This window comes from Pinus tabuliformis, chromosome 7, assembly GCF_031772625.1.
Source record: "Pinus tabuliformis cultivar Carrire ecotype Pingquan chromosome 7, CPIR1, whole genome shotgun sequence".
In the NCBI taxonomy this organism is placed as follows: domain Eukaryota; kingdom Viridiplantae; phylum Streptophyta; class Pinopsida; order Pinales; family Pinaceae; genus Pinus; species Pinus tabuliformis.
This window is the reverse complement of record NC_142293.1, coordinates 1654833204-1654977382: the sequence shown is the minus strand read 5'-3', so window position 1 is coordinate 1654977382 and position 144179 is coordinate 1654833204. Positions and strand designations below refer to the sequence as shown.

Genomic DNA, 144179 nt, shown 5'->3' with positions numbered 1-144179 from the left:
GTGGACGACACAGTGAGCCATTTCCACCATATGCGAGCTCCCATAACCACGTTGCTTTGGTAGGGATCCCGCAGACCCATTCCTCCTGCAGATTTTGGAAGGCAGACAGTTTCCCATTTGACCAAATCCCGTTTACGTTTTTTATCAGTATTACCCCATAGGAAGGATCTCTGTAAATGTTTGATCTCTTTGAGTACCCATTTGGGTGTAGCTAGGATTGAGAAGAGATACAACGGCATGGCTTGGAGAACTGCCTTGATCAGGATGAGACGACTAGCTAAGTTGAGGGACCTATGAGTCCAAGAAGATAGGCGCACCTCCAACTTTTCTAAGAGCAGCATCCATGAGGAGTGTTTCAAAGTAGCGTCAGTCAAAGGAGCACCCAGATACTTGGAGGGAAGAGAGGCAATTGAGAACCCAAGGATTCGAGCTATAGATGCTTGGGTGATAGTGGGAGTATGGAAAAAGAATATCTGGGACTTGGCTTTATTTATTTTATCTCCCGAGGCTTCTGAAAATTCTGACAATAATGAATTGAATTGATGAGCTTCCTGAACTGAAGGGTGACCGCAAATCATATTGTCATCCACAAATTGTTGGTGGGTGAAGGTAGGATAGTTAGGAAAATACAAGCCTTTAAGTTTCTGGGAAGACAGAGCATCTTTAATACTTCGTCCCAGACCTTCTTCCATTAACAGAAAAAGGAAAGGGGAAGGAGTGTCTCCTTGTCTGATTCCCCGGGAAGGCTGAAAAGAAGAGGAGGGAATTCCATTGATCAAGATTGAGAAGAAAGAGGAGGAGATGAGACTCATAACCCAGTGCATCCAAGTTAAGGAGAAGCCAAAAGCGATAAGGATTTTCTGAATGTAGACCCAACTTAAACTATCAAAGGCTTTTGAGAGGTTGATTTTGAGAAGCATACCTGATTTCTTGGAGCTCTTCAGAGAATGGATGATTTCATGTGTTAGGATTATTCCATCCACGATCTGCCGGCCTTCTACATATCCTGAATGCTCTGGCAATACGAGAAATGGTAATAGCGGCTTGAGTCTTGTCGCTACAATTTTTGAAACGATCTTGTAGATGACATTGCATAGGGCAATGGGCCAAAATTTGTTCGGGGTATTAGACTGAGCCTCTTTTGGTATTAGCGCTATGAATGTGGCATTCATCACTGGCAGCATCCATCTCAGAGATCTTGATTCCTCCACAACCTGCCATACATCCATTTTAATTAACTCCCAAAAATTATGGAAGAAGTTGGAAGTGAACCCATCAGGACCCAGTGCCTTTCCCTCTTTCAGTTGATGCACCGCATTTTCCACTTCCTGTAAGTTGATCGACTTGAGTAGAAGTTGATTGTGTTCCTCTGTAATGACTTTGGGGATATTCCTTGTAATTTTTTCTATTGCTTGCGTTCTGTTACCCTATGGTTCTTGATGGTCTTGCTTAAAGTAGTTGAGAAGTTCAAGTTCAATTTCTTCATGTTTTTCCACCCTTATTCCCTGCTCATTTTGTATGTGGGTGATGTTATTGTTCATTCTGCGCTGGATAATTGTTCTGTGAAAGAATTTTGTGTTCTTTTCCCCTTCTTTTAGCCACCTGATGCGAGATTTTTACCGCCAGATCATTTCTTCTTGTTTGGTCCTTTCTAAGATCTGTGCTTCGAGAGCCTTTTCCTATTCCGCATATTCCTTTGTTCTGCCCTCTTTGATAATCTGGCGCTACAGCCGCTTCATGTCTTGATCGAGTGCTAATTGAGCCTGTAAAATGTTGTCGAACGTGGAGTGATTCCATTTCTTTATTCTGCTTTTGAGGTGTTTAAGCTTCTGTTGGAATTGGAGCATCTGGGTACCCTTTGGTGGAGTATAGTTGGTCCATTCCATTTTGACAAGATTTATAAATTCCATATGTGTCATCCAAAAAGCCTTGAAGCAGAAAGGCTTGCGACTTGTATTGCCTGATCGAGACCATTGAAGGGAGATTGGCCAGTGGTCTGAACCTGAGAACGGCAGTATAGAATCTGAGAAGTCGCCTCCCAAGTGGATTGCATTGTCAGAGATTAAGAACCTATCCAGGTGAGATGAAATTTGTTGGGGGCCAGTTCTTTTGTTATTTCAAGTGTAAAGTCCATTGTTGGAAAGCATGTCAATAAGCCAATTACCTTGAATGTACTCTTTGAAATTGTTACTCTCCTTATCCAGATTGTTCCTTCCTCCTCACTTCTCTTCCATCTTGGTGATCATATTGAATTCCCCCCCATTTATCCATAATGGATGTGACCTAGCTGCATTGATGAAGGAAAGTGTATTCAAGAGTTCTACTTTATGCACAGTCTCCTGGGGAAAATATACATTAGTTAAGAGCCCGTGTATATTGGTTCCTATGATATGGAATATCGCTTGAAGGAAATTCTTTTTAGCATGTATATTATTGAGCTCAATGGTACGAGCATCCCATATAATTGCTAAGCCCCCTGAGGCACCGGATGCATCTATTGTTGCTACTTGACTATCGGGCGAAGCTTTTGCTGCTATTCTATCAAGTAAGATGGAATTGCATTTAGTTTCCTACAAAAAGAGAATTTGGGGTTTTTCTTGCTTTATCATATCTTTCATCAATCAGCATTTCCCAGGGCTATTGAGCCCTCTGATGTTCCAGGAGATGAGCTTCATGATGGAAGGTTAGGGAGAGAGTTGTAATACTTCGTGTGCTTGGAGTACCTCCCTGACTCCACTAGCATTTCCCCAATGTGTATAGTGCGCTGGAGGTCCGTTTTCTTCCTCGTTTTTTGAAATCTTTACTAATGTGTTTCCTATCCCAGAGACTTCTTGTTTGAATACCTAGTGATTTTTGTCTTTGAGCTTTGGATAGGATTGCTTCCAGATTCTCCAATTGCCTCTCGGGAATTTTATCATAAGTCTTTGTTTTGCATGCCTGCTCCAATCCAGGGATATCCAAATCCCCAATATCTATACTTTCCTGTTATTCTTCCATATGTTGTATGTCACCTATTTCTTCTGTTGTTTCTGATACCTTTGTAGGGTCGGTCTGCATGTTGTCTACCTCCATTACTTGATAGGACCAAGTGGGCTTTGTGCTTTTATCCGAAGTGGACGGATCTGTGGTTAATGATTCTTTTTGGCTTTCCTTGGGATTAGACTATGCAGATTGTATGTTCGTTATGGGATCCTTCTTAAAGGAGGTGTGGATCTCAGATTTGTGGATATCTTGCTGGGCTAGCACTTCAAAAGTATTGCTCGTGGAGGGCTTTGATGTATTAGCTTGTGGTTTCTTAGGGTTTGTTGAAGGTCTCTTGTTGTTTTTCCTACGATTGACTACTCTTATGAATCTGCTCAGATCTGACTCATCCAAGATAGAGATATTCAAGGGTTTTTGAGTTAAAGGATAGTCTCGAAACAGGTGACCCAGTGCATGGCATCTCCTGCACCGAAATGGCACATTTTCATAATCAATTAACTGGACCCATTCAACATCATCATGAAAGATACTTACCACATCCGGGAGAGGCTTATTGAGGTGCATGTAAACGCAGATTCGCATGTAGGATGTGTATCTTTGGAAATTTGTCTCCTCTGCTGCTTTGACAAATTCACCAAGACCATTTTCTATGACTTGTAATGTCTCCTCGTCCCAGCATTCCGTAGGAAGAGAATAGAGACGGATCCAGACTAGTGCCCAGCTGAGATCCTCTTTGTCTGGATTGAAGCGCTCCACCCATCCTCTCAGAAAAAGACCCGTTGCGTTAAAGAAATAGGGCCCTCCATCTAGGACCCTGTTTTTGTCCTCTAAGCAGTTGAATATGGCCGTGAAGAACCCTTTAGGTCCTAGCTACAGTTTTATGTGTCCTTTCAGCTTCCATTTAGCCGCAATCCATCCATGCAACGCTTTTTCTGTTGGCCACATTCCTATGAATTTTCCTATCAATGCGTGGTCTCTCATGTACTGGATCCGGGCATTGATCCGTTGACTTGGTAGTTCTATCTTTGGGCGCTCAACAGCTACCGGTCGACAGGTACTTGAAGTAATCCGGGGATTTTCTCTGTCCCTTGTTTTTGTATCTTGTGATGATGTTTCTTCCTTGTCTTCATGTAGTTCAGCTTGCTTGGTGCCATTCTCGTGCCACCGTGGAGAATCGTCATCTCTTGGGGGAGGCGCAGTGTCCTCCCCCTAGGGATTATTCATGCTTCTTTCACTGTTCCTAGTCGGGTGCGGCCTATCAGACTAATGCTGGTGTGACAGTGGTGCAGCATTCTTCTTAGATCTGTCGTTGCAGGTTTTTGCAGAAACCCTACTTCGCTCTCTCGCTTCCGCCAAGCTCAGCTCTCTACAATATCTTTCCCAATTGTTATTGGAGGAGATGGATGCAAATAATAATAATAATAATAATAAATAAATAAATAAATAAATAAAAATAAAATAAAATAAATAAATAAAAAAATAAAATAAAAAAATAAAAATAAAAAGATAAAAAAAAAATAAAAAAAAAAATAAAATAAAAATAAAAAAATAAAATAATAATAATAATAATAATAATAAAATTAAAATTAAAATTAAAAAAATAAAAAAATAAAAAATTATATATATATATATATATATATATATATATATAACCCTATGATTAATATTATAAACCTTATGAATAATATTATACCCTAGGAATATGAACCCTTAGATTGATAAATGTTAGGGATTGATATTATAAACCCAAGGAATTAATTCTAAAACCCCAAGGTATTATTAACCCAAGGGAATAATAATAAACCCTAGGGATTAAAATTATAAACCCAATGTGTATAAACCCTAGGATAAATATTATAAACCCAAGCTATATAAACCCTATGATAAATATTATAAACCCTAAAATAAAAACAATTAACCATTATTTAGTATGGTTGATTTTCATATAGGAAATCTTTTTCACAATTCAACATTGGAGTATGGTTGACCATGATTGATTTTCAAATTGAGACAACCTTTGTCACAATGCAATGTTGGAATATGGTTGACCATGGTTGATTTTCATATTGAGATAATGTTTTTCACACTGCGATGTTGGACCATGGTTGTCATAATATCACATTGGACCAAGAGGCAATCTTTGTCACAATGTGATGTTGGAACATGGTTGTGCATGGTTGACCATGATTATAAAATAAATGGATCTAAGCCCTAGGATTAATATTATAAACCTTATGAATAATATTATACCCTAGGAATATAAACTCTTATATTGATAAACACAAGGGATTGATATTATAAACCCAAGGGATTAATTCTAAAACTCCAAGGTCTTAGTAACCCAAGGGAATAATAATAAACCTAAGGGGCTAATATTATAAACCCATGATGTATAAGCCATATGATAAATATTATAAAACCAAGCTATATAAACCCAAGATAAATATTATAAACCCTAAAATAAACATAGATGACTATGGTTGACTACGGTTGATTTTCAAATAGAGAATCTTTATCACAATGCGACATTGGACTATGGTTGACCACGATTGATTTTCATATTGACATAACCTTTATCATAATGCGACATTGGACATTAGTTGACCATGATTTATTTTCACATTGAGACAATGTTTATCACACTGGGACATTAGACCATGGTTGTCAGAATGTGACATTGAACCAAGAGACTATCTTTATCATAATGTGAACATGGTTATTGACCATAGTTGACCATGGTTGATTTTCATATTGAGACAATATTTGTCACAATGTGATGTTGGGACATGGTTGACCATGGTTGATTTTCATATTGAGACAATCCTTGTCATAATGCGACATTGGACTATGGTTGACCATGATTGATTTTCATATTGAGACAATATTTGGCAAACTGTGACATTGGACCATCACTAACCATGGTTGAACATGATTGTAAACCCAAGGGATTTATGTTAAACACTAGGATTAATATTATAAACCCTATGAATAGTATTTTTCCCTAGGAATATGAACCCATAGATTAATAAACCCAAGGGATTGATATTATAAACACCAGGGAACAATAAACTGAAGGGATTATTCTAGGGTTAAAAAACCTAAGGGCTTAATGAACCCAAGGAATTAATATTATAAAATTGATAGATTAAAATTAACCCTATTAATTAATAATACTATAAGCCCAATAGATCAATAAACCAAACTAATTAATATTATAAACCCAAGAAATTAGTAAACCTATGTTTGATGTTAGACCATGGTTGACCATGATTTACCATGGTTGATTTATAATATTATAATCCTAAGGGAATAATAAACCCAAGGGATTAATAGTAAAAACCCAAGCTATATAAACCCTAAGTTAAATATTATAAATCCTAAAATAAACATAGTTGACCATGGTTGACCACAGTTGATTTTCGTATAGACAATCTTTTCCACAATGCAATGTTGGAATATGGTTGACCATGATTTATTTTCATATTGAGACACCCTTTGTCACAAAATGACATTGGACTATGGTTGACTATGGTTAATTTTCATATTGAGACAATCATTGTTAGACTTCGACGTTGGACCATGGTTGTTAGAATGTGACATTGGATCAAGAGATAATCTTTTTCACAATGTGACCATGGTTGATTTTGTTATTGAGACAATATTTGTCACAATGTGATGTTGGAACATGGTTGAGCATGGCTTATTTTCATATCGAGACAATACTTGTAACAATGCAATATTGGACCATTGTTGACCATGGTTGATTTTCATATTGAGACAATATTTGGAAAAATGTGACATTGGACCATGGTTGACCATGATTGTAAACCCAAGGGATTTATATTAAACACTAGGATTAATCTTATAAACCTTATGAATAGTATTGTACCCTAAGAATATGATCCCTTAGATTAATAAACCCAAGGGATTGACATTGTGAATGCAAGGGAACAATAAACTGAAGGGATTAGTTCTAAAACCCCAAGGTACTATAAACCCAAGGGAATAATATTAAACCCAAGGGATTAATATTATAAATGAAAGGTAGATAAACCCTAGGATAAATATTGTAAATCCTAAAATAAACATGGCTGACCAAGATTCATTTTCATATTGAGACAATCTTTGTCACAAAGTGACGTTGGACCACAATTGATCATGGTTAAGCATGATTGATTTTCATATTGAGACAATCTTTGTCACACTGCGATGTTGGACCAATGTTGATTTTCATATTGAGAAAATATTTGTCACAATATGATGTTCAAGAATGGTTGACCATGATTATGAACCCTTGGGATTTATATTAAATAAAATGATTTATATTATAAACCCTATGAGTAATATTTTTAAGCGCTAATAAAATGAACCCGAGGGAATAATATTAAACCCGAGTAATAAATATTATAAACCCAAGCTATATAAACCCTTGGATAAATATTATAAACCCTAAAATAAACATTGTTGACCATGGTTGATTTTCCTGTAAACACAATCTTTGTCACAATGCAACATTGGAATATGGTTGACCATGATTCATTTTCATATTAAGACAACCTTTTTCACAATGCGACATTGGAAAATGGTTGACCATGGTTTATTTTCATATTGAGACAATCTTTGTCACAATGCGAAGTTGGAGCATGGTTGACCATGGATGACTATCATTGTCAGAATGTGACGTTTGACCAAGTCATGATGTTTATCACAATGTGAGCATGGTTATTGACCATGGTTGATTTTCATATTAAGACAATCTTTGGCAAATGTGATGTTGGAACATGGTTAACCATGGTTGATTTTCATATCGAGAAAATCCTAAAGCCAAGCCATATAAACCCTAGGATAAATATTATAAAATTTAAAAACCACATAAAAATATTATAAACCTTAGGGATTATAAATAATATTCAATTGGTAAATGAAATATGTTAGATAATTTTGAACTACAATCAAATGAATCTAATATTTCTATTTAAAAATGTAGGGTTGCACCTCTAGGTGAAAATTGTGAGATAATTTTCAATGGTCTACATAACTTTAGGCATATTAAAATAAAAACTCAGCGTACTCCTATACTTATACTACTCTCCTCACCTCCTTTGTAGGAGGCTACATGATTCAATACTTGGTTATTTGATTTTGAAGTAAAAATTAAGTTACAAAACATATTAGAGTTGACAAAATTTAGATTAAGAAATTGGGAAAAAATATTTTATTACCTTATACCGTTATCCTCACAAATAGTTACTTTATAACTTTATACTTGAGACAATCCTTGTCATAATGCAAGGTTGGACCATGGTTGACCATGATTGATTTTCATATCAAGACAACCTTTGTCACAATGCAATTGATAAACCTGAGGGACTGATAAACCAAAGGGATTTATATTATAAACCAAGGGGATTTATATTGAACCCTAGGATTAATATTATAAACCCTATCAATAATATTATACCCTAGAAATATGAACCCTTAGATTAATAAACCAAAGGGATTTATATTATAAAATTGAGGGATTAATACTTGAAACCCAAGGGAATGATATTAAACCCTAAGATAAATATTCTTAACCATAAAATAAACATGGTTGACAATGGTTGATTTCCATATTGAGACAAATTTTTTTCACAATACAATGTTGGACCATGGTTGACCATGATTTATTTTCATATTAAGAGAATCTTTGTCAAAATGTGACTTTGTACCATGGTTGACCATGGTTGATTTTCATATTGAGACAATGTTTGTCACAATGCGATGTTGGAGCTTGATTAACCATGGTTAGCACAATGTGATGTTGGACCATGCTTGGCCATGGTTTATTTTCATATTGGGACAATCTTTGTGACAAGGGATTTATATTATAAACCCTAGTGGTTAAAAACCCAATGGATTAACATACCTAAGGAATTAATATTATAAACCCAATAGGTTAAAATGAACCCAACAATTTACTAATATTATAAACCCAAGAGATCAATAAATTGAACTGATTAATATGATAAACCCAAGCTATTAGTAAACCCACGATTGATGTTGGACCATGGTTGATTTTCATAGTGTGACAATTTTTATCACAATGCGACGTTGGACCATGGTTAATCATGTTTGATGGTTTACCATGTTTAATATGGTTAATTCTATTCATCCACTATAAGACTTCATGGTCAACCATGGTCATCCATTATTCTTCACTATAGGTCATTTATAAATAGATCATGATTCTGTGAGCAAGTATGGTTTACCATGGTAGTCATGTTGACCTTTGCTGACTATGAAGCCCATGTTGACTATAGTTGAACATGTCAACAATAGTCAACCATATTTAACATGTGGTAATGTATAAATATTATAAACCCTAACATAGCCAACCATGTTTATCTATTGGTTTTATAATATTAATCCCTTGGGTTTCTAATATTAATAATATAATCCCTTATGTTTAATATTATAATAGTATATATTATTATTATTAAAGGGATTAATGTCTTGGTTCTATAACATTATAATCCCTTGAGTTTTCTTGACAGTTTTGGACCCATCAACATGTCAAGGGATCTCCCTGGTAAGAAGTCCAAACTAGACCTCAAACCGTTTGGAGTGGTAGTCCCAACAGTGCGTAGAAAATTTATGCCTTGACTATGATAGTGCGCAGAGGTAAGTAAGGTATCCTTGTTGGAAGCAAGTGTGTGACCTTGCAACAAGTCAAGCGAGATGCATGGGAGGTTCTAACATGAAGGGGGAAAAGAAGTGTGTCCCTTAGAAGCCTATAATATTGCATAGCCTAAAAGGAACACACAAGTTGAAAGACATCACAAGTTGGAAAGTAGAATAATTGAAAATCCAAAGTGATGAGTTAAACCAACAAGACACTTCAATAAGATTCATACAGTCACATAGGTAATAGTCCATACATCAATGTGTAAGTTAAAAATACATACATTGCTAAAGTAACTAGAATAGTCAAACTACAATAACATATGCATGAAATGTGTTGGCTCTGTTATATTATATAAAGTAAAAGTTCCATCCATACATACAACCATGACAGCGACTAGCTACAATAATGGAACGTTACAATCAACACCACCTACACCTTCAAAGAGATGTACTCACTCTGCACTGTGGAGAAGCCAAGTCTCGTCACAATACTCTCCGAGCCCTCTTTAAGAAATGCCTAGAAAAATATTGGGTCCCAAAAGCTTGTTCTATGAGTTATGAGGTTCTATTTATAACAAGGGGGGGGCTGACCCTAGACATTCCCCTTTGTGACTCTTGGACTACCCTCATGACTCATCAAATTCATTACATAACTCTTTACATTACCTATGACTATTTATATTCCATTAATGACACTTGGAATTTCACTTTACATCATCTTTACACAAATGATACATTTTCCACATATACCCATGTGGGACAAAATTGGCTTGAGTCAGCTAGACAAGAAAACATTAAGACTCAGACAGATGTGGAAAGACCAGCTCATTAACCTTCTCATTGTGATCCTCGGTGACAAACTAATGCCATGCTTGGTAGTGCGCAATGGTGTCCACGTACTCTTTGATGATGTCCTTATGGAAATGAACTCTTGCCTCCATTTCTTTCGGGTATACCGAATTGGAAGCTTTGTCCAACTTGTCCTGTAACATGTGCAATTTAGTCCTTAGCAAGGCTGGACCGACAATTTACATCCCCGTGTTATCTGTGCTCACTTTCAAATCCACGTTGGTGGCCATGAGCACTAACTAATCAAAGTACACATCGAGCTCCAATCTGACTTGGTTCTTCTCTTTTCCATCGGTGAGTGTACCAATCGACGAGGTAACATACTTTCTCACCACGACATCCAAACTCTTGTATAATCATGCATATGAAGCCTCAAAAATAGTGATGAGCGGCGAGAGTTCCTCATAGTTCTAGACCATATTCCTGATGTGTGCTTTGTAAAAATCTACCAACGGCTTCATCATCTTGTGCAAGTGAAGCGGGGCTCCCTTTTACCTCATTGTCCATGTCGGTACATGATCAACTATGACATGTATATCTGTGATTTTTCGCGTTATCTTGGTGCAACATTTTTTATGACCATGTAGATGGACAGTTTCCTTGTGCATGGTGACAAACCTGTCATATAGTATCCATGTGACTGCCTCAAGAGCCAATACTTCAACAAGTATTTCTTTCTTCATCTCTAATCTAGCAGATCCTTTTGATTGTTCCTCTCTCTACCTGACTACTTGTAACTCCTTAGCCATGCGCTCATTTTTTGTTATCAAGAACTTAACACTAGAGCCCGTGGCTTCGACATAAGCCTTTGTAGCATCCGATAAGGTGGCTGGATGTATTCGTACATCTGACAAAATCACTCATTCTTCAAAATGCGCAGGTGATGCATGCTCATCCAGGGTGCGTGCTCTACATGCTTGTACAACTCTGTGTTGTAAGTCATCAAACGCTATGTTGTACACCTTTGTTCCTAGATGGTTATCAAGGAGAATTGTATCCCCTTGTTCACTCAGGACTTTCTCTACTATTGGAGTTGGTGAAGCCTATGGTGCGGCCTTGGTTTCTTTTGGCACAAGGTTAGTATCCTTATCCTATTCCGACTGCTCAATCTCCATGTCTATCTATTCCACTATTAGTTCATCCTGCGGAGCAAGTTCTTGTTCCTGTGACTGCTCACCCTATTCCTCATCTACTACTGGTTTAAAGTCTTCAACCTGTATCGGTGCATTTTTTGTTGTTTGTGTGCCTTACACTTCCTCCTATTCATATTTATGCTCATGCTACACTTCCTTCTCTCTTCTGCACAACTCCTGATCTTCTTTGAGCTTCTACTGGACTTCTTGCAAATTCCTTTCTGTATCGTCTAGTAATTTCTTTTCCGTCTCTCTTCATGCTATCCTCCTATCAAGTTGTCACTTCTTTGCATCTATCTCCAAATCTACCTTTTCTACAAGTGGGTCTTCCTTAAACTTTTAGCTTTGCTCCATCTCTATGCTTTCGTCAATCTTCCTCTCGCCTTTGTCTTGCACAGGTTTTCTGCTTGCTACTATTGTTGTTGTTGCTCCCTGTGGTGCTTCTTCCTTGAGTGATGATAGACACTCTACTGGCATGTTGACTGGTTCATTGAGCTTAGAGGAGTTATAACAGTATCTACATGGGTCTTCCTCTGGCCAATGATATGCCCCGTGGATCCACCAATAATACACTCTCGCACAATGGTCCCTGCATAAACCATGTGGATTGTATGGATTGAAACTCTTGGTGAAAAAATTAAACTTCTTGAAGCCTTTGATCTTAACATCCTCTTCTTTCAAACTCTTGGTCACGTACAACCCAATTCACACATGAAGCGTAGGCCATGGTGCCTTCTTCATCTTGTGAAATCTAGCTGATAACCCTGCCAAGATGTGGTATGCAACCTTCTACATGAACAACTTGTCCATGGAAAAAAATTTCAACAGATGCGAAGCTTTCTCAATGTTGTACATCCTTATGAAGGTGCCCTCTGGTGAGGCATAACAATCTTCAATGTTCAGCAATGACTCAATTTATGCCTGGGTCATGCAGGGCGGATCTTGTTCAAAGATCATCATGTACATAGGGGCGATGAAATGGTTAGATATTCTAATCATGACTCCTCAGTAGCTACAGTCTGAGAAAAACTTGCAATATACATTCACAACACTCTCTAAAGGTGTTGATTCCCAACCCATTCTAGGAAAATGTTGACGGGCACAGATTTCATTGAGCAGGTAGGCAGACATGAAGAATCTTGCTTGCTGATCCTTAGGCGGACTCCGGGCATTGGATACATGCACTTGCAACTGGACGGACAACATATCAGACCAGTTGAAAGGTTTGCCTTCACTTTCCAGTTAATCCAACATAGCAACCCAACTCTGCAGGAAGGTCTTTATACTCCCTTGGCCATACAAGTAGCATGTGAAGATGACCAAGAATTGGTATGCATTCCTGAGTGTCTTCGTCATGTATATCTCGTTGGGTGTCATCCTAATATTTGTTGGCTCCCTTACCTAATTCTTCAAGATCTCTCTTTTGTTAATTCTGCTATTGGGTGTGTACAACAGTGCATCTATCCTCCTCACTGACAGTGGCAAATGATACAACTGATGATAATCTTCCATCCTGAAGGAAGTAAGCTTTTCTCCACTGACACTACTAAGTGTCATTGTCTCAAGATCAATGTGTGAGATAATCTAGTGGATCTAATATGCACATGGGAGCACAGGAAACCTACATGCAACCATGTACACTTCTGACTTATGGATGTTCATATAGATTTTTCGGTCCTCCAGATTCTCCTCAAATCTACATGAGAAAATAGTATTGATGTCTTTCCATGTGATCTTGATGTCCTTCTCAATGAACACATGTGTGTCTATTTACATGGGCAAGCTCATAGACCCTGGTTCAACCACGTCCCCAATACTTCTTTCAAGTGTGTCCTTTAATCCATCTCTCTTAGAGGTCATGATATATGTATTACTGAGAAGCTGCTCAAAAATGTATGGTAGCTGGAGACAGAGAAGACACTCATGGCGATACAATGTTAGCTAAAAACATCAAACAACTCGATAATATTTCATGCAACAAACTAATGACTGCGTGGATTTATTATGAATCATTAACTTCGGGAAGCTGGGAGACTGTCAGCTGGAACTATGCATTGTGTAGCCTCAACTTCTAGTGAGGCTGACTGCTAACTGGATCTGTGCAATGTGCAGTCCTATGAGGATGACTACTAACTAAAACTACGCAATGTGCAAAATAGTTAGGCTAGGTTCTTGGCTGGAACTGCGAATTGTGCAATTCTAGTGGGCAGGACTGGGTACTACATCCCACAATTTCATAGAGCATAGTTGTGGGACAGTGTGGGCAGCCTCTACACAATTCCTGGAGGCAAGGCAGAGCCTTGACTGCTAGGAATGTGTAGAGCATGCTGGGAGAGACAAGGTTTGGGCCAAGCCAACACGGATCTACCCAATAGAACATGAAAACATGAGGGACTAAGTGTGTGTGTGAAGCTGGTAAGATCAAAGTGAAATAGACATGCATGAAATTCAAGCAAGTGTAGAAATCAATCAAATAGAGAAACCAAGAAGCTCATGAAGTGAGTTGTCGAAATAACGACTATGAGTGCATAAATAGTGTTATGCATGTGACACTAAAAAAAGGTAATGAAAAATTTGAAATAACACTTCTACAAGATAAACCACAATGAAATGCCATTGGTTGTGCAATAAAACCAAGTAAAAAATACTCATACAAGCCAAAAACTAAAAAGTGATAGAAAAAGTGAGAAGGAAAAAAAAAAAAACATGAAAAGAAAAACTTACCCAGAAAAGTTGCACCAATTGTGTCGAAGGTTCCTAGATGCCTCAGGAATGACAAAGATCCAAGATCTAATGCGAAGAATGAGCTCTAAGGCCTCATTTAAATAGATTTGGTGAAATTAGGGTTTATGACGCACTTGCAAAAAATCTAGGAGAAAGCAACACTTGGCGGGGAGTTTCTAAAAATGACTTTGCATGTAACTCTCGTTGCTAAAAATAGATCCCTAAAATCTAGGGATGCTTTTTCACTTTTTTTCGTTTTTTGGGAAAAGCTTCCCAGCATGCAAAGAAGGATTGCACATTTATGGAGGGAATCAGGAAACCTATCGCACATGCAACGGACATCAACCGAGGGTAAACTTATACACAATTTCTGGGCTGAGTGGGCCTGGCCACCTATTTAGCTCTACGCAATTGTCTAGATTGGTGATGCTCAACATTTTTGGAGGGCAATGTAGCTGGCCTAGCCTTCTCTATGCAGTTATGGACAGAAGTGCCATCTGGATAAAACTGCACATTTTTGGAGAGCAGTATTGGCTGGTCTATTCTGCACAATTTCTGAGTGTAGGGTAGCTACTGGGCTGCTCTGCACAGTTGGTTGACTGGATGTGAACCAAGTTTTGGGTCAGCTTGTGGTTGACTAATGGGACAAGTGAGTGAACACAAGCTATTAAATGACAGATGAAGTCAAATAAACACAAATACCTTATCAGTGCAGGATAGCTACGATGATTTTGAGGAGGGAGGCTCTAAAATGAAGCGAAGGAAAAATTTTGGAGGGTGGTTGTAGCTGCTACAATATTGGCGACACACTAGTAGAACTCCATCTCTCTGTATGGATCTTGTTCGTGAGAAGTGATTCTAACTCCTCCATAAGTATTGTTCGATTCTTCAATCATCTTGGCTTCAACACTAAGCTTGAGTTAAAGATATAGTCCCTGCCATCCTCTTGATCGGTAAACACACGTCCCAAGCTAACTCAAGTCAAATTTTTTTATTAGGGTGAGGGGTATATTTGTGCACAAGTAATAAAGATGTCATAGTATTAGTTTCATCTTTGGTGTTCCTCTGCTACCAGCAGGCCTGGAAAGTACCTTGGCAGAGTCACGCATGAACACAAGCATTGCTCTGCTGCCAACGAATTTGGTCAGTACCTTGGTGGAGTTACTTACATCACCTCTCTGTGCCGGAAGCCTTTCTCTTCTTTTATTACCCAAGATATTTTACTTACAAATGCATCAGAATTACATATAATAGAGTTAATTAACCATGGAACTTAAAATCACATAAACAATCTGGAAATAATCAGATGAACACAAAAACCATTACACAGTGATTTAACTATGGAGTTCATCCAATTTGGACTACGTCTTTGGGCCCTACTCAATAGTGGGGAGGCCTTCATTCAATTAGTGGCATAAAAGAGATAAAAGTACAAGAAACAAGAAATTACAACCCTTATACCTCCAAGCTGAAATATGGGTAGAGAATGGAGAGCCCAGCTTTAGAAACAAATAGTACCACTGAACTCGTGGTGAAAAACAGTGCAAAAATGCCTATCCAAACTCCCAATTTGGATAATCGGGCCTTCTGCAACCTCTCAAAACCTCCCTGCTACTCAACGCGAGGTTCGATTTGTTGTAAGGGTTAGAGTCTACTGTGTGCAATAGATTCTGAGTATTCATCCATTCCTCTCTCCCTTGCTTCAACACAAACATTCATATATATAGCATGGTGGCAACCCCTCAAAACCCAGGCAGTATTAACTTAAGAACCCAAGTGAGCATGCGAAATCAGGACAGAAGGATACACGGAAACAACCCTACTATAATTTAGTGAAGCCCCACAGCATGTTTAACGGTGTTTACAACTTATTGACAGACAGTCCAAAGCCAAGACACGGGCACTCTATGATAACCATGGACCCAATGGAAGTGTTATCCACAGAACATAATATTTCACATCTGGAAATCCCATCGAAATTGCAATCGGTGTGGAACCATCAGCGTACTAGCCTAGCTCATATTTCAGTGCTCTGCAATGTCTATGGACTCACTGAGTTTATTAAGCACATAACATAAAATATCGCATCTGACCATCTATCATCAAATTGCAATTGGTGCTTACTATCAGGGCCTTTTCTAACACCATCTTGATTTCTGTGATTATGATAAGCGATAAGTCGCATCCGAACTAGGTCTTTATTGGGGGTTGATTCTTTACTATTCATTCCTCCTTCGGCTTACGATATGTGATATCACAATCACAGCTGAAAATGCCAGGGGCCGATTCTCCTTAAGCCACTTTTCCTTTTCGATGATATGCAATATGCGGGACACAATGGTAAGCTACCACTTGGCACTTCCCCATTCACTGGGATCTTTTCCATGTCATCTCCTCCCACCACTTGGACAAGTCAGACTCAAACTTTGACTTTCTCTAACTTCTTCATCTGGAATCGGATTTGAGTGTCATTCGTACCGTTGGAATCGAGATAACAGGAACTTTAATCTGATGCTAAGTGTATCTAGATTCTTCCACTTTGATTTTTGAGCCTTTTACCATGCCACTGGTACTTTTATGAAGATCCACCTAGATTAATCCTCCAGGAAATTGGCAAGTGAGGAAATTGCTCCCTCACTTTTTCCTTCTCCATCCATCCAGATTTGCTTGGATGTATTCCTTTGAAGCCAACACAGATATACTCCACATCTCCTCGTCGTGAAGTTCTGGTTTTCTAGTTGAGTATGATATGTGCAAGGAACTTATCTAGATACTTTGGTGCAAAATCATCCATTGTAGGAATCTTTGTAACCTTCTTGGTATTCATAGTCAATGGAGGTTCATGAAGCTTCAAGTTTTCAACATTTACTACGGAGTGCATTTTCGTATAGCAGGAAAGTCAAGATGAAAAGAATTGTCTCCAATCTTTGCCAATATGGTGAAGGGACAATATCGGATGGGTCTCAACTTCTCGCCTTCTCCCTTCATCCTATCCTTACTGATATGGAGCCATACCTTGTCCCCAACTTGAAACTAATGGTCAACTTAGTGCTTATCATGTTGAGATTTATACCAAGCTTGACTCTTCTCCATCTTCTCCTATACTTCATGATGAATCACCTGTATCCACTGAATGAACTTCCATGCTTTGTCCCTATCATCTCTTCCATTTCCATCCTCCTCTTTCCCAAAGACCATGTCCAAGGGATCTCTAAGTAGATAGCCAAAACATGTCTCAAACAGTGAGATCTATGTAGATGAATGTGTTGCTCGATTGTATGTATGCTACACATAAGGAAGATGTTCATCCCACAACTTGGGATGTTTTCCACAATAGCCTTGCAACAAGTGTACCATGGTGCAGTTGACAACCTCTGTCTACTCATCAGTTTGTGGATGAAATGTCATAATTGTTTTCAGCTTAGTGTCCATCATTCTCCACAAGTTAGTCCAAAACTCCCTAAGAAAGTGAGAGTCTCAATCTGACACAATATATGTGCGCAACCAAAAATGGACCCAAACATGCTGAAAGAAAAGATAAGAAGTATTCTCAACAGTGACCTTTTTACAAGGCATTAAAATACAAATTTTACTAAACCTATCCACAACGACATAAAAATATTTGTGACCTTTCCCAAACATAGGCAAACATCCTACAAAGTCCATGGACACACTTTCCCATGGTTGATTCGGAATAGGGAATGGTGTGTAGAGCCCAAGTTTTCTATTAGAGGGATTTGGAACATAACACAACACACAACCATTTACAAAGTGAGTCAAAATGTTTTTCATGTGATGCCAAAAACAAAACCTCTCCAAATGACATAAAGTTTTCTCAATTCCAAAATGACTAGACACCAAAGAGGTATGAATCTCTCTGATTACGTGAACCCTTTCATCATTAGGTATGCACAGTTTTCCAAGGTGGTACAATAGATTTCCCTGCAAGTAATAGTTTTCCACCTGCAATCCACAAGTCAATTTTTCATAGATTTCTTTAAAATCACTATCATTAGCATACTGTTCAACATAACTTTCTAACAATAAAGAAACATTTTACAAAACTACAGATGCAAAAATAGGAGGGCGAGAAATCATACCTGCTACTTTGTTGCTAGTGCCCTTCTTGTATCTTATTTGCAAATGAAACTATTGGAGGAATCCCATCCATCTGAAGTGACGGGCTTGTTGAAGCTTGGTCTGTGACTGAAGATACTACAAGGGCTTATGATCCATATGGATGATGGTCTCCTTGCCAATAATATAGTGTTTCCACTTCTTTACACTCTGGACCAAGGTGTACAACTCCCTGTCATATGTGGGATAATTCACAATAGCCTGGGAGAAAGTCTCAGAATGGTAACAGACATTCTTTCTTTGCTACATCAATACATCGCCCATGGCATATCCACTCGCATATGCTTCAATTTCAAAAGGCTGATGAAGGTCTGGTAAGGCCAGCACTGGTGTTGTGCTGATCTTCTCTTTAGTGTGTCAAAGGAATTCTGTTGTTTTCCTCCCCATTGAAATGCTTGCTTCACACTAGTCAAGGCATGTAAGAGGGTTGCGATAATGGAGAAGTTTGTAATGAACCTTCTCCAATATTGTACTATGCCTAGAAAACTTCGGACCTCTATAAAATTCGTGGGCTCAGGCGAATTCATAATCATCTCCACTTTAGAGGGATCTATCTTCAATTTTCTATTGCCAACAATGTGGCCTAAATAAATTAGAGAAGTCTTCCCAAACTCACACTTTGACAGTTTCAAATACAAATTTTCACTTTTCAGAACATCAAGCACTTTATTTATATGACACACATGTTCATCCCATGTCCCACTGTACACAAGAATACCATCCCGATAGATAAGAAAAAAATGATCAGGAAAAGGCCTAAATAAATCATTCATTACCCTCATAAATGTGGTTAGAGCGTTGCACAGTCTGAATAGCATCACCATCCATTCGAACATTCCCTGTTTGGTTTTGAACACAGTCTTCCAAACGTCATACTCTACAATTCTAACATAGTGATAACCACTACGCAAATCCAGGTTTGTAAAATAAACAATATTTTTCAACTGATCTAACAATTCATCAATGTGAGGGAGAGGGTATCAATTCTTCACCGTGATCTTGTTCAATGCCCTGTAATCTACGCACATTGTTCATGTGCCGTATTTATTGGGCACCAACATGATTAGTGAGCCAGAAGGAGAAGAACTTGGTCTGATGACTCCCTGATTTAATAGTTCATGCACCTGTTTCTTGATCTCCTCCATCTTGATAGAAGCCATCCTGTACATGCCAAGATTTGGTAAAGGAGCATCCTGTTGTAAATGGATCTCATGTTTGATTTCCCATTTAGGAGGGAATCCTCTCGATTCCTAAAATAATCCATCATAATCAGAAACAATTTCAAATAATTCTTTCTTATGATCAAGATTATAGCCTTTTAAAGCGTCAGTCATCTTGGCCTTTGTCACTCTCACTATCATCAGTATGCACCATTTTCTAGAATTAACTAGTCATTTAATCTGTCTTACACTTACAAGGTTGTCATTAACTTTTGTATGATAAGATCTGACTATATACTCTACCTCATCCTTTGTGAGGTGGTATTTGTTTTCATGCCGAAAGAAAATGACCTTTCTGTCATATACATATGGGCTTCCCAAGATGATTCCATAGATGTCCAAAGGCACTATATCTAACTCTACCTCATCAACTAATTTAGAAGCAATAAAAGAGTTGGTCCTACACTGCTTGGTGACCTGTAATTTGGCTTTATCGTTTACCAAACCAAGCAGCTATGGACTCGGATGAGGCTTAATTTAAAGGCATAACTTTTTCACTAAGGACACTGAGATTAAGTTTGCTTGGGAAACTGAATCAAATAGAGTTTCCACCTTTGTATTTTTTATGACAAATCTAATGTGGAATAACTCAATTCTCTTCCCCTCATTACTTACAGGCTCATTCAAATAACTAGTACTTGCAACTAAATCAGAACTATCATTAATTGAAAGAGTACCCCTTGTGCCCACTGCTGTGATCAATGTCTCATCATCGAAATCTAATCCAAGGTCCTACACTATTGCGACTATCTTTGACTTCTCTTTTCCACCAAATATCTTTAGTATCATCTTTGGGTGAAGCTTCCAACAGTGATCCTCGTCATGACCATCTTTCTTGCAATGAGTGCAAGACAGTGTTGCTCCATCCCCTTTCTTAGTTGCAATAGTCTTCTTATCCTTCCCTTTTCCTTTCTTTTGGAATTTTCCATGCTAAGGTTTGAATTGTGCCTTTCTGGCTTGATCATCTTGATCATTCTTGCCTTGGCTTTCAAGATGAATAGCCTTTACATTGGCTGCATCAATTGTAGTAGGCTCAAAAAGTAATAATGAGTGTCTAATGTAACTATGTAGCACACCTATATACTTAGTTACAGTCTCAGGTGCATCTAATGAGATGCCGAGATTCAGTGCTTGTTTTTGAAATTCTTCAGTGAAGCTTTGCACATTCTGGCCCTTACCTTGCCTTAGATATTGCTAGTCCATAAATTCCCTTTTCTTATAACCCAGAGGGTAGAATTGGTCTTTCAATGCGGAAATAAAGATTTACCAAGTGGACAGAAGGTTACCTGACTTTGTGTTGCCTTTCTGCAACTTGTTCTCCCACCAAATGAGATCAGTTTCGCTCAGCCAAAGAGATGTTAACTGGACTTTCACCTCATCTTCTTCGATATGATGGATTCAGCAATAAACCTCTATCTGTATGATCCAATTATTGATTCTTTTTGCACTACGCTCTCCATTGTACATGGGTAGGTCAAACTTTACGTCTAACTTGAAGAACAGTTTCTTAGAGGTATGCTTGGAATTTCTCTGAGAGTGATGAGAACTATCACTGGAAGAAGAGAGGGAGGAGGATCTTCTCCACCACCTTCCTAATTTTCCAATACATGATCATCGACATCCTTCTTCTGATACCCAAGTGCCTTCTCATACTCTGCAAACCACTTGTCCACTTTTCTTGCCATATTGTAGAATACCATTCGGAAATTTTGTCCCTCTTCCCAACGAGCTTCTTCATTAGCCAAGTTTCTTCTTTGTTGTGCATGTCTTGCTTCAGGATAAAAGGACTTAAGCATTCCTTCTCCTTTTCACAACTTGTTATGGGTTAGCATAAACTCATGCAATTTGCATCTACAAAGACCTGCTCTTATACCAAACTTGATCCAAGATCTTTTACTTACAGATGCATCAAAATTACATATAACAAAGTTAATTAATCATGGAACTTAAATGCACGTAAACAATGCAAAAATAATAAGAATAACACAAAAACCATGACACAATGATTTGATTATAGAGTTTGTCCAATTTGGACTATGTCTCTGGGACCTGCTCAAATAGTGGGGAGGCCTTCATTCAATTAGTGGCATAAAAGAGACAAAAGTACAAGAAACAAGAAATTGCAACCCTTATACCTCCAATCTAAAATATGGGAAGAGAATGGAGATCCCAGCTTCAGAAATAGATAGTACCACTAAACTCCTGGTGAAAAACAGTACAAAAATGCCTATCCAAACTCCCAATTTGGATAATTGGGCCTTCTGCAACCTCACGGAACCTCCCTGCTACTCAAGGCGAGGTCTGGTCTACTACCAAGGTCAAGATCTAATGTTTGCAATAGATTCTACGTATTCAACCAATCCTCTCTCCCTTGCTCTGACACAAATAGTCATATATATAGAATGGTGGCAACCCCTCAAAACCTGGGGAGTTTTAACTTAATAACCCAAGTTAACAGGCGGAATTGGGCTCGAAGGATACATGACAACAACCTTACTGTAATAATGAAGCCCCATTCCAATAAGGCAAACCCATTTCAACTGTGCATAAGGCTCAATGTCATGTTTATCAGCGTTTCCAACTTATTGACAGATAGTCCAAGGCCAAGACACAGGCACTTTGCAATAACCATGGACCCAACATCAGTGTTAACCATAGAACATAATATTTTGCGTTTCAAAATCCCATTGAAATCGCAATCAGCATGGAACCATCGGTGTAGTGGCCTAGCTCATATTTCAGTGCTCTGTGATGTCTGTGGACTCACCGGGTTTATTAAGAATAGAACATAAAATATTGCATCTGACAATCTATCGTGAAATTGAAATCGGCACTTACCATGGGAGCCTTTTGTAACACCATCCCCATTTCTATGATTTCGATATGCGATAAATCGCATCGAAATCAGCTCTTTGCTGGGGGTCGATTCTTTATTATTCATTCCTCCTCTAGCCTGCGATATGCGATATCACAATCGCAATCGAAAACGCTAGGGGTTAATTCTCCTTAAGATGCCTCTCCTTTTTGATGATATACGACATGCAGGACCCAATGGTAGGCTACCATTTGGCGCTTTCACATTCTCTAACACCTTTTCCATGTCATCTCCTCCTTCCACCTGGAAAAGTCAAACTCAAGCTTTGACTTGCTCTAAATTCTTCATCTAGACTCAGATTTGAGTGTCATTCACACCATTGGAATTAGGATGATGAGCATTTCGAGCTGATGCTAAGTTATTCTAGATTCTTCCACTTTGAGTTTTGAGCCTTTTACCATGCCATTGGTACTTTTATGAAGATCCGCCTGAATCAATCCTCCAGGATCCTCTTCGATCGTTTCACCTTATTTTTATTTTATTTTTTCATTTTTTTCATTTTCAAAGTGTTGCGCATAGGAACTTATTTATTTTAGAGGTGGAAGAGGGATCCTAACTTATTGAGAGCAAAAGAGGTTGTCCCTTTCAAAGAATATTTTATGCATACCTCTGAGAATTCTTGTTAAGTTTTTCCCCCTCACCTTACTCTACTTGACTGAGCTGACAAGGGTTAACCGAAAAGAGCCGATTAGAGTAGGTGGTACTAGTTAAAGTGCAAGCATTGTGTTTTCACAAAGACTCATTCTGAATAGAACGTATTTTCCATTAGGGTGTCATTGACTAAAGACAACAAGCTCTTTCATAAGGAGATAGGACAACAAATAACCAAGTGTTGGTAGATGTACAAGTCCTTTTGTAGTTTACCTTGCTTGTCTCGAGAGACACACATGATTTCATGTGAAATTAAACCTATGGGTGGAAAAAAAGCAAACAAACAGAAAGAACAGTACAAAAGTAAATGAAATCAAAGCAAGCAAACAAAGTAAACAAAGCAAGCATGCAAACAAAGAAAAACAAGGAAATAAACACTACTCCTACTCCTAAACTAAACAGTGCATGGGCCTGTTCATGTAAAGTGATATTTCCAATGCAAGCATCGACACATTGGTTCACCCATGTTGGTGAATGTGTGGCTTACAAGAATATAAACATGTAAACTAGGAAACAAGAAATATATAACAGTGAATACCAACATGCTCTGAGTTTAAAAATATCCATCGAAAAGAAAAGAATAAAAGAAAAAGATAAGCATTTTGCGTATGTATTATGGTTATGCATCACACTGTGCACAAACGACAAACATGCACGCTCTTTTGATCGTGAAAAATGAGAAAACATGAGAAAAAAAGACGACTTACGCTTAGCAAGAATTCTCACTGTGTATGATTCCTCCAATGCATGAGCCATGAGATCATGTGATTCAGGTGGAGGATGTGAATTTTGTAAACTAGATTGATCTTCAATGTAAACAAGTGAGTGATGAGGAGCCTTGTGTGTTTCAATAGATTTTTGATCTAGAGTGGAATCAACCTCAAGACAATGAGGGCCTGACATAACAAACAACTCATCCTGAAGTGCCTCGACAACTTGTGGGGTGTCTACTTAATCAACTGATAATTCATCAAAGACGGGTGGCTTAGAAATATTGACGTTGAATGAATCAACATTTTGATCAAATGAAGGAGAAAAGAGATCACGACAAACATAATCAGAAAATTTGATATGTTCATCGACATCCTCATGATATGATGAATCGTACAAACGGGTTGATGAGAAGCAAGAATGTTCAACCTCTGCATTTGTGGAAATGACAGATGAAATATAGAGTGGATTTTCAAACACACATGTGTCCTCTCTGCTATGCAATGGAAAACTGACATCTAGTGTATTTTGTGACTGATCAGAAGTAGATGCATCTGGGAATGAATTCTCACGTGGAAAATTAATGATGACAGAATCACCAAAGATGTTAGGGAAAATTGGATGAGGTGCAGATAGAATGAGATCACCCTTCACCATGGGTTCTTCTTAAGATTCCCACACATACTCATCATAAATGATAGCACAAGTTGGCTGCTCAACACCAACTCCATCGAAAACTTGATCCTTGTGAACAACAAGTGTGGAGTCCAAAATGAGAGAACACAACACAACACAATCCAGAGGATCAATAAAATGTGAGGACATAGGTTGAGGAAACAAGTTCACGTGACAACCAATAGCCTTTCCAACCAAATCTGCGCAGAGATCAAGAGTAGGTGGGGTGGGAGGATGTGATAGTTCAAAACATAAATGTGCACTTTTTGCTGCCTCACACTACGTGGGCCAATGCTATTTGATGAGATGAGGATGGACAGTGACTTGTGACAACAATCGTATCCGCCTTGGATTTAGCAGCTCTAACATCGAGGTATGTTGGGGTCAGTTTGAATGATTCCAAGATATGCTATTCTTAGATATGTGAAGAAGATACTGAAGTATTTTATTGAGAAATTTCCAATCAATTTTGTCTTATGGGAATTGAAATGTGAGATTACGAAAGTGATCCTAGAATTGCGTGAAGGATTCATCAGGGACTTTCTGTAATTTGAGAATTTTTTTATTAAATGCTTGACAGTCAAACTTATGGAAAGCATCAACTAACTCTATAACAAAGTGACCAAATGAGTGAATAGATTTTTTGGGTAGTGTGATAAGACATTACAATGGGTGCCCATGAAGCGTGGATGCAAACAACGTGCAAATCCTGTAATCCTCATGTGTTTCAAGGTTGTTACATAGATTGGAAAAGGCAAGACTATGCCTCTGCCAAGTTGTTCTGCCTTCACCTTCATATTGGTTCTGTGACAAGAGATTCCAGAACTCCTTTGAGATTTCAAAGTCATCTCCATAAGATATACATCTCATAGGATGAAGTGTAAAATAGGACATGATAGATGCAGGGATATTCAAAACATACTTTGAGGACTCAGCTTGTCATTTGACCCTCCTTCTAGTGACAAAAATGTTGACGATGCTAGACCTGCCAACATGTCAGGGGATCTCCCCAGTAAGAAGTCTGAGCTAGACCTCAGACCATTGGAAGTAGGAGTCCCAACAGTGGGTAGTAAATTTATGCCTTGACTGTGATAGCGTGCAGAAGTAAGAAATATATCCTTGTCGGAAGAAAGTGTGTGACCTTGTAGCAAGTCAAGGAAGATGCATGGGAGGTTCTAACACATGGAGGAGGAAAATAAGTGTCTCCCTTGGAAACCTGTAATAGACGTAGCCTGAAAGGAACACTGAGATGAAAGACATTACAAGCTGGAAAGAAGAATATTCGACAATCCAAAATGATGAGTTAAACCAACAACACGTTTCAATAAGATTCATAAAATCACATACAGAATTATCCATACATCAATGCCTAAGTTAAAACTACATACATTGCTAAAGTAACGAGAATAGTCAAACTAAAATAACAACATATGCATGAAACATGATGGCTTTGTTATATTATATAAAGTGAAAGTTCCATCCATGCATACAACCATGACAACCACTAGCCCCAATAGTGGAATGTTACAGTCAACACCACCTGCTCCTCCAAAGAGATGTACTTGCCCTACACCGTGGAGAAGCCAAGACTCGTCACAATACTCTCCAAGACATCTCTAAGAAATGCCTAGAAAAATCTTGGCTCCCAAAAGCATGTTCTATGAGTTACGAGGTTATATTTATAACAAAGGGTGGGGTGACCTTTGACACTCCCCTTTGTGACTCTTGGACTACTGTCATGGCTCTTCAACTTCATTACACAAATTTTTACATTACCTATGACTATTTGTGTTCCAGTAATGACACTTGGAATTTCACTTTACATCATGTTTACAAAAATGATACATTTTCCACATATACCCATGTGGGACAAAATTGGCTTGAGTCAGCTAGACAAGACAACACTAAGACTTGGACGGTTGTGGAAAGACCATCTCATCAATATCTTGTCTCTGATCCTTGGTGATGAACTGATGCCATGCTTGGTAGTGTGCAATGGTGTCCACATATTCTTTGATGATGTCCTTATGGAAATTAACTCTTGCCTCCATTGTTTCTGGATATGCTAATTTGGAACCTCTGTCCAACTCATCCTGTAACATGCGCAAATTAGTCCTAAGCAAGGCCAGAATGGTGATGTACATCTTCATGTTATCTGGTTTGACATGCAAATCTAAGCTGGTGGCCATAAGCATCAGCTGATCAAATTACACATCGAGCTCCAATTTGACTTGGTTCTTCTCTTTGGCCTCAATGAGTTTACCAATTGACAGGGTACCATACTTTCTCACCATGACATCCATACTCCTGTACAATCATGCATACGAAGCCTCAATAATAGTGATGAGCAGTGGTAGTTCCTTATAGTTCCAGATCACACTTCAGATGCATGCTTTGTTGAAATCTACTTGTGGCTTCATCATATTGTGTAAGTGAAGCAGGGCTCCCTTGTACCTGATTGTCCATGTTTGTACATGATCAACTGTGGCATGTATATCTGTGAGTATTCGCACTATCTTGGTGCAGCACTGCTAATGACCATGTAGATGGACAGATGCCTTGTGCATGGTGTCGAGCCTGCCATATAGTCTCCATGTGACTGTCTTAAGAGCTGATACTTTAGCAAGTATGGCTTTCTACATCTCTACTCTAGCTGATACTTTTTATTTTCCCTCTCTCTTCTTGGATTCTTGCAACTCCTTATCCATGTGCTCATTTTTTGTTATTAAGAACTTATCACTTAAGCTTTTGGGTTTAGCATAAGCCTTTTTAGAGTTGGCCAAGGTGGCTATATGTCTTCATACATCTGACAAAATCACCCATTATTCAAAGTGCGCAAGTGATACATGTTCATTCGGAGTGTGTGTTCTACGTGCTTGTACAACTCTATGTTGTGACTCATCAAATGCTATGTTGTACATCTCTATTCCCAAATGTTTGTCAAGGAGAATGGTATCCCCTTGTTCACTCAAGACCTACTCTGTTGTTGGAGTTGGTGAAGCCTCTGGTGTGACCTTGGTTGGTTTTGGTATGAGGTCAGTATCCTAATCTTGTTCTAGCTGCTCCATCTCCATGTCTATCTGTTCCACTATCAGTTCATCCCACAGAGCATGTTCCTATTCCTATGGATGCTCACCTTGTTCCTCATCTGTTGCTGGTTCAGAGTCTTTAACTTGTATCAGCGTAGTTTGTGTTGTCTATATACCTTGCACTTCCTCCTTTTCCTATTCATGCTCTGTATGCACTTCCTTATCTCTTTTGCGCAGCTCTTGTTCTTCTTTGAGTTTCTGCTAGACTTCATGCAACTTCCTTTATGTATCTTTTAGTCTTTTATTTTTCCTCTTTCTCTGTGATATCCTCCTATCCTACTATTGTCTCTTTGCATCTATCTCCAAAGCTACCTTTTCCACAAATGGGTCTTCCTTAAACTTGTAGCTTTTCTCCATCTCTATGCTTTCAACAATATTCCTCTTTCCTTTGTCTTGCACATGTTTGACACTTGTTGCTGCTATTGTTGTTGCTCCCTATGGTGTTGTTGCCTTGAGTGATGATAGCCACTCTACTATCAGTTCATTGAGCCTAGAGGAGTTATAACATTATCTCCATGGGTCTTCCTCTGGACAATGACATGCCACATGGATCTAAGAATAGTAAACTCTTGCACAGTGGTCCCTGCATAAACCATGTCAATTGTATGTATTGAAACTCTTGGTGTCGAACTTAAACTTCTTGAAGTATTCAACCTCGACATCTTCTTCTTTCAAACTCCCGATCGCATACAACCCAATTTGCATAGGAAGCATAGGCCATGGTGCCTTCTTCTTCTCGTGAAATCCAGCTGATAACCCTATTGAGATGTGGTATGCAACCTCCTACATGACCAGCTTTTCTGTGGCAAACCTCGATAACACATTTAGAGCTTTCTTGGCTCTATACATCCTGATGAAGGTGCCCTCGAGTGAGGCGTACCAATCTACAATGTTCAACAATGCCTCCATTGTCACTTGGGGCATGTAGGGTAGATCTTATTCAAATATCATCATGTATAGAGGGGCAATGAAATCATCAAATATTGTAGCCATAACTCCTTGGTAGCTATAGTTTGAGAGAAACTTGCAATATACGTTCACAAGACTCTCTAAAGGTGTCGATGCCCAACACATGCTAGGAAACTGTTGATGGGCATAGATTGCATCGAGCAGGTACGAAGACATGAAAAATATTGCTTGTTGGTCCTTAGGTAGTCTTTGATCATTGGATACATGAACTTTCAATTGGAGAGCCAACATGTTAGATCAGTTGAAAGGTTTTCCTTCACTTGCCAGCTGATCCAACATAGCAGGGAAAATTTTAAGAACCACACTAAATTTATATGTATAATAAATGGGCTAATCCCCATGATACATAGGAAGAATGGGAGGCGATTTTATCAATAATATAATATGTATATATAATTTTTTTGGCGAATCTCTCACTAGATTATATTATCTTGTACAATGATGGAGAATCTTTCACTGAATTATAAAATCTTGTAAGATCTTGGCAAATCTTTTACTGAATAATAAAACATTATGAAGTCTTGGCGAATGTTTTGTTAAAGTATGAAACCAAATATGATAATAAGAAAACATATTCATTAAACTATAATATACTAACATACATGTTTGGAAAAAAGAAACATAATTTTCTCTTCCTACAAACAATGTTCCATGTTTCAGTGGCCATGTTTGTCAAGGTTCTTACAATACACTCTTTCATATCCTTCTATTAGTTTTGATAATATTCCACAACAAAGTTCTTGTAGGTGTTGATATTGACCACGTGTTCTGTGAAGGTAGGAGAGATTAATCTTTTCTCTACAACTTTTGTCAAGCTACCACTTTTTTCAAGTTATCAAATTTGTTTCTTATTCCATAGGCTCCAACTACGAGATAAAAAAAAAAAAAAAAAAAAAAAAAAAAAAAAACATCAAGTTTGTTTACCCCAACACGCCAACAAGTAACAAGCCCCAAATATATTATATAAGAAAGTATTAGGAATCCCAAAGGCTTGAAGGGGATCCAATTGAAAGAAGTGGCCACTGTGAGAAGCCTTCCAATCGATATTTGAATATATAAATGAAGATTTATTATTTTAATTAGAAATCTTCAATTAAATAATAAAATTTAATTATGTCTCTCCCAATCTAAATTGCTTATTAGCATAGTACACTACCCTCATATGTCTCGCATTTTTTAACAGCCTTCTAAGATGTAGATGAATTTCCTTTTTGGTGAACAATATCCACCTTTTAGGAAAATATGGTGCAGTGGCTCCAACCCCTGCAGATCATTTGAACAAACTAAGAATAGCACAGAAGATGAAAGGTTGTACAAACTAGCCTATTTTTCAGAAAACTAATCCAACATCAGTACCTAAACTTTTTCATGAAGATATCATACTGAGAATGTTTGAAAAATGGTGGGAAATCTTCTGCGAGGGTGATGCAAAAAGAGTGATAAGGTTTTTACTGTTTTCAATTTTTTTGTTAAATCAAGAAAACCAATATTAATGGAGATATTGGTGTTTTTTAGTAAATTTTGTGAAGTGACTAAATGTAGCTTTAACCATTCACCTTAAGATGTTTTCACAATATAATTTCCTAATTCTATTTAATATCTTCATTATCATAAAAACCAACCTATATCCATCTTAACTCCACATCTACCACTCTTAGAGGGATGAAATCAAATTATCCCTCTAACAACTTGGTAGACCCAGAATTAAGATGGATCTAAGATGATAGAGTTTCCCCTTTAAATAGTCTATGCTCACATGAATACCATGGTATAACCATGGGTCAATACCATGGGTTATCATAAACCTAGAGCTTAAAAATTACTATTAGTAATTTATAAAAATTAATAATTGATTTTTATTTTATTTTTTATTTTAACCAAGTTAAAATGTTTAACATACATTAAATTACAACATCCATTTTTACTCTTGATCCACCAAGCCCCAAGAGGGATCAAATATTTTTTCACTCTATGCTAGTTTGCATATCACGATATTTGATCCCTCTCGGGGCTTAGTAGATCCAGAGTAAAGATGGATCTATGTTGGTTTAATTCCCCCCTTTAAATAGGCTACATTCCACGTGAATACCATGGGTCAATACCATGTGCCATTTTTATTTTTATTAATACTAATATTAGGGTTAATAATGTTTTTTTGCATGGTATTAATAATAATCTAGCCCATGGTAAGGTTTAACCTAAATATAACGCATTTTTTTAGTGTTTGTAAATATAAGGTGACTTATGGAGTAAATATATAAATATATATATATATATATATATATATATATATATATATATATATATATATATATATATATATATACCATTCCTCTAGTTTATTTATATTTTTATTAATTTACAATACCTCTTTTACAAATATGGTATTTTTCCCATAGGATTCACTTAAATAAAACCTCTTTTTTGAGCCTTCATAAATAGAAAGAGGGTTATGGACTAAACATAAAAAGAGGTTTTATTTATTTACCATACCTTTTGAGTAAGTATAAAAATAGGTTTTATTTATTTACCATACCTCCACTTTATTTATATTTTTATTTGTTTACACCATTGCATGCATATAAGATGACTTATGGAGTAAATATATCAAATGTTTTATTTATTTACCATACCTCTCATTTATTTATATTTTTATTAATTTACCATACCTCTTTTATAAATATGGTATTTGGCGCATAGGATTCACTTAAATAAAACCCATTCTTGAAAATTAGGGCAAATGGAAGGTTGTAACTCCTAATTTCAAGGGCTAAATTTACCTTTTTAACTCTCTTCCTTAAAATAAGGTGGGCTAACCTCCATACCTAATTTTTTTATAAAATAAATTTGAGGTGATTTGTAAAAATGTACTATGATACGAAATATTCGCCCACTAAAAATTTAAAACCCCTTAATTTCACCTAAGGGTGAAAATTCGCCCCTAAAATTTTCCATGCAACATAGCAACCCAACTCTGTGGGAAGGTCTTTGTGCTCCCTTGGCCATACAAGTGGCTTGCAAAGATGACCAAAAATTGGTATGTTTTCTTGAGTGTCTTCATCCTGTATATGTGGTTGGATGTCATCCTAAACTTTACAAGCTCCCTTACCCAACATTTTAAGATGTCTCTTGTGTTTGTGCTACTTTTGGGAGTTAGAACAGTGCATCCATCCTACTCATTGACAGTGGAAAATGATACAACAGTTGATAGCTTTAAGCTTTGCTTCACTAACACTTCTCAGTATCATTGTCTGAGGAACAGTGTGTGAGGCAATCTAGTGGATCACATTTGTGGATGGGAACACGGGAAACTTACATCCAACCTTGTACAATCTGGACTTATGGATGTTCACACAGACCTATTGACCTTCCAAATTCTCCTCAAAGCTGCTTGAGAAAATAGTATTGATGTCTTTCCATGTGATATTGATGTCCTTCTTAATGAACATGTGTGTGTCTGTTTACATGGGCAAGCTAATAGACCTCTATTCAACCAAGTCCCTAATAATGCTTTCAACTGTTTCTTTTGATCCAACTCTCTTGGAGGCCATGATACTTGTATTGCTGAAAAGCTGCTAAAAAACTTGTGATACTTGGAGACATAGAAGACAATCATGGCGAGACAATGTCAGCTAAAAACATCAAACATTAGGGGAATTTTGAGGTCTAATATGGGCCTACTAAGAAAAATATACAACCAAAAAAAACTTTATAAGAACCAATAAGATTCAAGATGATGATGTCAACCATGGGGAATGATTCACCATTTTTATAATAAAAAGGTAAAAGGATTAAAAAAATATAAAATAATAAAAACTACTTTTTCAACTTGTATTTCAACTTATCTCCCTAAGTTTTTACTCAAATTTCGAGTGGAAGTACTCATTGGATGTAAAATTTAATTCCTCGTCCAAGGAGTACCCATGTTGCATACTTTTCATGGACCGTACTATACGAAAAATGAGAAATAAATTAAAAAAAACAACAACAACAACAACAACAAAAACCAAACCAAAAAACAAAAAACAAAAAATCAAAACAAAACAAAACAAAAAAAAATACAAAAAACATGATTGGAATCACATTTTTCATGTATTTCTCATTTTTCGTGTAGTAGTATCCTTCAAAAATATGCAACATGGATAATACTTGGATGAGGAATCAAATTCTACAACCAACGAGTGTTTCCACTTGAAGTTTGAGTAAACTCATAGGGAGATAAGTTGAAAATACAAGTTGAAAAAACAGCTTTTTCTTTTTCCCCTCTAAAATTTGACGATGTAATCTAATATTGTTTTATAAATTCCACTATTATTTTATAATTTTCTTAGGAGGCCCATTTTAAACCTTAAAATTCCCCTAATGCAACTCGAGAAACATTTGGGTGACAAACTGATGACTGCTGGGAAAGATTGTGTAGCATTGACTTCGGGAAGTTGGGAGACTGTCAGCTGGAACTACACATTGCACAGTCTCAGTTCCCAATGAGGCTGACTACTAACTGGATCTATGCAATGTGCAGTCCAGTGAAGTTGACCGCTGATTGAAACTGTGCAATGCGCAGAATAGTCAGGCTAGGTTGCTAGCTAGAACTATGCATTGTGTAGTTCCAGTGGGAAGGACTGGGCACTGTCTCCCAAGATTGCGTAGAGCACAGTTGGGGGATAGAGTGGGCAACCTATGTGCAATTCCTATAGGCAAGGCAAAGCCTTGACTACTAGGAATGTGCAAAGAATGCTGGGAGAGATAAGATCTGGGTCAAGCCAGCCCAGATTTGCCCAATGGAAACCTAAAAAAATGAAGGACTGAGTGTATGTGTGAAGCTAGAGAAGATCTTAGTGAAATAGACATGCATACAATTCAAGCAAGTGCAAAAATCAGTCAAATGACAAAACCAAGAAGCTCATGAAGCGAGTCACTGAAATGACAAATATGAGTGCATAAACAATGTTATGCATGCGACACTAAGGAAAGGTAATTCAAAACTTGAAACAACACTTCTACAAGATAAAATGCATTGAAATGCCAATATTCATCCAATAAAACCAAGGAAACAACACTCATACAAGTCGAAAACAAAAAAGCGACAAAAGGCATGAAATGAAAAACTTACCTCGAAAAGTTGCACCAACTATGTCAAAGGTTCCTAGATGCCTTGAGAATTCCAGAGATCCAAGATTGAATGTGAATAATGAGCATTGAGGATTTGTTTAAATAGATTTGGTGAATTTAGTGTTTATGATGCACATGCCAAAAATCTAGGAAAAAGTGACAGTTGGCGGGGAGTTTCTAAAAATGACTTTGCATGTAACTCATGCTGCTAAAAATAGAACCCTAAAATCTAAGGATGCTTTTTTGCTTTTTTTTTCTTTTTTGGGAAAATTTGCCCAAAATGCAAAGAAGGATTGCATAGCTCTGGAGGGAACCAGGAAACCTACCGGCACATGTGACGGACAACAACTGAGAGAAAACTTCCATGCTATTTATGGGCTAAGTGGCACTGGTTGGCTAGACAGCTCTATGCAATTTTTGAGAGAATTGATGTTGGGCTTCTCTGCGCATTTCCGGTGAGAAGTGCAGCTAGCCATTTCTATGCAATTCTAGAAAAAAATGCAACTGGCCTGAGCTACTCTGCGCATTTCTAGAGAGCATCACAGTTGGGCTAGTTCTGCGCATTTCTGGAGGGAAATGCATCTCGCCTCATCTCCTCTGCGCAATTCTGGAGAGCAGTGCCAACTGGCTGAAACTACGCATTTCTGGAGAGTAGTGTCGGCTAGCCTGCTTTGTGCAATTTCTGAGCGTAGGGCAACTGCTGGGCTGCTCTGCATAATTCCTAAGGGGAAGAAAAGCTGCCCTTCAGGATGACACAATTTTTCCCTACAGCCGGTTGACCGGATGTCAACCAAGTGTCAGGTCATCTTGTGGTTGACCGAGAAGACAAGTGAGTGAACACAAGCTATTAAATGACAAATGAAGTCAAATAAACACAAGTACCTAATCAATGCAAGATACCTGTGATTATTTCAATGAGGGAGGCTCCAAAACAAAGTGAAGGAAAAATTTTGGAGGGTGATTGTAGCTGCTACATCAAGTTTATAATATTGATCCCAAGGGTTTATAATATAAATCCCCTGGATTTATTAATCAATGAATATTGTAAAATGGCTATATTATTATTTTGAATATTTGTTTAAAAATATATTAGTGCCAAAATTTCAATGAAAATAATCAGTCATTCTACATGCTTCTATAAATGAAACAAAGAAAATATTCATATTAAACATTCTTTCAAAGAAAAGGGTTAATATGTACGCCTTTTGGTTAATACGCATTCCTAACTTAAACATCTAGAGGTTCAAATAGGTATGCATATTACCATAAAAATGTGGCCATAATGTCTCTCTTAATTTATGATTTTCAAGAGTTTCACAATGTGTAAATGTAGCCATCTGTTATACGAATTAAGGCATGGGTGGTTGTGGATGAAATACCCTCTCAGGTCTTCCCGGGACCCAAGGCAGATTTTTTAAGATTAGCTTCAACTGTCACAACATATATTCCTATTAATCCATTATTGACAAAGAAAAAGGAGAAATATTACCTGAGTCCTTCGTGTAGCCCTGCTGGAGAACTTAGTGTGGAAAAGTGGAAGACTTCTCTGCTAGCTCTTAGATTAGAACTTGCACATAGACAAGACAAACCATAATCCTACAAAATATAAAACTTCATAATCAAAATGTCAATATATGAGAATATAATGTAGCATGCATCTAAGCTACTTATTAATCACGGAATCAAATCAACATGTAAAGGAATACAATATCGACACCATCAAGTAGAAAGCATAGAAACATATCTATATTATTAGATAGGAGAAGAATGATTACAACCATCTTGGCTAGATCAAGCCTCCTCTAGTGCTTCAGCTCCATTCTCTCTCTCTCTCTCAACTTCTTGGTATCATAACAATATTAAAGCTCTTGCAAAGTTTCAACAACCATTCGACCTCTTCTACAATGACTGAACCTCCAATATATAGATGGAGAGAGGCTCATCCTTGACAATTATTTCATGAGTTCCATTGAGGAAAAAGCTTGGATGTTTCCTTAAATTATTGTTCTTTCAATTCCCATGAGACTACGTGAGGAATATAAATGTTCTTAGTTAGGCTAGAGGTACAGATGTTTCCTGCTTTTCGAGCTGACATTTGAGTGAAACGTGGAGTGTCAGTTAGTCAGCTTGCACTTTTACCTCCAAAATCTCATAAATATCTAGTAATTTTTCCCTTTAGGAAAAACATAGCATTAACCTAGGGACTAACACCTTTGGCTTAGAGATGAAAGGCGTTATAACTCTCATTACCTATTTCTGGGGCGCGTTACCCTGGAAAATAAGCCTGTAACTTAGGTATTGTATTCAACCAATGTGTCTTTCTCCTCTGAGCTGATGAGGAGGTCATTCTCCTATATAAAAAATGCCCCCTAAGGTGTGAGTTCAAAGACGAAGATGATGACCGAAATACTTTATAGATATTGTAGTAAAAGAGAGAGAGAGAGAATTGGAGCTTTTGGAATGCGGGAGATCTGAAACAAGCCACATATGTCAAAAATATAAGATCGTGTCGTGAGTAAGGCATTCCCATGCTCTGTAGCTATGTTAGAGTGATTTCTCAAAAAAGAGGCATGACTATGATGTCCACTGATAATCACAATGTGGAATTGTGTCATAATATGATCAATCTGACAAGATGTCTCCGAAAAAAATATATGTATCTTGGGAGAGGAAACAAGGCCGAGTGATGTAAGCCTCTACCCAAGCTCTTGGTGGTCACGTATATGAATAGCATATTTATGCACATGTGAATAAAGGAGTTGAAGTCAAACATGTGAGAAATCATCTGATTACCAGTCAATGATGGAAACTGTTAACAGATGTGAGGATGGCCACAGATAAGGATGATGGTCTCCAAGACATGCAATATAATCTAGTGAGTTTGAGAAGGATGTTGTCATCAAACACTCATAGAATCATTCAACTGGGAGCCAATGATGAAAATCCCCAATCAAACGCAAGGTAACCTGCCACTAAGAACTGCAAGTTCCAGGGTACTGATATGTTTTTGGATCTGCTTCCTAGATAGAGTGTTGAAGTCGATAGGAAGAGATTTGTAAAAATCCAGGCAATGAGGTGTCCTACATTAATTGACACGAAATGGGACAAGAATGATTGTTTTGGAGATAAATTTTGAGAATGGGTCAAACATATGGAGGGAAATTTTGAAGTATATGATGGATGGTCAATACATGAAGAAGAGGATAAATGAATTCCTTGAACAATAAAAGGCATGACACAAAGGTTTACCAGGAAACTTAGAATCATGAACACTAAAGAGTGTTAGGATACAATGATGCAGGAACATCAGAGTATGAAGGCTAAACTCATAGGATGGTAAGGTTCAGTGAGAGGCTGACAAAATAGGTTTGTTAAGTGAGTTCCATGTTCAAGGGATAGACTGCTCCAAAAACATCCTTTCGAATATAGATATTGAGTCACTCTGTTGTCCATTTTTTCCCCATATGATTAAGTTTAACGAGTCCAAATGGGTAAACTCAGTGGTCTTTATATATTTAGACAGTCTAAAAACATCTTAAAGAGCAACTCCAAGGGGGTCCCGTTTTCATGGTTGATAACCGGGTTCGAAATTTTTTTAATAATATACCCGACACAGTTCCTTTTCCTTAAGTTAGTCTACTGAGCCCGAATAAAGTGATAAGCCTATTCTCAATGAACATATACTTCATTTCGTTATGAGTATGAGGAGGCAAAGTGAACTCGATATTCTTCATGAATTTTTAATGAGTCAAACGAAGAAAAAATCAATAGATCTTCATAAAATTTTAATGAGTTAGATGAAGAAAACTCGATATGTCTTTTTTTAGTTTAGGGAGTGAGAAAAAATAGATAAAATAACTTCTCAGGTCTTCTTCGTAGGATTTTTACAAGTCTAAAAAAGGAAACTTGGGGATTTTTTCAGTTCAAGAGTGAGAAAAGGTCCCAAAAAATAAAGTGCTCATATCTTCTTTGTAGGAGTTTTACAAGCCAGAAGAAGATAACTTGGGGATTTTTTCAGTTCAAGAGTGAGAAAAGGTCCCAAAAAAGAAAGTGCTCATATCTTCTTCATAGGAGTTTTACGAGCCCAAAGAAGGTAACTCAGGGATTTTTCAGTTTAAGAGCAAGAAAAAGTCCCAAAAAAGAACATGCTCATCTATAGTCAAACTAGGTCAACTTTGCAGAAAGACACTAAAAAATCATTAGAGCATAAGTAAAATCTGACAACATATCAATATGGAACATGTGTAAACAAATAGGAATGAAATAATTCAATTTCGATGACTAGCTAGAGTGAGTCATACCTCCAAAATGACTATAAGAAGGGTGACATGCCCTCATTTTCACTGTTTGAGTTCTGTGAGAGTGCTCTGGAGAGAAAAATGAGCAGAACTTTCCCGAGTGATTGCGAGAAAATCCAAGATACCATTTCATGTGTCGTCAGTTCCAAGTAGATTACCTCATCCCTGTATTGAATCTAAATACTCATTTCAATCTTTTTGATAGTTAACTTTACAGTTTTGGGCAAGCCCTAGATCGCTTGGATAGCTAACGTGGTCGCCCAAGATAAGGGGCACGTTAAATGACCTACCCGTCAAAGGGAGGGGAATTACCACACCCTGTGGGTTTGGAAGGCCATGTTAGCCAGCCAAGCACAAGGAAAAATTGGTTTTCTTGACTTCCTAGGGGTTTTGGCCAGCTAAAGCCTAATTCAAGAGTTCTGTTGTGCAGGAACTAAGCTTGCAAAATGAGTCTATGGAGAGAAAGAGCTCATGATGCTGAGGAACTACAAATGCTAAATGATTTGGCTTGCTTGGAAGCTTTGCGAAGGTGTGGGCTGCTGAAATATGCCAGACTTGACCTGATGAAGAGTCAGGAGGATCTCCTTAGCTAGATCATCCAACGATGGGATGAACGACAAGGTGTGTTCATGATTGGGGACCATGAGATATCAATCGAAAGAGATGATATATATTTCCTCACTGGTTTATCGTGTAGAGGTGCAAGAGTAAACATGGCAGGAGGGAGAGAAGATCCAAGGACCATTGTGGAGTTGGTCCAAACATACTACAGATCGCGTAGTGGGCTAGTGAGCAATAGGGTTCCCATTGAGCGGATCAGAACTAGACCAATGAGGGCTATTATATGGATGATCGTATGCTTGGTAGGGTCTAAGAGCCAACATGTGGCGACAAAAGCCCAGTTGCTACTAGCATTGGAATGCTTACAACCACATGTATTCAACTGGTGTGAGGGAGTCCTTCGTCAGGTGAAAGCAGAGTTGACATCTTGTAAGACCCAGGCCCAAAGAGAGTTTGGGTATGGTACTTTGATCATGTCCTTTATGATTAAAAGAGTTCCCGTGATGAGGCCACATATGAGTGTGGGTATAGCCAATCCCATGGAGCCAAGAAAAAAATGATGGGATTCCCTAGCACCTTGTACTCGAGGGGGACCAATTAGACACTTTTTCAATGATGACTTCTTTGAGTGATTCAATAGCTAAAGCCTGATGATTGAAGATTATCCTTATGTAGGCATGGACTACATAAGACATTTAGAACTGATATTTCTAGCTACACTCAATGGGGACCACAAGGTAAGAGGATTGTTCAAAGTACCAAAAAGAATTTTTTGTCTTTTGAACTTTATGTAATTTCTTTTGTTATGGGTGAAAGGGTTTTGACATGAAGTGTTTTCTTGACCCATATGTGACACCGGTACATTTTGCGGGTATGCCTCTCCATGATAGGTGAGTTGATAAACTAGCTGGGGTTGGAGAAGCAGTATAGGGTGCGCCAACTACTGACGAGGGAGATGACACACAGAGTCTCTCTGAGGTTTCTAGGAATCTTCAAGGATTGAGCAAGGGTGTTCCACCTCTTCCCATTAGAGAGCAATGGGTGTGCCGGAGTTGAATTTGGTGCCTCTTAGGAGGTTAGCTAGAGCAGTCATTTGTTACCATGAGCAGCAGTCTCAACAGGAGTAGGGTATGGCCAACGAGTATCATAGCGAGGCTTAGAAGAGCCATTTTGTACTTAAAACACCCATGTTTTGGGAAATTTTGAGGTAAAAATATTGGACTCGATATATGTATATATATACACATATTTTTTGGCAATTAATGGTCTATGTGTTTTCTTTCATTTTTTGTAAATTTTTAACTATCAAAATTTACATGTAACTACAAAGAATGGGACAGATGCCAATCCAATACATAATTTACCAACAGATTAGCTAATGCATTAGATTATCTAGGAACGTGTTCATATGTAATAAAATCAAATTGACATTTGAAAAGTCGCACCCTTAAAAACTAACGTAACAATATTGGATTGTGAATGTGATAGTGATTAGTCAATTGCATTACAACTAGCTAAGATTCTAACCTGACCACCAGATCGGGGATGTCCCAAGATGAGGCTTCAGTAAGGAGTTCGATCATAGACATGTACTCAGAAATATTGTTGGTGGCAAAACCAAGAAAAACTCCCTAGAACTAAGTAGTTCTGACTCAGGTGAGTAAAGGACCCAAGCAGTTGATGCAATGTGCCATGTGTGGCGTCTAACACCATCTTCATATTCGACATATGGTAAGGATGATGAAGACATATGTGCAATGAGAGATGTGTATGAGACAAATACCCATTAAAATCCAAAAAAATCTAGACACACCAAAAGAAGAAAAACTTATATACATAAAATTACAAAGCAGATGCCCATTAGAACACTAGGCATAATACCTTTTTAGATAGATCCCGTTGCGGGGATCAGCAAGTGGAATTCCATTGCAGCCCTAAAGTTCATAGGAACCTTTTGAAAGGACCTTAGTAATGACATATGGACTGACCCATAATGGTTGAAGGGTTCTTGCCCCCAAGAGATCATGCTTTTGATTGTAAAGTAAAATGAGGTCGCCCTCTTGGTAAGATCGAGGCTTGAAATTTTTTTCATATTGGGCTTTGACTCGACACTTATGGGCTTCAAGTTCCAGTGCAACATCTTGACGAGACTCATCCAACTGATTGAGTAATAGCAATTTCTCTTCTTCAGCAGTAGTGTCGAGTAGGATTTCAACAACTAATTTTAGGGAGGGAATATAGCACTCGATAGGAAGAACTACTTCCATGCCATAGGAAAGTTGAAATGGCGTAAAGCATGTAGTAGTTTTGACTAATGTTTGGTATGCCCAAAGAGTAGGATATAACATGTGATTCCAACAGGTTTTATGATTGCCTATTAACCGGTGGATAATAGTTTTTTGGATGCCATTGATGGCTTCCACTTGGTCATTGGCTTCTGGGTAGTAGGAGGAAGTATGTGGTTGCCTAAAACTGAGTAATGATGTTAATTTAAACATTATATAGCTCTTGGAACCATGTTCTGTAACGATCGGGCGTGGCACGCCGAAATGACAGATTACCTTATTGAATAGGAATAAAGCAGTGATTTCTCCATCAACCTGAAAAGTGGGAATGGATTCTGATCATTTCGTGAAGTACTCCAAAACAAAAACAATGAAGTTGTGTCTATCAGAGGAAGTGGGGTTACAGGTGACAAATTCGATGCCCCATTTAGCAAAAGGTCTGACGAAGATAACCGAGGGAAGAGGGGAAGGGGGTGCATGCATTTTCTTGATAAAGATTTGACAAGGATGACACTTTTGAACTGCATTAATATAGTATTTAAACAAGTTTTTCCAGTAGTATCCTACACATAGTTTTTTCTGGGTGGTAGCCATGCCAGAAATATGACCTCCACATGCCCTAGCATGGAAATCATTTAGAATGTGTTACGCCTCGGCATGAGAAAGGCAATGTTGAAGAAATGAGTCAGTGACATGACGATATAGAGTATTGTTAAACACTATTTAGTGCCTGCCTTGGTGGCAGATGTGACAACGGTTGTCTGACAAGAGATGTAGGCAGATCTGTTGTGTTTGGAGGTAGACAAGAATGTTCCCATACCAAGGATCAGTTGAGTCGACTAGATAGACGGATTCATTTGGTAGAGGATTGTTAGGCCCTAGAATTTTCATGTTTAATTCACATTCTCACCCTATGATTACTCATGGTTTTCATTGTTATTACTACCATTTTGCACAATTGTTGTGCTAGTAGCTTAAACTTGGAGCATGATCACATAAGTGTTCATTATTTAACCTATTTCCTTTATTTCATTAAGATTTTCATAAAAATGATTATTGATGATGGTGCTTGTGTTGTTTTAGGAATGCGTATGAAATAATGATCCAAGATACACATGCATTAACAATTAATTGCACTTATTTCTGTTCCCACACCAACACTCCTACCATAGCATTCCTGCACTGGAAAGCAACCAATTTGGGGCTTCGACATTTTAACATGCTTTCAGGGAAAACCGAGGAAGGTTATTTTCAAAAATGATGTTCTAACACCTTATCATGAGTTTTATTGCACCCATATCACATATGTTGGTCTCTAGAAGAAATCAACAAATTTGCTCAAAATCTGCAAAATTTTCAAAATGCCAATTTTGACCTCAATGTTCATGCATCTGGAGGTGAATTTAGAAGATATGAGTAAATAGGGTTTTTTACCAATATAACATATTATTGATAAAAAAAGATTTTCTAAATATTCTTTTTGGTTCAAATATTACACGTGGGTCTTTAAGGAAATTTCATAAAAAAGCATTGTTTTTCCAGAATTCTAGAATCTTGTAAGAAGAGCCAAACAACCAACTTCGATCACACTTTCCAAGGAGGTGGAATTGAATGAGACAAATATAAGAGATTTTTTTGTTGAAAATATGACAAATTATGTTCTCTCCAAAGATTTCTCCAAATTATCCATGGTTAGGAATATATGTGAATATCTTTGAGGCCAATTTGTTAAAAATGTGCAATTTTCCAAAATTAAGGAAAATGACAGTTAGAGTCAAAATTCGCCTTGTAAATTTTATAAATGGCTTAGACATAGTCTGTGTGAGGGGTGGATATGTTAGTATAGCTTCATATTTCTGGTTTGGAGTTGGAGCATATGGCTTGGGATGTAAAGAACCAATTCAATTTTAATAAAATACTTTTAATGTCAGGTTTCTTTCTCCAAATTTATTGTTTTTAATGATCATTTTTGTTCTGTAATTTGATTTAATTTTAGGAGAGTGAGAGCTGGATGGTTTGGGCCCAACCAACCAAGCTCAAAATCCCTCACTTTATATTAGTTTTCAATCGTTAGAAATTAACAAAAGTTGTTTTGAATGATGATTTTCCATGTATGATTTTTTTTTATATATACTTGCATGACTCATAATATTCAAAGATTGTTTCCCTTTAGATTGGAGTAATGATATCATCATGAATCGTTAAGGGTTGTGTTAATGAAGCATGAAGGATGCTTCAATGTGAATTCTGAAACCATTTCTATTTAAATTATATAATCTTGCATTATGTACTTATACAGAGTTATTCTGTGCTTAGACAAGTTTTGTAATATCATGTTTTATATGAATATCCAACGATAATATGATGAGAATAATGGTTGTAACTTAGTTAGAGTTGAAGTATGGTTGGATTGAGAGTTGTAGGTTAATGATTTTCATGGAATAGGCTTTCTACGTTTATTTGATGTAGTTTGAAATTAGAATAAACTTTGATTTTTAATTGTGTGAGAACATTAATTTGAAGTTTCTAGTTTCCTTCAAGTGTTTGAAAGTTGAATGTTAGAAAAGATAAAAGACTAGTTTGAATTCTTGTTGGCTTGCATCCTAGGACTTAGGCTTAGTGATTAGATTTTATTATTTTGGATTGCCTATTTTCCTTAGTTTAGAATTTCTTGGATTAGAATTAGTTTTGTTTAAGATTGAAATTATCATAAGCTTGATACTTAATGGTAATTAGTCTTGTTTGATTTTAGATTTCTAAATTTTATTGTTTGGATTGCAGTTAAGTTTTACTTGCACTAAAATTAAGTTTTGGTTGATTTACTTTACTTAGATTGAGATTAATTTTGTTTAGTGATTTGTATTTTGTATTTAATTCAGGAACAGGAATCGATTTTAGAATTCATGTTAGTTTAGGTTAGATGCTCTAATCCTGCATTACTTGTGCTTGTGCCTCTAAGTCTTACGACCCTGGATTGATAATTTAATGTTGGAATTATTACACATATAACTTCCCCAACAAGGATCATGGGCTACCTCCCCTGGGTCGACTACGGGAAGGTCTGATAATAAGTCAATGAAGACTAGGGATTTTTTAGCCTTGGCAGTGGCGAAAACCAAATCAAATTATTGGAGGATCAAAATTCATTTGGAATATTTTCCTCCAATGACTTGACGAGACAGAATGTGTGTCATAGGATTCTCCAAGGTAATGACAATAGTCAGTGGTAGCAGGATGTAGTGTCGGAAGCGATTGACAACAAAGACAACTGCCAAGGATAATTTCTCCACATTTGAATAGCGGAGTTCGGGCCCAGCCAATACTTTTGACAGATAATAGATCACATGCTCACTGTGATCATTATGAGTTTGGACCAAAACCATACTAATGGAGGATGGCAAGGCTGCCAGGTATAAGAGAAAGTAACACGAATAGTCAAGGGAACTGAGTAGTGGGGCAAATATGAGTGCCTCTTTGAAGGCATCAAATGATCATTGGGCTTGATCATCCCATAAGTATGGTACTCCTTTCTTTGGCAGTAACATAAAGAATTTCGTTATTTTGGCATAATTCATGATGAAATGACGTAAGAATTTTGCCTTCCCTTGCAAACTTTGGAGTTGTAAGATGGATTGTGGCATGGGAAATTGAGTAATCATCTTTACCTTATCGGGATCAACCCTATCCCATGTTTGGAGATAATGAAACCATTCAAGCCTCTAGAATTGAGAAATAATACACACTTATGAAGATTCAAATGGATGTTATAGAACCCACACATAAGAAAGATTGCTCGAAGATGAGCTAGGTGTTGGGCTCATTTCTTGGAATGAACCAAAATATCATCCAAGTAAGCTTGAACAATATGTATGATATCATGAAATGTATAGTCCATGGCCCTCTGAAAGGTTGCACCCGCATTCTTCATACCAAATGGGAGCTTCTGATATGCAAATGTGATCGAGGGACAAATGAAGGCAGTTTCGTGTTGGTCTAGACATTTTATAACAATCTGGTTATAGTCTGAGAAGCCATCCATGAAGGAGAAGGACTCACAACTGGTGCAATCGTCGATTATTTGGTCAATGAACGAAGTCAAATAATTATCTTTTGGAAATGCGACATTCAAATCATAGGTGTCAACACATACATGGATGGTACCTTATTTTTTGTCTACAAGAACCAAATTGGAAACCCATTCCGTTAAGGGAATGAGGTAGATAAAACCAACACGTAACAATTTTTCCACCCCATTTTTTCCGAAGTTGACTGGTCAAAGTCTTTGCCGAATAGGCCTAGCATTGTCATAGACCTTGATCTCATGCTTGGTAATAGAAGGATTTATGTTGGGAATTTCCTAATAAGACCAAGCAAATAAATAGTGGAATTATTTGAAAAGGAAGGTGAAGCTCATAATTTCCTTAGTATTACAGTCTTGTCAAATCTAAATGTTTTCCACCTATTTTGACTGAGATATCGATGAGCATAGTCTTTGAAAGATTACCCAAGTTCCCTTCCAAATCCATAGTTTGGAAAATCGTATAAATCGAGGGAATAATCTTAGGTGGTTCAAAAGGCATGATTTTTATAGTTGTCACATCGTAATCAAATATCGAAGTGCGATGGTGAGAGGTTTCCCAAGGTTTCTCTTCTATAGACATGATCTTTCAAATAAATTCTTTTGTAGGTAGAAATTCATTGAGGAAATCATTAGGAGTTGTCATGGGAGAGGATGGCGTACCATTGGTTGTAACCAAAGCAGAGGAAGAATCAGATACAAATTGAATGGCTCGATAAGCCAATTCGGATGGTGAAAGAGGCATTTTTTCTCCATAAGAGTCAATGTCAGAAGGGGTCACAAGGATCTAAGGATCGATTGGGTTGTGAGGAATGGTGGAGACCATAGAAACTATTTGTGGAACCTTGGGCGATGGAAGAGAAAGGTAACCCAACAGGGAGGAACCATTCAAAAGACTGGTACCAACACTAACATAAGAGTCAGGTATGCCACCCACTAAGGGTGTGGTGTGGCTAGGAAATGGGAGGTAATCTGGGGTACAGAAGGAAAACTGGTCCATTGTGACTATTTTCCCATCTAATGGAGGAGGATGAGTTGGAAGACTGCAGAAATAATGGCAGTCATGGCATAAATCCAACTGTGGCCCAAAATTAAATTATAGTTGAGATGACGATCTACAACTTCAATGTCCACTGTTACCATTTTCCCACTTAGAGTGATGGGGTAGATGGAAAGGTATCCTTTCAGGATGAACGTGCAACCATCAAATGCTTTAAGGTAATTTAGAGACAATGCTAGGCTTGGAGAACCGAGGGCGGGCCAACATGAATTAGACATGGCGCAGGTCAAAGCACCTTTTTCAATGGTTGTTTTATGGATAGATCTACCTTTTGAAATAACATATACCCGAAATTCAAGTTGGTGGGAAAGGCGAGGCTTACCTTTTTCCTTGTCAAAAATTTATAGCATGGAATATTAAGGATCAATTCCACCAATGGCCAAAAGTAAAGCTTTCCATTGTGCTGGATAGCTTTACAATACTTCGAGTGCAGACATGGATGATGGTGCTTGCACCAAATATTCTACAATACTTTAGTTATGGGTAGCACGTGCAGAGGTATTGTGTGTTGTGTGACGAAGTGCCCCTTTAGAGCAGCAGATCACAAGATCAGTGACAGGCCTTTCGATATGAAGATCATTAGGTGACGGTGGATTTGAACTTGAGGCAACATCCAAAGCATTAGTGACTAGAGTTCCATAAGTTTTGGCTCACATTTGAAGATCAACTGTTTCAAAGGTGTAAATGGTTGATGATCCTTCACTAGAGAAAGGATGGTTTGAACTATCGTTGCCCCCTTATGGGGGTTGCAGTGGGTTCAAAATAAGATGTTTCTATTGCTGAGCAAGGGAAGGGTTGTTTAGGACTTCTGGGGTTCAGCTAGTGTCCAATTGAGCAACAAGATCCATGAATTCTTGAAAACGAGTAAATTTCTGCATCATGTGGTCCTCTGTAAAGATTTTGCTAGGGAACTTGAAATTTTTTTCCTTTCCACTGTTAGATTTGGAAACCAATTTCTGTTTGGGGTTATGCTGCATAGCAGGCTACTCTTTAGAAGGAGAGGTATTTTTCTTGTTCTTCTAGTTCTTTCCGCTGGATTTTTGTGTAAACTGCACAAAGTTTAACGCAACAATTGGAAGAGCAGACTATTGGGTAGAAGAAGCAGTATCAGAAGACAACTAGGAAACACACCCACTGAGTTATAGTAGCCCCAAAGGTAGCGCTGACGATACCGTCAGCATGCACACTAAGTTGTTGAGTAGCGAGAGCATTGGAAGTTAGAGGGGCATGGGGGATTACAACATATAACATGCCAAAATGAGAGTAAATGAGATCTAAATGATGGGCACGATGAATGGATTAGTCTTCCATGACCGCACCACCTAATGCAACGTCCTAGGAAATTAGGAAGAAGTGATTTGCAGAACCAATCTACTAACAAGTAATTTGGAATGAGAGCTTTAACAAGCTTCCGCCTATGTCTCCATTCATGGATGTGATCAAACATGTGGGTGGAGGTGTCTTCGCATAAGGTAGTAATGAGTTTCGTTTTTGTTTCGTAGTGGATAGGAAGCTAAAAGTGCTTTAAAAATTTCATTGTCAGGGCACTAAAGGTATTCACTGACATGCGTGGTAACTCAATGTACCACTTGACATCATTACTACTGGGGGTGCAGGGGAAGAGTCTAAGCTGGATACTGTCATCCACTATGGAGTTCAATACACACCATAAACGGTAGGTGGTGACATGTGTACCTGAATCATCCCCTTGTTTCTCTTCAAACATCGAGATGTCGGCAAGTATCTTATGCAAGATTGGGGGCCAATGCAAGTTATGGTAGATGGGTTCATTAGTTAGTTTATATATATCACGAATAAAAAGTGTTTCCAAAAAAGGAAAAGAGTTAGGTGCCCCCGATTATGACCAGGGTGATGAAGAATTACTTGAAGGACCCTAGGGTCCTCCCATCATGTTGTTTTCGATAGGATACATAGGATTAAGTAGATAATAACTTCCTTTCCATGGTGGAAAAATCATATATGGTGGTGGTCCATAAGGGATATTAGGCTAGGGGGAAAAAGACTAGTTTCCCCTAGGATAAAATTGCCCCCTTGACTCAATTAAGGTTGAGGAGGGGGTGCCCAAATAGAAGAAACAGGACTAAGTTGAGGGATTTCGCTAGCCAAATAGTTCTTCATGGGAAAATGAATGACACTAGAATAGTGTCCACTTGGAGGAGGTAAGTCGATCAATGATGATCCAAGTTGTCCTATAGGCGGAGGGGGGACAGTAATGCCCCCAACCGGTATATACATGTTGGGAACATTGGCCCCAAGCATCTGAGCCTAGGGGTTTGAACTTAGCAAAGGGTTCCAACCAAAAGGATTACTGAAGGTAGTCACATTAACTGCGCCAATAGGAGCGATAGCCGGAGGTCCAGGAGTAGACACAAAAGGGGCAGAAACTAGGATGTACTGGGTTCCACTCATAGCAGGTGTAACTAAGTTGCTTGAACTAGGCATAGTATATATAGTAGGGTAACCAATCAATTATGTGTTATTGACTATAGGCAGGGGAAGTGATGGTGGACCAAAGTTGTCCACAAAAGACCATGACCCATTAGTCATCGAGGGAATGTTGGATGTGGGTACCGTCGAAGACATGATAGGTATAGGTGCTACTTGAATCAACACTGGTCTAAGAGGATCAATGAGGGGAGGATTATAAGGAGGTACAAATCCTTCATTAAATAAGTCCTCAGGTAGTATGGTTTTTTAGGAAGTTTTATGTGATTCAGTGTTAGACACAAGAGATTGATTTCCTAAAGAGGGAGAATCCAGATCACCAGGGTCAGCGAAGGAAGACCTTGTTGTCGCCTAGATTGACGATGAGGGTCATACGTAGCCACGATGACCGATATATTTTATCAAAAAAAATTAAAGTGATATTTATTATAGTCTCAATGGTAACAAACCAGCATCTTAAAATAATAAAAAAATACTCTAAAAGTCAATCAATAAGCAGTAAGGGGATATGACTCTCTTTGATAACCATTATTTGCTAGAGATGAAATATAGTATCATAATGGCTAAAAGAGCGAGTTGGCCAAATGTACAACTACGATTACTCTTGAGATTCTCCCAAACCTCATATTAAGGGGCCAAGTACTCTCGTGAAGACGAGTACCCTTCGAAAAACTGAATATAGAGTAGGTTCATCTGTTTAGGTACCAAGGCAGCCCGCCCCAATCACCTTATGTTCGTCCCTAAAAACTCATCCCACTAAGATTATCTCAAATCATAGATGCCACTCAGGGGGACATGGTCATAGATAGTATGTTGTGTGGGGAGGATACTTGAGTCCCTGACTCGACTCTAATATCCTCGAGGGGATCCCCAATACACACAATAATCAATGGAGATGCAAACGAAGACAGGATACCTTCTCTCACATTCCAATGTTGTCTCGTATTTAACTCCATTATGAGGGGAGCAATCCCGGATGATATGAGTGTAATAGAGTTTTACTCTCTTTAATGGCACTAGTCTTAGTTTTGTGATCTTGGGCAGTTTACTCACCACTACCTAGCCCAAGATCCTAGCCTAGACTAATCTGTGTGTATGCTCAAAAAGAGTTGTTGATTTCTTTATTACGAGATTGATTTTAAAGGTACTTTATTAATGTCTTCAGAAGGGGTGTTGACGTATGGAGTTTTATGAGACTCTAACTCAAACCATGCAGAAAATATGCTTTTCAATTTCAATTCAATGAAGAAGTCTTTCTACAAGGAGAGATTTATCTATACATCAATTCAATACCATGCATCCATTGTAGTAAACACCTGCACAACATGCAAACATTCAATTCTCTCTAACAACTAACCCAATATATATGTATAATAAAACCAACTAAAACAACAATTTTAAACATTTTCTTTCATTTTCTTTTCCTAAAAAACAAATGCACTTAAGTTATTTTCCTAAAAATAAAAATGATCATAGAAGCAGGTAATCGAACACAATGCACAGTTGTAGATCCCTAGAACAGACTACAAGCAACCTCCCAACCCAGGAAACCACATAACATGGTGGATATCAAGAAAATGGTTGACTAATGCTTCTCAGAAGAGGATAGATAGCATTAATAGCAAGACTAACACTTTGTCCAAAATCCTGGGGAGCGTTATAACTCATTGGACTGCACAACTAGGGTGCGTTACAGAGGCAGAGGTTGTAAAAATGGTCATTCAGGGTCTGATCAAAGGCTATGCACAACAAAGGAGGTTGTGAAGCATCCTGAGTGGTCAGAATGGGAACTAAGAAGAACAAGAAGGCCTAGAAAGAAAGAGAGATCCAGGAACTTGAAAGATCAAAACCAGGAACTAAGTATTAGTCCCCAGCGGAGTCGCCATTTCTGCTATAGGGATTAATGCATGGGTGGTTGTGGATGAAATACCCTCTCGGGTCTTCCCGAGACCCAAGGCAGACTGTTTAAGATTAGTTGCAACTGTCACAAAGAAACACACATATATTCATATTAATCCATGATTGACAAAGCAAAAGGAGAAAGATTACCTTAGTCCTTGGTGTAGCCCTACTGGAGAACTCAATGTGGCAAAGTGGAAGACCTCTTCGCCAACTCCTAGATCAAAACCTACACATAGACAAGACAAAGCGTAATCCTACAACATATAAACCTTGATAATAAAAACATCAATATATGAGAATATAAGTTAGCATGCATCTAAGCTACTTATTAATCACAAAAACAAATCAACATGTAAAGGAATACAATATCGACACCATCAAGTAGATAGAAGAAGAATGATTACAACCATCTTGGGTGGATCAAGCCTCCTTAGTCCTTCAATGCCACTCTTTCTCTCCCTCAACTTCTTGGTAGCATAATAATACTAAAGCTCTTGCAACGTTTCAACAACCATTCGACCTCTTCTACAATGACCGAGCCTCCAATATATAGATGGAGAGAGGTTCATCCTTGCCAATTATTTCATGAGTTCCATTAAGGCAAAAGATTGGATTCTGCCTCGCTTTATTTCTCTTCCGATTCCCGTGAGACTCCATTAGGAATATAAATGTTCTTAGTTAGGCCAGAGGCAGATGTTTCCTACTTTTCGAGCTAACATTTGAGTGAAAAGTGGAGTGTCAGTCAATCAACTCGTGCTTTGACCTCGAGAATCTCATAAATATCTAGTAATGTTTCCCTTTAGGAAAAACATAGCATTAACCGAGGGACTAACTCCTTTGGCTTAGAGATGGAAAGTGTTATAACTCTCCTTATTACTTTGCAAATAAGCCTGTAACTTAGGTCTTGTATTCAACGAATGTGTCTTTCTCCCCTGAGCTAATGAGGAGATCATTTTCTTCTATAATACAATCAACTCTATTACGCAATGTCTAAATTAATTAATAATTTTTATAAAAAATATAGCCACAACATTTAAGTGAATTTAGAATTTTTGTGTATCTACTTAAATTAATCATGTATTATAGTAAATAATGTTTAAATTAAAGTGTGGTTCAATTATTTTATGATTTTATTTATTTTTATTAAAATGTAATGGTATAATTTTTTATAATATCATAATTTTTTATTTTTTAAACTATATTTTTAAATAAATAAAACCATGTATTTAAAATTTAAAATTTCAACCATCTTTATTCAATTTTAAATAAAAATAACTATATAATAACATAATCAAAACTTCAAATGGTTAAACTAAAAACTACACATTAAATGAATCTAAAATTTCTATTTTAAAATGTGACATTGAATCTCATCATGAATTTAAATAATATAGTTGGTAAATGAAAATAACTAAATAAATTTGAACCTACATAAAACGAATCTAAGATTTTTATTTTAAAATGTAGTGCTACACATCAAGTGAATTTAAAATTTCTATCTTAAAATGTAAGATTACACTTAATTATGAATTTAAATACTATTTAATATTTATATTTGTTTGAGAGTTTCATAAATGTTCAGAAATACACCAAATGATGTGCTAAAAGAGTGGAAAATGATCAATTTGTAATATTTATAACACCTTTAAATTACTTAGGAAAAGAGTTAGAATTTAATAGATAACACAAGAGTTAGAATTTAATAGATAACATATTTGGGAATGTAATGTAACTTACGATGGACCTGTTGATATTATTTTCAAAACTAGATTACCTGAGATGAGAGTAATATACTCAACTTCATACTTCTTCAATAAAATATTTAAATTGAATTAGAGATTAGATGGGAAAAAAGGGATATGAGGTAAGCATATCAAAAAGGAGCAAGCACAACTGTAGTAGCAACATGTATGTATGCTACAAGCACAAAGTGATTCATTCCCACCGGTGGGGACGATGAGCTCAGATCTGGAGAAAACCGAGGGGTCGCTGTGTGAGAGATATTCCTTGGTGAGTTGTTGTTGCTTCGTATGGTCTGCAGGCCGAGAGCAGCACCTCGCGGGAGTTTCTTGAGAATGCCTTCGAGAGTATAGCAGCCGGAGATTCTTGGACATTTAGTGGATTGTTCTTTGCAGCGAAAGGCATAAGACTCTGCCGTATTGGAAATATTGTGCCATGATTTATTGGATAGTTGGATTTTGAAGGTGAAAGTTCGTTCAACGGGGTTGTGTGCGGGGAAACGGAATTGAAAATATTATGCATCGACATTGCAATGAAGGCCTCTTGATAGTCACTACTCTGGGCGAATTGACCACCATTGATGGTACTCAAATCCGGGCAAAGAGTCGTAATCGAGGATGGGTTAGTAATGGTGCATTACCACTCGCAGCCTTCCTCGCAGTCTGCGAGGAACAAGCGGTCTGACCCCGAGATCGAATCCACTCCTCAACCGTCGTCTATATTCTTCTGCAGCAGTAAGGAGCTCAATGAGAACCTGACTGGTGAGGAATCACATGGAGAAGCCAAAGTAACGAGCGACATTTCGAAAACCAACGGATTTGGTATTAAAACGATCCGTCGACCATTACGTGGCTTCGTTAGTGAATCGAACTCTGAAATGGATAATTCACAATGCCTTGTAACGTCATGAATTAAATTCGTTTCAATTATTTCAACTCCAACATCCCCACTTGCTACCATTGGCAGTTCCTCCAATTTGTAATTTGTAAATAGCTCATAGTGGTAGATTATATACCATCGATTTATTTTAGTTTAAGATAAAAATATTTTAAGATAAAAGTAGTTTGAGACAAAAATATTTTAACACAAAATTTTATATTTAAGACAAATAATTTAAGACGAAAATATTTTGAGACAAAATTTTATATTTAAGACAAAAACAGTTTAAAACAAAAATATTTTAAGACAAAACTTTATATTTAAGACAATGGCCACTTTAGATAAAACCTATTTAATACAATTAACAATTAAGACACAAACATATCAATTTAAGACAATATTATCTAACAACTGCAAAATTGACTCTGATAGTGTGCCCTAAGTCCGTCAGCTTGCAGAGAACTACTATCTTGCGCCTATACTGAGGTTGTTATTTTACTTACCATTCACGTTATCTTATATAAAGATAATGATTTGTTGGGCTCTTTGTTTTATGGGGGTAGTCGACTAAAAAGAACGCAACAACTTTTTTTGACAAGATTTCTCGGACATCAATTCATCTTCTGTCCCTGTCATATCTGATGATACGATTAGAGACAACTTTTCTATCATTGCATTCGGCACTGCTACATGAAGGGGGATTTTAAGACAATTTTTTTAAGAGAAAAGAAATATTTTGTCTTCAAATTTTCAATACGAGGCACTAGTAAAAAAGGTAAAGGTAAAGGATTAGGGGTCTGTCTACTAGCATTCACCAAGTGGTTGGTTTACCATGGTTGTGAAGCGATATTCAACAAAAGAAAAGCATTCATGAGACACAAAGCCACAGGACAGGTGAAGTAGATCGGGGTTCGTGTGAACAACCAGTATAAGCTAGATGTGGAAGATTGTGCTGCATTAAACACTAAGGTGGAGAAAGTGTAGGTCGTGATGTCGATGAAATTTGGCACAAAATACTTGGTCATTTACATCATGGTACCTCGAATATTATACGAAAAATAACCACTAGCCTCCCTAAAATAGCACTTAAGAAGTAGGATGTACGTTGCGGAAGTACATACAATCCACATTCCATGATCGGGACAACAAAGCACATGCAGTCCCAGAAAGGATCCGCTATGATGTTTATGGACCTTTCTCAACAACCTACACTATTAGACATAAATATTTTATCATTTTTATTGATGACTTCTCAAGGAAGTGTTGGATCTTCTTCATGTGGAAGAAAAACAAAACATTCTTCAAGTTCATAGAATTCAAGGGACTGGTTGAAAAAGAAGCTAACAAGAAGGTGAAGGCTTTGTTGTAGTGGCTGCAACACCCTCCAAAATTTTTGCTTGCACTTAAATTTCAGAGCCTACTATGGATATTGTGATCGATCGTTCCTTAGTCACTTATCGGTAAGTTGATGATCTCAAGCTCCCCTTTTCAATTTACGAGTCGTTCATGCATTTATCTTTACATAGAATGTGTCATCTTTGGCATGGGGGTTATCGTTTGTCATGCAAAGGGAGGTTTGTTTTTCTTCAAGGGGAAATCTTTATGAGAATGGGTTGTCCTCACCACATAGACATGTTTCACACTCATTTCACACACTCTTACACAAGTGTTGCCTTTATCCTCCCAAAGTCTATCATCGGAGCCGCACTTGCCATAAGCTGCCACAAAGGTTGTTGCATTAAGTGAAGTATGTGTTATATGTTCTGGATGGTCTATGTTGTATCGCTAAGTTTTCAAGTGTGTGATCGTAGTCAAGTTTTATCGTTGCTCACATTAGTTCCATTGATCCCACACTTAGCCAAATTTCGTAGTATCCTTAGCAACCTAGACTCATCTAACTTTCCTGAACTGTGCACTTCACATATGTAACCCTCAAGCTTTTCCCTTGCCTATTGGAACTGTGCAATGCACAGAAATCCCAACCTCCCTTAACATTCAAAACTACACAGTGGTTTCCTCCAATGTTCTTCCCTCAGTCGAAACCCACTGTCTCCAAAAACTGTGCAGTTTTGTCCTTGATTACCCAGTCTACATTGCATCCTGAAATTGCATAGATGTGTCCTCCCAGGGCCTCATCCCATAGAAATTCCTTGCATCCTAAAATTGTGTAAATGTGTCCTCCCAGAGCCTCATCCCGCAATATTCACTGCCCATTGAAACTACACAATTATGTCTCTCAGGGACCACGAAGAAAGATTACATGATAGATGACTCTCAAGGAGTTGAGGAGAAAAATAAGCAGACCAAGGAACCCAAGGTATGATAGAATATCGAGACCGCATGAAGACTCCATCGGATGCATAACTATTTGGAGGCTAGTTATGGAAAACAAAGCACATGTTTTGAAATACACCTCTTACTATAGCTTACAAGTTTGCTTATCCACTTCCCTGTTTTGTTTGCTGAGGAAATTTTGACTTGGCCCAAATGATTTGTTTCCACAAAATCTGAGATTTCCTTGCCATTTTTAACATATACTATTGATTTGTTTTCCATTTTGGGATGAGGCCACTCACTAAATATCCTCAATTAAAATAACGCACGAACCTTAATGAAGCCCTAAATGAACAGTCCCTTGTTCATCCGTAAAAATTGTCGAATTTAGCTTCGAACAAAACAAAATATCGCTCAATACTAAACTACCCACATAAATGGTGTTGAGATTTAATAAAATTTACTCCAAGTCTAAGTTTTTGATTCCTTCTCGAGTTGGAAAAACCACCGGCAGTGTCGAGTTGGTAAAATAAAGTAGGATCGGTTATCCAAAATCCTAGTGTAGTAACCTGAATCCATAATGTAACTGATACTTTGATTAATTGAGTTGATCTATCGATCCTTTGTCTCATGGCTAGCTATGACAGCTCTATTTATTGATTGAGTCGATTTGATCTCAGGGTTAACTGTGGCAGTCGAATTTGAATCCATGATCCATTTGTCGTTCGTATAAAAACCACGAGTTCACTGAAACCATCAAGAGAACATGGACAATTCTTCATGTTCTTCCACTCCAACATAATTATATTATCCACCATTATAAAACATATAAATTTATATAAAATATGTATCAATTTGTACGAGGAAAATCTACTTGAAAGGATCACAACCTATGAGCTCGACCATGAAGTCTAACCCTAATAATGTCAAGATAATTAAACATGTGACCTTTTAATAGAAAAGGTGTTTTAACAATGGGAACTCAACCAACTAGGCCAACCCTTAAGACTCTATATTTTTACCATTCACTTTGAAATTTGAGAAAATTAATTTTAAATTTATAAAATTACTAGCATTATAAATGAAATATTTATATCAAACTCATTTTTGCATTAAAATAAAACTTTTATTAACTTAAAATTAAAAAATTTGTATTACCAAACTCCACCAACCACTAGAAAAGACATGCAAACAAAAAAATATCAGAAATAATAAGTACTCAAGGTGTAAAGAAAAGCAATAAATGTAAAAGACACTCATACCGATGAGAACACATTTAACATAATATCAATGAATTTTATGGTTAAAGACTTACATTAGCGTAAGATTTAGCGTAGGTTCTAGATAGAGCCACATTCCACCGAGGGAGTCTTATGCCTCCCATCCTACCTTATCTTTTCAGTTTCAACAAAAAATCTCTTTCTTCTAGAGCATTCCGCACACTCCAATAGCGAGCACACTTCGGAGGGATCGAATCCCATTACCACACTCCAATAGCAAGCACACTTCGAGGGGATCAAATCCCATTACCTCAGTTCAAGGTAAGAATTATTTGAATCACAATTATCATCCACTTCCTTGTCAGAGCTTGATTCTATAATGTTGTTGGAAGTTGTTCAAAGAAGAAATTTTAAAGAATTTATGCTTGTATTGCAAAAGTTTATTTCTTTTCATGATCGACATGATTTTTTCCAACTAGTTGTGAATGCAATTTTACAAGCTCTAGGTTTTTTAGTGAGGGTTTAGGGTTTTGGTGGTAAGTTTGGAGAATAATGTTTATATCCTGTAGAGCGTTATGAACGCCTTTGATTTGGCTTTAGTCGAAGTTTTGGCAGCTTCGTTAAGGTTTGCAGGCTTGTTTTCTTTGTGAGCTTTTGTTGGATGTAAACGTTTTATTCTTGATTTGTTTAAGATCGGGTTTATTTAGCTATGCTTATCCAGTTGCATTTGGCTTTTACATTGAAATCAAGGAAATGGAGGCTTAGTGGTAGTGAAGGGAAATATGCAACCGGGAAGAAAGAGAAAATAGGGTTTATTTTATTTTTGTTGGAACCTCTTTTTGTTGTTGATATCATTTGTTTATCGGTAGGGATGATGTAGGTGCTCGTGATAGCACTAGTTGAGACAAGCCAATGGGGTTGTGGTTTAGGGATGATGACGTTCCCATGCCAGGCTACCCCGAGGATTCACTTCTACTAGAGGTGTGAATTAGTTGTTAGGGGCAAGATTAAGGTGCACATTTTGGCTGATTTTGATGAAAGAGCACCCCCTCGTGTGGCAAGTCAACAAAATGGAATTCAATTGTTGTCAAGTAATTGAACTTTTATTCGTGGTCAGTTATTTAAATGACCTGCGGGTCTTTTTTACCCCATCCAGTTCGTGACATTTTTGGGCCAGTTGTAATGCTTTTTGACCTAAATACAGACTTCAAACAATATAGTATACAATACGCACCGCTAGTGCAATTGTGGTTGTATACAATAATCACCACTAGTGTGATTACCATAGTATGCAGGCACCACTAGACTTTATGCAATCTCAAATGCTCTTGTAATATGGAACTGTTGATTTCATGCCTTAAAGCACTGGATTGATACCACTAAATTTGGATATGATTTTTAATTTTTGTTTCCTTTCTTTCAAAACCTCTTCCAGTTGTTATTAATCTCTTATTATTTGACTACTCTGCCATTTACCTTTGAAATAATCAAATTTACTTCTTGAATATCTACAATAGCCCCAAATTGGTTGATCCCTACCTTAGAATACTCTGCCACCTCATTCAATCTGAAATCAACACATGCCATGTGTATAGAGTAGATAGAGCACAAAAATGCTTCATTGTCATCACCTATTAATGCAACAAAAGGAGGCAAAAAGTCACTCGTTTGTTGGCAGTCTCCAATGTTCGAATCATATAGAACATAAGTCTCAAGGATGATGACTAATTTTTCATAATGATGATTACGAGATGTTTATAGGTGTTCATCATTAATAGTAACTGTAAACTTTTCTAGAATGAGATTATATTCCTCCATAGATTCATTATCTAAGAAGGCCTCACTTTCTCTATTCCTATCATTATTTTGTTCCAATTCTTCTAAGGAAATTCTCTGTAGTTCATTATGTAAACCATTATGATAGAAGTACATGAAACATCATCAAGTTTTACCAAGAATCCCTTGTGTTGGATACAGGCTACTTAAAATCTCCAACTTATAGTTTGAAAGCATGACTAGTAGTGACAGGCATAACAAAAATCTGTTATCACCACAGTCAAGTGAAATTCTAAATAGTAGAAGAGAACTTAATTTCTTCAAGTTCCATCCTCCAAAACCATAACACAGGAATGAACATTACAATCTTGTCGACTTTAACTTTCTCACTTGTTAAACAATTGCAATGTTTTTCCCATTTAATGGTAATGGTTTTTAAAAGAAAATGATCATGTTGTCTCACAATGATTTGATAGTAGGCTCTACCCACAAAATGGAGAGTGTCCTTAATAAAGTATGGACTATCTTCAGCCATAAACGATGACCAGGGTGTTTGAAAAATATTTCTATAACTGACAACCTTTCCATTTGTTTCTATTGTACATTCGTCCATTGTGTATCGTCTTGTCCAAATGAATTGAAAAATACAAATTGAAACAACTAATACAAATTCCCTTGAAAAGAAATCCTTTGGCTCCGAGATGGTATTTGTTTGATGTTTTCTTGTTTGCAGTTAAGATCCTCCAGGATCACTAAACAATCCAATGCTGATGTCCATGAATGCAGCAGTTTCTTCCTATAGCATAAGCAATTCTCTAGTGTCGTAGTATTATTTGTCAATGAAAATTTTGGATTGATATCAACAACGACTTTTAATGACATAGCAACTAGGACCTTATGGGTGAATTTTTTCAACAATTATCAGTAATGTAGATGCTCTTTGTCAATGATTTTTGACACTTGGATATTTGCACAACCATCAGTTCACGCTTGGGTGTTTTTATAAAAATAGAAAAAAATAAATCTGGGGATTTTCTGAAAAATAGGCTTCAAAGAGCCATTCGAATCTTCCAAACTATGACACTTGTTGAAAAAATGAAGAGGTTTTTGTAAATCTGCATGTTCTCAAAAAACCCATGTTTTATTTTTTCAAAATTCATCACCACCTTCTCGTAAATTTCTCCCAAAGTTATTGTCTTTTATGGAAAAAAGTCTTAAAAACAGTTTTGTCAATTTGGGCAAATTTTCCTTAAACATTTGCCATGAAGCTGGGTGAATTCCAAGGGTTCTAGAAGCATGTTGGGTCATCTAGGAACACAACCTAGGTTCCTAAATTTCCATGTGAATGCCCGAAATATCCAAACTAAAGGCACTACCAAATCAGAAGGAAACGCTCACTCCAGAAAAACTGTCAAATTAGCGAGGGCTCAAGAAAAAACTTGTATGTGCTAACAGATCCTTCAATATCTGGTGCTCGCATATAAAGTATTGTTTATGCACAGCAGTGGTGAATTAAATCTAGATGGCCAATTGGATAGCTAATATGAATTAAATCTAGATGGAATTCATGTTTGTGAGATAGCTAATATGAAGATATTGTAATTCTCTATTCAGAATAAGGGAAGATGGCCTATGCTATAGGTAGTATGACAACAGTTTCCACTCTGCCTCATTGGGTAACATTGGAAAGGAGAGGAAGTTGGGTGCAGTATCTGACAAAAATGCCAGGCAATTGTCTTCTCTTGTTACTTTTTCACCCATCTCCTCTAATCATTTAATTAGAAGACAGATCGCAAGATTACGTAGCAGAGAGAAGGTAGTCAATCCAAGGTCTATGGAAAAGGAGTTGTAATTCAACCAAGATGGGTCAATGACAAAAAAATTGTAGGTCAAAGAAAAAAAAGTCCATCTAAAGGAAGATTCTTTTCACATAAAACTTTATTGTGGTAGATCTTTCCTTGTCCATATACCTTTCATGTTAATGTGTGGTTTGTATGTAGATTTGTGTTGGATTGATGTGGCTTGACCTAGGTTCGGAGTTAATTAGCCAAACAAATCCCTGTACTACTGGCCCTTGTGGCAACAGCCCGCGGAGCGCGGACTGAGGTCTCACCTGAAGAAGTATGGGGGGATGTTGGAACCAAGTTTCCGCACCCTTGAGATGTTTGAAGGGTCGATTTAGTCCAACTGTGAATACCTTCGTGCAGGTCACTTCACGCACTTTCCTGACCTGCGAGGCCTTAGCACCCTGTTATACTCGACTTTGCGCAACCCTAGCCAGGGGTTGAGGAGCTTTGCGCTGCTAAGGCAATGATTTGCGCTAGTTCCCCAAGTCACACCACGGATCTTACTTATCTTCTTATAGTTAGTTATCTTCGTGTAAACAAATGCCTTATATTATATTCACTTATTCAGCACATTCATATAAGTTCGCGCAGCAAATAAACAGTAAACTTTCAATTTATACCCAATATACTTCAATGCATAAAATAGGAAAAGATAACACAAAAATATTGTAAAACTTCACTTTATTAATGCTTCAATCGGTTACAGACTCATCCTGCCCTATGTACTTAGCTGCAGGGGTCCACACACTCAGCTGCGGACTACTAGGCCTCTGTGCACTCAGTTGCAGAGCCTTCTCCTACTCTACGACCCAAAGCCTCGACTTTCCACTTAGACTCAATGCTTCATCATTAGAACTTCTATCTTCTACTATCTGATTGTTTTATTTACACTTAGGGCCTCGCTCTATTTATACAATCCCATGGTCCGCGGACCATGGGTAGAACTCTCAATCTGACACTACATTTTACAACAGTAAGGTGGACAACCCTATGATTCAATTACTACTTCGCGCTCTACGCCCACAAATCGCAGAGTCTTTACATTGGACTTAGTCAAAACTTGGGCTTTAAGCCCCAAAACTTGCCTTGGGGGGATCCCACACCCAATAGGCCCCCAACACAAACATCGTGACTCGCCCTCGAGTCACTCTATCGGTGCGGAGATCTTCGCGCGGAGACCTCCCAACTCTGCTCGGACTACTACAAGGTCAGCAACGCACTGAGCAGCTGCCTGTTGTATCTCTTGTACGCATTGTTCGGAGACCGCAGTATCTGAACTGCTCCCGTTCATCTATTCATGCATCCCCTGCATCTGCATAAGATTTCCTTCAATTGTTGTTGTGATTACGAAGTCCTCATCGATCCAAGGCTAAACACGCGTGTTCAAAACCACTTCTCTATGTCGCGTTGCGTCTACTTGCTCCTTAAGCGCTTTGGCCTGTTGCATTCATGCAAGCCTCTCTGTGAGGGCCACCATCTGCGTAGTCCCTTTGACGTTGTCATACTGTTTTTGTAGCTCACATGCCCCTATTTATAAGCATTGTATGTTCAGGTCCTCCTGCAGAGCGCTGAGGACCTCGAACGATTATTCCAACATTTTGGTGTAGTTCCTCCCTGCACTGCTAATCTCCTCCATCCCTGATGTAATAGTGTTGGCACGTTGTTCCCTTACCTCTAGAGGAGTTGAAGACTGCGCCTTTAGTCACAGCTCTGCTATCTAGAGGCTCAGTTCCAACTAAACCTTGGCCATTTCTTCTCGCACCTCATGCACCCCTACTGCTAACCTCTGATGTGCGCCTTTTCTGGTGCTTCTACTAGGATGGCCAGCCCAGGGACCATCTGGTAGGCTTCTTCAATTACCTGTACCATCTTCCTGTTCTGAGACACAACCTCGTCATGCTCCAAACTCAACTGCTCCATGTTGATCCTCTATTCACTCAACACTTGCAGCGCTTGGCTCTCCCTAGCCCGCAGTTCTACAGTAATCCCATCCTGCAGAACATAGAGCATCTCCTGAAGGATCGCAACCATGTTAATTCCTATTCCTTTCAATGCACTGACCGTAGGCTTGTCAGCCTCATTTGCTATAACCATTACCCCTTCTGGTAGCACTATTGTGTTGGTCGTACGAGTACATAGCATTTCCTCGACCATGGCTATTCCTACTGTGAGGCTGGTCGAGAGAGTACTAGCTTGAGGAGTGTGCACCTGTAACTCCTGAATCTGTCTTCGAAGGACCCCCAACATAATCTGATTTGGCCCCGCAAAGTTTTGGAGGGCCTCTGTGGTGACCTCACACACCGTCTCTCTTATATCATGCAAATCCCCCTCGATAAGGGTGATCAGGTTGATAGACATCTTAGACGCTTTTACCTTTTTGCACGACCCCATCTGCTCTCTTGGGCACTTGCGCTTCTATAGTGTCGACGCTGCTTGTGGTTCTACACTGTCCTCCTCTACCTTTGTTTCCATCTCTTGTTCTTTCTCAGGCGAAGGCGACTTTTGTAGCCCATAGCGAAGCGTACTTCGAGGCTTCTGGGAGATCCCTTCCAATTGTGTGGAATTCGTTGTCCTCAGGCAATTCCCCAGCCACCAGAACTATGGACAACAGAATCCATGCATAATGGAAGGTTTTCCCTTATTCCTGTGCCTCGCGTAAAATCTCCAGGAACTCCTTGCACAAAAATTTGGACTAGTTAAACTGGACCCCCTCAGAAAGTGCAACCACCAGTGCAGGGACCTCATCCGTGTGGCACTTCCACATGACCTTACCTACGAGTATCTGTGTCGCAACTCTGACTGCCTTGTTGTTGATACTGGAGATTGCGTAGCCCCTCTTTTTTTTCTCTAGGTTGTGTTTCTTTTTCATGGCCTCTGTGATGGCCAAATCACAGCTTTTACCCTCCGAAATGTCTGCGGGGTCTTCTCCTTTACATGTGAGTCGGATAATTCGATGGATCAGGTGGTCTGTGATGGGGATGGGCTCCTCTAGCCACAAACACCCATCATGCACCAGGCAGAGCAGCTGCCTGATGATGAAGATAGTTACTGGGGCACGATGGTAATGCGGCACCCAGAGCAGGTTCAACAACCTTGCCTTTTCAACCCCATGCAACCATTTGCATGGCTCCAACTCTATAACTCCCGTCGTGGTGTGTTTCTTTGGCTTCATGAGGTGTGCAGTCGCCAAGTGAGGGAATTTCTCGTGGTCAACGAGATCCCAATCTTCGAACTTTAAGCTCGGCACCCTTCCCAAGTGCGCTCCTTCGAAAATGATATCATCAAGTAACAGCGGAGTCTGCATGATCCAAGATCTTTTTCTTATAGATGTGTTAAAGAGTTATATGCATAAATTGTAGATTAAACATAGAAATTTAATGTGCACATGAGAGAAGAGGAGAAACACATAAAGCATGAAAGAAGACAATAAAACTTGATAACGGAGTTCGTCCGATTTGAACTACGTCTCCGGGCCCTGCTCGATCAATGGGGAGGCCTTCATTCATTAAGTGGCATGAGAAAGAAGAGTATAAGCATCAGTTACAAAAAGGAGTCTTATAACTCCATACTGAAAAATGGCTAAAAAATGCAGAACTCTAATGGAGAAACGGACAGCACCATTGCGTTCGTGGTGTAGAGAAATGGCGAAACCATATAAAATTTGTCAAAATTTGACAAAGTGAAAATTTGGCCCACCTGAAAAATAACCTGCCTCAAACTATGTGCGCTCTCCTCCTCTGCCTGGGCTGACTAGTGAACTAAGTTTAAATAAAAACCGAGCTCGCAGAATTCTCAAGGACTCCGTTGGGTGGAGTGGTTATGGATCCATTTGTTACGAAGGAGGTTGGGCAGTCAAACCCTGCCCCCTCCCTTTTTTACATAACCATTTTTTTTTAAAATGGAAGAGAGGTCGGGCTGGGCCCACCTTGGGCAGCCCGCCCACCTCACCTTTGCTTTTTCGATGGCCCACGTATTAACGGACGACTTTATTTAGTGTGTGGTGGTTGGGTCCATGCCCCAAGGGCCGACCCACCACCTTAATTCTCTGTGCGTAAAGTTAATGGCCCCATGGTATGGGGGGGGGGGGGGATAGTGGCCCACCCCTCCCTAATATTACATAATGTTGATAAGGTTTGGGGTGGCAGGGTTGGTGGTTTGCCACCCTTTTTTTAATAATTTTTTTGTTATACAGAACAACATGGCCATTTTTGAAAATCCTAATTTTAGGCCGAAGGAAACATTTTAGCAAGGCGGCAATTTTTCCTGGAATCCGGTCGGAGTTGGCCAGATTCCGTCCACCGAAAAAAGTCCAAATTGTGTCTCCAATAATCCTGCCCAGTCAACAAAAGTCAACCAAACTTTGACTGCCTATATCTCCTTCATCCAGACTTGGATTGGAGTGTCATTCACATCGTTGGAATCAGGGCGACGAGCATTTCGATCTCATGTCAAGTTAATAGTCTTTACACCACTTTGAATTTTGAGCCTTTTCCATGCCACTAGTGTCTGGAGATCCACCTAGATCACTACAGATGGTTTTTACTATCGTCTAGGTCCTTGGGCACCTTTTCCTTCCCCTTCCACGGAGGGACATATGTGGGCAGCTTTGTTAGATGGACCGTGCCCTCAGTTTCTTCCTCCATGCCCTCATCCTCGTCCTCTTTCATTATGATATCCTCAAGGTCTTCGTCCTCCTCATCGGTTTCCAGGCTAACTGCTTTCCCTTTTTCCTCCATCGTTAATTTAGTTCGCAGTGGGTTTTGAGGGGACACATGCACTAGAATCATGTGATGTTTATCTTTCTTCGGTCTCGGCATGCACGGTGATTTAGGGATTTCTGCAACAATCTTGGTGCTCTCAGGGGCATCTTCTATGTTCATGGCCTACGCAGCTTCTTTGTCGGTCATTTCTGCGATTTCCATGGCTTCTTTAGACACTGCCATCTGGTTCGTCCAAAAATCTCTCAGCTGTTCAATCAGGTGCTCAAACAACACTCTCCACAGGACAAACAGGTCTCAGTTCGGAATACTCGGGGCACACAACAGCTGAATTCTCAAATGACCAAGTGTTGTGTACTGGGCAGTCCTTTGTAATTTATAGCGCTTTTTGAATTTGAATTCGACCATTCTCCCCAAATCCAGTCCATTAATGCTCCTTTGGCAGTAGATTTTCCCAAATCTTTCCCATAAAGCTCATCTTAAATGCCTATCGCCAGCTCCATTTGGTCTCAAGTCAAGAATCACATCGTGAATAGTGACTACAACAGTCACTTTCCAGCCAACCCATGCGGCAGCGCAACCAACCTTGCGCGGTCACAGACCTTGTGACACTTTGCTCCTGCACGCAAGCCCAACATCGCGCAGCTCTCGGGCAGAGTAGTTTATAGTCCCGTGCCTCCTTTCAACTACCTGGAGTGCTAAGATTGTACTTCCCACGACTAGTCAGGTGGTCAGGTCACCTGTATATGGCTTCAACCGACCATCACTCACTTTTCCTGGGAAAAATCTGCCTTTTATTTTTACGGTCTGCGTCGTGCACTTCACCATCTGCATCACGCCATCATCGGTGATCCTTCTAGTAATATACAGTCCAATCCAAGGCATCAAGTTGATCAACTCTCGACGGTAGTCCCCAAATTTTTCAACGTAATCGTGTGCACCCTATTTTATCACCTCGGTTTTCTTATCGAGAAAATCCTTCTTTATTTCTTCCTCAAACTTCTTGACTTTTGCTTCCACCAAAGCGCTTTTCTCCCTTAACCGCACTCTTTCTTTCATGAGTTCTTGGACCCTAAGATCACCCTATCGGATTTCTTCCTCAAGTCCCAAGCGTTCTTCTTCGTTCAGTTGTGCGATCCCTTCTTCCAAACCTCCATGAACTGTCATATCTACCGGCACTGCTATGCGTGGACTAAGCATATTATACTCTATTGGGACTACAACGTTTTCTCCATAGGCCAGCCTAGAAGGTGTTTGTCCCGTTAGTTTCTTGAACGTCATCCTATAAGCCCACAAAACTGCTGGTACGCACAGGTCCCAATCACTTCGCTGCGCATTATATACCCTATTCAGTGCTTCGTAGACTTCGTTAAATGCTTATGCATGGGTAACCTTCTGCACACTCGTTCTTTCCACACTCTGTCGTCCCAACTGGAAGGACCGTTCATGAAATTGCCTTACCAACACATGCTTATTGACCGTGTTCCCAAATGCGAAGTCCATGTGCAACAGTGCAATTTGTTTACCATATGCCTGTACCCACCTGGACAAATGCACGCGCAGACCATCCCATACATTATATTTATTTGTTAGCCACATATGAGGCTTCTCAAAATGCATGCGCATCATTCTCCTACATTCGTGCTAGTCCTCAAAGCTTCCTTGGTGCATACCCCACCACCTCGCAGACGTAGCGCGTAGTACTCATTTCAAAGTCTCGAAACGTTGTTGTTCCAGCACCTCCCTTTCAAATTTGTTCAAGAAAGTATCTACCTCTCTTAACCCATCATAAGTAGGCAGATCCCTTACTTCTGTCGATACGCAGCATAGCGATCTTGTCATCATGTTACAGTTCAGCGTGGTTACCTCGTGTAACCGGTTCTGCCATCGCTCTATCTCTTCATCCAAATCCTATGTACAGTAGCTTTCACGCTCCCATGAGATCCATCCATTCATAGTGGGATTTACCCAGTCTTGCTCTCACACGATTATCTTTTAAATGCGGTCCAAATCGTTGTCGCTTTCATAGTCGCACACCGGCTCTATGTAGCACGATCCTTCCGCAGGGTCCAAAGATACGACTACGCGCAGAAACTTTTTCTCAAAAATCATCTTATGCTTCATTAGATTAATCATGCCATTCATGTCAATGGCCCATTCGATTCCTAAGAGCACGAGATAGGGATTGTTGTCATCAACAATCTCTATCACTTCAAAGTCTGCTAGCGCATTTGCTCCTTCAATATCCATGGTAATTCCCTGAAATCTTCCCATGGGTATCATCTTTTGCTGGTTCGCCATTCGCAACTGGATAGGAGACCATTACAACATAGGCCTTCCCATGTTCTCCCATGTTTTCTTCGATATAACGTTCGCATCCGACCCTAGGTCTAGAATTACTTGGTCCATCTCATATTCTCCAATCTGCGCGGTCAACCTCATTTCTCTTCCCGTCCTCGTCGCATGGTTTCCAATCTTCCAAACTACGCACGGTTCTTCTGGCACGGTCCCAGTGCATCTATTAATGAGTTCCTACAATCCCTTTACAACCTTACTATCACGTAGTAGCTTCATGCATGTTTCTAAGAACGTCGTGAGCATCGATGGGTCCATTTCTAGCTCTGGTCTATCTTTGCTTCTTGAAGTGGAGGCATCAACGAAGCTCTTCCTAGCTTCCATGAAGGTTTCCTTAGCATGCTCCAAACCAAACTTTGGTTCTTTCGTCGGAGCCTTGTGAACCCAAGTATTATATTCAGGCTACTTGCCTTTATCATCTCCTGTCGTAATTCCACTTCGAAGCATAATGTTCACATTGGGGTCTTACTCGCGCGGCTCAGACCTCATCATTTGCAAGTTATGAGTCGGGGGAGGTTGGAGCACTCACTACAAGAAAAAAGGACATTGGTGAGGGGAAAAAATATCACCATAAGCTCATTGGTGACGGTCAAAAGAGCCTTCGTCACTAAAAACTAAACGTGACCAAAGGTGGCGTCGCCAAAAGTATAGGTGTTGTGGTGACATTCAAAGTCCATCACCAATAATGATTTATAATGATGGATAGAGACTGTCACCATTTCATATGAGAAATGGTGACGGACCATAGCCTCCGTCACCAAAAACTGAATGTCACCAAAGGTGGCATCGCCAAAAGTATAAGTGTTGTAGTGACATTCAAAGTCTGTCACCAATAATGATTTATAATGATGGATAGCGACCGTCACCATTTCATATGAGCAATGGTGACGGACCATAGCCTCCGTCACCAAAAATTGAACGTCACCAAAGGTGGCGTCGCCAAAAGTATAGGTGTTATAGTGACATTCAAGGTTCGTCACGAATATTGATTATAATGACAGATAGTGACCATCACCATTTCATATGAATAACAGCGATTTATTGTGATGGATCTTTCATGGCCATCACTAGTGGTGCATATATATGGTGGTGTTCGTTGATCGTCACCAAAGGTCGCATTGCCAGAGGTATAGGTGTTGTGGTGACATTCAAGGTCCATCACAAATATGTAGAAATTCCCACTGTAGATCACCTGGTAATGCAATGTACTAAAGCAAAATACTTGATCTACTTATACAAACAATTTAGCGGAAGCTTAATCGAACATGAGAAACATCAATAAGAACACATATAACTAATATGGAGAAATCAAACACACATAACACAGAAGATATAACCAGGGAAAGCACCAGCCTAAAACCCCATCTCTGTATTATCATACAAGTGGAAATATGTCTGGATTACACAAATCCTTAGCTCAGAAGCTATCCAGCTCTCAGTACAATCCCTCTGCTGCTCATAGACAGTCAAAGGCTTCTCACAAACCTTCTCCTCTACCCTCCAAGCCTCCTATTTCTATGCACAGTTTTTCCTGGGTCCTCCAGCTACAACCTGTGTGATTCTCACCTCACACACAACACTGACCTCTAAAATAACTGCACAAACCTGAAGGAGATAAATCCTCATCATGGATGAGCTTCCTTTATAGGAAAAATATTCATCCAACTGATAGTACACTGTCCCTTCTCTGATCTCAACTGGGTCTCTGACAGAACTGACATGCATGAGTTATTTAAGCTATAATATTTAGCTATCTGAAAATACCAGTTGTTACATGCATGCAAGCATTAACAAACTGAATCTCATTAATGTAACATGTTAAATTAATCTAATTGGAATTGACTCAGTTAACTGAGCCAACTAATTACAACTCATCCTCATCCTTTAACTGATGGATAAATCCCTCAATCAAAGGAGAAACTATTGCATGTCCTCACATAGACTTCAAGTTCATAATTCCTTAACTAATTAACTCAAACTGAATTAATTAATTAATTTACAAATTGTTGTTAATATCAAATTCAAATTTTACTTCCTATTTCTAGTCTAGGGACTGACTAAAATAGGAATCCACACTGAACTGCTAAAAATAGAACTTCTATTTTTAGCACTTCCATTTTTCATTCCCTGTTGCCCAATCCAGCACTGGTACTCAAACTGCTATTTTTAGTAGTGCTATTTTTAGCACTTCATTTTTTATCAATTTCTTGTTGCCATTTTTCAACACTCTCTCTCAACAAGAAAGGCTTCAACTCGAACCCAGTCCTATACCTCTGGAATGTTCTGCATGCAACACTTCTACCAAGTGTGGTTTCTCTAGCAACTCTCGGAAAAAAAAATACTCCCCATTGACCTCTGTGTTGGGCTACAAACATACTCTGATGCTGAAGCTCTACCTGCTGCTGACAAGTGCTCCCTCTCTGACCTCTGCGCTACTGCAACATCTCCATGCATCTTGCACCGTTGCACCCTTCTTTGTGCTACCCTGCTCTATGCAACACACTTGTGCCTCTCGCATTGCTACAGCCTTCATGCTCTACGCTATCCTGTGATTCCCTGCACTGTAGCTCTCTCTGCCATTCCATCTGCATCTGTCTCTACCCAATTAGTCAATTCCTACTACTCCACATCGGGACTCCCGTAGCAAGGTCTCATCCAAGAGGTTGGGTACCTCAAGGATCCTGCCCCTCCTCCTTGGGACGATCACTCTACATCACCCCACCTACTACATGGAGGTATGGCTGCATGTGATCCCTCTACCCACCTGGCTCGAAGTTTCCCCCTACTGGAGGTCTCTACATGAGTAGATGTCTCTACTCGATCTCTTCTCAGCTTCCCCTGTTGTGGCTGCTCCACAACCTCCTAAAGCTACTGAACCAATCGTGGCTCCTCCACAATCATCTGAGACTTCTTCTGGCACTGCATGTTGATAGGTAATATACTCTCCCTCTCAACCACCAAGTATCTAACCTTTGCCTTGCTCCTCAAGGCTTTGCATGCATCTTGTACCTCAAGTGCATACAAGTTCTTGGCTAGCACACCAATCTGTTTCATATTTCCCGCCGTTACGAAATTTTTTGCAAAAAGAGCTGATTTTAAATCAGCAATATCTCCCTCCTCCGAACTCCGATTTAGCCGATTTTTTTTTTATTTTGGGTATTTTTCCTCAAGGAATCCAAATCTGATATTTGTTTCTGAAAATTTTGTATAGAAATTTTCAAATCTTCTCTGCAAACTCTTAGACCAAAACTTAAAACTTTGAAATCTCCTCTTCTTGTATATTGTTCTTCCTTGATCACATGTGCTCCGATACCATGTAGAACTTCCCACTGTAGATCACCTGGTAATGCAATGCACTAAAGAAAAACACTTGATATACTTCTAAAAACAATTTAGCGGAAGCTTAATCGAACATGAGCAACATCAATAAGAACACATATAACTAATATGGAGAAATCAAACACACATAACATAGAAGATATAACCAGGGGAAAGCACCAACCTAAAACCCCATCTCTGTATTATCATACAAGTGGAAATATGTTCGGATTACACAAAGCCTTAGCTCGGAATCTATCCAACTCTCAGTACAATCCCTCTACTGCTCATAGACAGTCAAAGGCTTCTCACAAACCTTCTCCTCTACCCTCCAAGCCTCCTATTTCTATGCACAATTTTTCCTAGGTCCTCCAGCTTCAATCTGTGTGATTCTCACCTCACACACAACACTGACCTCTGAAATGACTGCACAAACCTGAAGGAGATAAATCCTCATCATGGATGAGCTTCCTTTATAGGAAAAATATTCATCCAACTGATAGTACAATGTTCCTTCTCTAATCTCAACTGGGTCTCTGACAGAACTGACATGCATGACTTATTTAAGCTATAATATGCAGTTATCTGAAAATACCAGTTGTTACATGCATGCAAGAATTAACAAACTGAATCTCATTAATTTAACAACTTGTTAAGTTAATCTAACTGGAATTGACTCAGTTAACTAAGCCAACTAATTACAACTCATCCTCATCCTTTAACTGATGGATAAATCTCTCAATCAAAGGAGAAATTGTTGCAGGTCCTCACATAGTATTCAAGTTCATAATTCCTTAACTAATTAACTCAAACTGAATTAATTAATTAATTTACAAACTGTTGTTAATTTTGAATTCGAATTTTACTTCCTATTTCTAGTCCAGGGACTGACTAAAATAGGAATCCACACTGAACTGCTAAAAATAGAACTTCTATTTTTAGCACTTCCATTTTTCATTCCCTGTTGCCCAATCCAACACTGGTAATCAAACTGTTATTTTTAGCAGTACTATTGCAATTTCTTGTTGCCATATTTCAACAGAATAATGACTATAATGACGAACAGCAACCATCACCATTTCATATCAACAACAATGATTTATGGTTATGGACCTTTGAGGGTCATCACTATTGATGCATATATATGGTGACATTCATTGACCGTCACCATTTCATATTTTGGTGAGGGTCGAAAAATTTCACCAATACTCATTGGTGATGGTCAAAATAGCCTCTGTCACCAAAAATTGATCGTCGTCATTCCATATGGATGTCAAGGCATGATGGAATCGAACCACCAACCTCCTGCTTGTAAAGCAAGTGCTCTTCCATTGAGCTAGCACCCTTTAAAGAATTAGACTTTGAAACTTCATAAATTGTAAATTCTACAACTTTCAATAAATTAAAGTCTCGACAATATTTTATTAAACAAGAAAAGAAACATCGAAGATGCAGGTCCCTACCTAATGGTTATCGAAGTTATGAAAAGTGGGTGAAGGGGAAAATAGTTATGTATAAGTGAATAAATATGTTCAATTGAATACTCAATTAAAAGTGAAACTCTGAAGACATTTATAACCTATAAATGACCTATAAATAGCAAATGCACCAAATATTGCAAAGGAAATGTCATAAGTGGATAGCATATGGAAAGAGAGCATTGATGAAGGCAGATGCCATATGTTATAGGTTAAGTGAAATAAAAATTTCAATGTTGTTGTTTAGTGTTTAGATATCTGAATGATATCTAAACTTCTATGCAAATGTAACACGGATCTCCAGAAACCATGAACGACATATAATAATAAAAAAATTATATATATATATATATATATATATATATATATATATATATATATATATATATATATATATATATTTCCCCTTCACATAAACCAACATGCAATTTGGAATTTCACAAGTCTGCACTCAAAACATGACAACAACCAACAAATAAAAAAATTGACTTGGACAGAAAGCAATAGCTTCACCTTCATTCTTGAGTTGCTTCTGTTTATTTGAATTTGACTTGTGACATTCTTTATTTGACAAGGAATCAAAATCATCACTAGTATTAAATTCATCTAACATAGACTTTGGAGACCCCACTGACATCTGTGTTTTTGTCGCCATGCCTGAAAACCATGGAGATCCATGTTGATAGTAGAATAAGATGTGTGTTTGCTACTCAAGAACACATTCCTTATTAACCATTTTTACCTGACAAAAACCAAAGAGACAACACAATATCAGCGTACACAAAATCCCCTACCGAAATATAATCATAACTTAGCTAAGAAGTCTAAAAGATGTTCTTAATTAATAAACTTTGTATTTGGAAATCACTTTTGTCTATTTATCCAGGCAATTATATCATAGCATATGTCACACAGTAGCAATCTACAGTACCTAAAGTAAAAAGACAAATTTGCTCAAGAAAATAGATTTAGAAAAGAGCTTTGAAAACTATATGTTTGTCATCAAAGCTTTAATTAGTTTAACAACAAACTAGAAACGAACAAGACAATGGCCAAAGTCGTTATTCATACAAATAAAGCTAGAGTCATTATTTCCATTGCAGATAACTGAAATTTGGGCAGTGGTCTAACAGTTAGAGCTTATTTGCAAGGAAGACTTGTCAATACTGTCATTTTTTTCCACGGTCTATTGTGTCTCTAGATCCATATTAGATAGCTTGTTATTCTCAAGTTCTACCTTTCAAATACTGATTTCTGGCTCACCCTTTAAAACACAATTCTACCACTCCATTTTATTTTGTTTTGTCAAGAGAATTGGTAGGACCTTCCCATCCTCTGTTTTACATCAATCAATAACCATCCATCAATTATATAAAGAATAACAGATACACAACAAAGGCCAAAGATGTGCTTGTTGTATACCTATGTTCTAGGACTCATCTGACCTTACTAGTGCAAAGAACTCACCCTGAAAAAATAACATCCACGTGGAATTTAAAAAAAAAAAAAAAAAATCAAGCTCCAAGTAAACCAATCAAAATATGAACATCCTTTTAATCAATAAAATCTCTGACTTAAAATAAAAGTGGCCTAGAATTGAATGTTATATCAACCATGTCAAGTAACTAACATTGGGTGAGAAATACAAGCCATGCATATTGGATTAGTGAAATAATTGATCTAATAAAGCTCAAAATCAAACAGATAACTTACAGCTAAGAAACACAAATAAATGACTTACAACTAAGACATGAGGTTTCCCTTTCAACCCTGTCGTTAAATAACTCTTCTTTATGTCACAGACCATTAAACTTTTTCTGATGCCAAGTGGAAGTGGTATTGTAACATTAACCTCTGATAGAGTCTGTGTCCATGACTACTTCTCAAGATCCACTCCATTACCAGCATTTGGGGCTAGATAACATGCAAAAACCATCAACATGAAAATGAAATCTACATCCTTGTAAAAAAATGGGAGGAAAAAAAAATCCACAAATTGAAACAGACTGTAGGATAACTCATTCCTGCAACATGATTATCTTGTCATGAGAAATAAAAAAAATCAGGAGAAATGTAATTTTTGCCACATTTTGACAATCATTTCTTTTTTCATATTCTATGAGAAATTGATGAAAAAAGTCAGCGAAAGCTTGTCAACATCAGGATTATAGTAAAACATATATGAACCGCTCCAACACATATATAATCCTAAACATAAGTATTTATACATAGAAGTATTTATTGAGGACATTGTATTTTGTGAAAATATGGAAGTCAAATCTTTGAAATAACACAATTTATGGTACCACTGCCTTACGAAGTCCATTCATTCGAGTATTTACAAAGTCCATTCAAGAATTTCTTCAAAGTTCAAAGCTCAAACAATTAACATGTAGCCTAAAAAAACTCAAATTTGAAAAGGAGATAACCCAAAGATGTAGAGTATATATCTCACATTTATATATCCTAATTTCCAAACATTGAAATGACACTTTTTAGCATACTATTGTGAATTCAGCCCAAAATGCTAGAAAAAAATATTGATGGTTATTTTTGTTAAAAATGAAAACTAGGGCCAAATTCCACTTTGAACAGGTCCTTTGGGGAAGATAATTGTGGCATTGAATTCCTCTTTTTGAGAGGACCAAAATCGATCTAAAGATCATCAAATTTGGATAAGTAGAAGTGGAATTTTGAATTTATGTTTCTCATGTAAATTATTTAGGTCGGCCTCAACTATATGTCGGCTTAAGAAGATCAAAAGTCACGCCCACTCAACTCCACTGAATTGTATATATAGAGGAGAATTCTCTCTCATTTGGGACACATCAATCAAAAGAAAAATATATCTCGCTAGCAGCGAAGATTAAGGAGGATAAATTCTGGTTATGGTTGGCACTATTTTGGTTAGGGCTTTGTCATAACAGGTCCGAGTTTGGAAGCAATGCTTCACTATGGTTAAGGACAATCTTATATATGGGTTGTGACTTGTTTCGTATGGGACTTATTCCTGTAGTTTGGCAACAGCTAGAAGATATTCTCACAGCTTGACCGCAAGCCTTGAATCACTTGCCCAGGAAGCTGAAATACAACTGAAAGCCGCTGACCTTATATGATAGTATTTGAGTGCTTGTTGAGGATGACATGGAAACTTAAAAACATGCTAGGACTACTACAAATAATAGAGCCCTTGTAAGAAGAAAAAGGTCGCATTGTTTGTAGATATTCAAGGGTTGGAGCAGCATGCTTCAGAAGCCCTAATCCAGAACCACAAAGATAATATCAACGGTGACCTTAATGTGGTCATAAACCAGCTCCTTAAGCCAGTGAAAGGGAGCATCATGTGAAATAAGGAAGGTCACAATAGAAAGGAGGATTTTTGGATCAGTCAACTTAGAAAGCAGTGGACTGTTGTTGCCCTAACCAGACCGATCTTCTACAACAATATGATTTGTCCTCTATGACCAGACTGCCCAGATTACAAGATTGAATGGATCTAAGAGCAGTGATGCCTGATCTTCATATTGGCAAGTTATTTTATATCATTGTACTCTCTCTCTTTCTCTGTTGAACATTTGATGATAATAATAAGACGATTTGATCAAGGGTTTTCCCCATCTTGGGGTTTTTCCCTGGCTTGAGCCATATTCTCGTGTCTTTTTGTCTTGGCTTGTCTTTTGCATCTATCATTTATGTTCTTTCGTCAGTTACTATTATATAATGTCTAATGTGATTGGTAAATGGATTAATGGGCATATGGTTGAATGAAGTATCTAACCTAAGCAAAGAACATGTTGTGAATTACTATACTGGAGCATATTTGATGGCTAGTTTGACCCTCCCTTTTGATGCCACGACCTGGAAAATGATGGCTTGAACTTCTAAGAAAAAATTGGCGCTGGATAGGTCAGCGAAAATCTAGGTGAAACTACCCACAAAAAATACCTTCAACTTACTGATAATAACTAGTACAACCTCCTCAAGTGATCCCAAAGTCTGGCAATGAGTGAATCAGCCCCCTTTTTCCTACACGAACTGTAGATGGAAAATATGACCTCCAAAAATCCCATGGTCTCTGGTGGTACCCATGACCTAGCAATGAGATGAATCTTTAGCAATAAATACCAGTGAAATATCTGAGTGGTCTTTTTTCTTCTAATCAACTAGGGTGGATTTGTTTCACCACCAAAACTAATTCATTCAAGGGTTTCACCCTTAGCACTCAAAAGCCACAAGAGCTCTCCAAATTGTTATGAGCAAATGATTGTGCATGCCCAAAGAGTGAGCTTCATCTCTCTTTTATCATCAAAAAGAGTGAGCTTCATCTCTCTTTTATCATCAAAATTCCACTGGTGTCTTTTTTATATCTTTTTTTCCCTTGGTGTGATCATTCAGAGAGGAACATTACACTTGCACCAATATTGACTCCTTTGAAAATCATGATACAAGTGGGGTTGGCCATAAACATTGGTGGATGGCTTAACTATTTTCAGGGCTAAGGGACAAGTTCATCTCAATGCATTTGGTTAGGATTTTTCCCAGATTGGACAATGCTTCCTGGAAGTTGGCCCCATAAGGAGTAAAGTCATCCATATAGATTTCCACTGCATCATGGACCAGCTCCGAGAAGATGCTCAAAACAGCTCTCTGGAAGGTAGCAGGAGCATTGCATAGCCCAAAGGGAAGGACTCGGTAGGCAAAGGTGCCCCAAGGACAAGTGAAGGTGGTCTTATCTTGGTCTTCCGGGCTGATTTGGATTTGGTTGTACCCGTTAAACCCATCCAAGAAAGAGAAGAACTTCTTTCCTGCCAGTCCATCCAACACTTGATCTATGAAAGGTAGAGGGAAATGGTCTTTCTTGGTAGCTTTGTTCAGTTCTCGGTAGTCCACACAGATTCTCCATTTCCCATTTTTCTTGGGAACCAACACCAGAGGGGACACCCATTCACTATCTGAGATGGGGTATATGAATCCGGCATCCAACAGTTTTTGCAATTCTTCCTTGACAATGTCCTTAAGGGCTGGATTCATTCTCCTCTGGGGTTGCCTAACCGGCTTACAATCCTATTTGATGTATATGTGATGGGTACAGGCCGAAGGATGGACTCCTTTAATCTCCTTATAGCTCCAAGAAAAAGCATCTAGGTGACTGGCCAACAGGCTACACAGCTCCTTTTCCTGGGAAGGAGATAGGGAGGAGCTGATCTTTAACATTCTCTCAGGGCCGAACTCCACATTCTTGACTCTGGGAGTGACAGGGTTGGTTGTACAAAGATCCACTAAGGTGCTAGCTTGGGCATCCTCCACCAATTTCTCTAAGGATAGTGCACTGGAAGGTGGATTCTGGATCAGGGTCTTGATCAAGTCATCCTCAGTTGGGGGGTCTCTTCTAGTGGTATCTAAGGTGCACAGAGGTGCTGAGTACACCTTGTCTTCCTCTCCTTCCTCTAACCAGAGTGGTAAGTCATGCTCTAAGGAGGGTTGGGCAGGAGGGTATAAGACTAGCTGTTTGGACATAGGACCATTTTTTATGGTCATATTTCCTGCACGGCAACTTATGTAAGCATCTGCAGTGGCTAACCAAGGCCTTCCCAAAATGAGAGGATATCCAGTAAGCTTTGACTTGGGTTGCAGAACCAAGAAATCTGTAGGGTATTCCCAAGAGTCGATAGAGACCAAGACATCCTCCACAATCCCTTCGGGAGTCACAGTGGAGCGATCTGCTAATTGCAGTACTGTCGAGGTCTTCCTCAAGGAACCCTGAAGATTGAGTTTGAGCATGGTGTCCCTGGTCATCACATTAATGGCAGCCCCCAGATCAATCAAGGAGTGAGGTATGATGGTGCCATTGATGTGGACATCTACTACAGGACTTCCAGGATCTAGGTACTTTGGGCAGATGACTTGTCCTAACATAAGGTCAGACAGTTGTCCTATGACATTGATGGTTGAAGCATCTTTCTTCCGCCTGCCTGGGTGTTTGAAACACTTTTCCTTAACCAGTTTGTTGTATATTGGCACATCCTTGATGGCTTGGAGAAGTGGTATTTTTACACACAACTACTTGAGCTCACCCAGAAGCTCATCCTCCTCTGGGTTGGGTTGTGTGGTGGCTGTCAGTCTCTCATGAAAGGGTGGAATAGCCTTTGGTTCACTTTCTTGTTTATCTTCCTCATCCTCTGGGGGAGGAGGTTGGCAATCTGGTAGAGTCTTTCCAGATCGAAGATTGATCTCCTGGATCTCCACAGCATAGGTAGGGCATGAGGTTTCCCCAGTGTATACCTGCTGGGCCTGTCTATTGTTGGGGTTCGGGTTCGGTTGAGCAGGTATTTGGGGTTGCCTTGGAGGAGCAGGAGGTAATGGTTGAGGTTGAACTGGTGGTGGAGGCAAAATGGTAGGAGGAGTGTTGTATTGGGGCCTCCACCTCGACTGAGGTGCATTCCACTGAGGTTGTGGCTGGGCATGTGAATGATATGAATGAGAAGTAGGTTGAGTAGGGTACTGAGGTGGATAAGACCATGGAGGAGGCATGGACCAGGAAGGATGAGCAGGGGGACCCCAGGAAGGCATAGGAGTTGATTGGTTGGGGCTGTAATAAGCTGGAGGTGCCCCTTACATTCCCTGCTGATAAGGTCTAGATCCTTGTGGCCTCCTTTGGTTGAGGTAATAGAGAGGTTCAGTGGGAGCTTCTGTCCCTTGGTACATGGCTTTAAACCCAGGTAAGGTTGGACACTGATTTGTGGGATGGTCCTCCTCACAAACGAAACATACTTCAACCGAATGCAATGGGCATTCGTTCTTAGGGTGTCTCCTTGTGCACCTAGGGCAGAAGACAGCCAAGGCTCTCTCAGCTTCTTCTTTCTTCTGCTGGATCCTGAAGGTGTCCAGCTGCATGGCAATGGTCTGTCTCACCTCACTCTTAAGATCTTCTAATTGATTTGCAAGCTCATGTTTGGAGAAAGGGACACTAGTTGAGAGGAGGTTTCCTCTACCTCGTTTCCGAGCTGCCCTGGAGTGATTTCTAAACACAGTCTTGATGTCCTCATAAGGCAGTTGGTAAATGTCCCCCCCAGCTAACATGTGAAGGGTATCTAAGAGGTCTTCAGGGACTCCTCGGAGCAGGACCAACTTGAGGGATTCAGGGTCAAGTGTGCACCTGGCCCGCTTATAGCTAAGTTGGAACCTCTCCTCATAATCCTCTAAGGACTCATCATTTCCCATGGCCATCCGAAAGATTTCTCCCTTGGTTTCCTTAGCCCTACAATAATCCCTGTACTTGGTATTGAAAGCTTGCTGCATCTGAGCCCAAGTGGTGATACTATTCCCAGGTAAGCCCATGAACCAGCGTAATGCTGCATCCTTAAGAGTTGAAGGGAAGAGTTTCAGCTTTTGCTCATCTTCAGTATAGTCATAGGTTCTACAAAGGACAGCAAACTCAAACAGGAAGGTATCAGGATCTTCAGTAGTCAGTCCATGGAAGTGAGGTAAGGCGGAGGGGCTAATGTTCTTCATTTTCATCTCTCCATTGGTCTCTCGGATGGGGAAGGCACCTTCTATTCTCTCATCCTCTCTTCTATTGTCATCCATAGCTTCCGATGGAGTGGTCTCTAACTCTTCTTCTTCTATAGGTTCTTTGTATATCTCGGGATGTTCACCTATAGGTTCTTCTGGATCACTGTCACCAAAGAAGAGAGAAGGGTGACTCAGTGATGTGGTGGGGGTGTTGGGTAGGAATTTGCCTGATTTATCTCGGTGTCTATGAGGCATGAAATGGAAAAGACTTTCTTTTTTTTTATTGCATTTGCTTTTTTTCTTTGATACCTGCAAAACTGAAACAGATTGATCTACAACTAACTATAAAGATGCAGAATTAAACTGAAAGCAGGAAAGAACTAATCTACTTTGCTCAAATGAAATTGCAGGAATGGAAACACTAGTCTACGCTTGCAGAAATGAAATGCTAGTCTATGAAAGCAAGAAATGCTAATCTATGAAAGCAGGAAATGCTAATCTATGAAAGCAGGAAATGTCTATGCTACTTTTGCAGAATGGAAATGAAATAAACTACTTAGCGGAAGGCAAGAGTAAGAAAATAGAAGAAAAGCAACAATTACTAATACTCTGACGCTTCCCCGGCAACGGTGCCAAAAATATGGTGGGCTCCAGTATTGTAGCGATAATGCTACAACTCCTGGGGCTTCCTATCTCTAATTTTATCAACCCGGTAGTTCGTACAAACTTGGAAGCGACGGTGCTGTATGCACAAGTACTAGCTCTTGTCGCAGCTGTCACTTGGTCAGCTGGCACAAGTCCGCTAGGGCTCAAGCCAACTTCTATATGCTCTCAGAAGAAGCTTTCTAAATGATGGACGAAGGCTATCTCAAGGGAAATTGATCTACTTTGCAAAAATGAACTGAAAGCCAACCAAAACATGAAACCCTAGTAAACCCTAATTTGACTAGTTTGACCTCTATGATGCAATAGTGAAAGTGCAAATGTCTAAAAAGGATGCCATTACTTCTAATGATGTGAAATGCATGAACTCAAACTACTTCCATTGAAAAGAACATTGTTTTTGTATTTTTGCTTAAGTGGATGGAGTGATTATGGTTTTGTTTCTTATTAGGGTTTGGCTGTGCAGAGGTGGTGCGAAGGGAGAGAAAGCTTGGGAAAGGTCAGGAGGGCTAGGAGAGGTCCCAGAGGGTCCCTAGCATCAGTCCACAGAAGTCTACAACATTCAGATGCTCGGCAACCAAGTTTGCAGGCTTCTACAGGATGTCTGCAGGGGATCCTACAGGAAACTAAGGAATTCTACAAGAAGTTTGCTAACTTCTACAGGATGTGCTATAAGTGGAAGTTTTGGGTGATGGTGAAGTGATGGAATGGTATGGGTGGATAGGTAAGGTGGAGATGGAGCTTGTGATGACTCAGGGGCAGAGAAACAGGATGGAGAAAGAGTGCACGAAGTTGGTTGGTGGATAGAAGGATGGCAGCAACGAAAGGTCAAAAAGATGAAGCTACGTGGGCAATGGAAGAGTTGGAAGGTGAACGAGCTGAACAGAGGTCGAGTAGGTGGCTTGAGGCGAGGTTAGGAAGAAGAAGAAGGAAGTGGAATGATATTGAGCAGTGTAAATAAAACAAATTTCTTATGTCTTGCACCAAAACGAGAATCCATTAACCTGTGCTACCTGTGCTATTAAACCAATAAACAGCGATGTAAATCATGAAGAAAAGTCATGCATGGAATTGTAATGAATAAGTATGGCTCAAGAGAAAAATGCATGGAAGGATCCACGATTAAAACGACTGTGTTGTAGCTTGCATAAAAGTGGAAAAAGACTGCGTTTTTTTTTGTGGTTGGTATAGACTGCACCTCAATCCCTAAACAGAGATGGCAGTGAAGGCACTAACAACCTTTTCTTGGAGCTCCAGTGGATTACAAACCTCCTATTCTAATCTAAGCAACTAAAAGTGATTTAACCATAAGCTAATCCTACTCAATCTTATTAAAGAAATCAAATCAGCAGACTGTGTTCTTGAAATGCATATCAAAACAAGGAAACAAAGTGCTGGAAAGAAAGGCAAATAACACTACAAGAAGAGGAGATCTATTGCTCTCAGGTTGGGCCCTAACCTGAGAGCTATATCTCCCTTAAAAGCTCAGAATTAGATCCAACTCTGCTTGCCTTTATTCATCATCAAAAGTCTAATGTCATTCCAAAACTGGCTTACAAAAACAAACACCGAGCTGTGCTCAGAAATTACAATATCAATCCAAAAGTTCAAAAAGCTCCTAACAAAGGCTACGGCCTTCATATTTATACAAAATGAAGATCAAGCTGGCTTCCTCCATTCGTGGAGCTTGGCTGTCCAACTGAAAGTCAAACTGCTGTAAAACTGTTGATCCTATAGAACGTGTTGGCTGCCTTTAAGCTCGGTGGGGAGAGCTGTTGGAGCTCGGAGTTAAGGTGAAAATCACAAGGAAGGTCATCAAGACCGTGGACAACCTCCCTATGAACCCGCAATGTCACCTTTGTTGTCTCCTTGTCTCCTTTTGTGTGATCTTTTGCTCTCTTTAATGCCAAAAACCTGAAATCATCATGTATTAGCCACATAGATATAATGTCTGCCCTTCTTCCTACAAACAACACGAATATACTAAGAAATGAATGCATAAGTGATAAAAGATGAATGGTTGAGCAAGGTAAGTAGGCCAATATGAGCCCAAATTGTACCAAAAATTGGGGCTCATCATCACCCCCCAGCTAAAATATTTGCTCATCCTTGAGCAACTTTGCTCCGGCTCCTTGTCCTTGGCCGAGAACTAGAGCCCGGAGCATGCTCTTCCTTTCCTATTCTTGGTGGCCCTGCCTCTTCTGCCCTTGGCGGTGACGAGGGTGGCTTTTCCTCCCCCTTTCCTGTTTCCTTGAGCCGGGCTTCGGAAGCCGATTGGCCTATCCTTCGTGTCCAGGAGGTTATTTTTGGGCTTCCCCTCTCGGGGGTAGCCGATGTTTTAGAGGGGGATCTTTTACTGGGTGGAGTAGGGACACCCCCTAAAATGGTTTGGCTGCTGGGTGGAGGCTGTGGCTTGCCCGGGTTTATTCTCTTACTTCTCCTGGCTTCAAAAGGTAGAGGGATCTCCCTCTCTCTCTTCTCCTTTGGCTTTGGAGGTGTGCTGAGGGCGGCCAGCGCAGCTGCTGCCTCCTTTTCGAGAATGCCAGCCTTCTTTTCCTTGTGTTTTGCTTTCTCAGGGCTCCCTGTAGAGGGCCCCTTCCTTTCTGATTCCGGGCTTCCTGTAGAAGGCCCTGCTTTACCCACTTTCGGGCCTTCTGTAGAAGACCCTTTCTTTACCAATTTTGGGCTTCCTGTCGAAGACCCTGTTTTAGCCACTTTCGGGCTTCCTGTAGAAGCCCCTGTTTTGGTGATTTTCGGGCTTCCTGTAGAAGCCTCTTTTTCAATGATTTTCGGGCTTCCTGTAGAAGACCCTTTTACTGTTTTCGGGCTTCCTGTAGAAGCCTGTTTCTGCTTTCCTGTAGACACGGGTGTCACCACCTTTGCTTGCTTTGCTGCATGGGTTTTTCTTTTAGGTTTGGTGGCAGGTGCTGATGAGGTACTTGGGCTGATGTGGACCACCTCAGCTTTGTCTGTTCTGCTCTTCAACCTCTTTTCTCTTGCTGACAAGATGGGTGTGTCACCTTTTTCTTTGTCATCCTTTTCCTCATGATTCTTCTTTTGTTCTTTCTTCTGCACTGTGGTCGGGGTCTTCTGGCCTTTTTCTTTCTTTCCCTCGGCCACTGCTTCTTTTTCCTCACTGCTGGAGGAACACGTTTCTTCAATCAACATTTTTATGTCTCCAACTCTTGTCAAATTCCGGAATGATTCGCATGAGAGGGGAACCTTATATGAATGAAGCGCATCCTCCACAAGAAGTTTGATCAACCATGGTGGGCTACCTGATCTGGTATGCCCTCTTTTAATTTTGTGGCACACTCAATTAGGGACTGTAGCAGGAAATAAGGAATGCTCAGTTTCTCTTCTACAAGAAGATCAACCCGGTGCCTCAATTCAGTGAGCAACCGAAAGTGATATGCATACACGATGCTAAAACGGCCTTCACAGGTTATATATTTCATGATTTGCAAGCTAACTTCATTCCATGGTGGCAGCAAGCTGGTTCTTCGCACCCCATTTTTGTCCTCCGAGAATTCCTCCTCCGGTGGAAAGAATTCTTTCTCGGCCTGCTGGCTCAACTTCCTTTCTTCCTTATCCCATGGCAAACCCATCGGAAGCTCAGTAATTCGATTGATATATTGCGGGGTGAGCTTGAGGCTTAGACCCCTGAAGTTCACTGTGGCCAGTGTCTTGGATTTCGGCTTCAGAGCCTGCAAAAATTCTTCTGCCATTTCATCATCGTACCCCTGCAATTTATCACAAAAAGATATCCATTGAACCCGTGTGAAGAGCTCCACCACTTCCTGGTTTTCCCTTAACTTGGTGGAATCAGTGGGTTCTCGTCTAATAAACCCACCCGGCATGATAAAAACAGCTTCCTTAACCAGAGGTGGTGATTGTGGAAGAAATTTGGTTTACTGAGACAGAGCGTAGAATGTCATGCACATAATCCACAAAACTTATCCCTGAGGAACTTAACACAGTTTAATTACTCGACATCCTGTAGAATGACAGTATAGGCACAGCAGACAACAATTTCACCGTTTTTCTATGACCAGACTGTGGACGACAATTCTGCCACCTTTAATAACCAGTTGCATGAAGAGTTCAGGGTTACCTTTTTAATTGGCCACCTTTTTACGTGAGGCACCCGCTTTCCTGTAGAAACTGCGTTCCTGTAGGATGACAGTGTTCCTGTAGAATGACAGCGTTCCTGTAGAATGACAGCGTTCCTGTAGAATGCAGCGCGCGATTTTTGGGAGAGACTGCAGTCGGTCTGCGCCTTGGGTGTGCTTCTCAATCGTTCTGATAGCCAAAGGCTCAGCGTATCGAACTGCAGAAGGATCAAGATAGCCGCTCGAGTTCAAAACGGTGGTTGATAAATGCATGAGTGCAATCTAGCCGATTAGATTTTGAATTCGGCGGAATCCGTGGCGCGGGGGGTGAGCTGTCCCTGCCGGACCATTGGGTGACGTCATCCCATCATTCAACTGTGCGTTCACTTGCTGCTGCATCAATTCCCGCAGATCTGCCGCCGCCTCTTCTGTTAAACTCGTTTTTTCGACGGGATTTCTCTCACGTGCGTGCTGCTATTCTTTTTGTCATGGCCGCCACCCTCGCATCCAACTAGACCATTAACTGGCCGACGTGGCCGGCCAAATGGCCATACGGCCGCTCAACCCATTCACCTTTACACTTAACAATCAATCAAAGTAACATTCATGCAATCTGATGGAAGGAAGGGTCGAGACACTTACCTGCGCGGCTACACACGATGTTTCGGTTCTTTGGACGCTGATGAGTGGATTTACCTGCTGCTGGCGAACTTACACAGGCCCGGAGGTCCATGTTCACAAACTGCCGACGATGCATGGGATGCTTTAGTTGCATGCGCCCACGTTTCATTGCATATGGCCTGCGCTGTGAATGGTATCCACTCTAGCAGGCTTAACTGTTACAGGACTCCCGCGGGATGTCTTGGAACAGTTTTTCCTCCTTGGGTGCATGATGCACGACGATGGATGGCCTCACGGTCACGCTCCCGGAGCTTCTGGATGACTGGGATGCACATGGTGTGAGATCTCTAACATTTTTTTCCATTTACAATTTGCTTTTTCTCGAGACTCATCGATCTGCTTTGCTAGTGCAGGTAACTTTGTTGCATGTCGACAAGGATGGTGGAACAAGATAACAGCAATGTGCAAGGGTGACAACAGTGGCTTGCATGCGTCCAAACCGATCCTTAGCCGTTAGATCTCCTCATGAAATGAATTCTGGCCTGTTCTGAGCTTCTACATGAAGTTTCCTGTAGAAATACAAAGCTTCCTGTAGAAAGGTTGCGTTCCTGTAGAGAGCCTGCACCTTCCTGTAGAAAATCTGCATCTTCCTGTAGAAACTCTGCATCTTCCTGTAGAAAATCTGCGTCTTCTTGTAGAAGACTCAAGCTGTAATAAAATCACACATACCTTGGAGAAAATGAGTATTCCTGGGGGGAGGTGCTGGTGAGGTGTCCTGACTGCATGATGAGGACCCTTGACTTTGAGTTGAGAGGCTTCCTTTCCTCCATAGAACACCTGCATGCAATTTTACATAATGAATCTGCTGACCTTGTTTTTTCTTTTTTTTTCTTTTTTTTTCTTTTTTTCTCTTTTTTTTTTTTTTTTTTTTTTGAAAGATAACAGGGGCGTCTCAATGAGGTTTTCACCCTTGCTATCTACCTTAAGCGCCTTAAATAGGTTTTCACTCAAGGATCTTTTTCCAATCTCTTTTTTTTTTTTTTTTTGAAAGACAATAGGGGCGCCTCAATGAGGTTTTCACCCCTACCACCTGCCTTGGGCACCTCAGAAAGGTTTTCACCCAAGGATCTTTATTATTTTTTTTTTATTTTTTTTATTTTTTATTTTTTATTTTTTTTTAGATTCTTCAGGGTATGCCCAAAGCAGAGGCAGAACCCTTCTCTATGACCAACACTGCCTTCTCCATAGTTTTGATGAACTCTTGTCTTAAGGGAGGCTTCCTGTAGATCTTTAATCGATGCCCATTGACAAGCATGGGGATGGCTTCCTCATCAATGGTCCGAATAAGAACAGATCCATTGTCATGACATTTTTCCACTGAATATGGCCCTAGCCATCTGGTTCTCAGCTTCACCTTGAAATCTTTGTATCTGGAGTCATACAACAAAGCCCAATCTCCCGGCTGAAATTTCTTGTCATGGAGATGTTGGTCATGCCACACCTTTCTCTGAAGTTGAACCACTTCTGAGTGAAGGAGGGCCTGCATTCGGTGCTCATCCAGGCCATTCAGCTGCAATAACCTTTCTTGTTGTGCATGGCTGAGATCTAGGTCCAGCTGAGCTGCCATCCTCAAAGTGTTGTATTCAAACTCAATGGACAACAAAGCTTTCTTCCCATAGATCAGCTCATAAGGTGTGAAGCCGGTGGTGGTGTTCCAAGTGGTGTTGTAAGCCCATGTGGCTTCAACCAGGCGATCTGCCCAGTCCTTTCTGCTGCTGCTCACCACCTTAGTCAAGATCCCTTCTAATGCTCTATTGGTGACTTCCACCTGCCCATTTGCTTGAGGGTGATAGGGGGTGGAAGTCCTATGCTTGATCTTGTGATGAGCTAGTAGATCTTCAACCAGGTTGGAGGTGAACTGGCTCCCTTGATCAGTGACCAGCTCTCTTGTATAGCCAAACTTATAGAAGATGTTTTCTCTTAGGAACTCGGCCACCTTTTCTTCTGTTGCTGCTTTGATTGCTTTGGTCTCTGCCCACTTTGTCAGGTAGTCAGTGCACACAATGATGTAAGACCTTTGCCTCGAAGGAGGGTTGATTGGGCCCACAAAGTCCATACCCCACTTCTCAAATGGCTCAAGAGTCACCTGAGGTTGGAGAGGCATCTCATCCCTTTGGGTCGGTTTCCCCATTCTTTGGCATTGGTCACACTGGCTGACATATCTTCTGACATCTCGATGAAGTGTGGGCCAATAGTAGCCTGCCTGCAGGATCTTGAAGGCAGTTCTCTTTGCTGCAAAATGTCCTCCACAAGGCCCATCATGACAAGTGAGGAGGATATAAAAGACTTCCTCCTCCCTTACACAACGCCTTAAGATCTGATCGGGGCCAATCTTGAACAAATTGCCCCCGATCCAAGTAAATGAGGCACTTTTTCTGATGATTCTGCTCTTCTCTCTTGAAGATAGGTGCGGAGGGAACTGTGCTGAAACAAGGTAGTTTGCTATATCAGCAAACAATGGAGAGAGTACTGAAATAGCAAACAGATGTTCATTGGGCATCTGGTCATCCACTGTTCCATCCTCATCTGCAGACAAATCCAATCTAGATAAAAAGTCAGCAACAACATTTTCTCTACCTGGTTTGTCAACAATGGTCAAATCAAGCTGCTGCAATAAAAGTAACCATCTAATAATACGAGCATTCACATCTGGTTTATTCATTAAATATCTAATTGCAGCATGGTCTGTATGTACAAAGGTTTGATAGCCAGTAATATAATGTCGGAACTTGTTCAGTGCATGGACCACAGCCAAGAATTCTTTCTCGGTTACAGTGTAATTCAGCTCAGCTTTGGACAAGTTTTTGCTAACGAAGTAAATGGCATATGGAAGTTTTTGCTCAACTTGTCCTAAAGCTGCACCTATGGCTTTGTTCGAGGCATCAGTGTGGATGTGGAAAGGTAGGGCCCAGTTTGGACCTCTCAGGATTGGGGCTGACACCAACTTGTCCTTCAATTCATTTAAAGCTCTCTGACAATCGTCAGTCCATTTAAACTCCACATCTTTTGCCAACAGGCCAAACAATGGCGAGGCTAGCTTGCTGAAGTCTTTAATGAATATCCGATAATATCCTGCTAATCCCAAGAGACTCTGGGAGTGACAGGGTTGGTTGTACAAAGATCCACTAAGGTGCTAGCTTGGGCATCCTCCACCAATTTCTCTAAGGATAGTGCACTGGAAGGTGGATTCTGGATCAGGGTCTCGATCAACTCATCCTTGGTTGGGGGGTCTCTTCTAGTGGTATCTAAGGTGCACAGAGGTGCTGAGTACACCTCGTCTTCCTCTCCTTCCTCTAACCAGAGTGGTAAGTCATGCTCTAAGGAGGGTTGGGCAGGAGGGTATAGGACTAGCTGTTTGGACATAGGACCATTTTTGATGGTCATATTTCCTGCGCGGCAACTTATGTAAGCATCTGCAGTGGCTAACCAAGGCCTTCCCAAAATGAGAGGATATCCAGTAAGCTTTGCCTTGGGTTGCAGAACCAAGAAATCTGCAGGGTATTCCCAAGAGTCGATAGAGACCAAGACATCCTCCACAATCCCTTCGGGAGTCACAGTGGAGCGATCTACTAATTGCAGTACTGTCGAGGTCTTCCTCAAGGAACCCTGAAGATTGAGTTTGAGCATGGTGTCCCTGTTCATCACATTAATGGCAGCCCCCAGATCAATCAAGGTGTGAGGTATGATGGTGCCATTGATGTGGACATCTACTACAGGACTTCCAGGATCTAGGTACTTTGGGCAGATGACTTGTCCTAACATAAGGTCAGACAGTTGTCCTATGACATTGATGGTTGAAGCATCTTTCTTCCGCCTGCCTGGGTGTTTGAAACACTTTTCCTTAACCAGTTTGTTGTATATTGGCACATCCTTGATGGCTTGGAGAAGTGGTATTTTTACACACAACTGCTTGAGCTCACCCAGAAGCTCATCCCCCTCTGGGTTGGGTTGTGTGGTGGTTGTCAGTCTCTCAGGAAAGGGTGGAATAGCCTTTGGTTCACTTTCCTGTTTATTTTCCTCATCCTCTGGGGGAGGAGGTTGGCGATCTGGTAGAGTCTTTCCAGATCGAAGATTGATCTCCTGGATCTCCACAGCATAGGCAGGGCATGAGGTTTCCCCAGTGTATACCTACTGGGCCTGTCTATTGTTGGGGTTCAGATTCGGTTGAGCAGGTATTTGGGGTTGCCTTGGAGGAGCAGGAGGTAATGGTTGAGGTTGAATTGGTGGTGGAGGCAAAATGGCAGGAGGAGTGTTGTATTGGGGCCTCCACCCCGACTGAGGTGCATTCCACTGAGGCTGTGGCTGGGCATGTGAATGATATGAATGAGAAGTAGGTTGAGTGGGGTACTGAGGTGGATAAGACCATGGAGGAGGCATGGACCAGGAAGGATGAGAAGGGGGACCCCAGGAAGGCATAGGAGTCGATTGGTTGGGGCTGTAATAAGCTGGAGGTGCCCCTTGCATACCCTGCTGATAAGGTCTAGATCCTTGTGGCCTCCTTTGGTTGAGGTAATAGAGAGGTTCAGTGGGAGCTTCTGTCCGTTGGTACATGGCTTTAAACCCAGGTAAGGTTGGACACTGATTTGTGGGATGGTCCTCCTCACAAACGAAACATACTTCAACCGAATGCAATGGGCATTCGTTCTTAGGGTGTCTCCTTGTGCACCTAGGGCAGAAGACAGCCAAGGCTCTCTCAGCTTCTTCTTTCTTCTGCTGGATCCTGAAGGTGTCCAGCTGCATGGCAATGGTCTGTCTCACCTCACTCTTAAGATCTTCTAATTGATTTGCAAGCTCATGTTTGGAGAAAGGGACACTAGTTGAGAGGAGGTTTCCTCTACCTCGTTTCCGAGCTACCCTGGAGTGATTTCTAAACACAGTCTTGATGTCCTCATAAGGCAGTTGGTAAATGTCCCCCCCAGCTAACATGTGAAGGGTATCTAAGAGGTCTTCAGGGACTCCTCGGAGCAGGACCAACTTGAGGGATTCAGGGTCAAGTGTGCACCTGGCCCGCTTATAGCTAAGTTGGAACCTCTCCTCATAATCCTCTAAGGACTCATCATTTCCCATGGCCATCCGAAATATTTCTCCCTTGGTTTCCTTAGACCTACAATAATCCCTGTACTTGGTATTGAAAGCTTGCTGCATCTGAGCCCAAGTGGTGATACTATTCCCAGGTAAGCCCATGAACCAGCGTAATGTTGCATCCTTAAGAGTTGAAGGGAAGAGTTTTAGCTTTTGCTCATCTTCAGTATAGTCATAGGTTCTACAAAGGACAGCAAACTCAAACAGGAAGGTATCAGGATCTTCAGTAGTCAGTCCATGGAAGTGAGGTAAGGCGGAGGGGCTAATGTTCTTCATTTTCATCTCTCCATTGGTCTCTCAGATGGGGAAGGCACCTTCTATTCTCTCATCCTCTCTTCTATTGTCAGCCATAGCTTCCGATGGAGTGGTCTCTAACTCTTCTTCTTCTATTGGTTCTTTGTATCTCTCGGGATGTTCACCTATAGGTTCTTCTGGATCACTGTCACCAAAGAAGAGAGAAGGGTGACTCAGTGATGTGGTGGGGGTGTTGGGTAGGAATTTGCCTGATTTATCTCAGTTTCTACGAGGCATGAAATGGAAAAGACTTTCTTTTTTTTTATTGCTTTTGCTTTTTTTCTTTGGTACCCGCAAAACTGAAACAGATTGATCTACAACTAACTATAAAGATGCAGAATTAAACTGAAAGCTGGAAAGAACTAATCTACTTTGCTCAAATGAAATTGCAGGAATGGAAACACTAGTCTATGCTTGCAGAAATGAAATGCTAGTCTATGAAAGCAGGAAATGCTAATCTATGAAAGCAGTAAATGTCTATGCTACTTTTGCAGAATGGAAATGAAATAAACTACTTAGCGGAAGGCAAGAGTAAGAAAATAGAAGAAAAGCAACAATTACTAATACTCTGACGCTTCCCCGACAACGGCGCCAAAAAGATGGTGGGCTCCAGTATTGTAGCGATAATGCTACAACTCCTGGGGCTTCCTATCTCTAATTTTATCAACCCGGTAGTTCGTACAAACTTGGAAGCGACGGTGCTGTATGCACAAGTACTAGCTCTTGTCGCAGCTGTCACTTGGTCAGTTGGCACAAGTCCGCTAGGGCTCAAGCCAACTTCTATATGCTCTCAGAAGAAGCTTTCTAAATGATGGACGAAGGCTATCTCAAGGGAAATTGATCTACTTTGCAAAAATGAACTGAAAGCCAACCAAAACATGAAACCCTAGTAAACCCTAATTTGACTAGTTTGACCTCTATGATGCAATAGTGAAAGTGCAAATGTCTAAAAAGGATGCCATTACTTCTAATGATGTGAAATGCATGAACTCAAACTACTTCCATTGAAAAGAACATTGTTTTTGTATTTTTGCTTAAGTGGATGGAGTGATTATGGTTTTGTTTCTTATTAGGGTTTGGTTGTGCAGAGGTGGTGCGAAGGGAGAGAAAGCTTGGGAAAGGTAAGGAGGGCTAGGAGAGGTCCCAGAGGGTCCCTAGCATCAGTCCACAGAAGTCTACAACGTTCAGATGCTCGGCAACCAAGTTTGCAGGCTTCTACAGGATGTCTGTAGGGGATCCTACAGGAAACTAAGGAATTCTACAGGAAGTTTGCTAACTTCTACAGGATGTGCTGTAAGTGGAAGTTTTGGGTGATGGTGAAGTGATGGAACGGTATGGGTGGATAGGTAAGGTGGAGATGGAGCTTGTGATGACTCAGGGGCAGAGAAACAGGATGGAGAAAGAGTGCACGAAGTTGGTTGGTGGATAGAAGGATGGCAGCAACGAAAGGTCAAAAAGATGAAGCTACGTGGGCAATGGAAGAGTTGGAAGGTGAACAAGCTGAACAGAGGTCGAGTAGGTGGCTTGAGGCGAGGTTAGGAAGAAGAAGAAGGAAGTGGAATGATATTGAGCAGTGTAAATAAAACAAATTGCTTATGTCTTGCACCAAAACGAGAATCCATTAACCTGTGCTACCTGTGCTATTAAACCAATAAACAGCGATGTAAATCATGAAGAAAAGTCGTGCATGGAATTGTAATGAAGAAGTATGGCTCAAGAGAAAAATGCATGGAAGGATCCACGATTAAAACGACTGTGTTGCAACTTGCATAAAAGTGGAAAAAGACTGCGTTTTTTTTTGGTGGTTGGTATAGACTGCACCCCAATCCCTAAACAGAGATGGCAGTGAAGGCACTAACAACCTTTTCTTGGAGCTCCAGTGGATTACAAACCTCCTATTCTGATCTAAGCAACTGAAAGTGATTTAACCATAAGCTAATCCTACTCAATCTTATTAAAGAAATCAAATCAGCAGACTGTGTTCTTGAAATGCATATCAAAACAAGGAAACAAAGTGCTGGAAAGAAAGGCAAATAACACTACAAGAAGAGGAGATCTATTGCTCTCAGGTTGGGCCCTAACCTGACAGCTATAGCTCCCTTAAAAGCTCAGAATTAAATCCAACTCTGCTTGCCTTTATTCATCATCAAAAGTCTAATGTCATGCCAAAACTGGCTTACAAAAACAAACACCGAGCTGTGCTCAGAAATTACAATATCAATCCAAAAGTTCAAAAAGCTCCTAACAAAGGCTACGGCCTTCATATTTATACAAAATGAAGATCAAGCTGGCTTCCTCCATTCGTGGAGCTTGGCTATCCAACTGAAAGTCAAACTGCTGTAAAACTGTTGATCCTGTAGAACGTGTTGGCTGCCTTTAAGCTCGGTGGGGAGAGCTGTTGGAGCTCGGAGTTAAGGTGAAAATCACGAGGAAGGTCATCAAGACCATGGACAACCTCCCTATGAACCCGCAATGTCACCTTTGTTGTCTCCTTGTCTCCTTTTGCATGATCTTTTGCTCTCTTTAATGCCAAAAACCTGAAATCATCATGTATTAGCCACATAGATATAATGTCTGCCCTTCTTCCTACAAACAACACGAATATACTAAGAAATGAATGCATAAGTGATAAAAGATGAATGGTTGAGCAAGGTAAGTAGGCCAATATGAGCCCAAATTGTACCAAAAATTGGGGCTCATCAACTATCATGCTAATGTGATTACTAATCTGAATATTGACATTGGGCTAATATGAAAAATTGAAGTAAATTGCTCTATGCATAGAACATAGCTAAATTTAACATGGTATCAAAGCTGAGGTGAAGACAAAGCCCAAGCAAGAGTGGAAGAGCAATCATTGAAGACAGTTGGAAAGGGAAAAAGGCTCAATGGGTTCCTCATCCCACTTCTTGGCTGAAGACAAGATCCATGAAAATTCTGACTATCACGGATGGAAGATGTCTCTTGATCTAACATTGGAAGATCAAGAAGTGTTAGATTACGTGAAGGGTAAAATCCCTGAGCCTTCATCAAATGCACCAGCTACTACAAAGAACAAGTACACCAAGGGTGAAGTCAAAGTGAAGAAGATTATCAGAGATTCCATTGACAAGCGTTTGGTGGCCTACATCTCCGATATAAACACCTCCAAGGATATCTACGATAGATTGGTAAGCATGTTCAAGGTTAGTGATGCAAATCAAATTTTATTTCTCAAAAATAAGTTGAAGGATATTAAGAAGGGTAAAGACGAGGATATTCAATCCTACTTCTTAAGGATCTCTGAGATCAAGAATGATCTTCTATCGATTGCAGAAATCATATTGTATTAATTCCATCTGCAGTTCATGTAGGAAAAAGGGGGCTAGTAGTTGTTGCTAAAGCAATACCAAGGCAACATAGGACAATGCATGAATTGTTTGAGCAATTATCTACAAATTTCTTGAGGGTGACAGAGCTCATGGAGGCATGGGTATCATCAAGATGGCAAGGAAAAAAGGAAAGTAAATACAAGTCTGAAGATGATGATATAAGCAGAACTAAAGACTTAGTGGTGTATACCAAGGCAGGCATAGAGGAAGACTTGAAGACTGCCAAAGATCAAGGAGCTTTGGAAATTACATCTGAAGGGAGCCAGAACAAAAGTGATGAATCAAAGGATATGGAGAAGGATATGAAGATCACTTTTCCAGAAAGCATCCTCAGGGCATCGATGAAAATGATTATTTGACAGGTAACAAAGGACCAAAGAAGTCTAAACCTAGCCAAGAAGATTATGGTGACACTGGTCATTCTATAAATAATGTTGGTGGCAGTATCAATAAGAATTATTCTACCACTATCAAGGAACAACAAGTTGAGTTGTCCATCAAACAACTTGGAGTCTTGTTAGAACACACTAGACCTGAAAGGAAGATATTTGAGAGGGATAATCCAGCTATCCCTAGTACTCGTAAATAAAATATTACTGATCCAATGCAGAGTAGCAGGACCTTGGGTTTATTTCCATGTGTGATTACTTTACAAGGAAGAAACATGAAATTTTCCCAAAGTTCAAACAAGGATCAAATTATGAAGGAGACTCTTTTCAACTCTTGTAAAATGGAAGGTATTGAATTGGGGGATATGTATAATCATCAAGATAGCAACAGAAAAACCTAGACTCAGTTACCCAAGAACATAATTATAGTTTTTGATCGAGGTAAAGGGAGAATACACAATAAATGGTGCAGTTCCTTCAATAATGGCCTAATTGAGAAAATGGGCCATTGGCATACTTTCAATGAAGAAGCTACAGAACCCTATCCTCCACTCTTTGTTAAGGAAATTTGCAGGCTAGAGGGTATTAAGACTTTAAATATGGAAACATTGTTAAAGGAAGGTGTGCCTAGTACCTTTTGGCCCTTCTTAAATGAATATGATTATCAGTCAACCAATAGTTTGTCTCCTTTTGAGGCTTTGCAGATTTTGAAATGAACACCTTGAAAAACCATGAAGGAATTAGGTGTGACGACTTCAGTAATACAACTAGGTGCATTTATTTTAGATTTCCTTCCTAAATGTGCACTAATTGCTAATATGACATTTACACTGAAGAAGATTATTGGCACTATTGGAAAGGTCAAAGAATCAAATTCCAGTGGAGCTAAATTCTTGTTACATAATCTATATGTATCAGCTTTTGTGGATAGGTTGCATTCAATCTCTTCAAGGTTTTCCCCACTCGATGGAGTCATTCAATAAGAACTTACAATCTATACCCTTGGAGATTTAGTTGCACATTTTCATAGAATGAAGCCAGATGATGATCTTTCTTACTATAGAGTTATTTCTCCCTACAAAATTTGCAAGGCTCTATTTGTAGAATGCCTTTTGAGGCATTGGGCTTGCCACCCTTTGAGAAGTAATGGAGAAATTAATGCTATAGAAGAACTGCTGGCTTGTCTAGAAATTGATGTTAAGGGATTTTGGGGCTCATCAAATAATCATCTGGTACCCTTGATGGGGAATAGGAAATTTCATCAAATTTACAAAGTTATCAAAAGGCTACAAGATGAGATTGAAGGACCTCTGAAATTGCGCTTGTTGTGGGAAGCTTCAAGGGTGCAAAATATAATTAAGGCTAATACAATACTCAATCAATTGGAACTTATAATTAAAAGGCATTTCTCTTTCAATATGGAATCTCATAATGTTGTATTTTCCTTCCCATTGTATAGTGAGGTTGTTGAATTCGCTTATTATAGAGACACCATGGTCCACACAGTTGTACGTGCTTTGACACTTGCTATATATAGAGGCGATGAAAGTGTCAACAAGTTTATCACAAGCCACACAATGTTATCATACTCAGATTTGGTGAAATTCCTCAAGGAGAAAAGCTTAAAATTAGATGTTCTTGTTGTTCATGCAGTACAGGTTGATGATGTTTCTGAGATTACAACAACATTATTTTCTATAGTTGAAGAAATTAGAGATGACCTTTATTACTGCAGTGACATAATTTGTGCTAGTATTTCTGATTTGAGCAGACCGATGACACATAATTTTCTTCATTTATTGGTTTTGCAAGATTTTCTACCATCCCTTAATTTATCTCTTCCCAAGATGAGCACTCTTACATCGTTGTATATAACGTCTTGTCTTTTACAAGTGGTCAATAACAAAGAGTTGGTGAATAGTATTGCTACTGCTTTTCTGTGCCCACAAACATTGGCCACTACAACCTTCAACCCTGAGTGCAATGGTCATTTATTTGTTGGAGACTTGCTAAATGAGAGCACAAAGGTAGCTGCAGGATCTGGAATATCTATGGTCAACACTAGTATTCGAACTGAAGAGCAGCAAAGTCCATGAATTTATCAATTTTGGGTCATTTGGAGCTGGAGAGAGAGTACTGAAGCAGTGTTAAGAATTTTGGGTGCACCTGGACAGTTTGTGGGGGGAATTTATATATCATATCAGCCTCAAAGGAAGGGCCACGAGCTTCCCATCTGCTGGATTACAAATCTGTTAACTGTGGACCACTGAAATCATAGTACCCTGAGGGAAGAACACATAGAATATTTCCTTGCTAAATTTTATGATGTATTGTTGGTCACATTCCTTCTTCAACTACCACTCTGGAAGCACACCATGAGACAGAGGTCACAGGTTCCTTGATTTTCTTATGTCTTTTTGTATTTAGTTGGTTAATGTGAAATAATATCCTCTATTTTATTTATCTGTGATGTACTAGCTATATACATATGTAAATTTCTGAACTTTCATAAATCTATTTGAGCACTTGGAGTACTTTATTTTGGTATGCACGTTAGTTTTTTATGCACATTTAATTGGGTGAAATTTGTAAAGCCGAACCTACAGCTACACGTGGCTAAATTGTTGCTAGAACACATCACTAAACCTCACACACACTCAGAAACCTATTGAAAATTTAAGGCTTTTTTGGAAAGGAACATTACACTTTTCAAAGCTCCCATCAACTACATGCTTGATCTTGTCAAACCATCTAAAATCAATCATTGATTCCCTAGTAGGTCTTGGAACATATCCAAGAGATCATTCTCAAGAAAGGAGTTATACTACTCAGTTATGACATCCTTTCATACCTTCTTAGCAGCTACCCCTAAAAAAGGGAGGTCTATGTCTGAAGAATAGAGGACAATAGTGCAACATAAGTAGAAAATTTCGTAGTTTGATGACTCACCTAAGATGTGGACATATATGCCCCCACTTTTTCCTGCATACCTTATAATGCTTGAATAAGCCATCTCAACTTCCTGGATACACTAGAATGTAATGAGGTCTCTGTTTTTTTACTAGAATCTTGCTGATTTGACTTTGATTTCTTTTTCAATTTTAGAACAGAATCTGGAACAACAAGCTTTTTGTGTTCATTAATCACTATAAGATGTTTCTATGATTTTGAGGACCATTCATCCTCATCAAACTTCATATCCTTGCTCACCAATATGTTCATTTGAACTTGAATTTAGATTCAGTAAGCCTCAAATGTATTACTCTGTCCAACAAATATCCCCTTTATATTCAAGGGTTCAAAGTTTAGTCCTTTTCTTATCATGAATATGAATATAAATTGGACAAACAAAAAGATATGGAAATGTAATACTTGTGGCTTCTCACTAGTAAAATATTTCTTTGGTGTTTTGTCCTTCAAGATCCTGTGAGGACATTGGTTCAAGATATAGACAACTATGTTGTAAGCTTTGTCTTAAAGACAGATGGGTAAATCCACATCATGGATCATGGTTTTATCTATCTCAATGATGTATTTGTTACTCTACAACCCCATTCCTAGTACCCCCTTGATTCTTTTTTCCTTGCAAAAGGTATCAAAATCCTTGGATGTGTTCTCTCCCCTAAAATTAAAGCATTTTGATCTTCTCCCCCATTTGATTTTCAACCAATGCTTTAAAATCTTTAAACTTACCAAATACTTCATATTTAGTCTTCATAAAATAAATCTTGGTTTTGTGAGAGGAATCATCAATAAAAGAAACATAATATAGCTTATCTATGAATGAAGAGGAAGGCATAGGCCCACAAACATCTGATTGCATTAACTTGAGAATATTTCTTGATTTTTCCTCACTATATGGAAAAGAAATCTTTGAATTCTCATTGAGTGCACACCCTATACACTCTTCAATCTTCTCTACCTTGAAGTTTGGCAATCCATACACCATATCCGTCAAGAGTGGAAGAGCTCCATGGTTCAAGTGACCAAAGTGCTTGTACCACAACTTGCATAGATTTCCACTATCATGCACTAGAGTATCATCCTTTGTAGTATTGACAAGAATCTTGTAAAGGCCTCCTTCCAACACACCTTTAGCTAAGAACCAAGGAAATTCATGGTTGCAATATCTAATAATGCACTTCTGATCATTGAGCTCAACTATATGCTTCTTATTTGTGATAGATGAGATAGAAAGAAGGTTCTTCATTAATTCTAGTACATAAAAAACATATTTCCAATCAAGATTATCCCTTGATGGCATCCTAAAAGAGATGGTTCCAATTTTAATCATATGATATGTAGTATTATCACCCTACTCCACTTGTATACCCACATCTTGTTCTAGAAGCTTTCTGAATTTTTTTTTATTGGTCACGTGCTAAAATGCTCCATTATCCACATACAAACAACACTAGAAGGGGTATTGGTAGAGAGGCAAATCAAGTTAAGGATGAACAAACAGACTCCAATGATATGGCTTCATCTACGAACAAGACAGGGGAAAATACTGCTACTAATTCTAGAGGTTTAGGGTCACCATTCAAATGTATTGGGTTGAATTTAGCCCAATAGATGAATACAAAGAGGCATGAAGAGATGCATGCTTCCAAGCGAAATATGTAGCTCAAAAAAAGGAGGTACATGGCTGCTCTTTGGAATGACATTTTGGAATTGCAAAACAATATTTTGAAAAGCTAGCAACAAGTTGCAAGGTGATCATACTTGTATTAATGATGATACATGGATTCAAAACCCTCTGAGTGGGTGTAGATGAGACCAGGTGTAAGTCCTAGATTATTTTGATGCCACAGAATTTCCCCTCATAGTGTCATTTCTCAGCCAAAGGATAGTTGTCAGCAACTTTCTGAAAAAACATATCATAAAATAAAATCAATGATTGAATCTTCCCAACTTTAACTCATGTTACCTTCATACATTACTGTTGATTTCATGCAAGGATTAAAATTTTGGCATCTTTATTCGATTGATCCAAATTTAGGCTTTTTTAGCCTTTTTTCTCACCTTTTTATGTTTAAAAAAAACACATGTGGGGTGTCCAGATGTCCCCCTTTTCGGGAGGGGGCACCCACAAGCCCAACTTTTTTGGAAGTGTCCTTGCACACCAGCAAAACATTGTACTGTGAATTTCATGTATTTTTTGCAAAAGAGAGGATGCAAGGAACTGTTTTGTTAGATGGTCGTCAGGCCCATGGTCCTGAGGATGCAAGGAGCATGTCCCCGACCTTGGGAGTATGTCCCTGTGTAACACTGGATATTTCCACAGAAAGCTAATAGTGGAGACTTGGGGAGCTAGACTCTATGTCATAACTATTTTCATCTGTCCCTAATTGTCCATGTGTGCTAAAGGACAGGACCTTTCTAAGCAATTGGGAGGTTACAAATTGTTAAACTCAACTTGAAACCATGCGCAAAAATTCTTAGCAGATGGGCATGTGTGCTTTGGTTTAACCACTCGACCCATTGTTCAATAAATTAAGATAAGTTTGGTATTGAATATAGCAATTTAAACTCCACTATTTCAGCTTTTTTTTTAAGCCTAAGTTATTTGAAGTTTGACAGTGTCCTGCATTTTAGTTAAGAAATGCATCAAATACTACCACAACTAACAAAGATTAAAATCTTTATGGTAAAAACTGAATTTGGATTCAAAAGCATTATAGAATAAACTGAATTTGGCTTTAATAAGCAAAGCTAGTTCTTGCTGAAAATGATTCAATTCCCCTCAACTAAGAGGCCATGTTACCATGTGAAAAAGTAACCTTATATATTGTTGCATATCTGGTTGGTTAAATACATTGTGACATACTTTAAACGTGTACACGCTTATTGTCTAACGCAATTACTTACTCTAAATAGAATCATTCTCTTTTCTATGTGATACTAGTCTTCTACAACATAATTACTATGACTCCCATGACTTAACTTATTTCACCTTCAGATTGAGTGTAATCTCTCTTGTACTTGGACATCATTAAAATAACACTTATATCCAAGGTGATTCCTTGGGATACCCCCAAAGACTGATCTCCCAGTCCAAAGTTAGAGGGCATCTTGCTGAGGTGACAGTGGCAAGATCCCTGATTTGCCCAAAGTTGGCACCCTGTGAGCCTTGCACTACTTCTTAGAGCCATAGAGTGGGAACTAATACACTACTTCTTAGAGAAGCTAAGTGGGAACTCATCCTCTTCAGATGGAACCATAGAGAGGGAAGTGGAACTACTCACTTCAGATTGCAAATAAAGAAGTGGGAAGTTGAACTCAATCACTAAGGATGGGATGAATCAAGATAGATTGCATGAATCACACTAGCCTTCTTAGAAGCTTAGAAAGGTTGAACTCATTTAGTAGCCATAAGGATGGAACAGAACCATAGAGATTGGAACCAGTTCACTAGCCTTCATAGAGCCATAGTGTGTGGTTTCACTATAGAATGTAGTACAGACAGATAAGATGAGAATGCATGCATAGATTCTGGTAAAGAAAGAAAAGCATAGACTCATAGATAAAGAGGAAAGGTTTCTGTCTAATCCCCGACCGAAGGGAGGCACCATATAGAGCAGAAGGTTTGAATTAGAAGGTTTGGAATTGGAAGGGAAGGGATGGTACTAAGTACCAGGTACTATATGGTACTATATATCACTCTATATGAATTATATGCATTCTAATCTAATATTTATTTTGAATGGTACCAGGTATAGTGCCAGATATAGTGCTAGGCATAGACAAGAAAGAATTGGAAGGGAAGAGATCAAACGATCTAATAATGAAGTAAAAGTTGGTAATACTACTTCAAGCAAGTAGGAGAATGGTCTTAATGGTCCCAACACCCATTGCAAGACAAAGAAGATGTGGTCAAAGGTTAAATGCTTGGTTTGAGCGCCCTAGCTCAAAGGAGCACACATGGCAATAATGTATGATCTTAAGGAAGAATGATAGTCAACCTTGAGAAGTGCTCCACCCAAATTGAGGTTTTCAATTGCTATATTTGGACATTCTTGAGGAGCACTACAAGGAGAGGAGTACATGTGTTATGTGCACCCTATTGACAAAGTAAACAATCCTGGTTTAAAGGGATCACTCCTCATAAAGCTAAGATTAGAACAAGAAGATGAAAGAAACAATCTCAATATTTTGATATGGGAGACAATTAAGAAGGCAGTGAGTTGGAAAACAAACTTATTAATATAAAGAATCAAATGATCAATATGTCTCTAAACATGTTGTAGCAGACCATAAGCATGGAAAGGTCAAACAATAACATAACCTCATGGATGAAGTTTGAGACTTGAGTTCTAAATAAGAAGAATCTGAATGAGAAGAGAAGAAAAAGTGGGAAAAGGGGAACACTATAAAAGTCCAAACACCCATCAGAGAGAAAGCGAAGAGTGACTTCAAGCCTTATGTAGTTGAGATTTTCACCCTTAAATTCAATCAATGGTTACAACAACTCGATGTTTATTTAAGTGTGCATGCAATTAGTGAAGAGAAAATAATCTCTTTCACTTGGTTGAATTTAGAAGGCCATGCATTAACCTAGTGGCAAAGGTATGTTACCACTCGAATAATTGAGCAGGAACCACTAGTAAATCAATGGGAAACATTAAAGAATCTCATTATGTGGCAGTTCTATCCTAGTGGATATGAGTAAGAAAAAAAAATAAAATGGAATCTCTTTCAACAGAGACAAGGAAAAACCATGCAAGAGTCCACCATTGAGTTTCAAAAATGGGCCATTCAATTGATTATATCTCCCAATAAGAATATTTTTTTAAGTCAATATTTGGGAGGACTACATAGTGATATCCAAAGACAACTGATGTTTTGAAAACCAAAGTCCATTGATGAAGCCGGTGTACAAGCAATTGGAGTTTTGATATCAGTGTCCCCTAGTAACCAAACTAAGTTAATGGGACTGGAATATCTCTGGTAGACTTCAAAGGGAAAAGAAAAGAAAATAAACAAGCAAGCCCAAATGATGCCCAGAAAGAAAGTCATAGAGAACTCTTCATGTCTAAATGAAACCTACAAAGATAGCCATAGAGATTGCCAAACGGTTAAGGGGATGAAGAACAAAAAGTTCCAAAACCCAACTCCTGAGGACAAATAATCTTGTAAATCTGTGATGTGTATTGTGACCTTGAGTTTGTTATGATCTAGGGGTTCTCAGAGCACAGAGGGAGATTGTACTTATGTCGAAGAACCACGAAGAACCTAAGGAAAAGAGGTATGTTAGTGACCAACTACTTGTTGCATCTTGTGCTTAAATGGGGCCGAAGATGTGGATCATCTATTGTTGCATTGCAACTACTCAAGAAATGTTTTTTGTGAACTATTTAAACCCCTGGGAAGAAAATGGGTTATGCCTCCCTTTTTCCAAATTATGGCCAATGGGATGTCAAAGTCTGGTGGAATATGGCCCCCACATCTTGTATGGGCTATTTGGAAGGAAATAAATTGAACAATGGGACAAGAAAATGGAGGAAAACACTTTGGCGAGAAGGAACAAGATTCTAATAAATGAAAATGTGAGCATCATGCCGGAAAAGGAGAAGGACAATAAACCTTAAAGCCTTGAGGGTGTTGTGTTTCCCTATCCTTCCAACTACCTTAAGAGAATTTAGGGGATGGGTTATGGCTAAAGCATTAGACCCCGTCATCTAAAACATTCAAGTGGGAATAGGAGAAATTCACCCCCTACTATTAAGAATTATTCCCATACTATAATGACTACTCACTATGAACCTGGCATAGAGGAGTAGAGCTTTGGCTTGAGGTTGATGTTCATGGTTACTTGGTTCATGGTTAGTGAGGCGTTATGTGCTTTCATGGTTGATTTCTCAAGTAATTACTCTTGTGATCATCTTAGTTGTTGAATATTTATTTACTTTGATGGTTCCTCTCTCTTGTATTGGTTAGGTGTCCTCATAGTCTATCAAGGCTAAAACATAGTTTGGAAGCCTTAGTTGATTGATGCCCTAGTTTGATACCTCATCCTTATAAAACCCTAATCTATGATAACCATTTTATTGTGCTTGGAGTTGTGCTTGCTAGACTTCACTCTCCTTCCTTGAGTAACCTCAAACCCTAGCCCTAGGGTTGCTTTGACTCCATTTGCCCTAACCCTAGATTAGAGTGAGGCACTAGTCTTACCATAAATTTGATCCTTTTCGCAAAACCCAAAGTCTCATCCTAGGTAACAATTTATCTAGGGTTTTACCCTAAGCCATAGAAAAACCTTTAAATATTATAAAACCCTAAAATACTCAAATCTAGACCTAGTTGACATAGGTGTCTTACCTCCTTGTTTTGCCCTAGCTAGTAGGATAAAGACATTTACTGTTTTTATAGGGTTGTATCAGCCTTACTATCAAGGTTTGACTGAGTTTGAGAAAGTTTCAACTATTGAAATGAATCTTTTTCTCCCTAAGTCTTCTCCTTGTATCTAGGACTCATTTTGATGGTTGATTTCCTTAATTTGAAGGTAGGAACTTGTTGTTGTTCCTAATCCTCTGATTCAAGTCTTAATGATTCACTCTTACTGCTGCAAAAGTACAGTTGTACATTTTCCTCTTATTTCTTTTGGTTTGAATTCAAAAAAGTACCCACTTACCTAGGAGAACTAGCTCCAACACTGGTTTCAATCTTCTGCTGATATAATTGATTAATTTGTTGATATATAGCTTGTGTAATTGACTATATATATATATATATATATATATATATATATATATATATATATATATATATATATATATATATATATATATATATATATATATATATATAGATATAGATATAGATATAGATATAGATATAGATATAGATATAGATATAGATATAGATATAGATATAGATATAGATATCTATATCTATATCTATATCTATATCTATATCTATATCTATATATATATATATATATATATATATATATATATATATATATATATATATATATATATCTACATATACATATACATATACATATACATATACATATACATATATATATATATATACATATACATATACATATACATATATGTTGGTTGACTGAAAACAAAATGCTGGTATGACATGATATAAGTGTTGGTGTGATTCTGATAGATACTATTTTGTTTATGATGTATAACAACACTTGTTAAGGGAATAATATTGTTACCAAGGGATTATACAATTACATGTTGTTACACATTTTTTTGGTTAAATACATTGTGACATAATCTAAATGTGTACATGCTTATTGTCTGACACAAGTAATCACTCTAAATAGAAGCAATCTCTTTTCTATGTGATACTAGTCTTCTACAACATAACTACTATGACTCCCTTGACTTAACATATTTCACCTTCACATTGAGTGTAATCTCTCTTGTACTTGGAAATCATTAAAAGAACACTTATATCCAAAGTGATTCCTTGGAATACCCCAAAAGACTTGTCTCCTGGTCCAAAGTTAGAGGGCATCTTGCTGAGGTGACAGTGGCAAGATCCCTGAGTTGCCCAAAGTTGGAACCCTATGAGACTTGCACTACTTCTTAGAGCCATAGAGTGGGAACTAACACACTACTTCTTAGAGCAGCTAAATGGGAACTCATCCTCTTAAGATGGAACCATAGAGAGGGAAGTGGAACTACTCACTTCAGATTGCAAAGAAAGAAGTGGGAAGTTGAACTCAATCACTAAGGATGGGATGAATCAAGACAGATTGCATGCAAAGGAAGAAGTGGAACTCAATCACACTAGCCTTCTTAGAAGCTTAGAAAGGTTGAACTCATTCAGTAGCCATAAGGATGGAACAGAACCATAGAGATTGGAACCAGCTCACTAGCCTTCGTAGAGCCATAATGTGTGGTTTCACTATAGAATGTAGTACAGACAGATAAGACGAGAATGCATGCATAGATTCTAGAAGAAATAATAGATTCTAGTAAATAAAGAAAAGAATAGACTCATAGATAAAGAGGAAAGGTTTCTCTCTAATCTCCGACCGAAGGGAGGCACCATATAGAGCACAAGGTTTGAATTAGAAGGTTTGGAATTGGAAGGGAGGGGATGGTACTAAGTACCAAGTACTATATGGTACTATATATTTCACTCTATATGCATTATATGCATTCTAATCTAATATTTATTTGGAATGGTACCAGGTATAGTGCCAGGTACAGACAAGAAAGAACTGGAAGGGGAGAGATAAAACAATCTAATAACAAAGTAAAAGTTGGTAATACTACTTCAAGCAAGTAGGAGAATGATCTTAATGGTCCCAATGCCCATTGCAAGACAAAGAAGACATGGTCAAAGGTTAAATGCTTGGTTTGAGTGCCCTAGCTCAAAGGAGCACACATGGAAATAATGTATGATCTTAAGGAAGAATGATAGTCAACCTTGAGAAACACTCCACACAAATTGAGGATTTCAATTGCTATATTTGGACATTCTTGAGGAGAAATACAAGGAGAGGACAAGTGCTATATGCACCCTATTGACAAAGTAAACAATCCTGGTTTAAAGGAAGTACTCCTCATAAAGCTAAGATTGGAGCAAGAAGAAAGGAACAATCTCAATATTTTGATATGGGAGACAATTAAGAAGGTAGTGAATTGGAAACTAAACTTATTAATCTAAAGACTCAAATGATCCATATGTCTCTAAACATGTTGCAGTAGACCATAAGGATGGAAAGGTCAAACAATAACATAACCTCTTGGATGAAGTTTGAGTTCTAAAGAAGAAGAATCTGAATGAGAATATAAGCAAAAGTGGGAAATGGGGAACACTATAAGTCCAAACACCCATCAAAGAGAAAACGAAGATTGACTTCAAGCCTTATGTAGTTGAGATTTTCACCCTTAAATTCAATCAATGGTTATAACATCTTGATGTTTATTTAAGTGTGCATGAAATTAGTGAAGAGAAAATAATCTATTTCACTTGGTTAAAGTTAGAATGCCATGCATTAACCTAGGGGGAAAGTTATGTTACCACTCGAATAATTGAGTAGGAACCACTAGTAAATCAATGGGAAACATTAAAGAATCTCATTATGTGGCAATTCTATCCCATTGGATATGAGTAAGAAAGAAAATATAATGGAATCTCTTTCAACAAAGACAAGGACAAACCATGCAAGAGTCCACCATTGACTTTCAAAAATGGGCCATTCAAATTATATCTCCCAATAACAATAATTTTTTAAGTAAATATTTGGGAGAACTACCTAGCAATATCCAAAGACAACTGATGTTTTGAAAATGAAAGTCCATTGATGATGCCGATGTACAAGCAATTGGAGTTTTGATATCAGTGTCCCCTAGTCCACTAGTAACCAAACTAAGTTAATGGGACTGGAATATCTCTGGTAGACTTCAAAGGGAAAAGAAAAGCAAGCCCAAATGATGCCTAGAAAGAAATTCGTAGAGAACCCTTCAAGTCTTAATGAAACCTACAAAGAGAGCCATAGAGATTGCCAAATGGTTAAGGGGACGGAGAACAAAGAGGTCCAAAACCCAGCTCCCAAGGACAAATAATCTGGTAAATCTCTGATGTGTATTGTGACCTTGAGTTTGTTATTATCTAGGGGTTGAGCATAGAGGGAGACTGTACTTATTTTTATCAAGACTCTATTTGTAGGTTGGTCTATTCAATGTCGAGCTTGTATATTCAACACAATTGCAGCTTGTCAACATGGGTTACAAGAAATAGTAAATATCTTGGATTCAAATAGATGAGAGAAATGTTCAAACCCCATGGAAGACATGAGTGGTTGTCAGGATGAGAAACACAAACTTTGTAAAGAATAAAAATGCTCTACTTCTATTTTTACAGCTTGAAGAGAAGGGGTTTAGAAGTAATCATGCACATACTGTGGATGAGAGAAAAAAGGCTTCCATTGGGATAGTTATAATAGACAAGAAGCTTCTCCTTGGCCTAGAAATAAGCTCTCAGATAAACTATATTCTAGTGTCAAAGCTTACCCACCATCTCCATATGCCTCTCAAATTCATCCCTAGTCATCTTGTTAGAATTCTTCAATATCTTCACAGTTACAATCGTTTTGTTCTCCATCAAAGCCTTATAAGTAGTCCCTAGCATGCCTCTCTCCATAATTTCAGCAGATGCATGGAGCAGATCCTCCGAAGTGTACATCTAAGCTTCCCCACGGCAGAACATAAGAACCTGACTCCTTTGCTACTCATGTTGAAGGCTCTTACAATCTGTATTAACATAATACATATCATAACCAATCTCCTCAATCGAAATCTTATCACCTGCATCATTTCAGCCTCATCCGTAGGCTTCTGCTGTCTATACCTCTTTCCATAAAAGCTAATAAGGAACACCATCGAAATCACCCCAACAACGGTTCTCGCAAGAATTCCTGCTATCTTTCCTGGATTTAGCCTTTCATTCCTCTTAAAAATGGCCTAAAATATTGCTCCATTGGCAAGCTTGTAATAATAGGGCATGGAAAAGGGGTCACTACTGTGTTAAGCATGCAGGGCCTGGGCAATGGGCTCCCACAGAGCCCAGGATTTCCTGCAAACGAAGAAGCATTGAACATGGCCATAATTGTAGTAGCTGGCATTCTTCCATAGAGTTGGTCATTAAAAACATTGAATATTTTCATGCCAGACTGATTAAAACTAGGAACAAGGCCCTCAAAATGATTGTTCTCCAACAGAAGAGCATACAGGATGACTCATTGGTCCATCAGAATTTGAAGGGAATGGAGTCTGTGAGTGTTCATTGTCCCTTCGAGCATTCACTATCTAAGACTGAAAAGATTGAGTGACTTGAGGTTCTTTCATGCCATAACTGGACCCATTCCACTCTTCAACATCCCCAGTTTTCCATATTGCTCCACTTCACAACCCTGCTTTGCCAAAATGAAAAAACATGTCGATGGTTACAAACTTATTTCAAAAAGCCAATTATATAGTAAACAATCTACAACCATTACAACAACAACAGATTGAATCTATCATAGACTGTAAAAACCAATCCTGGATATAATAAAATTTGGGTCTTTAAACATTCATCGTATCCTAACAGTGGCATTCCAAACATCTTCGAAAGTCACTTAACATTACATAAAGTCATCCAGAAATTCACGCAGAATTTATCATAACGACAAGATAACTAAATGCATATTGCCACCACATACAAAATAAAGACCCTAAATCGAAATCTAATAAATGCAACCAACCTTTGGGCCGATAAGCTTCACCTTAGGGCCAGGAAGGGAAAAGTCTCGATCACTACTGGTTCTCCGATGCAAAGACAACAATTCAAACAAACTTTGAATCTCCCATAGCTAATTGTTCTCAGATGCAATTGTAACCGTCTCGGATAGCTAATTTTTCTGCGATAGCTAATTTTTCTTAGATGCCACTATAACAGCCTAAACAAACTTTGAAACTCATATTTTGAAGCTCCCACCAAATTACTAAATGCTTAGAGGGAAATTTAAAAACTCAAAATTGTGATCACTAAAAACGCGAGGAAACAAAGAGGGCATCTTAATTTGATGACAAATGGGTAATAAAAAAAATGAAGTAGGTTATAATAAGGAAAATATAACACATTATATGATTTTTAGGTAAATAAAAAAAAATTAGTCATACAAATATTTTAATTATTTTTTTATATTTTTTTTTCTAATTTTTTTTTGCTTTGAAGAGAGCAGCACAAATTTTAAGAAGGAATTTTTTTTTTTGAACGAGTATAAATTTTAAGAAGGAAGAGATCACAGATTAGATTACTTTTAAATAGTTTTTCTTTTATTTATTCATTTTTGTAATTTTGTTTTTCCTTTTCTATATTTTTATGTTTTTTATTGATTTTTATAGTTCTCTTTACTTTCTATGTTGCTAGGAAAATTTAGGCAAATATTCAAAAATATCCCTAAGCTAAAAGCTATCAAAAAACTAATAGATGTTGATGTAGATGCATGGAAATAGGTGTACGTAGTGGGGCATGGCAAAAACGAGGGTTTGGTGGCAGACAACGAACTCGAACCATGGTCTAGGTTATCATTGGTTTCCGGCGATGGCAGCCTGCTCATCGACCTGGACTGACTTCGCTTACTCGTGCCCGACACTGTTTAGACTATCACTTGCTCGCTAACTGGGTGACCACCTCCATTTCAATCCATTCTTTATTTTTTTTCACGGCAACCTGCACTACATTCCCTCTTGACCCAACATTTGTCAGTTGTGCTCTTGGGACGGTTATACATCTACTATCGGTTATCATGGAGGATGACATCGTTGATTACTCCGAGGACCCCTCTCCACTCGACCCCCACTAGACTATCTTCCCCTTGCATCTGTTGGTTATCTCCTCGAATCTTTCGCTTAACATTCCCTCTACCCTATTTGGGTCTTCTAGGGTTCACTCTGTCTCAGAATATCCTGCTTTAACTTCTCTGGCTCTACAGACTCACCATTCTAGATCATCCTCCTCTACCTTTCCGTTTTCTGGTTGCCCAAATGTGGTGGATTTTCCACTTGGAACCAACCTCCCTCCGTTATCCTTAGCCTCTCTTTACTTCATTTATGCCTACCTCGACCTGCCTCATCCCCCATATCCATCGCATCTACCATCATCCTCCTCACTTGCCCTCTCCCACATCCCACCACCTCTGGCATCTCAAGCCTTGTCAGCCCAGCCACTTGAACCTGTGGTCCCATTCCCCCCTCCTCCCTCCCACGACCCTCCCACATCCGGATGTTTTGCTGATTCATCTTCCCCCAAAATCGGTTTGTCTGGGAATCCTGGCTTGGAGGCTGCAGCGAACCTGCCACTATCCCAGTGAGTGAGAACACCCCCCATTCGGCCAGGGCGCCCTGCAAAGCACTTCAAAGGGGTTAAAGTGGGCAATAAATAGATATCCCTCACTTTTGGGGTTGATATACAGATGGGAGAAGTTATGGATACGTTCGACCAAGTTCTGGTTGGTCATGTTCAGGGACGGGCATACTTGGCAATGCGTTTGAAGCAGTGGGTGTTGGAGATTTGGGGTCAGATCCTCACAGAATTGTCGTCAGTGGTAACTCTCTCTCTCGAGGATGGTTCGCATTGCACTTTCAGAGGCCTAAGTTTATCCCATGGGTGTTATCAAAACACTAGCACATTGAATTGGCCTCGGTCCTCCTTAAGCATTGGAGCCCCCTCTTCAATCCTGAGCATGAACACCTTGGGGTTGGACCCATCTGGGTTAGATTACCTAGACTCCCTCTACGTTTTTGGTCAGAAGACATTTTCAAACGGATAGGGAATTCTCTTGGCAGGTATATGGACTTCGATAAATCCTACATGCTGACAGGCAACATGTCCATGGCGCACATTCTGGTCTTCCTTGATACCAGAGAAGGTCTGGAGGAAAGCATGCAGCTGCATTGGTGGGACACTTGCAAGATTCATATATTGGACTATGAGGGAGTCCCTTACTGATGCAGGAGATGTCAAAAAATTGGACACCTCTATAAGGATTGTCCCCTTCTTGCATCCAGCTCGGCTTTGGTCGCTCGGTCTGAACATGCTCCTGCAAATCCAAACATTGATCGATGAGGGAAGGCACCTGCAGGTCAGATGGTTGATCAACCTTTGGACACTCAGGCTGCTCGTGGCACAGACACTCGCAAGGAGCAGTTTCATCCCCCATCCCCACGTATCACCAAATCGCGTGTGGCTATGGCAGCAACTACCTCTGATGTGGGTACTATCTCTAACCCTCCTCCTTTCCATATGATGTCATCTATTTCTTCCCCCAGATTATTTGTTTTTAATGTTGTCTTTGTGCAGTGTCCCCCTATTGTTTGCACTCTGATTACCATTGCAACTATTTACTCCCCCTAGCATCTTTGGGATTGTGGATGTTATCACTTAGAACTAAAATTGATATATGTAACTTTTCATCCTAGCCCGATGACAAAGGTCAGTGTTAGTTTATTTTTTGTTTCAATTTTCTTCCCTTAGAATCTGAAGTTTTGAAGAGTTTTTGAGTCAAGTTGTTCTCAGCTCCCATTGGTTCCCCTCCATCTACCATTGTTTTATAGCCACCTGTTATCTTATGTCAGCCACCGTGTCTTTTTGTAATTTCACAGCGCAATCATGATTAGGCAGTTTCACAGCGCAATCCTGATTAGGCAGTTTCGCAGCGCATCATTCAAATTTAAAACTGACAGCGCTGCGAAATCATGGATTCGTACATTTCGCAGCGAATCTTTCCCGAAATGTCAAATCCGTTAGATGAGTCATAGGCCGTGTCTTCTCATGTCAGCTCATGTACCCCTCTTATCACATTTCACCACTCATTGCCACTATCACCACCACTAGATCTGTTGATACGCATGAATCATCATTTCCAAGAAAGACCACCGTGCATAAAACTTAATGATGGTCGTAAGTCTTGCATGAAATGACAAATCTGCAAGATTACAACTTGAAAGATTTTAAACGGCAAAATTTAAAATTCAACTGCAAAGATAATCAAGCGAGGCTGATAATCAAGCGAGGCTAAATTCAAATAGAAGATGAATCACAATTCCAACTGGAGCTGGTAGTTATTGTTTGCGAAGATTTGGAAGAATCAATGGAGAAAAAGGAGCACAGATCCGGCAAATGTCTAAGGAATGAGCCTGAAGGCTTAGATATAACGCTGAGAAATAAAGAGGTGGAGAAAGCATTTAAAAAGGCTGGGTGCTGGAATTTTTGCAAAAAGTTACAAGGAGGGCACACACAGGTAACTAAAGAATTTGCACTTAACTTCACAGGCTTGAATTCAAAAGTAGCCATGATAGAATTGCAGGTTTCGCCAGAAGTGATATCTACTATGACAGAGATACCACGAGGACAAGAGCAATGGTTTAAAAATTTCAAGTTTGACATGAATCCTTGCAAGGAGTTTTTGAAGGATGAATTTGTAAATGAAGATTTAAGTAAGGCAGTGCCCAGGAGTTATGTCAAAGAATATTATGCTCATTTACTCACCTGCATACAGAAATATCTGACTTGTGAAGGAAGGTATAACAAGGTTTACTCTTACCATTTTAAACTCCTTTTGCATTTCACCAAGAAGGTCTCCATAGACTTACCTTTTTATCTTTTCCGTAGTTTGAGTAAGATGTGTGATAAGGTATAGCTGAGGAAAGAGGATTGTGAAACCTCTTTGTTTCATCATGGTTTGATCAAACTATTGGTTTTAGATGGGCCCCAAAAGGTAGACAGAGATTGGAATTCATTCATTTTTATGGCTGGCTTCAAAAGCCAGACTGGCCTCACTCCTCTACCTGCTAGAGATTCTACAATAGCTGAGCTCCAAACAGAAGCAAGAGCTAAAAGGGTTCCAAATTCACAAGTAAGAAGACAAGTGAAGCCACTCATCATCCAAGATCAACCTCAGCAATCAACTAAGGAAAAAGCTCATGGTAAAAAGACTGTACCTGAAACAAGCACATCTGAAGTAGCCTCAAGGATAAGAACAAGAAGCCAGATGAATAAGGAAAAAGGTAAAGCTGTAGTAGTCGAAGAAAGTCCAGTGTCCAAGGGAAGTTTAAATACCCTATTACAGGCTATTGACTTTGAGCAGTCTCTACCAGTTCAAATTGAGTTGATACAGTCAGAACAAGGAAGCACCAAGAAAGCCAAAGCCTCAAAAAGGCTTAAATTTGATGAGCCAGCTGAAGAGTTTGTTTTTAAACCTAGAAGACCTATGACAAGGAGATTCCAGCAAGTACAGGAAGCACTGTCAAGAACAGAGGAAACAGGGGAAGGGACACAACGTTGGCAAAAGAAAAACACAGGCAAAACAGTCATCACATCTAAAGAAGATAATATAGCAGCCATGAAGAGCCAATTAGAATCAGCTAAGCATGAGATCGCCAAATTGAAGAAAGCTGTTAGAAGACATGCAGTCATACACGCAAACTATTATAAAACTCTATGGAAAGGGAATGAAACTGTAGAAGCCCAGTTGAATTCAGTGGTTGATGGCCATTCACAATTTCACACCTGCACAGTACTAGCAATCAAAGAAGCCAAGTACATCAGAAGGATCAATATGCAACTGAGAGCTGGGAATAAGGTTATGAAGAAACAAATTGAAGATCTGAAGGCACAGCTAAGCCAGCTTAAAGGACCTGCTAAATGAGTTTTCATTTCAAGTAAGATTCTGTTTCAAGAATTTTGATAAGTTTGCTTGATCTTATCTTTCTGAAGAAATCTAAATCCCTATTCAGCCTTTGGAAAGTCTAAAGAAGTTTTTGGCAATCAAGCACTCGGTTAATAAAGGTCTCAGGTTAAAAACAAGCTGTTTTAAATAACTCAGCAGTTTCGTAGCGCGCTATGAAACTGCTGAAAGTGATGATTTCAACATAAATCAAGCAGTTTTGAAGTTGAAGCGGGAATTTTGAAAAGGAAATATATATAAGGCATATAAGGCATCATTTGAAACTATTAACATTAAACCAGGACAAGACAGGAGGAGAAGATATGTATTCGAATCCAATTTTAAATTTTTTGTCATAAAGTGAACATATTTACCACAGTTCAAGATATTTCATAACAGCGTGGTGCCTTCACACATGAAAAGGGTGGCCAGCACATCATGGACGTGGCAATCTGTTCTATTTGGGTAATCAAAGATAAAAGGCATGCTTCTTTGGATTCGAACATTTTGAGGCAAACCAAGGACCGACAAACAGGGGTAGTTTCCTATGTTTCAGGGAAATGGAAAAGATGTGTCATTGAAGATCAAACATGGAGCCTTGAACATCCATTACAGCCAAACTAAAGGGGAGCAGATGTCAAAGAACGAGAACCATTGTAATCAAGACTATTATTAGCATAACACGGTGTTAGAATCCTACTTGATTTAGGTCTCTAAAAACTCCAGTCAACACTTTGTTGCATTTATTAAGTAGTTAGAGTTTAAGAGTTGTCAGTAATAGAAGTAGTTTTCGAATTCCCCTCATGCTGGAGGAGGAATCTCGATCAGTTAGAATAAGAGCTCTATATATAGCTGAAACAGCAATGTAATCAAGGTTGGAAATTTTATGCAAAAGCTTGTATTTGGCCTATGTAAAACTCATTTTCAGTAATACATGCTTGACTTTACTTCTCAGGATTCATGAAGGATTTTTTATGTTCAGAATATGTGATGCTGTCCTTTTCTTAATTCTTACAGTGGTATGGATGTATAATCACTCAGAATTCACTGAATGTGCTCTGACTTCCTGTATACATTTATAAACTATGTGGTCCCATATGAGTTTATGTTCTGAATGTTTAAATGTTGAATGCCCTGACTTCCATGTAAGGTTGAGTTCATTGTTATATTGAGGTGTTGTTGACTCCATAAGCCCAATGGATAGTTGTTTAATGTGTTTCCACCATTCATATTTTTCACAGTTATTCTATAAGAGTTAGCCATCTTATCTTTAATCAAAATCATTAATCCATCAAGAGAGAGCCCTCTCAGGTTGAGGAGGCTAAGCCTCAGCCTAAAGTAGGTTTGAAATAGTTACTTAGAGTCAACCTGACCAGCAGCCTATCAGGGCCTGATTTTGAGATAACAGTGGACTCCCCCTCCCATCCTGCGCCATCTAATGAATCTATTTCAGGACATGGTTATTTCCTTCAGTCTATATCTCGTATACCTTTGGGGGATGGTAGTGGCCTTGGAATTACACCTCATCTTCCTTCTTCCAAGTTGGCCCAGGGTCGACAATATAACATCTCCAAAGCCATTCTTTAGGCTAGTCTAGAAGTGGCATCTAGGAAACAAATCCCCATTGATTAGGTCCTTAGAGCACTGACCTACCCCCCCGAGTTCCCCATGAAGTGGCTCTCTTACAACTGTAGGGGGTTGGCTAGCCCTGCAAATAAATTAGCCTTCTATTGTTTAATGGAATTGGAACTTATGGATATTATATTCTTACAAGAGACCCTTGCGACTGGTATGAAAATTGTTCCCACCCTTGAGGCTATGCTACTTGGATGGCACTTCATTGCATTGGATACTCGTGGGCGATCTAGGGGTTATTTTTGGGGATTGACCTCAGATCCATTAGACTATTAAACTCGTAGGGGGGTGGGTTTCATCGGAGAAGATATTTACTCAATAGAGCTTGGTAGAGAGCTGTGGATTTTCAATGTCTGTGAACCTTGCAACAATGGGCTCAATTTCTTGTAGAAGATTCTAGACATGGAACAATTACATGCTAAGAACATTGTTATTGGCGGGGATCTTAATTTTTCTTTGGGACACGCTGAGTCTTGGGGCATGAATGCTCAACTGAACTCTCTATCAGATGGGATATTACATCTTATGGAGAATCAACTACTGATTGATATCCCCTCGCCCAGCTTAAAGCCCACCTGGAGAAAACGAAGGACCGAGGATGCAGCATTAGCCAGAAGACTAGATTGGTTTCTTGTAAAGGAAGCACTTTTGGAACAATTACCCCTTTATCGACAATGAGTGGGATTCGGGGGGTTATCGGATCATCATCCCATATATCTGGAGATTGCTGGAGGTGTTAGAAAACCTAATGCACCCTTCAAATTCAACTCAACCTGGCTAAATGATGAGAGATATATACAGCTGATTACTCAGACCTGGAAATCCATAGATGCTCAGCAAGGTTTAAGTTTCTCTGAGAATTTTGCAAACAAAATGGAAATCATAACACATAAATCGATTAAATGGGAAAAGAATAAAAGGATCAAAGATGTGATGATACTAAGAGACACTGAACTGGAGATTGAACAATTGAATGGACTTGAGAGTCGTGGATTCACATGTGTTGATGCTAAAGAGCATTTGATCCAGCTTGAGATCAAGCAAAATCAGATCCTGAAAGACAGGGCAGAAACCTGGTGACTCAGAAGTAGGGCCATCTGGTTAAAGGAGGGAGACGAGAATACAAAGTTCTATCATCGTGTTGCAAATGGGCGTAGGGTCATCAACACCATCTGGCATCTCAAGGATGAGCATGGCACACAAGCAAATACCTTTCACAAATTGGCCAACCTTGGTATGTCTCACTTTGGATGTTTATTCAGAGCTCCCCCTGATGCAAACCTTGCTGATATTATCAGGGTAGCTGGACTATTCCCCAGATATGTCGATCAGGATGTCGGTGAAGATCTACTTAATCCTGTAACCATGGGGGAGGTAGAGGCTACTATTAAGTGGTTTAAGAAGGATAAAATTCTTGGACTGGATGGTTGGTCAATTGAATTTTATATTGCATTCTTTGATATAATTGGACATGAGTTATTACAGGTCATCGAAGAATGTCAGACTATTGGGCGAATGTATGATGCCTTCAATTCAACATTTATCGCTCTCATTCCCAAGTCGGATGACCCACAGAGTTTTGATGATTATAGACCCATATCCATGTGTAATTGTATATACAAGATCATTGCAAATCGGCTCAAACCCATCCTATCTGAGCATATATCCTCACAGCAATTTGCATTCCTTGACCATCGACAAATTCATGAAGCAGTGGGCACCACACAAGAAGCACTTCACTCTATCAAATCAAAGAACCTTAAAGGGATGATACTTAAAATTGATTTGGAAAAAGCTGTAGGTTTGAACCCCGTACAGAAATTACCTGCATATGAATTCTAAAACACAGAAAATAAACAATCCGAGAGCATAACACATAAAACACATATACACAGATATTTTCCCCTGGATCCCAAAACCGGGACTACCAACTTGATTTTTCATTATATTCTTTTCAATGTTACAATACATATTTATACATGCCGAAGCATCCAATACCATGGACCGAAAACCATAGGTAGGTTTGCCCAACCTAATATAGGGTCCAAAAAAAAAATCCCCAGGGCGTTGCCCCAGACCCCGTAGAGGGGGGCTACCCGCCCCCCCCCCCCCCCCCCCCCCACCCGGCTGCACAATCGGCACAACAAAGGGGGGCTCCGCCCCCCCTCTAACCCCCTGATTAACTATGTAAGTTAGTCATGGAATGAATATAAAACAACCCAACATTCTCCCACTTGTTGTTTTCTTTCCTCAGGGGGCCACAAGAGAGCTTAGTCATTTTTCTAGCCTTGAAACGCCCATTGTTTCTCTACACCAGGAGAACTTCTTAGATCTCATAGATTTTTTCAATGCATCTGTAGTATTCTTCAAAGTGTCCACCTTTACCAGCAACACCTTTTGTCCTCTATCATATCCCTTACAAAGCGATACTAAACATCAATGTGCTTTGTCTTTGAATGATAAGCAGGGTTCTTTGCCAAGAAAATTGCACTTTTCCTGTCACAGTCTATCCTTATAGCTCCCTGTATTAACCCAATACTTGAACACAATCTCTGCAACCAAACTGCTTCGTTGCTTGCATGAGTGGCTGCCATGTATTATGCCTTTGTAGTTGATAGTGCCATTGCAGATTGTTTCTTACTCATCCAACTGACTGCACCTCCAAATAGGTTAAACACATACCCACTTGTACATCTTCTCTGATCCAAATCTCCAGCCCAGTCTGCATCAACAAAGCCATAGATATCCAAAACTCTATCGAATCCTAGTCTTCCTTGGTAGCACAAACCATAATCACTAGTGCCATGCAAATACCTGAAAACCCGCTTCACTACTGTCTAATGCTCCTTCCCTGGTTTTGACATAAGCCTACTCAATACTCCCACTGCATGTGTAATGTATGGTCTAGTACAGACCATTGCATACATCAGGCTACCGACGGCACTTGCATATGGAACACAGGACATATCCTCTTCCTCTTCTTGTGTCTTGGGACACTGTTCAGCAAATAGCTTTACACCTACAAGAATAGGAACCTTCAACGGTTTACTATCTTGCATATTAAACCTCTACAATATTTTCTCGACATACGTCCTATGGTTTAACCAGAACTTCCTCTTTGCCCGATCTCTTTTAATTTCCATGCCTAAAATACAGTTTGTAGCACCAATATCTTTCATGTCGAATTTGGAGGACAATTGGGTCTTCAAATCCTAGATAATTTCTTTGTCATTTCCAACCAAAAACATATCATCCACATACAAGACCAGATAAATAACATGGTCACCAATTAATTTAAAATACACACAGTGATTTGCTTTGCTTCTAGTGAAGCCAAGTCCCCGTATAAATGTATCAAATTTCTGATACCACATCCTTGGTGATTGTTTTAACCCATACAAAGACTTCTTTAACTTGCATACCAGTTCTTTCTTACCCTTCACTGCAAAGCCTTCAAGTTGCTTCATGTAGATCTCCTCTTCCAGATCCCCGTGAAGAAATGATGTCTTCACATCCATCTGTTCTACCTAAAAATCAAAAGCAGCAGCAACAAATAAAAGTAATCTAATAGAAGTTACCTTGGCAACAGGAGAAAAAATATCACCAAAATCAATTCTCAGCACCTGGGAATAACCTTTTGCTACCAACCGAGTTTTGTATTTCTCCACCTTTCCTTCTGCATTTGTCTTCTTCTTCAACACCCATTTGCTGCCAATGGGTTTCCTTCTAGCCGGCAACTCCACCAGATCCCAAGCCTCATTTTTGTGCAAATATGTCATTTCATCAACCATGGAATCTTTCTAGAGTTTTTCATCCTCTGAATCTACTGCTTCCTTCACAGTACTGGGATCATCATCAGTAATAGATAAAGTAAAATTTGAACAGAAAGAATATGGACTATACCTTTCTAGCTGCCTTCTTTCTCGAACTAATCTTCTGACACCCAGAGTTTGTGGCTCTTCATCTTTTGATTCCTCCTCTGCTATAGAGTTTTATTCTTCCTCCTTTAGCTCAAACTCTACCTTCTCAGGTTCCTTTGGTTGGACGTCATGTTTAATAACATCTTTCACCTCTCTGAACACCACATCTCGGTTGTACACAACCTTCCTTGTTGCTGGGTTCCAAAGATTATAACCCTTTAAACCATTCTTATACCCAATAAAGATGCACTTTTCAGATTTACTATCCAACTTGGTTTGTTTCTCCTTTGGAACATGTACATATGCATCACATCCAAATACCCTCAGATGTGAAAGAGAGGGTTTCTTACCACCCAACACCACTGAGCATGCTTCTTGCCCTTTCCATCAACGTCTTGTTCATTCTTTCTGCAACTCCATTTTGCTTAGGTGTATATGGAGTAGTCTTCTGCCGTTCTATACCACACTTCTTATAGAATTATTCAAATTCCTTACTGCAAAACTCTCCACTGTTATCTGCCCTCAGCACCTTTATCTTCTTCTCTGTTTGGTTTTCCACCAGAGCCTTAAATTCTTTAAACCTGTCAAAGACTTCATATTTCTTCTTAAGGAAATATATCCATGTATTCCTTGAGAAGTCATCTATAAATGATACATAGTACACATACTTACCCAGTGATGGAACCTTCACAGGTCCAAACACATCATTGTGCACAAGCTCTAATATATGTTTCGCCCTCTTACCACCAGAGGGGAAAATCACCCAATTCTGCTTCCCATATACACAATTTTCACAGAAATCAAAATCCAGAGAGCTATTACTCATACCTTCTACCATACCTTTACCATGAAGTATTCAAAGGCCCTTCTCTCCAATATGTCCAAGCCTTTGATGCCACAGCATGGCCTTCTCTCCAGAGACCATTAGATTTTATGTTCCACTTTCAGGATCCACAGAACTATTGCACCCATCAACAACAGTGTTACCTTACATCTTGTACAGAGTTCAAGTACGAACTCCCCACATCAATACCAGTGCTCCTTGAACCATCTTGCAGGTATCCTTCTCGAACACTGTTTTTACACCGCATCTTCCAACTTGCTTACAGAAATCAGATTTCTGACTAATGCAGGAATATGTAGAACACCCGGAAGTGTTCTAACCCTTCCACCTTGCAACTTCAGCTTTACTTTTCCACAACCAATGATTCTATCCTTCCTATCATCCCGTAAGAAGACATCACTACCATCGTATTTATCATACTCGCAGAACCACTCTCTATGGGGAGTGAAGTGAAAGGATGCACCTGAGTCAATCAACCATGCCTCGTGATCTACATGTGTACTTGAAGAAGCCAAGTAAACATCACCACCTTCATCTAAGGTGGTTTTCACCTTTATAGAAGAAGCATCATCGGATCCCTTTCCTTTGTGAGGAGCTTTAGATTTACAGTCCCTTTTGTAGTGCCCTTCCTTTCCGCATTTCCGGCACGCCACCTTTACAGGTTTTCCTGGAGATTTAGATCTCCCTCTAGATTTAGATCTCCCACTCAATGACTTATTTTTGTTTCTGTTCTGGTATCGTCCTCATACAGACAAGGCACCACCATTCTGGCTCTCCATATTTTTCCGTCTCATCTCCTTCATCAACAAGGATGAGACTATTTCATCAAACTGCAAGGCAGTTGCATTGCTACCTATTGTAGTAATCAGACTATCCCATGAATCCGGTATAGAACATAACAAATTAATGCACTTATCTTCATTTGAAACTTTAATATCAACAGATAATAACTGACTTACCACAGTATTAAATGCGTTCAGATGCTCTGTCATCAAGTCTCCATCTTTCATCCTCAGGTTATACAGCTTTTTCCATAGGAATAGTTTATTCACCAGAGACTTAGATTGGTACAAATTCCCAAACTTGTCCCACAAAGCCTTCGTCGTAGCTTCCCCTGATACATTCAGCAATAATGAATCTGAGACACACAATCATATTGTGCTCTTTTCCTTCCGATCCAACTTCTTACACTCTTCATCGAACACTCCCATTGGTTTAGTACCTGGATCTACAGCGATCCACTGATCTTTATCCACCAATAGACCCTCCATCTTGAGTTTCCATAACTCAAAACTATGACCATTAAATTTATCGATCTCTATCTTTCCACCGCTCGCCATCTTCTTTCACCACCAAAATCGATCCCGTAGATCTCCCACTAAACAATGTATCTTATAGAGTTTTGATCAATGGATCTGCATCCTCTTTCTTTCATGTAGAATGAGGATTGAGACAAGGATGTCCACTCTCCCCCCACTCTTCCTATTGATCATGGAAGGCATGAGCTGACTCATCACGGCGGACTGATTGCAGGGTAGACAGAAGGGCATCAAGATCACAAACAGTTGTATTCTCACCCATCTCTTATTTGTTGATGACATTCTTATTTTTTGAATGGATCCCTTGGGGATTCTACAGCTTTTGTTGCTGCATTCTGTTTATTCTTTCATGCTACTGGGATGCACTGCAACAACCAAAAATCTACTCTATCCACTTATGGGTAAGAGAAATAATATTAGAGTGATAATATTTAAAAAATTTAGTCATAGGAGAAATAATATTAGAGTGATAATATTTAAAAAATTTAGTCATAAGAGAAATAATATTAGAGTGGTGTAATATTTAAAAAATTTAGTCATAATGATCCATATGCTTTGATATAAAATAAATTTTAAAAATGTCAAATTTTAAAATCTCTTGTGTAGTTATCTATTGTCAAGTAGAATATCACAATAATTTATGTCGGTAATGGTGTGATCATTTCTTTTATTTTTTTAAAGGAACTTTTTCTAGACCTACACCCCATCAAGCATAAATCATTTTAACATATACCTACTTTTGAAGTAATATAAATCATCCTATGGCTATCCTCAAAAGAATTATCACCCATAGCCTTAGTGATAGTGTAAGGCTCGTGTCAAAGTGGTATGAGCTTCTTATAGGAGTTTGTCAATTTCCCTTTATGCAAGTCCAACCATAACTCATCACCAACCTAAAACTTATGTCAAACCCAATGGATTGTGTATCTACTTGTACTTGGAGTTGGCAAATTTCTACAAAATATCATGAATTCATTGTTGAATTTGTCGGATACGTTCCTCAAAATTGGTTTCTTTACTCATCTTGTTCCAAGTATAGGAGGTACCTTCATGTGCTATACCATGAATGTAGCTACATCAATTTGTGCCAATTGTTGGGACCCCAAGCACACCTAAAAAGGCTTATGGCAATAGAAATATGAAGAGTTATGTCAAATTTATGTTGAAAATATGGAAGGATTCCAACACGTGTATGTGGATGCTCGGAATTGTATACTCTAAAGACATATATATTAATCCTATTGACTACTACTTTCTATTTATCAATCTAGGGATGGAAGGTAGTGGATTTGGTTAAGCTTGATGTCCATCATGGACCAAAGGTTAAACCTAAAAATACTAAGGAACCTATTATACCTATCAAGAAATATGGCATTTGGAAACCCAAAGTGAACCAAAATATGCTCGAAGAAGAACTTATGAGTGGATTTTGTTGTGACGATCTTCTTACAAGGTGCCAAAAATCCCATCCTAAGGAAGCAATCAAAAACAACAAAACACATTTGTTACCATGATCGATTGAGGGAAAACATGACATAAAATCCAGGGCACTAACTCCCGAGGATTATCTAGAGTAGGCAAAGGCTTACAATTGGTGTGGATGGTCATTTCCTTTGGTAAAATATAATTCTTCCACTGCTTACAGGCTTTGTTAATATAATGTAGCTTGTTGTCATAGGTTGGGTATCTTTGAAACCCAACATAGTGTGTTTGGCTGTGATAGACCATTGAATGTTTGTGTCGTGTTGGCACTACATCGACAACATGAATGATTGGCTCATAGGGTCCCTATTGTGTATCCATTCATCGAATAATGGTGTTGGAGATAATATTGTTTCCATAAAGGAGAGAACCAGAAATAGGCTCATGAACACCATCAATATCTACTGGAGGGGTTGCAATTAAAGCAATAATGAATACAAAAGTTGTGTTCAATAGGATAGGGATCATCAAGATGTTTATCCATCCAATGTAAAGATGGTTTTTAGTGTTACTGATCTTGTCACACAAAAGACCCCATAAATTTGTGCTTTTGGATTCCCCCAAGATTCCATAAGTAATCCAAAGTGAGAGGATTCGTTGATAAGGTGACAATGCCAACAACCTTGAGTTGACCCAAAGTGACACCTTGTGAGTCTTGCACAATGAGGGTGCCAATTTGAGCATCAAAAGGAGGCACAATTGCACAAGTGGTAACATATCACATTTAGGGCACTTTGCCACAAATCTTTGTGTGTTTTTCCATTGAGGGTACCTTTAACATTTCCTAAGGCACAAATTACATATTTGGAGGAATTTTGGATGACTTGTCACATTCCCCTAGCTTCATGAATGAAGAGGTTCTCCTATCCTTTAAGAATATTTTGGAGAATTTCATGGCATAGTCAAGGGTCACATGTATAAAAGAATAACGCCATAGTCAAGAATATGAAAATTGGCATTTGTATCACGTGGCGTAAAGGAGGACATAGGTGAAGAGTACTCCATTTAGAAACATCTAAAAGCTTGTTTATGTCCTCTTTCCAAAGAAGAGAAGATACCTTGTGAAAAAAGGCCCAAATTGCCAACGGAGGAAGATTAGGGTAAGGGTTACTTTTTCTTTCACATGTTGAGAGACATTATGTATTTTAAGGCATGTTTTGTTGTTGAGTTCACATATTTGGAAGCACAATTGCACAAGTAGAAACATCTCACATTTAGGGCACTTGGCTACAAATTTGTATGCATGTTTTCTATTAAGGGTATCTTTTACATTCCCTAAGGCACAAATCAAATATTTCACTGGCTTCACACATGAAGAGGAGTTCCCATCATTTAAGAATGTTTTGGAGGGTTTTCATGGCATAGTCAAGGGTCACATTTACAAAAGAATAACTCCCAAGTCAAGAAGATGTAAACTATGTTTCCAAGGGATTGTTAGATGTGGCAGGTGTTATGGCATGTCAAGATGTAAACTATGTTGCTTAGTTGTTTTATGGCCATGGTTAGATGTGAGCCTTGACTTGGTAACTTGTAACTTGTTAAGTGAGATAAGTTGAAATTGGACATGAGTAGCCTAAGATGAGTTATATTCAGTTCTTAGGTGAACAAGGCACAATCTAGTTGTAGTAACCGTAACTTGGTCAGGTTGTTGTAGTTGAGGCAAGACTTGGTTGGGTTCCCAAGTCCCAAAAAAAGTAAGGGTAGTTGTGAGGGCATGATAATTAAGGAGTTTCGGGGTGTGCCAAGGAATGAAAAGGCATGCTAACACATGCCAGACAATTTCAATGCATGTTGAGGAGCATTAGGGAGTGCCAAAACATCATAAGGGAGAACTAGGTCAAAATGCATGGAAATGGACGAATAAGAGCGTGTGCCAAGGAGTGTCAATTGATTCCAAGTGTCTCAAGGATAAAGTGTGTTAGGAGAAGGTCAGAATAATACTTGTAGGAGGCAATCCTATGGTTATAATAAGGGGTTGGACAAAGCAGTTTCAGACAAAGGGAGACTTTGGGTTGGGCACAACATTTGTTTTCCCAATGACTTGGTTGGGTTCCCAAGTTGCAAAAAAAGTAAGGCTATCTACGAGGGAATGAAAGTTAGGGAGTACGAAGGTGTGTCGGGGAATGTCAGGAAGTACTAGCACATGCTAGATAGTTCCAAGGTATTATAGGCATGCCAAGATGTGTCATGTGCCAGGGTGTGGCGTGAACGCATGCTAGGGAGTGTGAGGATGAAGTGCCAGGGAAACACAAGGGAGCACTAATTTCAAATGCATGGAAATGAAGTGTCAGTGAGTTCCAGGTGTGCTAAGGAGGGAGTGACAAGGTATGATAGGTAGTTCCAAGGCATGATAGAATGCTAGGTAAGCATACCAAGATGTGTCAAGTGCCAAGGTGTGCCAATGTGTGCTAAGGAGTGTTAGGGAGTACCAGGGAAACACAAGGGAGCACTAGGTAAAAATGCATGGAAATGAATGAATAAGAGTGTGTGATAGGGAGTGTCAGCGAGTTCCAGGTGTGTTAAGGAGGGAGTGACATGGTATGATAGGCAACGCTAAGTCATGCTAGAGTGTCAGGGCGGCATGCGTCCAAGATGTGCCAGGTGCTAGGGTGTGCAAAATGGGTATTGGCACCAACACTAGGTGCCAATAGGTGCCAAGTGCCAAGTGTCAATGCAATATTCTAAGTGCCAAATCTTCCTTCATTTCTTCTCATCTAGTTTCCAATAATTGATCTCAAATAAATTTAATATTAAACCATGCCAGAGCATACCAAGTCATCTCAACACATGCCAAACATGCTAAGACTTTCCAAGTGCCAATGTGCGTCAGGGAGTGTGATGCATGATATGAAGTGGAAAATCATATTGAAGAGTGTTAAGGTGTGCTAGAGAGTGCCAATGCATGCTGAGGAGTGTTAGGGAGTACTAGGACAACACAAGGGAGCACTAGGTCAAAATTCATGGAAGTGAATGAATATGAGGGTGTGTCGGGGAGTGTCAATGAGTGCTAGCTGTCATGCCAAGGAGGGAGTGACAAGGTATGCTAAGCACGGGTAAGGCATGCCAGGGAATATTAGGGAATGTCAAGAAGTGCTAGAGTGTGCTAGGTAGTTCCGGGGTGTGCTAACATGTGTGAAATAGTGCCAAGGCATGCCAGGTGCTAAGACATGCTAGGATGTGCAGGGTGCCAGAGTATGCCAATATGCGTCAAGGATTTTCAAGGCAACAAAAGGAATAACCAAGCTAAAATGCAAGGAAATGAACACATAAGAGGGTTAATAAGTCGAGACTTTATCTTTTTCAAAATGGGCATGCTAGGCACACTAATAATATGTTCCAATACATGCCAAGTGCCAATGTGTGCCAAGTGATAATGTTTGTCAATGCAATATTATGCCAAGGTGTTTGAGGGCATGCTAGGGACTACAGGGCATGCCAACACATGATAGGGGAGTGCTATGCTATGCTAGCTAAGTATCTTATTTGTGGATTTAGGCCTAGCCCAAAGGAACCTAGCTATAATAGCATCAATTCTTTTGGTCTAAATTTATTGAGGGGGGAAAGATATTGAGGCTTGAGCCCTCTAATTGCAATGAAATCACCTCCTCCCCATTTGTCATGAAATGCTTTGAAGATGTCAATTGTTTAGGGTTTTTTCAAAGAGTGCAGGAAGTAGGTTACCATGAGCATCTCACAGGTATATTTGCCCTCACCTTGAAGGAAGACAAGATCACCATTGCAGGGATTGATTTCATGTTTTCAGTGGATGCCATCTCTCAAGCTACAGGAATACCAAACCATGGTGAAAACAGGTTCAAAGGCATGAACCTAGACTTAGAAGAGTACAAACCCTACTTGAAATCACAATACAAATGAGCTCACTCACATATTTTCCCATTCAGATACTCGTTGGAGAGATATGCGCCATTAATGAAGGCTTTCATGAAGTTCTTCACATGTGAGGGCATATTTTTTAGGCTATATGAATACCACATAAGACTACTCATGCACTTTACAGCTACCAAGTCTCTAAATTTGTCTAGTTACTTGTATAGGAGCCTAACCAAAATGTCTAAAAGGGTGCAATTGAAAGGAAAAGTGCATTATCCCAACCTCTTTCACCATAGCCTGATAAAGGTTATAGTACTCCATCAGTTGAAAGAGAATAACATGACATGGGACACCTTCATTGAGGCAGCCTTGAAAACACATATAACCACTTCACCAAGCCAGCACCAAACCATGTCAGTGCAAACATGATGAGCCTAAATTTTCCAAAACCCACCTAAGCCTAGCTATCTAGACTAAAATCCTTTACATTCCAGTCATCTCTTGGTTGTGATTTCATAGAGAGAGCCCTCTCTAGTTTGGTAGGGCTAGCTACCAAACTAAAATCTTGGTCTATGGTTACCTCCGTCGATCTCCTCATTAGCTTGGGACATTGTGGAGGATAATAGAGGGCATGAAAACTAGGGAGTGCCAAGGTGTTCTAGTGAATGTAAGGTTCCCAAGTCATGGAAAAATGTAATGCTAGTTGTGAGGTCATGACTACCAAGGTGTGTTAGGGAATGTTAGGGCATGCTAACATGTGCCAGATAGTACAAGGACATGTCAAACAAGCTAAGATGTGCCAAGCGCTAAGGAATGCCAAGATGTACAAGGGTGTGACAATGCATGCCAGGGACTTTCAAGGCAACAAAAGGGAGGAACAAGTTAAACTACAAGGAAATGAGCACATAATAGGGTTAATAAGTCATCAATTTACCTTTTCCATGAGGGGCATGCTAGGCAGACCAATACTAGGTGCCAAGTGCCAAGTGTCAATGCATTCTAAGTGCCAAATCTTCCTCTGTTTCTTCTCATCTAGTTTCCAATAATTGATCTCAAATAAATTTAATATTAAACGATGCCAAAGCATACCAAGTCATCTCAACTCATGCCAAACATGCTAAGACTTTCCAAGTGCCAACACGTGCCAAGTGCCAATGTGCATCAGGGAGTGTGATGTGTGCTATGAAATGGCAGAGCATATCAAAGAGTGCTAAGGTGTGCTAGAGAGTGCCAATGCATGCTGAGGAGTGTTAGGGAGTACTAGGACAACACAAGGGAGCACTAGGTCAAAATTCATGGAAGTGAATGAATATGAGGGTGTGTTAGGGTGTTAATGAGTGTTAGTTGTCATGCCAAGGAGGGAGTGACAAGGTATGCTAAGCACGGGTAAGGCATGCTAGGGAATATCAGGGAATGTTAAGAAGTGCTAGAGTGTGCTAGGTAGTTCTGGGGTGTGCTAACATGTGCCAAATAGTGCCAAGGCATGGCAGGTGCTAAGACATGCTAGGATGTGCATGGTGCCAAAGTATGCCAATATGCGTCAAGGAGTTTCAAGGAAACAAAAGGAATAACTAAGCTAAAATGCAAGGAAATGAACACATAAGAGGGTTAATAAGTCAGGACTTTATCTTTTTCAAAAGGGGCATGCTAGGCAAACTAATAATATGTTCCAATACATGCCAAGTGCTAATGTTTGTCAATGGAATATTATGCCAAGGTGTTCCAAGGCATGCTAGGGACTACAAGTCATGCCAACACATGATAGGGGAGTTCTATGCTATGCTAGGGCATGCCAACATGTGCTTGGGCATCCTACTCATGGCAAGATGTTCTAGGTACAAAGATGTTCCAGGTACAAAGATGTTCCAAGACATGGGAGGTGCCAAGGAATGTTAGTGTACTGTTCCAAAGCATGTTAAGGTGTGCCATGAGTGTTGAGGAGTGATAGGTCTCTCTCATTAATAGAATTGACAGAGCTTGATTATGTATTAAATAATATAGTTCCTACACACACTAGTGGAACTTTATTTAAAGGAAATTTGCTAGATAATAAACCTAATAGAGATGAATCATGTGTTGACTCGTAGGAAAACTATATTCTTATGACTTGAGGGAAATGATACACACTAATTACTTCTTAACAAATTGACTGACTATTATAACCACTATGACCTTGGACACATAATGAAAAAGATTCCACAACAATGGTATTTAATCATTATCTTTTGACAAAAAATATAGTAATAGGTACATAGCGTCATCAAAAACTCATTGGAATGATCAATGATGACGAACATTTTTTGACCGTCACCAAAAGTAACCAAAAAGAGCATTGGTGAGGGTCAATAAAATATCGTCACTAGAAGTGTCACTAATGAGAGAATTGGTGATGGGCCTTTAACGACCCTCACCAAAAGTGTCACCAAAGAGATAATTAGTGACGGGCCTTTAACGACCCTCACCACAAGTGTCATTGAAAATGGCTTTGGTGACAAACCTTAAAGGACCATCACTATATACACTTACAACAACGATTTTTTAAAGACTGTCACCATATGCGACATTGGTGACGAACCTTAAAGGTCCGTCACAGACATGAAGCGTCATCAAAAACTCATTGGAATGATCAATGATGACAAACATTTATTGACAGTCACCAAAAGTAACTAAAAATATCATTGGTGACAGTCAATAAAAGATCGTCACCAGAAGTGCCATCAAAGAGAAAATTAGTGGTGGGCCCTTAACGACCCTCACCAAAAGTGTCACCAAAGAGAGAATTAGTGATGGGCCTTTAACGACCCTCACCAAAAGTGTCATTGAAAATGTCTTTGGTGACAAACCTTAAAGGGCCATCACTATATACACTTACAACAATGCTTTTTTAAAGACCGTCACCATATGCGACACTGGTGGCGGACCTTAAAGGTTTGTCATAGGCAGGACCCTCACCAATGACCTTTTTTCTTGTAGTGGACCCTTGTCGGGCAACCTAGCTATCAATGTGGGACAAGCCTCCCTCTCATGATCAAACAAGGTACAATACAGACATGATGGACGCGTTTGATTCGTACAATCATGGGCATAATGTCCTGGCCCCCCGCAATTGTAACATATCAGCTGTCTGCAACCTCTCCCAAGTCCTCCTCCACCTCGGCCTCATCCACGCCCCTGAAATCTGGTTCGTGCCACTCCTGCATACTGGTCAAGGGGTCGTGTTTTGACCTGAAATCTATAGGTGGGAGTCCTATCCATCATCAACTCATAACTTCTGCAGGTGCACTCATTGTGTCCAACTGATCTACAAAAGTTACAGAACAATTGTTGTGAATTCTGTGTGTACTTTTGTAACAAATGGCAGTTGTCCGTAGCTTGCTTTCCTCCTATTTGACAAATTTCGCACCACAAAGCAAGCGCCACGCTAGGTCCTTCTTGTGCCTCTGGTCTTAACGAAATCAGTCCTCCTCCCGTGAGGTAATTCACGAACACTAGGTAGTGGTCCTTGTCGTGACCCTGACCCTTACATTTAACACACCATACCTCTTTGTGCACTTCTGGCCGAGTTGTCCTCTCCTGTTTCAGACTCTACATCTCAAGGCATAATTTTTTCAATTGCACGTGGATCTGCTGAACTCCCAAGTTAGGATCCTGTATCGGGTTCTCATGCAAGCTCATCGTGATCTCCAAGGCCTCTGCTTAAGTTGTTAACCTCTGTTATGACAGCGCATTCCTCAAATGTGACATTAGCGATGCTACAAACCATTCACGGTGTTGTTCATCCATCAAAGTCATATTAGCTTCATGAATCGTGCATTTTAGTCTTTGATCCAATTCCCAAGGGGTCTCGCCTGATAGCATTGTGATCTCTTTGAACCCAATGATCGACTACACCTCTGACTTTGGCCTGCTAAATTCTTTGTTCAACGCAATTTGGATATTCATGATCCCTACATTCAAATTGTCATTAGAATGCTTAATATACCAGGTCAACACGCAGTCCTGCAGGGCGCTAACTAGCGTTGCTTTACTTATATTATCATCTGTGACTCCCTGTGCTTCCCATATAGCCCTTATCACGAACCAAAACTAGTCTGGATCTTCATTTCCTACTCCCTTGAACACCGGCAACTTTATCGCGCTTTCCATATTGACTCGTGGTGGTGGCGGAGGTGGTATGGGCGAAGATGGGGGTGAAGGCAGTGAAGTTGGTGGTGGTGTGGGTGGGGGTGGTATGCATGAAATCCTTTGCCTTATCAAATTGATCGCACTCCTCAGTGAGACCTTTGCGAGCTCTTCCTCGTCCCCTCGCGGAGGTGAAATCAAGGGGCTATTCTCGGGTCCCTTACTTCCTTCGTTTCTGTAGGTTTTTCCACTTCGCATAGCTCTGAACATCAAGGTAATTGCATAACCCTCTTTTCACACAATAACATTTTAATCCAAGTATTCAGAGACTTTACGTACTTACCTCGTGGTCCTTTGAGAAAGCGTCGCTCTGCCTCACTATAGCTAACTGAAGTATCTACCGCGAACTCAGTAATGAATCCTCCTATAATCTGATCGAGCCAGTGATCAATAGCGCACACGATCTTATCCTCCGATACTTCCAATCTGCATACCAACTCTGGGGTCCACACAATAGGATTGTCAAGTTTCCACCTTCCTTGGCTATCTGCTAGCTTCGCGATCCACTCGTACAACTCAGTAGGGAAATATGCAAAGAAAATTTTGTGGATCTCCATGTATAGGTAGCAGTCTAACCACTTTTCCTTTGATAGTCGTGGATTCCTGTTCTCCTACGTTGTGAACTCGTGAATTCTCCTATCCAACCAACCTTCAATTTCTTTCTTAGTTGGATTCCAATGATACGACATCAGACATCTCTATGTAGATTCTAGTCCCAGCAACGAAACCATTTGTTGGCTTGATGGGGCCTGACCCAGGTTCAGAGTTAATTAGCCAAACAAATCCCTGTACTACTGGCCCTTTCAGCAACAGCCCGTGGAGCGCAGACTGAGGTCTCACCCGAAGCAGTATGGGGGGATGCTAGAACCAAGTTTCCACACCCTTGAGATGTCTAAGGGGTTGATTTAGTCCAACTGTGAATACCTTCGTGCAGGTCACTTCGCACACTTTCCTGACCTGTGAGGCCTTCGCGCCCTGTTATACTCAACTTCGCGCAGCCCTAACCAGGGGCTGAGGAGCTTCGCGCTGCTAAAGCAGCGATCTGCGCTAGTTCCCCAAGTCACACTGCGGATCTTACTTATCTTCTTATAACAGTTAGTTATCTTCGCGTAAACATATACCTTATATTATATTCACTTATTCAGCACATTCATATAAGTTCGCGCAGCAAATAAACAGTAAACTTGAAATTTATACCCAATATACTTCAATGCATAAAACAGGAAAAGATACACAGAAATATTGTAAAACTTCTCTTTATTAATGCTTCAATCAGTTACAGACTCAACCCGCCCTGCGCACTCAGTTGCAGGGGTCCGCGCACTCAGTTGCGGACTACTAGGCCTTTGCGCACTCAGCTGCAGAGCCTTCTCCTACTCTACGACCCAAAGACTCGACTTTCCACTTAGACTCAATGCTTCATCATTAGATATTCTATGTTCTACTATCTGGTTGATTTCTTTACAGTTAGAGCCTCGCTCTATTTATACAATCCCATGGTCCACTGACCATGGGTAGAACTTTCAAGCTGACACTACATTTTACAACAGTAAGGGCGGACAACCCTATGACTCAATTACAACTTCGCGCTCTGCGCCCATAAATCACGGAGCCTTTACATCAGACTTAGTCAAAACTTGGGCTTTAAGCCCCAAAACTTGCCTTTGGGGGATCCCACGCCCAATAGTTTGGTATGACATATATTCTAGCATTTTGTTTTTCACCTACTCAAAATATTTTCAAATTGTCTTGCAGGCAGGTGTCAACAAGCTTGTTGATATTGTCGAAGTCACTGTTGGATCAAAGGGTAGAAATGTTGTTTCAGAGAGAAAGTATGGTTCTCCAAAGATTGTCAATGATGGTGTGACAATAGCTAAGGAGGTAAATTGTAGATGTGGGTTGTAAATTTTTTATGTTCTATATTAGTTTTCCTTGCCTAAATGTCTTACTGTCTTAGACCTGGAAGGAAAAATTCTCACAGGTCATAGACAACATATTTATCTTTTGAGGATGTACCTAGTGTATGGAGTAGCCATAGAAGAGTAATGAATGACACTTTAAACAGTTGAAAAAAGATACTTGTGTGCCAGATGTTGAAGAGTCAAGTTAAATTGTCATTTCTAGTCTAGTTAATGCATTTAAATGTTGCACCTTGCTTCTGACAGGTTGAATTAGAGGACCCAGTTGAAAATATTGGGGCCAAGTTGGTAAGACAGGCTGCAGCAAAGACAAATGATTTAGCAGGTGATGGAACTACCACATCTGTTGTACTTGTGCAAGGTTTAATAGTTGAAGGTGTAAAGGTAATTTATTTGTCCCTATTACTGGCTTAAGTATTTATTCATTTTTATTGGCCCTTTTGGTGGTTGTTGTTTAGTTATTTATTTTGTGAATTTTCAAGGCTTCACGAGGATCAAGATAGTATTTGAGTGGAAAAATAGCCTTGTTGAAGATGAAATTGTGATCGTGTTATCAATTGGTATGACCTAGCTAGGAAAAACTCGACAGAGAAATCTAGCTTGTATTTTTAAAGATTTGTGGATAAGAATTTGAATCATAAGCCTATTCAGTTTGTTGCAGCTCGAGAAAATCCTATTCAAATTCAAGGGGAACTGACAAGATATTAAAGGATCTTGTTTTTGAACTCAAGAATTTGTCAAAGGAGGTAAATGCACACATTTGAGCCAGTTTTAGTATATGGTTGAGGTGCACTTTCATTAGGGGAATAGTTGATTTAAAATTGTCAGCTAGAGTTTCTTGAAGACTACAGGGTAGAATTTTTAGGAGTTACTTTTCAAACATTTGGGAAAAATGTTATCTGTAAGGGAGTACACATGTTGAAACTTAACACCCTGTAATTGGCATTATTCTCCAGGTTGAAGATAGTGAATTAACTGATGTTGTTGCAGTAAGTGTTGGTAATAACTATGAAATAGGAAACATGATAGCAGAGGCAAGTAAAGTTGGAAGGAAAGGTGTTGTGACACTCGAAGAGGGAAAAAGTGCATAAAACAATCTGTATGTTGTAGAGGGAATGCAATTTGATCGTGGATATATTTCTCCGTACTTTGTGACAGACAGTGAGAAGATGTCCGTAGAGTATGAAAATTGCAAGGTAATTGATGTGAATGAAATATTCTTGTTTTTTTTGTTGTGCTACTACTTGTTATTGCTCCTTGTAATGAAAATAGAATGGATAGAAATCATGTGTAACATTTTTAGAATAAAATCTCATCTTAGTTGCAGAATTATTTCCCAATTACCTCCATCTATCATATATTCATGGCACATCCTTCTGGTTCAATATAGGTTGGTGCTAGTTTTGTATGGAATTTTAAATTATGTGCCTTATGAACCTTCTATTATTTTTGGAATCTGTACAATATTTGATTTAGAATACTGATCTAGTAATTAGAAAGAAATATGACCACTACTAAGCATGTGAAGAGGGTTGCTAAATTTCTATTTATTTTCGCTTGCATTTTGAAATTCAGCGATCAGTAAATGAACTTGCATCTTTACATTTTCTTATAATTTGCAACTATTATTGGTTGACAAAAAGATCACAACTGCAAGAGACTTGATTATAATATTAGAAGAGGCCATTCATGGCGGGTATCCCATCTTGATCATTTCCGAGGACATTGAACAAGAAGCCTTGGCTACTCTTGTCGTGAACAAACTTTGTGGTGCATTGAATGTTGGTGCTTTGAAAGCTCCTAGATTCGGAGAGTGGAAAAGCCAATATTTGGATGACATTGCTATATTCACTGGAGTTATTTTTCAAGTTTAGCTACATTAAGGACTTACATGCACTAAGAGATTAAGTACAAAGTTTGGTGTGTATATAAGCAGTGTTATATCATTTTTCGTGGAAACAATCTTTATTTGGTAATGGGTTTGCTCTACAAGTTCAACTTTTCATGTTAATAGGATAAATTCTCACTGAGTGAGATGTATTGAGAATAAAATATCTCCACCGTGTCTATAGTCACAGGTTTCTAATATCTTATGTAGATATTGTTTTGTTTATTCTTTCTCTGTGTAGGCACTGTTATCAAGGATGAAGTTGGATTTGCCCTTGGATAAAGTTGGAAGTAAGGTTCTAGGTACTGTTGCCAAGGTGGTACTTACCAAGGATTCAACAACAATAGTTGGTGATCAGAGCACTCAAAAAGGGGTTAATAAAGAGTGTCTCAAATTAGAAGCTTGATAGAGGCATGTTATTTCTCTATAACTTAAAAATAGGTTTCTTTATGCAAATCGAGGCTTGAAATTATTGTCTTGTTTTCTCTGTATAGCCACCATATATAGTAAAGTGGCCATCACCTTGTTGGGAGGGATCTCCTCATTAATATCATTCATGATGATGGTATTAATCTCAAATTTTATTTGTGAGTTGTCAAGGCAGGAGTGTAGAGATAAACAATTTTGATGCATGGTTTATAATTTGAATATATGCACCTCTGAAGGAACATACAACAATAATTACAGACATTAAATTTAAATAACTTACGGTTGCTTTAATATCAGAATATGTTTGGCTTGATAGTTAACTTCCCTATCAACCTATTTTATAAAATGTTTTCACCAATGATATCATTCTCATTTTCTTTGCAGGTTGCAAAACAAGACTACGAAAAAGAAAATTTGAATGAAAGAATTACCAAGATTTCTGGTGGAGTTGCTGTTATCCATGTAAAGTTTGGCATGCTGAATTCATGGTAGCTATTTGAAACAATTCCTTGTTATTACCATTATAGCAATCTAAATCTAGTTGGTGGATGTTGGTGACTGCATTTCAATGTATATTTGTCTAAAGTAAGAATGGATGGTATATAATAGTGTAAATAATTGTTGATAGGTGGGAGCACAAACAAAGACAAAGTTGAAGGAAAAGAATTTAAGAGTGGAATATGCCTTAAATGCAACAAAGGTATGCATGCATAACATTATGCATAATCAATTATGGAATCTAATTCATATTTGCAAAAACATGTTGTGATATGAAATAAAGGTGAATAATGAATGTTAATTGAATCTTTTCATGCATGGAGCTGTTATTATATCATAGGGGTATAGGAAATAAGTTCTTGCAGCTTGGACTTATTTGGAGTGAGGCTTTCAACTGTTGCTATGTGGGATTGGTGTTTGCAACAGTTTCAAGCTAAGCATCATGTCCAACAACATAAGGATCTAATTTTCTAGTAATTAACAGTGGTCGGGAGGATGTATTATGTTTCATGTTAGTTTTCCTAGTTAAGCACAATGTTGGTCTTTGGAATAGATCTCACATTCCTATTTATGGTCAAAGTATGGTGGAGAGAGGGTCAATTGCCCAAGAATGAGAGAGTGCTTGGTTTGATTGATTTGGCTACTTGGAACTTGGAAGTGTATCCTTGCTATGAAATCATTTGGAGGGGAATGCCCTTGTAGGGGTTATTACAACATCGATTTTCTTTAGTGTAGCATGTTGGCAAGGTGTTGGTAGTCTTTCTTCTTCCCACCTATTACAGGTCTCTTGTTCTTTATATTCAAAAGTGTTTGGACGATAATCAACGTTTTGTCTAAAAGAAAACTAGAGAATAACATATTGAGTGTGCCTTATTAACTAGATCATATCTAATTTTGGGTTATAGAAAATTATGATTTTAAATATAGAATAATTAGCATAATTTGTTAAATAATTTGGTGAGTGGATAGTGCAGTTTCAGAGAAAATGCTTAAAATAGTCATTTGGTGATAAAGAGCCCCATAAGATTTTCTCTGGCAAGGTTCACTAGTTTCTAGGACACATTCATGATAGTCTATCTACATCCTTAGGTAAACTTCTTTGTTAGCATGAAACAAAAGGACCAGAAAACAGACGCAGAAATTCCTAATCCAATTCTTTTGACTACCAGTGTGAATAGAAATTAGTATAGGAAGAAATTCAAAGTTATTTTTAGTGGTGATTTTAGTGCATTGACACATACTTTGTGCTTTCATATATATTCTAAAGTTCAAATTAAATGGAGTGTTGCTTTTGTAAATCTGAAATTCTCCCATATGTATGCATGAATTTTTAATTGCGAGAGCCTCCCATTGTTAGTTATGTACTCTGTTTGAGTTCAGTGTTTGTGTCCCTGTTGGCTGTTATTATTGGAGGAATGGCACATATTATTACAGGGCTGCATTAGCTTCACTAATTTTAGTCTTAAGAAGAAAATAATTTTATCTCCTATTTGACTCGCCCAACTTGATAGCCCTACAACTAGCTTTTTCATATTTTATTTCAAGTGAAGGAGATGTAAGACTTTGTTATTTGGTCTCTTTGGTGTCATCCCTTTTATAATTGTATATAATCAATTATAATTAATTGTTAATTGGCTTCGACTTCAATGATCAGAATTTTTCCTCCACATAAACTTGAATTCCCACTATGACTTGGAAGGTCTTCACCAACACCTCTTTCCCTAAAGCAAAAATCTCAACACTCAACCTTGATTTGCTAAGTAAAATGTGCATCTTCTCCGAGAGTTTTCATTTTCCTTTTAAGTTGAAGTCGAACAATAAATATCGCTACTAAGTTTTCTCAATGGATGGTGTCAATCCCTGTGGATCTGTTTATCCACTAAAGAGTATAGTTCTTTTAAAAGTTTAAATATGTTCAGATTTTATGAAATTTTAGGTTTCCCTTAAAATATATATTTGAGTTCATTAAATTTTTCAAAATGCAAAGATGTCTCCTAAAACATATAGAACTAACTGATTAAATTCCCACTCTAATCCATGTATAACAAGAATACATAAAAAGTATATCACAACGAAATTTATAGTGGAGAAGACACCCAACAATGATAAAAATTCGACTCACAAGTTCAAAAAGCTTGCGATAACAGTCCAATAGTATCCCAATAGAATACGTATGTGATTTACACAAATAAATCTTCTGACAATAGTCTAGCGGTATCCCAATAGAATGCATCAATATGGGATTTTCATATAAAATTTAACAGGTAAGCACGTTTACTTCAGACTATGAACTCAAAATGTAATGCCAATTAGGAACTTATCAAAACTACAAGCAATCTAAGCAACAATGTTGCAGAGCCCACTAATAAGACTCCAGGGAATTTACAGACACCTTTAGAATAATTGGATGACTGGATTTTAGAAATGCTGATAATGGAAATGGGACATGAGTGATATGTCTATTATTTTCACAAAATAAAGCAAAACATTACAAAGGATCCTTGTATGGAATAAGGACTTCATATTACAAAACATGCCTATTACTGTCATATAAATAACAAAGGATTCTTGTATGGAAGAGAATTGGCCATTTACATTTTACATTCACGGACTTCACTTTAGGATTCTTGATAGATGGATATATTTACAAAAGGAGATAATTTAGGGAAAGAGTTGTTGGTGAAGACCTTCCAAGTCATAGTGGGAACTCGGGTTTATGTGGAGGAAAAATTATGATCATTGAAGTTGAAGCCAATTAACAATTAAGTATAATTGTTCAAATACAACTACAAAGGGATGACACCAAAGAGATCAAATAGAAAATTCTTACATCCACTTCACTTGGAATAAAATATGAAAAAGCTGGTTGCAGGGCTATCAAGTTGGGCGAGACAAATAGGAGATAAAATCATTTTCGACTTAAGATTAAAATTACTGAAGCTAATGCAGCCCTGTAATAATATGCTCCATTCCACCAATAACAACAACCAACAAGGCCGCCAAAACTGAACTCAAACAGAGCACATAGCTAACAATGGGAAGCACACGCAATTAAAGATTCATGCATACATATGGGGGAATTCAGGTTTACAGAAGCAACACTCCATTTAGTTTAAAATTTAGAATATACATGAAATCACAAAGTATGTTTCAATCCGCTAAAATCACCACTAAAAATAACTATGAATTTCTTCCTATACTAATTTCCATTCACATGAAATCACAAATCACCACTAAAAATAACTATGAATTTCTTCCTATACTAATTTCCATTCACATGAAATCACAAATTTCCTATACTAATTTCTTCCTATACTAGAATATACATGAAATCACAAAGTATGTTTCAATCCGCTAAAATCACCACTAAAAATAACTATGAATTTCTTCCTATACTAATTTCCATTCACACAGGTGAGTCAAAAGAATTGGATTAGGAATTTCTACGTCCGTTTTCTGGTCCTTTTGTTTCATGCTAACAAATAAGTTTAACTAAGGATGTAGACAGATTGTCATGAACGTGTCCTAGAAACCAATGAACCTTGCCAGAGAAAATCTTATGGGGTTCTTTATCACCAAATGTATATTTTAAGCATTTTCTCTGAAACTGCACTATCCACTCACCAAATTATTTAAAAAATTATGCTAATTATTTTATATTTAAAATCATAATTTTCTATAACCCAAAATTAGATATGATCTAGTTAATAAGGCACACTAAATATGTTATTCTCTAGTTTTCTTTTAGACAAAACGCTCAATTTTTCTACTTAGGAGTGCTAAGCAATCAACTTCAAAGAAAAATGATTTATTTGGAACATTCACCATCTTCGTTCATTTACATTATTGAGTCAATTCTCAAGATTTTTCTATTCATATCACATGTTAGTCTTATCTTACACGAAATAGGTTATCAATATGTGATCTGCATGTAAAGATATGTAATGATATCTAGGTGTTGTGTAATATTCCTTTTCTTGATCGGGGTCATAATGGATGGAATTTGTCCATGGTATTTATTGTGTTATTTTCCCATGGTATCAACTTAGGGTATTTGCCTTTCGATGGAAAATAATAAAATAGGGTCTTTAGAGAGTCCATAAAGTCCATAAAAGGGGATAGAAGCTAAACAGTTAGATCATTCGGGTTTATCTATGTTGTTGTGTTTTTCTTGAGAACTTGGCATGGCTAGTTCTAGTTTGATCCCAAGGATTGTACTTCAATGCATTTGCCTTATCTTTTGATAAGTAGTCATGCATTCCATTGTAGGGGCATTGAAATTTATTGTATGGGAATGTATCATTTTCTTCATTTATTAATATAAATAAAGGTTGCATTTCCCATTGTGTTCGGTGTTTTTATTGCAATTATTTTTAACTAGAACACCTAGATGTTCCATATCGGTTAATTATTTTGTTGTTCGGTATATTATAGTGGTATCAGAGTTGTGCATCGTGCTAGCCTGAGGGGTTTATTGAAAATCTCCAAATTATTTGCAATATTATTCAAGGGTTTCATGAAAGGAACTTCGGTGGGACATATCCTCACCTGGCATTTTTCCATCTTCGGTGGTACTCGATATTACCCTAGTTGGTCTCATACCTTTCACTTAATTATTTTTTAGAAGTATCTTGCAACGAGTTCTAGAATTTATCATTTTGAAGAGCTCTATTACATTGGATGTGCTGTATCAGATATACCCATTCATATTCAAGTTCAAGATCAAAATCTTCAGCAGAGATTTATCCCTTATCTCGGGAAATCTGATCTCATTAATAGATCACTAAGGGTCAGACTTGGTTGTCGTAGGCATAGAATCAAGAAATTTGGCTTCTCCTTTCCGTTTGGTATCCTTCATATCACAGTTGCAGAGGCATCTAATTAATTCCATTTGGTACCCTTTAGATCATAGTTGCGCGACATCGAATTAAGGCCATTTAGTATCCTTCAGATCACAGTTGCAGCGACATCGAATTAAGGAGTTGAGCCACTCTACGGTAATCGGATATCATGCTCTCATTTCAGGTCATTGTTTGCAGTCGTGGGATCAGTTAAGTTTCCATCACATGGACTTTAAGGAACAAGCAAACGTGGGATATTGGAAATCATCTTCGCACATGCATCATAAGGCCAACAAACCAGTAAATTCAGGATCGTGGAGCCTCCCATGAAGGGAACAAACGTATTGGGAAAACCATGCCCGAGTCGACACATTAAATCCAGATACGTGGGCCCAACAACCATATAACAGTTACATTGAAGGAAGCATGGAGGGGCATGGGCATAAAATAAAATATTGAGATATTAATTCAAATGGGAGCTAGAGTTAAATTTTTCATAAAGAGGCAAATGTATTTTCAAAGCCTCATTAGCCAAGGGTTCAAAGGTTTATTGAGGGGCCTCCAAATCCTCCAAAAGAAATTGAACAATTCAAGACATGTAATTATCATCGCAAGACCAATCCATGGTAAAATTACTAGTGGAGAGAAATCAAATTGGTCCTGTAACTAAGGGCTCAAAAGTTACGACAGACTATTTCTACTAAAACCTTAGCCGAGTGGAGAGAGATCGAATTGGTCCGGTAACTAAAGGCTCGAAATTTACGGCTGATTATTTCTACTAAAACCCTGGCCTAGGTCATCTCTTGGACGTGGTTATATGCACTTGGCAGGTTGAAACGTCTAGAAACCCAGTGCGCCCCAGCAGACTAAGACATTACCTTATTCTGGGTGTGTTAGTTAAGGATGATCTGTGTTCGTGAAGGATCCGGTTTGCAGTTGTAGAAATTACAACAGATCAATTCCGTTCACAACTGTTGGATTGATATTTCACCACAGGTGATCGCATTCTCAGAAAGTCTGTGAGGCCATTACATACCGCGTGGAGCAGTTATAAGGACGCAGGAACAACACCCCCATACCGCTAATCGTAAAGGAACACCCGCAAAGATAAAGGAAGATGGGGACATACATTTTGAAAAGGAAAGGGGGATTTCTGCCGAATGTTGACTGAATGGTTTGATCATTAAAGGATATTAGTTACCTTTCGAGGCCAATGAATGATAATGCATACATCTTTTGAGTATAGATCCACTTGCTAATAATACTACTTTACTAATTATTTTGGGAGGATTGGTTCTCTTGAGTTGTTCTTGATTTATGATGCTTTGATTTTGAGATATTGGTTTAATATTCCAAGTTGATATCTGCTTTTTGTTGCTTTGAGTTAGGTCTCCACTTCAAATTTTATTTGTGCAATTTATAATGATAGTTTATGTTGTCAAATTAATAGTATGTTTTAATATGCTTTTCGACGAGACTTCAAATGTTAGAAAGTATTTTAACAAAGTTGAATCCTAGGGGTACTTAGGAAGGTTTTCCATTGTCTCCTTGGCAACTCTTCCACTTACTTTAGGCCAATGCTTTTCTAGCACAAGGGGGGAATCCCTAGAAAATATTGTTTTTGATATTCTCTTAAGAATAAGATGGATGTTGGAATTTATCGAGACCAATGCTTATCCAATTGGGTTGTGAAGTCAAGACCAATGAAGAAGAGGGTTCAAATGTGATGAAGAGGCATGGCTAGGCTATTAACAATATGCTCTAGCCAACCACATAGGTCTTTTCAAATGTAGAAATTAATAGGAGGGCCCTTCCAAAGAACCCTCACAACAATTATGAAATAGACAAATATAACATGTAACCATGAACAAGAAATGGAATAAGAACAATATCCATTAAATGAACAATGATTACAACATGGAGGGTTACACCTCAACCTTCTCTTCTCAGTGGAGAAAAGTGGCCCTTCATTAAAGACTAGATCAATCGTTTGTAAGAGTAATTCAAGCCCTCATTGGATTTATGCACAATTATGGATGACTGACGAGGAGAGCCTAAATTGCAGTCACCCCACACCTTAACCACAGAGAATATACCTTAGATATTCATTCCTCTATCACAAATATATGCTTCATAACTTCTCTCCTCTATCACAAATATATGCTTCAGAACTTTGCTCCACTGTCACAAATATATGCCTTAGATTCGAGCCCTGTATTTTCACCAGGTTCCATAGAGATATACTACAGAGTTTCATTGACTTCCATAAAAGAAATATCACATATTAAGGCTCTTTTCATAGAGGATATACTTCAGAATATTCATCCTTCTTTACACAGAAAGATTCATCCTTCTTGTACAAAGACAAACCACATAATTTGGACAAGACCACAAACTTTATTCTACAAAAAATTCAGGCTGAATCATTGCTACCTCAAATCCATAGAACTGAACTTATCTTTCCTTCCACGAGCTCTTTGATCTTTTTATTTCACCAAGTTCCTTGCTTCACTAAATTATTCTTGGACTATTTCATACCTTGGACTATTTTTAGCTTAGATGACCCACGAGTTCCTCAGTTGCTTCTTTCTCACCGAACTCCTCTCCTGGAAATGGAGGAGGCATCACTTTTATATATGCAATTTCAACTTAACATAAACGTATTTCGAGTGAAGAAAAATCGAACACAAGGAGGCCAACATGAACATAATGATAATTCAAATTATTCTCAATAGCCCAGGGAGACAATAGTTATAAGAATTTAAAGGCATTGGCATCTGATGCTTTTGCTACTTCCTGTGGGACTAATCAACAAGGTGTTCATTTTCTTCCCTTTTTTTTCTGCCACATATTTTCTATTGAGTATATGGAGAGGGAAGATCATCATTTCAACACCCTCTCATGTGCTTAGATTTGAGGATTTAGTGGCCATTTTCATTCAGCTCGCTTCATTCATATATTTGGTGGGATTCTTTGGCATCGATTATGTCCAAAATTTCATCTCTAGGAACAATGATGATGATGATGTGAAGGAAGAGAAGGAGCTCATGAACCTTGTTTCCAAGAAAGAAGTCATTTCTAAGCTTAGCTCAAGCTCATGAACCTTTTTTCCAAGAAAGAAGTCATGGCTAAGCGAAGCTCATGAACTATGTTTCTTTTTTGGATATTATTTTATTTTTAATCTTTTTGTTTTTCGTATAAAATAATTATATTATTGTAACCTTATAGCTAAAACTATTTACATTACACACAGGCTCTGAGGCTCTAGAGGGTCACCTCATTCTTAAATTTCAACATCCTTCTTTCTGAAGGTTTGACTTTGAAGCCCATAATATCTGGAATACTTCTTATATGCCAAAGATTTGAATGTTCAAAAGAAAATGTTATTATTTTAGGGATACAGCTTTGAAAACCATGCCTGAGCTCTGGACTGATTTAACATTAAGCCCAAATGAAAATAAATCATTTGACTTGTAATGTTGACTTTTAGGCTGAAATGAGTTACTCTGACTTTGACACGGTTGATCTCCAAAATTAACACTCCTCTCAACTGCCTGGGCTAGGCCCAATTGACAATACACACACTCACACACTCTGTTTGTAGTCTTACCTTTACATTGTCGGCACCACTTTTGCAATGGCTAACCAAACACCCAAGAATAATCTGGAATCAAGCACTCATGGGGTTAGAAGGAGAAGCATTTGGGTTCTGTTTCAGGTGGTGGATTGGGACCCTACCATTAAGGATAATTTATTGTGGTTGCAGGAACTATTGAATCCCTAGGAACAAGCTCCAACTCGATCTTTGTATGAGATCTCCATCCAAGCTGGGCTAGCCAAACCACCTCCTAGTTAACTTTGCTGGCTTCAGTTGCTTTCTGCTTTTACTTGTTAGTACCTTTAAAGAGGAAACACTTTAACACAAATCAAACAAGTAAATACAAACTTAATTTGTATATGTATCAAAGTTACTTTGAGAGTTGCATGGCACGCTTAATTTTGTATAGAAGCAAGGGAAAAATTGAAGGGTTGATCACAACAAAC

At 38.9% G+C, this 144179-nt stretch overlaps 1 pseudogene; it reads left to right on the top strand.

Moving 5' to 3' along the window:
- Window positions 1-59957: 59957 nt before the first annotated feature.
- Window positions 59958-137697, top strand: LOC149254803 (chaperonin 60 subunit beta 2, chloroplastic-like; annotated as a pseudogene).
- Window positions 137698-144179: the final 6482 nt, after the last annotated feature.